General features: G+C 39.7%; 4 protein-coding genes across 5 annotated transcripts in view; 3 read left to right on the forward strand and 1 right to left on the reverse strand.

Annotated features, from left to right (window-relative positions):
* ARL13A (ADP ribosylation factor like GTPase 13A) overlaps nucleotides 1–7,753 on the forward strand; it is an 8,744-nt gene extending 991 nt beyond the window's left edge. Inside the window, exons 3-8 of the mRNA XM_065900216.1 lie at nucleotides 3,068–3,317; nucleotides 4,211–4,316; nucleotides 4,829–5,016; nucleotides 5,848–5,938; nucleotides 6,034–6,213; nucleotides 7,634–7,753. Coding sequence (XP_065756288.1) covers nucleotides 3,068–3,317; nucleotides 4,211–4,316; nucleotides 4,829–5,016; nucleotides 5,848–5,938; nucleotides 6,034–6,213; nucleotides 7,634–7,753 — 935 coding nt within the window. The remainder of the gene's footprint in view (nucleotides 1–3,067; nucleotides 3,318–4,210; nucleotides 4,317–4,828; nucleotides 5,017–5,847; nucleotides 5,939–6,033; nucleotides 6,214–7,633) is intronic.
* A 16,106-nt stretch (nucleotides 7,754–23,859) lies between these two features.
* On the reverse strand, nucleotides 23,860–59,645 carry TRMT2B (tRNA methyltransferase 2 homolog B). The gene is given in 16 exon segments (XM_065900217.1): nucleotides 23,860–23,986; nucleotides 33,673–33,772; nucleotides 34,002–34,008; nucleotides 34,010–34,122; nucleotides 35,496–35,597; nucleotides 35,768–35,893; nucleotides 35,896–35,981; nucleotides 36,246–36,340; nucleotides 37,517–37,560; nucleotides 37,563–37,662; nucleotides 51,110–51,180; nucleotides 52,761–52,860; nucleotides 53,670–53,804; nucleotides 55,139–55,193; nucleotides 55,895–56,078; nucleotides 59,603–59,645. Coding segments are annotated over 16 exon segments (1,488 nt in total).
* Nucleotides 59,646–74,211: 14,566 nt separating this feature from the next.
* TMEM35A (transmembrane protein 35A) lies at nucleotides 74,212–84,034 on the forward strand. Its single transcript, XM_065901321.1, has 2 exons — nucleotides 74,212–74,331; nucleotides 83,621–84,034. The coding sequence occupies exons 1-2, from the start codon at nucleotides 74,212–74,214 to the stop codon at nucleotides 84,032–84,034; spliced, it is 534 nt and encodes a 177-aa protein (XP_065757393.1).
* A 5,165-nt stretch (nucleotides 84,035–89,199) lies between these two features.
* CENPI (centromere protein I) lies at nucleotides 89,200–131,554 on the forward strand. 2 transcript variants are annotated; one of them, XM_065900985.1, is made up of 20 exons: nucleotides 89,200–89,422; nucleotides 90,043–90,180; nucleotides 94,241–94,359; nucleotides 94,646–94,753; nucleotides 105,580–105,628; nucleotides 105,894–105,940; nucleotides 109,724–109,813; nucleotides 110,157–110,279; nucleotides 110,515–110,682; nucleotides 110,832–110,952; nucleotides 112,083–112,174; nucleotides 114,037–114,154; nucleotides 114,238–114,302; nucleotides 117,611–117,702; nucleotides 120,584–120,719; nucleotides 121,614–121,738; nucleotides 122,749–122,797; nucleotides 122,927–123,145; nucleotides 129,480–129,521; nucleotides 131,453–131,554. In XM_065900985.1, the coding sequence occupies exons 1-20, from the start codon at nucleotides 89,200–89,202 to the stop codon at nucleotides 131,552–131,554; spliced, it is 2,226 nt and encodes a 741-aa protein (XP_065757057.1). The 2 variants fall into 2 exon arrangements, with proteins under 2 accessions (XP_065757057.1, XP_065757058.1); XM_065900986.1 differs by lacking the exon at nucleotides 129,480–129,521.
* Nucleotides 131,555–144,179: the final 12,625 nt, after the last annotated feature.

A 144,179-nucleotide genomic window follows, 5' to 3' on the forward strand; every position in this document is an offset into this window, starting at 1 on the left:
GGTAAATCACAAAATTACTGATAAAAGTGGGGATAATTTTTAGAGCCCAACTCAGCCCCACCCCTAGATTCCCATCCAGTCTGGGTGGGGCCCGGGAATCTATGTTTTAAGAACTCCCCAGGCCTTTCAATTGGCCAATCAGCTTTGGGAAGCACTCATCTGTAATTAGCCCTATGCTATTTTGCCTATGAGAATAGCATCTGCTTTCTATTCTAATTCCTGGAGGACAGAGCCTGGAGTCTATTTAATTTGTTACTGTATAACTTGCCTTGTGCTTGGTGAATAACTTGGGGCTGATTGATAAACCAATAGGTTTATGGTTGTGACTTCATTCACGGAGAAGTTTTTAATGGCTAAGAAGCAAAGTGCCACTGATGTCACATTCTAAAGAACATCTCAGGCCACCTCTGTCCATGCAGGACTGCCAGAGTCAATCTAGTAGGTTCCTCTGTACCCAAAATGCAATAGCTTGCCCCCCCCACCAGCTCCTGCAAATGTTTATGATTGCCAAAAACAGATAATAGCCTAGGGAGGAAGTTCCATTCTACAAGTAGTAACTTGTGTGAATCTCTGAAGACACCAGCTATAAAATATTTGGGGACATAAGCCATTATCATTCACTATAACTATTTTGTCTGGCACGGTCATATGGGGCAAGAAACCGAAGCATGAGCACAAGCAGGTGCCCTAAATGAGGGCGTTTAAAGCAGTTTCTCTCAAACCCGGCTATACATTTCAATCATCTGGGGAGCTTTAAAAGAAAATGCTGCCTGAGCCCCGCCCCAGATCTATGGCATCAAACTCTCAGAGAATGAGCCCTAATGTCATAGGTTTTAAAAGCTCCACAGGTGATCCTGAAGCATAGTCAGTACTGAGAGCCAAAAATCAGAATCACCTGAAGAGCTTTCACACCAACTGATCTGGGACCTGAAGGTTCAGATATTTTGGCCTGGAGAAGGCCCAGGGAATCAAAATCTTAACAAGCGCACCAGATGATACTGAGACACAACAGGCATGAATTTTACTGCTCTTTAAGGCAGTGGGTCTCAAAATGTAAGGTGCAGAAGAATCACCTGGGGATTTTGTTAAATGTAGGAGTTTGCTAAACATACAGATGCTTGGGTCCCAAGCCTAGAGATTCTGATTCATTTGGTACAGGGTAGGACTTAACAATCACCCACATGTAACTCTAAAGCAGACAGTCCCCAAACTATGCTTTATGCAACACTCTGCTAGGGATATAGAAATGGATTCATCTCAGTACCTGTCCTCAGAGTGTTTATAAATTAATAGAGGAAATAAGAGAAATGTAAATTTTCAGGGGACAACTTCTGGTGGCATCTAGAGTTTGCCAACAGTACATTGAACTATTGAAGAAATGGTAAGGTTTCAAGTAAAAAGAAAAAAAATGGAGAAAGATAAAGCTTGCACTGATACAGAAAACAAGATTTTAAAATTACCTTTAGAGTTTTAACCTCTTCACTTATTATTTTTAAGTAGTCTAATACAGACATAACAAATAACACATCAAAGCTGTGACTGAAAATTATATGTTCTGTGAAAGCTATAATTAAAAATAAATCATTGACTAACATAAAAACAGAAGAGGACATTATGAGATGACATTAAAATGTAATAATATGTACATATACACACATATAGACATGTATACATGTAAATGTGTGTATAATCATACATTTCCAAAGATCTGAAAGCATCCTATTAACTTCTCAGCTAAACGACTTATTCTGGCAATCCTATGGAAAATGTTCCAGGTAGATTTGAAACTATAAATAAGAAGCTACTGATTCTGGTCTTAGAACTCCCAGGTATGAGTGTAGAGAATCTATAAAATCGTTTTGCTACTAATATGGGCAGAGAGCTGGGCCAGAACGGTCAGTTCAACAGACTGGAATGTGTCTATGGACTGTCATGCTGAACCACATTTCTCTGGGGGCTGAGTGAGGGGTGGAATACCCTGTGGGATTGTATGGTCTGGCCATAGCCTTGAAAGGGCAAAGGTATCTGAGTTTGGCATGGTTTCTCGGAGGAGATAGGAGGAAGAGGACTTCATATGCTCATCCACAGTAACAGGCACCATAAACATTTACTGAACACCTACTGTGCATAAGGGAATGCAGAGCCCCTCCCTCACAGAGCTTAGATTTTAGCTGGGGAGACAGGACATGCACAGAATGAGGTGAAGGACCAGTTTAACAGGTCACGTGTTCAAAAAGAGAGAGAAGTGAGAGCTGGACTGGTCAGAGAAGCTTCCTAAAGTAAGTGGTACTTGAGCTGGGCCTTGAAGAAAGGATGCGAGAGAAGAGCATCCTGTTCATTCATTCATTCACTCATCAAATTCATTCAACAAATATTTATTGAGCACCTGTGTGCCAACCTCTGTGCTTGGCATTATGTATATAACAGTAAGTAAAACTGAAGGGGTTCCTATCCTGTTGCAGTTTATAACCCAGATAAATAAATCATAGAATTTATAACACTGTAATATGTGCTGTGATGGTGGTAAGCCCAGAAGAAAGTGGGGGATGGTGGTGTGAGTTAGAGAAAACTTTCTAGAAGGAACAAGATCTAAATTGATATTTAAAAAACAAAATAGGTGCTAACCAAGCAGAGAGTAGTGGAAGAGTGTTCTAACCAGCAGGAATAGCATCTTGTGAAGGCCCAGGGCAAGAAAGAGCATGACAATCATGTGGAGTGGGGGGTAGAGAGGCACATGAGTCAAGAAGCATAGGGAGGAAGAGACTGGGTACCAGGGACCCTGGACACCAGTCAGGGAAGAGATGGATCTGGCAGGTTAGGAGGCAAAGGAGTCTGTATTCTACCTTCGGAGCAGTGGGTACTCACGGAAGGTTACTGAGCCAGGAGAGGGTAGCATGAGCAAAGTGCGGTTTAGGAGGATGGATTGGCGAGCATGAGCCAGATGGCAGGATACATTCGTAGGATTCCTCAGGGCCGGCTCTAGTCAAAGTTCAGATCATCGTTTAACAAATTCATCTAACTATAGCCCCGTTTTGTTGTTGCTTCTCCTCTCTTCCCCTATGTATAGTACTCCCCAGTAGGATGGGCGGTTGTATGAAACCTGAACTGACCACACTCCTGCTGGATGATTATGAAGTTTCCGTCTACGACCTGAATGGAGACAGGAATGGCCGAGAAATCTGGCCAAGCTACTACGCGCAGGCACATGGACTTGTTTTTGTCCTGGATTCCAGTGACTTAAGCCGCATGCAGGAAGTGAAGGTCATCTTACCACACCTGCTGTCTGATGAAAGAGTGGCCGGGAAACCCATCCTACTGTAAGAGTCTGCCTTTGTGTCCAATTTCCCCTTCCCATTTTGTGCCTTTAGACGAAGTAGACAGAGGAAGGGTTAAGTGGTCCCTGTGTCACATCCAGTTAGACTTCCTCTCCTCTTTGGCTGAGGGGGAGTGGCCCAGTCCTCTGGGGGCTGTTTTCAAGAGCCACTTTCTACCAGGCACTGCCATGGGGGAACCTGTTACCTAACTGTGCAAAGGTAATTTTGAAGGCAAGCATCAGAGGGAAATGGAGAGTAATATCTGGATCTTCCACTGCACCCCCCGCCCCAAAACATCCCTCGACTCTTCCTGAAGACTGCCTTCCTAAATTTGCTTCTTTTTTCTGGCTTCGGTCTTTGACCCTGAGATGATGGCAGAAAACCCCTATTTTGTATATCCAGTGCCAATGGCCTCCTCCCCTGGTAAACTGCCCGAGAGTTATGTAACTAACTCTTACCCCAGGGTGATGATTCAGGTGGCCAGTCAATCCTCACCCCTCCCCCACTCCCTTTTAGCCTTTTTTGTTCCCCGTTAGGACCACCAACCCAAGCATGGACAGAGTTTGGGGGAGGATGTAGAAGCGCCAAATTCGTTCGTATCCCAGTTAGCAATTCTAATTAAAGTTTGATGGTGCAGTGTAGAGGAAGTGAGAAATGAGGCCTGGGGATTATCTCGGATTCAAATTACTTGTGCTATTCTTTCCTCCACTGAGAGTTGGCTAGAAAAATGTCGGGCTCACCGCACTGGGTATGGCTTAAAAGCTAGTCCCTGGATATGTAGCAGCTGTACCAGAATTGGTTGTCCCCCTCTTTCCCTTCTTTTCTTTCCCTTGGCCTTTATCTCAGTTTTACTCTTCCTCTCTTCTTCCCTCCCTCTCTCCAATGCCCGGCTTTAGCCTGGCCAACAAGCAAGACAAGAAGGACGCCTTGCTACTTCGTGATATTACTGAATATCTGCTGCTGGAAAGGCTAACAAACAAGAACCAGTCCCTGTGCCGAGTGGTAAGTGTCCAGCCCTCCCCTCCCTTGTCCTCTCAAGCAAGGCCGATGCCTCCCTTGGCCCATAATCAGCCTCCTATGCCGGGTCTTAGGCAAAGCCTCTCTTTGCCAGGCAACAACTACAGTGATGATTTCTGACTCAACAGTGATAATAAATATCACACTCTTACAACACTTTCACATCTGTTTTCTCATTAGGCCTGCAAAATAGCTCTTTAAAGTTGGAAGTTTCAGTAGCTTCATTTTATGGTTAAGAAAGTTAAGGCTCAGAGACTCTGAGTGACTTGTCCAAGATCACACATCCAAGACATTACACTTGATTAAAGGATCTTAGCTTTTGTACCTTTCATATACCTTCTCAGGAGTGAATGCTGAGAATCTCCTAGGAAGTCTTAAGAGCCTCTCTAGACACAGCAGAGCTTATGTGCACCTGTGCTCTTTGGCTGAGGGTGACTGGGACTGTGAGCCCCAGGGGTCCCAGGTTGCTGGGCTGGAGCCTTCTCTTTTTGTCACAGGAGCCCTGTTCAGCCATCAAAAACCGCCAAAGAAGGAACCATGAGCCTATAATTGGAGGCCTGCGCTGGCTGTTATCAGCCATTGGGGATAAATATGAAGAGCTGTGTGCTCACCAACAGCCACTCCCATCGAGCATCCCAGCCCCCAAGAGCACCAGAGGCTTTGCGGAAATATGCTCATCAGACAGGTACCGAGCTGTCTCTATTAGGTGTACTGATAAAAATAGATGAAAAAGGGCTTCCCTGGTGGCACAGTGGTTGAGAGTCCGCCTGCTGATGCAGGGGACACGGGTTCGTGTCCCGGTCTGGGAAGATCTCACGTGCCTCGGAGCGGCTAGGCCCGTGAGCCATGGCCGCTGAGCCTGTGCTCTGCAACGGGAGAGGCCACAACAGTGAGAGGCCCGCGTACCACAAAAAAAAAAAAAAAAAAAAAAGAATAGATGCAAAAGTCAGTCTTCAACATAAGCAGTGAGTTCTGGGAGGGGCATGGATTCTGTGCGGTGCTGAGCAAGTCTCTCAAGATCAGTTGGCCCAAATGGGGCGAGGGCAGTGACCACAAACATACCAACATTGTTAGGTACACCCTCCCCTCGGCACAATTTGAGTGGTCACGTCAGTGGGATAAGTTAAGTCATTAGTATTACATTGTCTCCAAAACACGGTTTCAATTCCCTGGTTTGTCACAGAGAGGAGAAAAGGAGCACGAGCCCCTTAAGGAGCTTATTGGCAATATTCTATGGCTAAATACCCTGGAGGTGCCCCACATTCTCCGCTTCCTGTTCTCTGATCATCCCAATGATAAGGAAAGATGGGAGGGAACAGGAATATGGAAAAGAAGAAGAAAAATAAAGAAAACGGGGTGATCAAGGTTTTGAGGAATAAAAGGACTAAATGTCCTCTTGTTCTGTTGTCCCTTTAATTGTTCCAAAGACATATGGCAGGGATGGGGGGATAGCTGGATTTGATTAAGGAGCTTGCATCTGTTTTCACTATGGCTTTGTCCTTTCTATCTTCCCCAGCTTCACTACCACGATGGGAAAGTCCGAAGAAAAAAGACAGCACCTAGGACAACACTCAATGGAACCTAGGCCTCTAAAGCCAATCCTACAGGTAAGTGGCTCACTAAATGTTATTGCCCCAGGGACCAATCCCTGAGCTCTCGGGCACCAACTGACTTTTTTTTCCTTCATCTTCCTGCTATACAGAAAGAAGGTATAATAAGACCTAAAAAGAACACATCAGTAACATTTGCTTTAGACGAACCCAAGGAGGAGGATGAATGTTATGGGGGAAATGGAGCTTGTAACACCACTGAGCCTGGCTACAATCAGAGCCCCCAGCTCCATATGCTGAGAAATCTTTTTGAAGGTAATCCTGGATCAGTGGTTAGTCAGAGAAGAAAAGATATAAAGGCCTTTCCTCACAATTTATAAAACAGTATTCCTATTTTGAGTCCAAAACTCTTTTCTCATACTATGGTTGGTGGTCAGAAGAAAGATATGTAGATGAAGTGCTTGGGGATCACCATCTGGCCATCCAGTATGATGCCCCAAGATCTTTGTTTGGACGGCTATAAGGTTATCTTAAAGGTTATGATTTCCAGTGGTGGAAGTACAAATTGGTACAACCTTTAGGGAGAGTAGTTTGGTTGTATGTCTCCCTCCTACTCTTCCTCTCTCTCTCAACAGATATATATCGAGAACTTTAAAACTGTGGAAACCCTATGAGCCAATCATCTCATGTCTTGAACTGAAGCCAAAGATAATTACACAAGTACACAAAAAGGATGCTCATGGTTGTTCAATCATAGCATTGTGTATAACAGCTAAAAGTTGGAAACAAGCTAAATGCCTAACAATAGTGAATGGCTAAATCAATTATGGTGCACCCACACAATGGAATACTATGCAGACCTTAAAAGGGCTAATGTTGACTTATATTTACTGACATGGAAAGTTTTCCACAACTCGAAGTTTTGTTAGAGAAAATGGCAATTGAGAGCACAGCATATACAGCATGATGTGTACACATGCATAGAATATCTGGAGGGGAATCACCGAACACAAGCAGTGGTTTTCTCTAGGGGTACGATTCTAGGTGATTTTGAGAAGAGCCAAAATGTATTGTATTACTGGAAATTTTTTTAATAATCATATATGATTTCTCCCAATATACTAAAGGCACTAAAAAAATCTGTGAGGACTTAAAGGCCCATTGTTGTTAATGTCTTCTCCATCTCAGTGTTCCTTGGCCCCAGTCTCCATGACAATAAACTGTCAATATTATAATGTCACTTCTGCTCTCCAAAGGATCTGGCCCTTCAGGCTACCCCAGAGCCTTGGGTTGTTACACCTACACAGAGGGCCCTAGATAGGAACATTGAGGAGGAGAGAGGTACTGCTCTGGGAAGGAGGATGAGAGGTGAGTGGATGGAATCTGGCAGAAGAGTGGAGGAAGTGTCTTTCTAGATGTCAGAATCTACCCTTAAATCTCTGTCCAAAATTGAAATCCATTTTTCATTTCTATAACCTCAGAACCAAGGGCAAAAAAGAGAGAAGACACTGGGGACCTTGGAAAGTAGCTAACACCCTCCTCACCTGGATGGACAGGAAGCCTGTTGCTTAGCTTTGCTTGCAGTGACTACCTATTTTCTTTCTTTTTTCAGACTTTTAACAGAGTGCTAAAGAGGAAAATGAAGGGAAGTCAAAAGAAACATCTCATATCCCTCCTTTAGTAAATGGGTTCATCTACAGAACCATTAGGATTATTCAGTTTTTCAATTTCTGTTTGTTACTACCTCTACAGTCCCCCTACAACTCCACCTACTCTAACATAATATCCCTGAGAACTCCCATTGTGCCTGTACATCGACATTCGACCCATAAAATGAATCTTATCCCCACCGAGAGGCTCAAGAACAGTTAGGGGGCATCCGTTTGAGAGTGAAGACAACGTTGGCAAAGAAGATCAGAGCCTTGACGTCTTTGTACCCAGATGCTCCCGATGAAGTTTGTGAACAACATGTTGTGGGTGACCAACTGCAGTTGAGCCTTAGAAGTACAGGGTCAGTTTAGAATTACATTTTCCCCCTATGTTCTTGGGTGGAAGGGGACTGGCATAAATAAACAGAACTGTTCTGCTGAGAATTATGCTCTGCTGAATCATTTTCAATCATGCCTCCGAAAACAACTCAGTTTTAAATTCCCTACCACTGTCTGAGAAGCCTGGCAACAATTCTTTTGTTGTCCCTTCAGGAATAGCAATTGCCGTCTCTCCTAACACTTAGGTTAGGTATGCAAAAACCGTACGAGCTTAAACACATTCAACTCTCCATCCCAAGGAAGGCAGTAGTAGTGGTGGTAATCATTCTTCACTATTAGTTCAGCTGTTACTTTCACCATCAATACCACAGCCCCCATTTACTGAGTGCCTTCTGGATGTCAGACGCAGCACTAAGCTCTTCACGTTCATTATCTTATTCACAAAAACCTTGGGGATAGGCAGTATACCTGCCTGCATTTTACAGATGAAGAAACTAAGGGGTAGGGAAGTTAAATAACTTATCCAAGGTCCCACAGCCTGTAAGATGCAGAGCAGGGAACCAAATCCAGATCTGACTCTAGAGCTACTTTAGGCCAGAAAGATCTGCTTATGCTTTGCTCAAACTCTACCCAGAAAGAGAAAGCTATACCCAGGAAAGATGCTGAAGCCTCACCACGCCCATGTCAGAACTACGTTAACAGCAATAAGCACACCCATGGTAGTGGCAGACACGGGTGAGTGAGCACTTCCATTCTGCCAGACGCTGGGCTAAGTGGTTTACATACATTACTGCCTTGCATCGTCACAAGCCTATGAGGTCGGTTCTATTATCATCATCTTGCAGAGGCAGAAATTAATGTTCAGAGAGGTCAAATCATTTACCCCAGGGCACCCATTAGGAAATGGCAGAACTGGTTTTCAAACTAAGCTCCAACTCCATAACTCAGGCTCTTAACTCCTACCCTATGTGGTCTCACCAAGCAGTATAAACCAACTAGCCTATAATTGTTTCTGAGAGATAGAAACCTGGCACATAAAGGATCAGTCTCACAACCCCTTCTGGAGGGCCTGACACTGTCAAAGACTGCAGCATTTGTTTTATGCATTGCATATGGCCTCATGTCCAAGAGGATCACCCCAGGCACTTTGTGGGTCTTTGACAGGATTCTGACTAAGGCTCAGCTTATTAGTCATGGAGCTGGAAGGAACCTTACAGAACCTCTAGTCCAACCCCAGTTGTTATACAGATTAGGAATTTGGTACAGAAAGGTTAAGTGACTTGCCCATGACTGTAGAGTGATCACTGACAGACATGCTCCTAAAATCCAGATCTCCTGCATGCCAAGCCAGTGTGCTATCTTCCCTGTCCCAATGTACTACACCCTCTCTGGGGCTTCTCTGGCCACTCTTGACCCACCTACTTTCCTCCAATTTGCCCAATAAATATCACTGGAGAATTCTGCTGACAATCATTCTCACCCAGGGACGCAGCAAATATCTCTACTGAAGAACAGTTTTATCAGGCAGGAGACTATAATTCAACAAACCAAGGTTCTTCAGAAAATTGGACCACCCACATTTCTCTATATGGCATGTATGTCTATGAGGCAGGCATACTTTCTCAGCCAAGAGAGAAGGAAAAGTATGGCTAAAAGGGTGTGGGAATGCTATCTATGAATATGGGCAGGGTGGAGAATTTAGGTTGAAACGACCTCTGACAAAACTGAATTTCAGTATATTGGCATACTTCCCTTTGTACAATATATGTGTTCCTGGGTGTCAACCAAATTTTCCTACATAAAATCTATCAACCAAAATTATTTAAAGAGGGCTTCCCTGGTGGCAGAATGGTTAAGAATCCACCTGCCAATGTAGGGGACACAAGTTCCAGCCCTGGTCTGGGAAGATCCCACATGCTGTGGAGCAACTAAGCCTGTGTGCCACAACTACTGAGCCTGCACTCTAGAGCCCGCGAGCCACAATTACTGAACCCTGCGTGCTACAACTACTGAAGCCCACACGCCTAGAGCCCATGCTCTGTAACGAGAAGCCACCACAATGAGAAGCCCACGCACCTCAACGAAGAGTAGCCCCCGCTCGCCACAACTCAAGAAAGCCCACAGGCAGCAATGAAGACCCAACGCAGCAATCAATCAATCAATCAATAATAATAAAATGAATAAATAATAAAATGATTAATAAAAATTTAAAGAATATCCCCCAATACAGCCAGCATACTCTTATTTAACATCTTTACTGAAGTATAATTGCTTTACAATGTTTAGTTGCTGCTGTATAACAAAGTGAGTCAGCTATATGTATACATATATCCCCATATCCCCTCCCTCTTCTGTCTCCCTCCCACCCTCCCCATCCCACCCCTCCAGGTGGTCACAAAGCACCGAGCTGATCTCCCCGTGCAATGCGGCTGCTTCCCATTAGCTATCTACTTTACATTTGGTAGAGTATGTATGTCAACGCTATTCTCTCACTTCGTCCCAGCTTACCCTTCCCCCTTCCTGTGTCAAGTGCATTCTCTACATCTGTGTCTTTATTCCTATCCTGCCCCTAGGTTCTTCAGAACCATTTTTTTCCCTTAGATTCCATATATATGTTTTAGCATACAGTATTTGTTTTTCTCTTCCTGACGTACTTCACTCTGTATGACAGACTCTAGGTCCATCCACCTCACTACAAATAACTCAATTTAATTTCTTTTTATGGCTGAGTAATATCCCACTGTACAATGTGCCACACCTTCTTTATTCATTCATCTGTTGATGGACACTTAGGTTGCTTCCATGTCCTGACTATTGTAAACAGTGCTGCAATGAACACTGTGGTACATGACTCATTTTGAATTGTGGTTTCTCAGGGTATATGCCCAGGAGTGGGATTGCTGGGTCATATGGTAGTTCTACTTGTAGCTTCTTAAGGAACTTCCATACTCTTCTCCATTGTGGCTGTATCAATTTACATTCCCACTAACAGTGCAAGAGGGTTCCCTTTTCTCCACACCCTCTCCAGCATTTATTGTTTCTAGATTTTTTGATGATGGCCATTCGGACCAGTGTGAGGTGATACCTGATTGTAGTTTTGATTTGCATTTCTCTAATGATTAGTGATGTTGAGCATTTTTTCATGTGTTTGTTGGCAGTCTGCATATTTTCTTTGGAGAAATGTCTATTTAGGTCTTCTGCCCATTTTTGGATTGGGTTGTTTGTTTTTTTGATATTGAGCTGCATGAGCTGCTTGTAAATTTTGGAGATTAATCCTCTGTCAGCTGCTTCATTTGCAAATATTTTCTCTCATTCTGAGGGTTGTCTTTTGGTCTTGTTTATGGTTTCCTTTGCTGTGCAAAAGCTTTGAAGTTTCATTAGGTCCCATTTGTTTATTTTTGATTTTATTTCCATTTCTCTAGGAGGTGGGTCAAAAGGATCTTCCAGTGATTTATGTCATAGAGTGTTCTTCCTATGTTTTCCTCTGAGAGTTTTATAGTATCTGGCCTTACATTTAGGTCTTTAATCCATTTTGAGTTTATTTTTGTGTATGGTGTTAGGGAGTGTTCTAATTTCATTCTTTTACATGTAGCTGTCCAGTTTCCCCAGCACCACTTATTGAAGAGGCTGTCTTTTCTCCACTGTATACTCTAGCCTCCTTTATCAAAGATAAGGTGACCATAGGTGCATGGGTTTATCTCTGGGCTTTCTATCCTGTTCCATTGATCTATATTTCTGTTTTTGTGACAGTACCATACTGTCTTGATTACTGTAGCTTGTAGTATAGTTTTAAGTCCAGGAGCCTGATTCCTCCGGCTCCGTTTTTCTTTCTCAAGATTGCTTTGGCTGTTCAGGGTCTTTTGTGTTTCCATACAAATTGTGAACCTTTTTGTTCTAGTTCTGTGAAAAATGCCATAGGTGGTTTGATGGGAATTGCATTGAATCTATAGTCATTTTCACAATGTTGATTCTTCCAATCCAAGAACATGGTATATATCCCTCCATCTGTTTGTATCATCTTTAATTTCTTTCATCAGTGTCTTATAGTTTCCTGCATACAGGTCTTTTTTCTCCTTAGGTAGGTCTATTCCTAGGTATTTTATTCTTTTTGTTGCAATGGTAAATGGGAGTGTTTCTTTAATTTCTCTTTCAGATTTTTCATCATCAGTGTATTCTTATTCATTTTTGAGTGAATAGTTTTGTTGCTGCAGGCTGTTACCATACTCCAAACCCTTTATCAAGCTGGGTGACCAAGCAATTTTCCCCAGTGAAGACTGGAATAAGAGTATGTACCTCACGGGCTTGTTGGGAGAATCAAAGGGGACAATCCAGAGCAAAATGCTTACCAGAGTGCCTGGCACAAAATAAGTAGCTCATGAAATGTTAGCTACTATTATTATGATTAGGGGAGGATCTTAGATCATTAGATAGCTATACCCCCTTTCTGAGAGAAGTATCCTCTTTTCTGCAAAGAACAACCCAAAGAGAGATGTCTTAGATTCTAAAATACAAATAGTATAGGGATCTAGGGTAACTATAACCACTGCCAAGCAATGATTCCCAGGTTTGAGAATCCTAAACCTGCCAAAGAGGTCTTACAGATCTGTCTTAGCGTGGCAGCCCAGGGACCAAGATCAGTGAGAGTTTCTTGAGCCTTGAGGGTAAATTTTCTTTCAGGCAAGCGGTTGCCTTGGAGTTTCTCTCATTGTCAAGGTCTTGGCCTCCCTCCTCCAGGATTTTTAAAGTCTAGCTCCTGTCAGAGACACTTTGAACATATAACCCTGGCCCATCATTCAACAAGCCCCATGTGGCTCCGGATACTTGTCCACTTTGTCTTGAAAGACAGGCCTGGGCTTTCGGACTAGAGAATTCCATATGTATAGGTAGAGGTGTCCCTCTGCTCTGAATGGTTTTTACTCCTGAAATCTTGTTACTACTCTTCATATGCTGTTTCTACCCACCGTGTATTGCCCAATCAGTAAGGTTGGTATCCAGTATGATCTGCAGAACATGGGTCAGAGATTCAGTACACCATAAGGGTTAAGGAAGAACTGTGGTAATTTAGGGGTGGAGATGGAAACCAGGAATAGCTAACCTAGTCACAAATCCCATGGAGATTTGAGTGTCTGGGCCAGCCCAGTGGTGTTTCTAATATCACTCTTCCCTCCCAGTATCCTATTAAAAATCACTCATTTTCAAGGCAGTTGCAACTGGCAAGACCTAACCAAATACACCGAACACAACACCACTCAGGAGAATTTTGCCAATTAGCATCCTTAACTATAAAACACCATTGGCTATGGGTGGAATAGCGCTCATGCCTGGACTCACTGCTTTGTCACTCACCCCTGTAAACCCTTTATTGGATGGGCCAAACTTGGATTTCTGACAGGAAGGGGTGTAGAGAACAGGAGCTCTATCGCCCAGCGTTCCAGGACGTGAAACCATCCCCCCATCCCACTTTATTTTCACAGGTGTGCCTAAAAGAACTGCAGCCATGGCACCCTGACCTGTGCCTTATTCCTTTAGCTATAATAATCCATCCTCCCACTCCTCCTTGCCTTTTCTTCCATATCAAGTTACGTGGAAAACACAGGTGGAGTTGTTATCCCAGGCAAGAGAGAAAGCAGGAGGAACGTCCTGCTGTTGGCAGGGAGATAGTAACAGCTGAGGGTCGTGGGAGTCAGGGGGCTTGTACATCCACTCCGGTGCCCCTGAAGTGCCCAGCTCAGGTTCAGGGAGCCCGGGAGGCTCTGCTGTCAGGTGCCGGGCAGAACGATGTTAACAAAGCCTCAAACTGCGCTGTTCTATGATGACTCAAGAACCCCACGCAATCCCACGCTCCTGCCAGTCGCCACTTCCGGGAGCTAAAATAGACCTCTGATGCTAAGAGACAGCAGGCCTTTTATATCTGCTCAGAAAAATGAGCCCAGCCCTAAGAATGATCCTGCTATTCGATACAATGGAATGTTATACGGCCATTAAAGATGCAAACTATGCACACTGTGCAGGTGGGCACCAGAATGTGAAATAATGTTACATGAAAACAGCAAAGTAGGAAATAGGTACACATGCCAATCAGAACTATGGAAAACACACATCGAAGAGTTCATCCCTAAAGAACCAAAGAAAATGAAGAGCACCACAGTCCTTTGAGTTTCCACCCCCCCACACACACACAACACCTTTTATTATAATACACTTTCTTAAAACTGTCCTGCTGGTCATGCTAGGTTACTGAGGCACCTGTCTTTTAAGTGACACAGGAGTTAACTCTGCAGATCATTTAATTCAGGGAATAAAGAACTGAATGCTAAGGGGGCTGGTGCTTTAAAATGACTGGATTCTTCCTCTTCCCACGCCCCTTCTCAAGATCAGGGCATGTTATCATTTCAGGTTTAGCACTCCAAGGAGAAATTCCTTCATAACACCTAGCCCACCAAACTCTAAGATGGGAGTTTAAGGAAACATGTATTTGGACCTCTCTGAAGTCGGACTGCTGTGTTTTGAACTAAGCTAGCTTATATGGAGAGAAAGGAACTGTTTTTTGATAGGCTGACAGAAATTCCTTATTGAAAAAGAATTGCTAAATGCTCTCCCCCAACCCCACCCCTTGTCACCTTGTCACTGGTAGTGCTTAGAGTTAGCCAAACATCTAGCACATATTTGGGTGTCTGGGTGAGCACTATTCTCTTTCTGGGGTCCTGGCTTCAACACCTGCCCAGACTTGGTTTTTCTAGAATTAGCTTCCAATCAGTATGTTCAGTTTTTAAAAGACTATGTGTAGATATTTTTTTAAACTTTGTATTTTGAAATAATTTTAGATTTACAGAAGAGTTGTAAATATAGTACAAAGAGTTCCTATATACCCTTCACCCAGCTTCCCCTAAGGTTAACACCTCATATAACTCTGGTATATTGATCAAAACTATGACATTAATGTTAGCACAATACTATTTACTAAACTACAGGGCTTCCCTGGTGGCGCAGTGGTTGAGAGTCCGCCTGCCGATGCAGGGGATACGGGTTCGTGCCCCGGTCCGGGAAGATCCCACATGCCGCGGAGCGGCTGGGCCCGTAAGCCATGGCCGCTGAGCCTGCGCATCCGGAGCCTGTGCTCCGCAATGCGAGGGGCCACAACAGTGAGAGGCCCGCATACCGCAAAAAAACAAAAAACAAAAACTATTTACTAAACTACAGACTTCATTCATATTTCACCAGTTTTTCCACTAATGTCCTTCTTCTGTGCAGGATCCAATCCAGGATCCCATGTAGTGATTATATATAGAATGTTTAGTTAAAAAAAAACACCCCTAGAAACAAGTTTCCTTTTAGGAGGTGGAACAGGTAAGCCAGTAGGTGTCTGGGCAATTTATGATCCTGAGCTATTCTACCCAGAAGGGAACTCTATCACTTCTGTACCAAAGCCCTTAATTCAGAACACCTCATCATGGTTATTTTCAGAAAACATGTCTTACATCAGCACTTCTCACAGTAGTACAAAGGGATTTGACAAGTGGGTTATTTTAGCAACCAATATTATGAAGGTGACAAAATGAGCAGGATGGCCTTATCTGTTTCCTATGTGTCATTTTTCTTCAAACTGTATTGAAACTTTTTACTAGAAGCTGTAATATTTGAGTGTAACATAAATGCTGAGAAACACCCACACCAACAGGGAAGGTACTCTTTCCAATGTGTGTTTGGTTTTGTTTGCCTGAAATTAAGTATTGAAATCTTACAAAAACCAAACTGATTAGGTTATTTTGACTCGTTAATCTTGAGAGGAAAGGGAAAGCAGGCTATAACATCCATTTATTCCTTCAACAAATAATCAGATAATCAAGAATAACTCCCCCCATAATCCATGCCAACTATGTGCCAGGCAATTTGCAAAGTGCTTTACAAATATTGTTTCCAGAGGATTTAAGAGGTTAAGTAACTCACCCAAGGTCACACAGCATAGAGTGATGGAGCCAGAATTCAAGGCTGGGTCAGCCTGATTCCAGAGCTGGTCGTCTTGGCCAGTATGCTATATTGCCGCTCTGAGCACCTGCTCCATTTCAGTCACTGTGCTGGGTGCTAGACAGAAATACAACACTGAACAGCCCTTATTCCCTCAAATCTTACAGTCTAGTTGGAGGAGAGAGACCATTAAAGAGCTAAGTAACAGCCCTCTCTTCTCCTTAGGTATTCCTTGGATTGGTTACAAGTAAAGGTGATCAGTAAATGCAATCAGTGAATCCCAACACCTTTATATATTTAAATTCCTTTTTTAGGTCCTCAGAGAAAAGTACTCTCCCCTCTGTGTACCCTGAGGATCCCTAACAGTTAGGAATGAACTTGAGGATATTGACATGTTCCTCCATTTTGTGGCTCTGGGCTAGATGTCAGCATTGCACACACACACCCCCACCCTGCCACTTAGTCTCCTTTGATGAGAAACAATGGGAACTATAATGTGCAGATACATATAATGATGAAATCAAATCAGCTGATGGAAATTTTTAAAGTCTGGGACACAATAATTATATTCCATTTCAACTGTCTTTTCACACTTGCACTAACTGATGAGCTCTACGGGAGCTTCAACTGGTTCATGAGTATATGGCATTCCATTTTGAAATATATTTCTTAGAAAAATGACAATGATGAATGACCCTGTAAATTATAAACTGGCAACGTGATTTTAAAAGTGAAGGGCTGGAAGACTTAAATCTCAGCAAATGACAATCATTCTCTTCTCTCTCCCAGCCTCCAAACAATCAAATACCCTAACCCTGTGGTTTTCGAGGCTGGCTGCATATGGGAATCACTGGGGAAACTTCAAAATTACCAATGCCTGTGTCCCACCCCCAGAGACTGTGAAGACTTAATTGATCTGGGGTGTGGCCTGGGTTTTGGAAGTTTTAAAAGAACCCCAGGGGATTTTAATGTGCAGACAAGTTTGGGAACCACAGCCCTAATCGGAGGATCATAACCCTGGCTGCACGTTAGAATCATCTTCGGGGCATCTTTAAAAAGTCCAGATGCTTGGGCCACATCCCAGACCAATTAAATTAGAAGATGTGGGGGTAGTGCTCAAGTCCCAGGAACCAGGATTTTTTGAGAAGGATTTTTCAAACAACCAGGAATTTTTGAACTCCCAGAGGAGTTCAATGTGCAGCCAAGACTGAGAAGCACGGCCATAGGTGCAACTCCACACCTGCAATAAGGGCAATGGCAAAATTTGCACTCAGACGTTCAGCAACTCTAAGATGAGCCTAATGTGAAGAAGCCAGTTCTAGAAGCCAGGTGGGAAGCAGGCTGAGGACAAACCCTTAGAACAACTGTCCTACTTTAATATTAAAATGAGCTCACTTTTCTCTTGCCATGTATGAGGGTCAACTTTTAAGGCTTGTCTAGGATCACTAGTAACTGATGGTATCTAAGCCCCACTCCCTACCACACCCACCAAAATAACTGCAGAAAGAATGGGAAATAAAGTACTTTAAAGGGATGAAAACCTTTGCAAAGGGCTGCAAACCACTGCTCAGAGACCCTGCATGGATGTAGACAAGGAGGAAGCAGAAAAGCAAGCTATTTGACCTACGTATTATCCAACTAGTTAGTTTTTTACCTGCAACTTCATGTGCATTTTTACTCACCAAGCCAAACTCTGGGCTTGGAGGAAAAAAGCCCTAGACCATGATTCTCAGCCTTACCTACACATTAGAGATATCTAGGGAGCTTTTAAAATAATGAGGCTAGGGCCACACCCAAAGTGAATTAAATCAATCTCTGAGGGGATGACATCCAGGAATCTCTGTTTTAAAAGGTCCCCAGAAAAAAAAAAAAAGGTACCCAGGTGAAAAGGTGAGGGAGAGGGATAAACTAGGAGGTTGGGATTAACATATACACACCACCATGTATAAACTAGATAATCAACAAGGACCTACTGTATAGCACAGGGAACTCTACTCAATATTCTGTAATAACCTATATGGGAAAAGAATCTGAAAAAGAATCTGAAAAAGAATAGATATATGTATATGTATAACTAAATCACTTTTCTGTACACCTGAAACTAACATAACACTGTAAATCAACTATACTCCAATATAAAATAAACATTTAAAAAAATACGTATCTTAAATAAAAATACTTTTAAAAGTAAAAATTTGCTTAAAAATGCTAAAAAAAAAGGTCCCCACGTAATTCTAATATTGCAACTGTAAAACAAAGAATATTGTCCACCATCCAGTTCTACCTACAGTACACCCTGAAAGGAATGCAGAGCGAAGATCAAGAATGAGGCACTCTGCTCTGGGAAAACAGGCAGAACAGGCCCTCAGTTACATATTTTCAGGAAAAATTTTTATGAACCCAGATTCTTGCATCTTCCCATACTTAGAAAAGCACTAAAATCATTAGCTAAGATGTCTGTTCCTCGTGACTAGCAGCAACCTTCTACCAGGATGTGTGCTTGGTTGCACATATCCCCTTCGCCAAAATCACATACATGCTGACCTCCCCCCTTACCTCTTTGGAGCAGTTCCTCAGAGCTCTCTGATAGGCTGTCTCCCGGGCTTTAGTCCTCAGTTAAGTCCCCAAATAAAACTGAACTCACAGCTCTCACGTTATGTGTTTTTATTTCAGTCGACACAACCAAGGCTGAGAACTGTCACTCTAAACCAGTGGTTCTCAAACTTGAGTGTGCATCAGAATCACCTGGAGGGCACATTAAATAAAACACACATAGCTGGGCCTCACCCTCAGCGGTTCTGATCCAGTTAGGGTGGAACCTGAAAGTCTGCATTTCTAACAGGCTCCTAGGTGATTGCCAATGCTGTTGGTCCAGGGACCACACTTTGAAAGGTAGAGCCCCCCGTGGACCACTGGTTCTCAGCCTTGGCTGCACATGAGAATCACTGGTGGGCATTTAAAAAATACTGATGTCTGAGCCCCTCCCTAAACCAATTAAATTGTAATGTCTGAGGCCCAGGGATCAGCGTTTTTAAAGGTGATACAAATGTGCACTGAGGCTTGTGATCCACTGCCCTAGACCTAGATATTTTACAGCTGGAAGAGATCATTTAGTATAAACCCTTAAATTTCCTGAGAATTTATAGCTACTTTAGCTACTACTGGTCCACATGTCCCAATCCCAATTTCCACTATTCTTCCTTAATCATTACTGTGTATTAACAATGGGAATTGTAAATCAACTATACTTCAATAAAATTAAAAATAATAATAAAAAAACAATGTGACCAATTTAGGATGACCAACTTGTTGTCCTGGTTTGCTTAGGACGCTCCTGGTTTTAGCACCGAAAGTTCCAGATTCAGAGTAAATCGGGACAGTTGGTCACTGTGCTAATGTTTTACAGCTCACAGATTGGAATACAGTACTATTAGATTTTTTTATTTTTTCTGTACGCAGGCCTCTCACTGTTGTGGCCTCTCCCGTTGCGGAGCACAGGCTCCGGACGCGCAGGCTCAGCAGCCATGGCTCATGGACCCAGCCGCTCCGCGGCATGTGGGATCTTCCCGGACCGGGGCACGAACCCGTGTCCCCTGCATCGGCAGGCGGACTCTCAACCACTGCGCCACCAGGGAAGCCCAGTACTATTAGATTTTGCTTCTAACATCCAGCATCCATCCTCCACTAAAAGGAACCAGGGCTCCTTGGAAACAGCTGATTCCAGGACTAGGCCAGAGAAATGTATGCTGAGCCTAGGAATTTTCTGTCAGAATCTAAGGAAGTGCTCAAAGACTCATGGAAGCATGTCAAAAGGACTAAAGGGACTCTCACTGGCCAAACTGGAGAAAATTTGAGCATTACAAAGAAAATGCTGAACTGAATGTAAAGCACTGAATTTACATTAAGAAAAACAATGGGGCTTCCCTGGTGGCGCACTGGTTGAGAGCCCGCCTGCCAATGCAGGGGACACGGGTTTGTGTCCCGGTCAGGGAAGATCCCACATGCCACGGAGCGGCTGGACCCGTGAGCTATGGCCGCTGAGCCTGTGTGTCCGGAGCCTGTGCTCTGCAACGGGAGAGGCCACAACAGTGAGAGGCCCGCGTAACGAAAAAAAAAAAAAAAAAAAAAAAAAGAAAAACAATGAATTAAGTGACTTCCAAAACAATAAGTAAAACTACTTCTCTACTATTGGAAGTAACTATTACATCAACTTGCTCTGAAAATTGGTATTCGAGGGAAAAGAATTAGGCCTTTACATGATCTTTTTGGTTCATATCCTATAGATGAGAGAAAGCTCATCTTTACAGAAGAATGCCAGCTAAGAAACAGACTGGATGATAGAATTAGGAAATCACCATCTTGCAACCCCTGATTAAATCACAAAGTCAGGAAATACATTTTAAAAATTAGAAAAACAAATTACTGAGTGAGGAAACAGGAATTGATGGATGCTGAAATTTTAGGTGAGAGGTTATTGGGGAACAGGACAGTCACATGGTACCAAAGTAACACCCCAGATTTCTTGCTAATTAGGAAAAGAAAATTAAAATTACATGGAGAGTTCTGAGGGCCACCACCTTAACCATCACCTTTACTAAAGAGTGGACAACTGCCATCATGTACCACTGGATGGGATGCTACATGAAGTACACAGCATTATTTATGAAGCACACTTATCAAAACTGAATCTAATCAAGCCTCTGGACCTAACAACTTCCAGTTTACAGGAAACTCAGGTGCTGGAAGGGAAAGCTAAACACTATCATAAGAAAACAAACCATCCTGGTTTACCCAGGACTGAGGACTGTCCAGGATGCAGGATCAGTGTTAAACCAGGAGAGTCCCAGGAAAACTAGGACAGTTGGGCACACACACAACAGTCAGAAAGATTCATAAGTGGGGCAGACCTGGCCTCTAAAAGTCAGTGATTAACAAAAAGTGGGGAGACTGTTCTAGATTAAAAGACACTAAAGAGAGACCACACTCAAATGCAACATGTGAACTGGCCATAAAAGACTTCAGGGGACAGCTGGGGAAATCTGAATATAGAGCCGTACTACTCAGCTAGCCCACAGATGTAAATGAACCAGGTCACTTATCACACTATTTAATCTGGCTGACATATTTTTGGTAAGAAAACTTCCTCAATGAAGGATGTGGTGCACTGATACACACTCTGGTACAAGCTCCTTATCTCCCTCTGAACCATCAAGCAGTTTGCAGACCACACGTTGGGAAGCACTGTACCAGACAATGGATAACACTAGCAAAGATCAGTGAGGTACTGGTAATTTCTTTTTTAGCTGGGCTTACGGTATTATGGTTATGTAGAAAAATGTCCTTACACTTAGAAGATGGATGCTGAGACGTTTAAAGGTGAAGTGTCATGGTGTCTACCACTTACTTTCAAATGGTTTATCAAAGAACAGATACACACACAGATAAAGTAAATATGGCAAAATGTTAACATTTGTTGAATCCTGGCGGTGGGTATACTGGTGTTCATTGTATTATTCTTTCAACTTTCTTGTATGCTTAAAACTTTTCATTATAGAAATGACGAAAGCATAATTCTAAGATCATCTTACTTACAAGGTGTAACACTAACAGAATTACCAGGAAGCTGATTACCTACAGCTAAGCCTATATTTATTCATCAGATATTCCTTAGGGGCTAGCTAAGTTAAAAATAGAAAAATGAGTTGAGTTAGCCAAAAGAAAAAAGCACATTCCCAGCTGAGGAAACAGAATAAGAAAGGACCAGAATGGAAAAAAATTATCTTTTTCAAGGAAAGGAACTCAATGTGTATAGAAAAATGAGGCTACCCAGATTACGAAGGGGCTTTGAGGCTTCATGAAGAATCTGAGACTTAATTTTAAAGGCAAGAAGGAGCCCATAACAGACAGATTTCAAGCACCAGAGAAACACAATGAGACTGGCATTTTAGAAAACTCACTCTGGCTGTAGAGAACAGAATGGATGGGGGCAAGAATGAAGACAGCAGCACAAGTTAAGAACATGGCCCTTTCAGTAAATAATCTGGTGAGAGATGATGGTAACCTGTAGGGATGGAGACTTGGTGATACACTGCATGTGGGCAGAGCGTATGGGAAAGGAAGGACTCAGATATAATTCCCAGGCTTCTGGCTTGAGTGACTAAGTAGATTGGAGTCTGTCATACAGAGTGAAGTAAGTCAGAAAGAGAAAGACAAATACTGTATGCTAACACATATATATGGAATCTAAAAAAAAAAAAAAAGAAAATGGTCAGAAGAACCTAGGGGCAAGATGGAATAAAGATGCAGACCTACTATAGAATGGACTTGAGGATGTGGGGAGGGGGAAGGGTAAGCTGGGAGAAAGTGACAGAGTGGCATGGACATATATACACTACCAAAATAGAGAATTAGTCGGAAGCAGCCGCATAGCACAGGGAGATCAGCTCGGTGCTTTGTGACCACCTGGAGGGATGGGATAGGGAGGGTGGCAGGGAGGGAGATGCAAGAGGGAAGAGATATGGGGACATATGTATATGTATAACTGATTCACTTTGTTATAAAGCAGAACCTAACACAGCATTGTAAAGCAATTATACTCCAATAAAGATGTAAAAAAAAGATTGGAAATATAGGAGCAAGAACAGGTTTGGGGGAAAGATGTGAAGCATGCAACATTAGATATGTTGATTTCAGAGTACCTAGAAGATATCCAGGTGGAATCCACCTGGTCGGCAGTTGGATATGAGAATGAGAAAGATAACTCCAACTTCTGGTTTACATAACTAATAGATGGGATTGCCATTTACAGATATAGGCAACAAAGGAGGAGAAAATAAAAGTCGCTTTTCATTTATGCTTTACATTAAGGTTTTTCAGCTATAAAATAATATAATATTATTTATATAAAATAAACTAGGGAAATGGAAACATAATGTATATAATATACAAATATATATTATTTACATAAAACGAAAGATAGGGAAATGGGAATAAAACTTATCTGACTACCATTAATCAACATTTTTTGTCATTTTAGATTATTTCCTTCTAATATTTTTTATATGGATATTTATATAGTAGCTTTAAGAGCCATATTTTTCTGAGAAAGGGGCTTCTCTAGAGGTATTTAGGATTGAGAAAAATTAAAAACACTAGCTGACCTGATATCAATTTGTAAATCAGACAGTGCTCACTAAGTTACACGTCCTTAGTCTGTTAAGATTCAAAACATAATTCAATTGTTGGGCACGTATCCAAGAACAACTACAGAGTTGAAGAAATCATGACTAGAGAATGTCAGTTTCAATACCCATACTACACAGCCCAATTATAGGTATTTAGTTTCTTCTTTGAAGCTCTCCTTTCCCATAGGGTCTCTACTACAACCACGTCTCCCTCCACAGGTGAGAGCTAATTGGTGGTATTGCTCCTAAGGGTAACCACATTTTTAAAAGCTGTTCTGGAAGCCTCAAAGCCTAGAAAACCCAAAGTAATGAATCTCTACTGAGGTCACACAGTCACTCTGCAATCATTTCATAGCTTACTCTGCTTTTTAAAAAAGCTAGACTTGTTTCTGGTTCTAATCCTTGGCTACCTCATGAATGCAGAACACATCTAGTAAAATCTCCAGGCAAATACAGAAACCCGAGTCAATGTGAAATTATGACCAGATGTGGAGAAAAGCTCAGTTGTCACTCCACCACAGGCAGAGCTAGACAGAGGAGACAGACTGTAAACTAGGATCAAGGGAGCCATGATAGACTGACAGCAAAAAGAAGGAACAGTCTAGATCCAGGGCTAAGGAGTGGTCACAACCAGGCAAACACGCAAGAGAGGCAGCAAACGTGAAAACTAAGGTTATAAATCTACCTCAGGTAGGAGGTCCACTATATTCTTCCTGCTCAGGGTCCAAAGATTGGTTTCCTCGGTAATGCTCTCAGGGTCAGCGATGTAGCAATATGCTAGACCTGGAAGTTACTGACACTTCAGCCTTAACAAAGAACCTGCAGGCTTGTAGGAGGCTGCTTATTGAGTGAAGAGAAGCACCAGCTCACAGCGCGGGGTGTGGGGGAACAGATCCACAGGCACAGCTTGTCTTAGGACGAAAGGCTCACCAAGGAGCTTCTTAGCAGAGTTTGGAGGACAGCACAACCTGTAGAAAGAAATCATAATATCAGTTTGAGACAGCCTAATCCACCAGAGGGCAGACAGCAGAAGCAAGAAGAACTACAATCCTGCAGCCTGTGGAACAAAAACCACATTCACAGAAAGATAGACAAGATGAAAAGGCAGAGGGCTATGTACCAGATGAAGGAACAAGATAAAACCCCAGAAAAACAACTAAATGAAGTAGAGATAGGCAACCTTCCAGAAAAAGAATTCAGAATAATGATAGTGAAGATGACCCAGGACCTCGGAAAAAGAATGAAGGCAAAGATTGAGAAGATGCAAGAAATGTTTAACAAAGACCTACAAGAATTAAAGAACAAACACCTAAACAGAGATGAACAATACAATAACTGAAATGAAAAATACACTAGAAGGAATCAATAGCAGAATAACTGAGGCAGAAGAATGGATAAGTGACCTGGAAGACAGAATGGTGGAATTCACTGCTGTGGAACAGAATAAAGAATGAAAAGAAATGAAGACAGCCTAAGAGACCTCTGGGACAACATTAAACACAACAACATTCACATTACAAAGGTCCCAGAAGGACAAGAGAGAGAGAGAGACAGAACCTGAGAAAATACGCGAAGAGATTACAGTCAAAAACTTCCCTAATATGGAAAAGGAAATAGCCACCCAAGTCCAGGAAGTGCAGAGAGTCCCATACCGGATAAACCCAAGGAGAAACACGCCAAGACACATAGTAATCAAATTGGCAAAAATTAAAGACAAAGAAATTATTGAAAGCAACAAGGGAAAAACGACAAATAACATACAAGGGAACTCCCATAAGGTTAACAGCTGATTTCTCAGCAGAAACTCTACAAGTCAGAAGGGAGTGGTATGACACATTTAAAGTGATGAAAGGGAAGAACCTACAACCAAGATTACTCTACCTGGCAAGGATCTCCTTCAGATTTGATGGAGAAATCAAAAGCTTTACAGACAAGCAAAAGCTAAGAGAATTCAGCACCACCGAACGAGCTCTACAACAAATGCTAAAGGAACTTCTCTAGGCGGGAAACACAAGAGAAGAAAAGGACCTACAAAAACAAACCCAAAACAATTAAGAAAATGGTAACAGGAACTTACATATTTATAATTACCTTAAATGTGAATGGATTAAATGCTCCAACCGAAAGACACAGGCTCGGGCTTCCCTGGTGGTGCAGTGGTTGAGAGTCCGCCTGCCGATGCAGGGGACACGGGTTCGTGCCCTGGTCCAGGAGGATCCCACATGCCGCAGAGCGGCTAGGCCCATGAGCCATGGCCGCTGAGCCTGCGCATCTGGAGCCTGTGCTCCGCAACGGGAGAGGCCACAACAGTGAGAGGCCCGCGTACCGGGGGAAAAAAAAAAAAAAAAAAAAGACACAGGCTCGCTGAATGGATACAAAAACAAGACCCATATATATGCTGTCTACAAGAGACCCACTTCAGACCTAGGGACACATACAGACTGAAAGTGAGGGGATGGAAAAAAGATATTCCATGCAAATGGAAATCAAAAGAAAGCTGGAGTAGCAATACTCATATCAGATAAAATAGACTTTAAAATAAAGAATGTTACAAGAGACAAGGAAGGACACTACATAATGATCAAGGGATCAATCCAAGAAGAAGATATAACAATTATAAATATATATGCACCCAACATAGAAGCACCTCAATACATAAGGCAAATGATAACTAATAAGAACCTGCTGTATAAAAAAATAAATAAAATAAAATTCAAAAATTCAAAGAAAAAATATTCAGTTTGATAAACCAAGGAGAAACTACAGGAACACAATTCCTTAAAATTTAAGCCCTTCCTCTGTGTTCCCACAGCTATCACATTTAATGTAACTACCTGGGTTTTTTAAACCATCTTCCTCATGGGAGTATATAATCTTTTTGAGGCTAGAAATGAGGCAAAAACTGCTTATTATTCATCTCTGTGTTCTCAGTGTGTGACAGAGTAGGGGTTCAATGGTGAATGGAGCAAAGGGCCTGAGTCATACCCTTTTCTGTATGATTTGCACACAATAGGTTATTAATATATATATTACTGAATTATTCTACTGAAAACTTTCTAAGCAAATTACTTTTTCCCTTATCACAGGAAGTCAAGTAAAAATGAGAACAAAAATTCACCTATAAACTCACCATTCAGAGAAGAATACGTGCTTCTAACTTTTCAGGATATATCTTTCCAAATATGTACATTTAAATTGGTTTCTTAAAGTGGAGTCACACTGTACATACTATACACACTGTTTTACAACAGCTTCTTCACATAATAACACATCATAAGCATCTCTCCACTATATGTAGTTACCTCACTTTTATTGGCTATATGGTATTTCATTAAATAAATGTAATGTAGCTTATTTATCTAATTCCTTGCTATTGGAAATGTAAGCTGTTTCTAACCTTTTGCTATCTCAAAAAGTCCCTTCATGAATATTCTTACAGTTATATCTTTGCTTACATTTTTAGTTATTTAGCAGAACTGCTGAGTTGAAGGGCCTGTATGTTTTTAAGGCCCTAAGATATGTATGACTAAGCCTTTTTAAACCTTGTTAAAAAAGGTTGTACTAATTTACACTCAAACCAACAAACCAGATGAGTTCTTGTTTCCCTGGCTAACACTCAGTCGTTTGAATAGCACTGTCCTATTAAAATAAGGAACAAGACAAGATATTCACTATCACTCCCACACTGGAACATCTTCTTATCCAATGTAATAAGAAAAAAAAAGTATTAGAAGGAGAGAGACAAAACTGCTTTTATATGGTGATCATATGGCCAGCTACCAAGAAAATGAAAGAGAATCAACTGGAAAACCTGTAAAACAAATAAAAGAATAGGTAGCTTGACACAAAATCAGCAATAACGAGTTAGAAAATATCATGAAAAAGGTCCCTGTCATAAAAGCAATAAAAACTTTACAATATCTTGTATTAATCTTAAGAAAAAAGACCTGTATTGGGAAAAAAATACGTGTTATATTTAGAGAATTCCATAAGCCTAGAGTAATTGGAGATAGGTCACATACCTGTATAGAAAAAATACTGTAAAGATTTCAATTCTCCTTAAATTAATTAATTGGAATCAATAAATTCCAATCACAAGCCCAAAAGAATATTTTTTTTTTTTCCAAAAGAATATTTTTGATAAGTTGATTCTACAGCTCTGTTAGAAAATACATGAAAACGTTAAGAGCATATATCCTTTAATCCAGCAATTCCACATCAGGGATTTATCTAATAAATATACTATCAATCACATGCTTATTCATCACATATACATAGTCATTGCAAAAATACACAAAGATATATGTACAAGGACATTCACTGCAACACTGTGGTAACAATAGAGTAGAAACAACCTCAAAATTCATTAGGATGAATGTCCCTTCAAAGGGACAAGTTAAATTATATATTTATGTAAGTTAAAACTATACAGCCTATTTTAAAAATTAAGTAGACCTTTAAGTACTGATGCAGATCCTACATCATTGTAGAACAATCTCCAAAATCTATTGTTAAGTGATAAGCATGGTGCAGAATAGTGGGTTTTTAAAAAATTTTTAAATTGAAGTATAGTTCATATACAATGTTGTATTAGTTTCAGGTGTACAGCAAAGTGATTTAGTTATACATATATATATATATTTTTAAAATTCTTTTACATTATAGGTTATTACAAGATACTGAGTATAGTTCCCTGTGCTATTCAGTAGGTCCTTGTTGTTTACCTATTTTATACACAGTAGTGTGTATACGTTAATCCCAAACTCCTAATTTATCTCCCCCACCACCACCACTATCCCCTTTGGTAACCATAAGTTTGTTTTCTATGTCTGTGAGTCTATTTCTGTTTTGTAAATAAGTTTGTTTATATATCACTTTTTTAGGTTCCACATATAAGTGATATCATATGATTTTTTTGTCTTTGACTTATTTCACTTAATATGATAATCTCTAGGTCCATCAGAACAGTGTTTATAGTCTGTTTCTATCTGTTTACAAAAGAAAGAGCGATGTACACACACACACACAGAATATATCTGGTAGGTTACACAAGAAACTAGGAAGAGTGGTGACATCTGAAGGACTAGGAGCCAGGAATAAGAAGACTCATTATTCACTGCATGCACATGCACTCTTATGTACTGTTTTTTTTCCTACCATATGCACATACTGTCTTTTCAAAGTAACTTTTTCTTGCCTTTCTGAGGCCATGTTTATTGTTTTACTCAGTCTGAGTGTTAGCAGAATCCTAGGCTTACTCTTAATCGTTGCATTTTTTAATCTATTGTTTTGCAAAATAAATATTTTCATTTTATTCAAAAGTGAAACATATAAAGGTATATAGTGAAGTTTCTCCACACCTCTGACTCCCATCCCTGCAGTTTTCCCCCACCATAGATAACTACTATTATCAGTTTTTTGTTTTTGTTTTTGTTTTTTTGGGCTGCACATCACAGTATGTAGGACCTTAGTTCCCCGACCAGGAATGGAACTGGTGCCCTCTGCAGTGGAAGCACGGAGACTTAACCACTGAACCACCAGGGAAATCCTTTTATTTTCTTAACGTTTTTCTATTAATCAGTTTCTTATAAAACTTACCAGTTTCTGTATGCATATACAGCAAATACAAATCAATATTCTCTTCACCTTTTGTCCGTTTTTACAAAGATAGCTATCATTATATCAACAATTCTGCATACCTTGCTATTTCCATTCAGAACCAAAATCACAAGCCACAAAAGAAAAAACAGACTGGACATCACCACAATTAAATAATCTTGTGCTTCAAAGGATAATGTCAAGAAAGTGAACAGACAACCCACAGAAAAGACAATTTCTGTAAATCATATATCTGATAAGGAACTTATATCTAGAATTTTAAAAGAATTCTTAAAACTCAATAATAAAAAGATGACCCAACTGAAAAATGGGCAAAAGATCTAAATAGACAGGTCTCCAAAGAAGATATATATAGGGCTTCCCTGGTGGTGCAGTGGTTGAGAGTCCGCCTACCGATGCAGGGGACACAGGTTCATGCCCTGGTCTGGGAAGATCCCACATGCCGCGGAGCGGCTGGGCCCGTGAGCCATGGCCGCTGAGCCTGCACATCTGGAGCCTGTGCTCCGCAATGGGAGAGGCCACAACAGTGAGGCCCGCGTACCGCAAAAAAAAAAAAAAAAAAAAAAAAGATAGATAGATATATATAAATGGCCAATAAACATATGAAAAATGTTCAACATCATTAACCATGGGGAAATGCAATCAAAAACACAAGGAGGTACCACTTCTCACCCATTAGGATGTGTATAATAAAAAAGATGACAGTAGAGTTAACAAGGACGTAGAGAAATTGGAACACTCATATACTGCTGGAGGGAATTTAAGATGGGAGGCTGCTTTGGAAATAGTCTGGCAGTTCCTCAAAAGGTTAAAATAGGTACCATATGACCCAGCAATTACACTACTAGGTATCTACCCAAGAGAAATGAAAACATATGTCCCCACAAAAACTAGCACATGAACGTTCATAGCAACATTATTCATAATAGCCAAAAGGTGGAAACAACCTAAGTGTCCATCAACTGATGATTGAATAAATGTGGTATATATATCCATAGAATGGAATATTATTCAGCCACAAAAAGGAATGAAGTACTGCTACATGCTACAACACAGACGAACCTTACAAACATCATGTTAAGAGAAAGAAGCCAGATGTGAAGGACCACATTTGCAAAGAACTTCACTTGTATGAATTCTGCAGAATAGGCAAATCCATACAGACATAAGGTAGATTAGTGGTTGCCTAGGGTCAGCGGGTTGGGAAAAAATGGGAAGTGACAGGTGAGAGGTGCAGGGTTTCTTTTGGAGTGATGAAAGTGTTCACAATTAGACAGTAGTGATGGCTGCACAAGTCTGAGATGTACCAAAAACCTTTGAATTGTACATTTTAATTAAGGTTGAATTTTATGATATGTGAGTTATATCTCAATAAAGTTGTTAACAGAAAATAACGTACCTTAGAGATCTTTCCGTATCAGTAAACAGAGAACATCTTCATTCTTTTTTATAGCAGCATGGTATTCCATTGTATGGATGTACATATTTGATTTAACTAGTTCCTCACTGATGGACTTTTAGGACATCTCATCATTTGCTGTTACAATATTGCAATCAATCAATCAATCAATGCATGTCATTTTACATGTGTGTCAGTATATTTGTAGGATAAAGCCTCAGGAATGGAATTACTGGATCAAAAGGTATATATAAATTTATGATCTTAATCTATATTGCTAAATTTCCCTCCATGGGATAGTGCCAATTTACACTCTGACCAGTAACTTTTTAGAATTCATGTTTCCCCATAGTATTGCCAACAGTGCATTATCAAACTTTGGAACTTTTGCCAATCTGAGATACAAAAAGTGGTATCCCAGGGTACTTTTAATCTGCATTTCCACTATAATGGAAGAGACTGAGCATCCATTCATGGTTCATACACATTTATGTTTTCTTTTTATATCTTGCATTCATTCTTCTTTTGCGCTGTTGTTTTTCTTACTGATTTCCAGGAGTTTGTTATAAATTAAGGAAAAAAGTCTTTGTAATATGAACTGCAAATTTTTTTCCAGTTTGTACGTTGTTTCCTCTGCTTTTGGTGTTTTTTATCATGCAAGTTATTGATTTTTAAAACTGTTTTATTGCAATATCATTCACACAGCTCAACCACTTATTCAGTTCAGTGGTTTTCAGTATATTCACAGGATTATGCATCTATCACAACAATCAATTTTGGAATATTTTCATTAACTCCTTAGCAGTCACTCCCCATTTCTCCTGAAACCCCCCACCCTAAGCCCTAGACAACCATAAATCTACTGTCTGTCTCTAGAGATTTGCCTAGTCTGGACATTTTCCTATAAATGGAATAAGTGGCCTTTTGTGTCTGGCTTCTGGATACCAGTCCCTTATCAGGTAAATGATTTTCAAATCTTTTCTCCCATTCTGTGGGTTGTCTTTTCATCTTTTCACTTTCTTGATGGTATCATTTGCAGCACAAAAAGTTTTTTTTAATTTTGATGATGTTCAGTTACACACACACACACACACACACACACACACACACAGTTTCTTGTAGCTGTTCCTTGGGTCTTTGATGTTATATGTAAGAAGGCTTTGCCTAACCCAAGTTCACAAAGATTTACTCCCATGTTTCAAGCTCTTACATTTACTTCTATAATCCATTTTGAATTTATTTCTGTGTATGGTGTAACGAAGGAAGTTTTGTTTTATGTAGCCAAATTTAACCTTTTATTATATGTCTTCTGAATTTTCATAGTTAGAAAGGGCTTCTGCACTCCAAGATTATAAAAAAAATTCTCTGATTTCCTAGGGTACATTTATGATTTCCCCTGTTTACACTTAAATCTCTTAACTCTTCTATAATTTATCCTGGTCTGCAACATGAGATGTAGATCCAACCTTTTTTTTTTTTTTTTTTTTGCCTTATCTACCCAGTTGTCCACCACCATCTATTAAATAGTTCATTTGTTTCCCATTGATTTGAGGTGCCTCCTTCATGATATGTATACAAAAACATTTTTAAACTGTATAATGAAAATAAAAATAAAGGACAACTGGAAGAGTATGCAGGAAAAGATAAGGAAATAAGTGTGAAAATATACGGGCCTCATGATTTTATTTTGGGTAGAAGAAGCTCTTTGACAACTTTCTCAATTTTTTCCCATGGGTACTGGTGTGTTTAGGTTTACTGTAGCTTCTAGAATTAATATTAGCCATTTGCATTCTTCCGGGAAATCTCCCATTTCATCTAGGTTTTCCAACGTATTAGGAGGGAGTTATACAAAGTACTTTCTTATATTTTTAAAAATTTCTTCATATCGATAGTTATGCTCCTTTTTCTCATTTAAGACTTCATATTCTTGATTAGGTTTACTTATCTATTTTATTTTCTTCTTCCAATAACACCTTCTGGTTTGTTTGTTGAGTCTATAGGTTTTTGTTTTTTTTTATTGGGGTGTAGTTGTTTTACAATGTTGTCTTAGTTTCTACTGTACAGCAAAATGGAGTTCCCTGTGCTATACAGAAGGTTCTTATTAGTTATCTATTTTATAAATATTAGTGTATATATGTCAATCCCAATCTCCCAATTCATCCCCCCACCCACTTCCCATTAGTGTCCATACGTTTGTTCTCTATTTCTGTGTCTCTATTTCTGTCTTGCCTTTGTAGTTCATTAATTTGGATTTTTAAAATGTTATTGATTTCTTCCTTCAGTTTTCGTTAGCTTTATTGTTCTTCTAGCTCACTGACTTGAAAGCTCAATTTATTTCCTTTTAATTCTCACTTGTTTCATCTAGGTATTTCATCTGTACTTTATTTATTAATTTATTTATTTTGGCTGTGCCACACAGCTTGTGGGATCTTAATTCCAAGACCAGGGCTTGAACCCAGGTCCTCAGCAGTGAAAGTGCAGAGTCCTAACCACTGGACCGCCAGGGAATTCCCTCATCTGTACTTTATACCCACCTATGTTGTTCGAATATTACAAAGAAATTGTGTTATTTATGTAAAAAAGAGAGAGAGATTACAAGAAGAAAACATTTCAAAAATCAAAATAATTGAGCAGGGCCAGAACTGGGAGTGAAGCAAAAGGCATTCCCCGTGGGTGCACAATTTAAGAGGGTGCCAAAAACTCAGTAATCAAGACAAATGATATCTTGATGCAATAATTTGGAAAATCAAATTGTAAAATTATGGCCGGCAGGCTGGCTGCCTGCTTTTATAAATACAGTTTTATCGGAACTAGGAACTAGGACCAGGACTAGAGTAAGGTGACTGAGGCATGGCTTAGCAAGTACAGGAGTGGATCTCACTTTTTAAAAAAACGTAATATTTTGTTCACAGATATTTTGGACGATTTAATTTTTGAAAATACTGCATTAAAAATGCATCTTGGGGCTTCCCTGGTGGCGCAGTGATTCAGAGTCCGCCTGCCAATGCAGGGGACACGGGTTTGTGCCCCTGTCTGGGAAGATCCCACATGCCACAGAGCGGCTGGGCCCGTGAGCCATGGCCGCTGAGCCTGCGCATCTGGAGCCTGTGCTCTGCAATGGGAGAGGCCACAACAGTGAGAGGCCCGCGTACCGCAAAAAAAAAAAAAAAAAAAAAAAAAAAAAAATGCAACTTGATTACTAAGATTTGGGGCATCCTCTTAAATTTTGTACCTGATGTGGGTTGCTTTATTTGCCTCATCCAAGACCTGGCCCTATAATTGACTCTTGATGACAGTATAATGACTTTTTTATTTCTTTATACTTCTGTACACTTTCCAAATTCTGCACAATAAGCATAACAATAAGGATTACTTTGACCATCAGGAAAAATTAATTAATTTATTTTTTGCGGTACGTGGGCCTCTCACTGTTGTGGCCTCTCCGGTTGCAGAGCACAGGCTCCGGACGTGCAGGCTCAGCAGCCATGGCTCATGGGCCTAGCCGCTCCGTGGCATGTGGGATCTTCCCGGACCGGGACACGAACCCGTGTTCCCTGCATCGGCAGGCAGACTCTCAACCACTGCGCCACCAGGGAAGCCCAGGAAAAATAATTTAAAAACGAAGTCAAGACTCACTCAATGATGTTCCTTGTGATTTCACCATGGGGCTTGCAGGAAACAAAAACTAGTATGCGGATGGCCCCGTAGTTTCGAATGGCTTGAACCACCTGGTAATCTAAAGGAAGAAACACATTGCTATTAATATAATTAAACTATCATGGTCCAGGTTATCACAAACTTGCAACTGGCTGGCACATAGCACTGGTTAGGAAAAGAGGAGAAGCAGGTTCAGAGCCAGCTAACTGAGAGCAGCCTTAACATGGTGTAGAAATGAGAGACCAAAGCTGGTGGACATCATGGGAATACCTAACTAGCTCTGTAGCAGGAAATCTAGTCATCCTTACGCAGTCCTGGCCCGGGCTGGGTTCACTACAGCAACAATTAACTGCCCATCTTCCTTTGACTTTAGTAGCTGTGGCAAAATCTTCTCTGCTAGACCAGTATGGAATTCACAGTTGGTGATGCCTGCAAAAGAGAGGCCCACGTGCCATAACTCAAAATGCAAGCCAAGCAGTTGGGGGTGGGGAGCTTCAGCTTTATAGAAATGTACAGAAAGCAGGGAGGGCTCTGCCATCTTCTCTTTAGATCTAACATACTTCTGCATAACAATGAAAGAAATGCTTTTGAAGCTGCTTCATTTTTTCCAATGCGCTTTCCCTTGCAATATCTCTGTAGGCCTTTCAGCTTGAGAGACTAGATGTGTTATTTCACAACTTAGTGACTCACACAGCACATAAGGACCTATACCAAGAAGAGAACCTTGACTATAACTCAAGTGCTCCTTCTGCTATATTGGAGGCTTTCACATGGAGCCTCAGGAGCTGTCTAGAAGTGAGGTAGAGGGGAAAGAAAATCTTTTTTCTATGTTGCAGTTTGGCCTAAGACTTTGTTCAAAGAAAAGGTCCTACTGCTAAAAATAGTTTGAAACCTATTGTATTGTTATGATGACTCATGAGTCTAATGTCAAGAAGGCTCTTCTATATTATTCAAAGTTTTGCCAAGTTCCCTTCCTATCAGCTAGGCTTATTCCTTCCCTTAGGCTTTTTCCAGATAGAAACAAAAAGATTAGGGAGGGATAAATTAGGAGTTTGGGATTAACATATACACACTACTATATATAAAATAGGTAACCAACAAAGACCTACTGTATAACACAGGGAACTCTACTCAATATTTTGTAATAACCTATAAGGGAAAATAATTTTTTTAATGAATTTATTTATTTTTGGCTGTGTTGGGTCCCCATTGCTGTGCCCAGGCTCCCTCTAGCTGTGGTGAGTGGGGGCCACTCCTCGCCGCAGCGCACGGGCCTCTCATTGCTGTGGCCTCTCCCGTTGCGGAGCACAGGCTTCAGTAGTTGTGGCTCGTGGGCTCTAGAGCGCAGGCTCAGCACTTGTGGCGCACGGGCCCAGATGCTCCGCAGCATGTGGGATCCTCCTGGACCAGGGCCTGAACGCCTGCATTGGCAGGAGGATTCTCAACCACTGCGCCACCAGGGAAGCCCAGGGAAAATAATTTGAAAAAGAATATATATATATATACATATATATATATATATATGTATATATATATATATATATAAAACTGAATCACTTTGCTGTATACCTGAAACTAACACAACATTGAAATCAACTATACTTCAAATTTTAAAAAAAAGAAAAAGAAAAAAAAAGGGGGACCTCTTTTAGAAAGTCATCAGGATCCAACTCTGAGCACTCCAGAACACCTTCCCTTCCTCCCCAGTCGTGGATACGGTAGATGCCCTTTCCCACACAACCGTTCCCATAGTACAGAACAACTACAGCTCTTAATTTCTCCCCAGAATGTGAGCAGTGTACCATTGAAGGCTGCAGTCCACCTGGCATCCTCTACCGCCTGCTCCACCAACTCAATCCCAAGGACCTAGGAGGTATACTGAGCCAGAGAGAGACCAATCACACCTGGGGAAGTAGGAGAGAATAAGAGGAGGGTATTTTATGGTATTACCAATGAGGTTATGCCTGCACCACTACCACCAACTCCCCACCTCGGCTGCAAGGGCCCTGGGTGCTGCGTGGATGGTGTTGGGGAGATAAGGTGCATGTTGATTCTGCCCTGGGCTGCCACTTGCCAGTTACACAGCAGATGTCAAGGAGGACGGTGTTAGAGTTCACTCCACTCAGCTCCCCCACAGTCCGATACAGTATCTCTGCACCAGCAATGTTAACCTGGAAAAAGGCATCTGGAGAGATGCGATCTTCAACCCCAGGAGATCTTCAAAGATGTGGGGTTCCCCAGACAGGAGCTGGTAGGGGGACTGCTGATGGCTGCAACGGGTCGTAGTGCTAGAAAAGAATAAAAGAAGAAAGCACCTTGGAATGGCAGGCCAACCTATCTCTAGTGGTTGGTTGGAGAGGGAGGCCCCAGCATCTCAGCTAGGAGACAAAGCCTCCATGGCATGGCCCTGAGAGCTCTGGAGGAGTTTCCCTCTCAGGGGATGGAGGTACATGCAAACACTTGGTCATCAGCAGCGCTGCCTCAGTAATCCACAACCCAGACTATGGCAAGCCATAAGACTGCGGCTTGCTGTTGGGCTGTCCCAGGTTTACCTTTCCTGGAAGTAAAGTGATGTCAAGTCACAGACTGCTCCTGGCCCTTTGGTGAAAAACTTCTTTACAGTCTCCTTCTGGACACAGAGCTCCTCCTGCCCAGACCACAAAATCAGGAGTCAAGCAAAAACCCACCTCTTACAAATTTTCTCTCCAAGCTCTATGGTAATCAGCCCTGCAGTAGTCAGACAAGAAGGCACATTACTCAAGTGTTATAGATAACACTTAAAGCAATGTTCTGTAGGACCAAAAAAAAAAAAAGCTATTTTCACATCTCAGCAGAAGCACTGCTTTGCTTATTGGCTTTTGACAAATGCTATACAACAGACACGGCACTTTCTCTGGTTTGAGCCTCTTTAATAGTTCTCTAAAGAAAGTGTGAGAGTTATTCTTGTTGTAACCTAGGAGCTAAACTAAGCTTTTGTCCCATCACAAACAAACAATAACCTTTCAATTCCTTTCATACTTCTCTACTTCAAATATCCCATCCACCCATCCAAACACCACCTCAGAAGACACACGTCCTAAGAGAAAGGAAAGAAAGGGCACGGAACAGAATGAGCACGGTAAATAAATCCTTTCTTCGAGTTCTAAATGTTTTAAAATTCTTATGTCACTACAGAGAGCCCTATCCATTAGCTCGACACAAGGACATGACAATAAACTATGTTGGAGCTATAGAGTTAAAAGGCCAGGAATCAACGACCTGGGTTCAAGCCCTACAGCTTTGCTATTTACTAGCTCTTTAACGTTGCGTACCTCTATGCCTCCATTTGCTCAGCTGTGAAATGAAGGGAACAATACCTCTCCCTCTCCAGCCTACTTCACAAGTTGCTTGAGATGATCACATAAGTATTAGAATATTTTGATACAGGCATGTTTGAAAGCTCTAAGTGTATTACAAATGTAAAAGTATTATGTAGATTATGAAATTCTGACCATATTCTAGTCTCTATTAAATTGGCTTCTGGAATTAGTAGAACACCTAATAAGTTCTATGGGCAAAGTTCTTGTGAAAATCCTCAGGAGTCCTCACATGATAATTAACTTGGTAACCTAGCCTCAGTCTCTTTGGTTTCATTATGCCAGCAGCATGGTTAACAGGATCCTTGCCATCTCCTCATCATCATCCCCAACCCTTCTTTCCAACCCATACATTCTATGGATGCATTGTTTCTGCTATCTTCCCTGAAACCTCCAAATACCAACTGCAGCATATTGATAGTAAGGGCTGCTATAGAAGCTGTTCCTTACCATCCTTTGAGTCTCACCTGCCTTAATTCCTGGGGATGGAAAGTGATGATGGCCATTGTGTGCCTTGGCTATTGGTGTGGGCTATGAGCTCACGCCAGTACCCACCTTCACGAAACAGAAGGCAGGGCTCCAATGGGGACTGCCGAAGGAATACTTTGTAGTACTAGGAAGAAAACAGTACTATTACACAGGCAAAACTAACAAAGTTTGACAGCTCATTATTCATGCTGAGCGACTGTTATGGGCTGAAGTGTATCCCCCCACACCCAAATTCGTATGTTGAACGCTTAGTACCTCAGAATGTGACCAGATTTGGAGACGAGGTCTTTAAAGATGTGTTTAAGTTAAAATTAGGCCATTAGGGTGGGTCCGAATGCTGTGGTTTCAGTTGGCCACGCTGCCACCCCAGTGGGCCCACCACACCAGTGGGCCTAGAGGATAGTATCAACCCATAGAGGATTATTCTCAAGCCTTAAAATTTAGTGGAATTTGCCCTGCTAGGTTTCAGATTTGCTTGGGACCCAAGACCCCTTTCTTCTTTCTGATTTGTTCCTTTTGGAATGGAAATGTCTATCCTATGCCTGTCCTACGATTGTATTTGGGAAGCAGATAATTTGTCCAACTTCACTGGTTCATAGCTAATTCTGTCTTAGGATGAATTATACCTTGACTGATACCTCTCATCCACACTTCATTTAGATGAGATTTAGGACTTAGAGTTGATGCTGGAATGTGTTAAGAATTTTGGGCTGTTGGAATGGGGGTGAATGTATTTTGCATGTGAGAAGAACATGAATTTTGGGGGTCCAGAGGAGAGTGTTATGGGCTGAACTGTGTCCCCCTAGGATTCATACATTGAAGTCCTAACCCCCAGGACCTCAAAATGTGACTGTGTTTGGAAATAGGGCCTTTAAATAGGTGATTAGTTAAAATGAGGCAGTTAAGGTGGGCTCTAATCCAATCTGACTGTTGTCCTTATAAGAAGAGGAAATTTGGATACACAGAAACATCAGGGATGCGCACGTGCACAGAGGAAAGCCCACATGAGGACACAGCAGAAAGGCAGCCATCTACAAGCCAAGGAGAGAGGTCTCCGAAGAAACCAAACCTGCTGACACCCTGATCTTGGACTTCCAGCCTCTGGGACTGTGAGAAAATAAGTTTATGTTGTTTAAGCCACCCAGTCTGTGGGATTTTGTTATGGCAGTCCTAGCAAACTAATGCAGTGATATAAGAAACATGATCACTGCCCTGCAACCTTACTGAGGGATCCTATCCATGATAGCCCAAAAAGTATGCTCCATGAAGGCTCAGAGTTGTATCCTGAGTCTAGCACATAACCAGTGCTCAATAATTATTATTGAAAGAAGGTATGAAAGAACAGCAAAGGTATCTGTATGAAGAATTTCAGCTTGTTGTGTACACAGTGTGGAATACAATAATCATCCATTTCTGTGAATTCCTCCTGGCAGCAATTCTTAATATACTACTAAGCTGCTATAATTCCATTCTTACTTATAACTTCCTGATGTAAGCCCATTGTTTCTGTATTTCTTCATATAACCAGGTGCCAACCAGCTTAGTTGGATCCTTCATCTTCCCCTGGTAAATACAGGTCAAAAGCAATCCTGATTCAGTGTTGAGATATCAAAAATCCTTAAAGCCAAACTTCAAACACAACCCAGTTGCTGCCACAACAGGACACACTATCTGATTTACTAGGTCCTCTTGTTTTCATAATGCATGGGTTCTGGATCCACTGTATTTTCACAAAAACCCAAAATAGTGCATGGAAAGGAGAGTTACACCAAAAAACAGCGCCACTTGAGAGGGTAAAAATCAATTAAGGGTGCACTTGACCACTTCTGCTATAATTTCATATAAATGCAACATAAGATGCTTAACTATACTTATACTGAACAAATTTTTCCAAATTTTGAAGTTGGTGATTTAAAGGAAGACTGTTTCAACTGTTGTTTACTTGCTGGTTGGAAAGGAATGTTTTCTGGAAGAAGATTCAAATGTCTTTGAGGTCCTAGAAGGATGGGAACTGAAAAACTGAGTCTGACCTGGAAGATAATGGGTAAGTAAATATGAAATACAGCTTCTCCATTGTATGAGCCAAGGCTTTGGTTTCTTCATTTATAAAACAGAGCCTGAAACTCCTATTCTTACATGGGAATGCCTAAGCATCATATTGCAATATACAGTTGACCCTTGAACAACATGGGTTTGAACTGTGTGGGTCCACTTACATGTGGATTTTTTTCAACAAATACGTACTACATTACTACACAATCTGGGGTTGGTTGAATCTGGGGTTGGTTGAACTCGAGACGTGGAACTGCAGATACGGGAAAACCAAGGATATGGAGGGCCAACTACAGAGTTATAGGTGCATTTTCAACTGTGCAGAGGGTCAGCGCCCCAACCCCCATGTTGTTCAAGGGTCAACTGTATCAATGTATCAAATCAACACACTGTACACCCTAAACTTACACAATGTTGCATGTCAATTATACCTCAATAAAATAAAATTTTTAAAAAGAGTGAAAGGGCCTTCTGGTTAAAATAACAGGCTATTCCTCTTAAAAATCCCACTAAAATGAAATAAAGGAATAAAAAAGACATAAACGTATTTAAACTCATTGATCCACCAATTCTCCCTTCTCTCTCTCTTGCATCATTTTCCTCCCTCACTACTGGATCATTCCCATCAATACACAAGCATGTTCTTCTAACTCTCCCACCTTTAAAAAGAAAAGTAACCTTCTCAAACCCACTTTCCCCTCCAGCCACTGTTCCATTTCTCCGCTCCTCTTTGTAGCAAAGCTCCTCAAAAGAAGTGTCTATATTCACTGCCTCCCATTCCTCTCCTTCTCCTCACCCACTGAAATCAGGTCCCCACCACTCCACCTAAACAGCTCCCATTATGGTCACCAATGACCTCCGTGTCATGCAGTTCAAAGGTCAATTCACACTCATCTTACTTGACCTACCAGCAGCACTGGCACAGCTGATGAGCCCCTCCTCCTCAGTTCACTGTCTTCACTAGGCTTTCAGGATCCCACACTCTCCTGGTTTCCTCTGACCTCACTGGCTGCCCCTTCTCAGTCACCTTTACTGGTTCCTCTTCTCCTCCCAGACCTCTTAAAATGGGAATGCCCCTGGGCTCAGTCCATGTTCCTGTTCTCTTTCTATCTACTCTCACTCCCTTGGTCATCTCTTCCAGTCTCATGATTTTAAATAACATCTACATGTTAACAACTCCAAGATTTCTAATTCTTGAACCTCATCCTAACAGATCCAACTACCTATTTAACATATCCACTCAGATGCCTAATAGGTATCTCAATGCAACATGTCCAAAATTGAGCTGCTAACCTCCCCCTGCTCAAATCTGCTCTGCCACAGCTTTTTCCATTTCCGTAGAAAGTAACTCCACTGTTCCACTTTCTCCTCCCAAACACCTAGAGCCATTTTTCACTCCTCTCTTTCTCTTATACCTTTCACTCAATCAATCAAGAAATCCTGCAGTTCTGTCTTCAAGATATATCCACCTCCATTGCTGCTCCCACTGGGCTATATCATCTCACATCTGGATTACCACATGAGCCTCCTAACTAGTCTCTCCGTGCTTCTACCTTTCCCTACAACAATCCATACACAATATAATAGCCAGAGTGATCCTGTTTAAAACCTAAATCATATCATGAGATGCCCGCCCCCCAATCAAAACCTCCAACAGCTCAGAATAAAAGCCAAAGTCCCAACAATGACCTCTAAGGCACTACACTATCTGGTCCCCATTAGCTACCTTACCTCTTCTCCTATTACTCTTCTGAGTCTACCTTCAGTTCCTCCAGAAAGCATGCCATACTCCTACCTTAGGGCCTTTGCCATGGCTGTTCTCTTTGGCTAGAATGCTCTTCCCTCAGACCTCCACATGGTTGACACCCTCATTTCCTTTAAGTCTTAATTCCAAAGTTTCTCAACCTTGGCACTATTGTCAATTCTGTGTTGTTGGGGGGCTGTCCTGTGTACTGCAGGAGGTTTAACAGCATCCTTGGCCTCTACTCACTAGACAGATACCAGTAGCACCGTCCAACCACCCCCCAGTGGTGACAACCAAAAATGTCTCCAACATTGCTAAATGTCCCCTGTAGGGCAAAACTAATTCCAGTTGAGAACTACTGCTTTATTCAAATATCACCTTCTCAATGAAGCCTACGTTGATCCCATTTAAAATTACAACCCGCATTTCCCCCAAACTTATGATTTCTCATCCTCCTTATCCTGCTGTATTTTCCCCATGGCATTTGTCTTAGTCTGTTTGGACTGCTAAAACAAAAGTACCATAAACTGGATGACTTATAAACAACAAAAATTCCTCAGTTCCGGAGACTGGGAAATCCAAAATCAAGGTTCCGGCAGATTCAGTGTCTGGTGACAGCTTCCTCAATGACGGCTTCTGTCTTTTCACTGGAACCTCACATGGCAGAATGGACAAGCTAGGGGCTTCCCTGGTGGCACAGTGGTTAAGAATCTGCCTGCCAATGCAGGGGACACGGGTTTGAGCCCTGGTCCGGGAAGATCCCACATGCCACGGAGCAACTAAGCCCGTGCGCCACAACTACTGAGCCTGCGCTCAAGAGACCATGAGCCACAACTACTGAGCCCACATGCCACAACTACTGAAGCCTGCGTGCCTAGAACCCGTGCTCTGCAACAAGAGAAGCCACCACAATGAGAAGTCCACGCACAACGAAGAGTGGCCCCCGCTCACCACAACTACAGAAAGCCCGTGCACAGCAACGATGACCCAACACAGCCAAAAAAAATTTTTTAAACAAATAAATGAAAAGAATGGACAAGCTAGTTCTCTGGGTCCTCTTTTATAAGGGCACTAATCCTAATCATGAGGGCTCCACTCTCATGACCTAAGCACCGCCCAAAGGCCCCAATCTCTTAATACTATTACCTTGGGGGTGAGGATTTCAACATATGAAATTTGGAGGGACAGAAACATTCAGACCAGCACTGCACTTATCACCTTCTAATATATTATATAATTTACTTTATTATGTTTTTTTAAAAATCTGTCTCCCCCCACTAAAATATAAGTTCCACAAGGGAAGGGGTATTTTCTTCATTATTGTATCCTAAGCACCTAGAATAGTGCCTGGCATTTGTAGGTACTCAATTGTACTTGTTGAATGAATAAATGAAAGAAAGAACAGAGATAATGGGAGAGAAGACAACAAGAGCAAACCAGATAAAAGACTGGAATGTCAACTGACTTAGCAAGATGAAGGAAGCTACATCTGGATTGCCTACAAAGGGGGATCTGATGAGAGGTAAGGCTTACCTGCTCCACACAAGCCTGGAAAGGCTCAAATTTGAAGTGCAAGGAGATAGAGATGGGATAAGGTACAGGGCTTAAAACAGGGTTTGGTTGAAAGTCTGGACATAAAACTGGTAAACAACCTCATCCTACCAAAAACCTCTATCCTTCTGTAGCAGGAGGTTGGGGATGTTTTTTCCCTTAGGAAAAAATGAACACACAAATACCAGGAAATACCAGGCAGAGTTGTGGCACAGGGGTGGAAACAGGAAGATTCAATGTAAATTCTCTCAAGAAACTGAATAGTCCCAGAGTAATGATCTCCCAAGAGAGAGAGATGGGCCCCCACCCACAAGCACCAGCAGCGAAGCCAAGAATCAACAAACCCACTCAAGCTGAATTGCCAATCAATTTAAAGCCTCATGCTTAAACATGAACAGTCAGGCAACTACCACCAGCTATTTGATTAAAGCCTTCATTGCAAAAGACAATACCCAAAACAAACAGGGGGAAAAAATCCCTGAAGGAAGCAGACAATTCAAAAAACAGGAAAAAGGGCTTCCCTGGTGGCGCAGTGGTTGAGAGTCTGCCTGCCGATGCAGGGGACACGAGTTCGTGCCCTGGTCCGGGAAGATCCCACATGCCGCAGAGCGGCTGGGCCCGTGAACCATGGCCGCTGAGCCTGCACGTCCGGAGCCTGTGCTCCGCAACGGGAGAGGCCGCAACAGTGAGAGGCCCACGTACCGCAAAAAAAAAAAAAAAAAAAAACAGGAAAATAAAGGCAAAAGCAAGATTAAAAAAATATATATATATGTGTGTGTGTATATATATTACATTATTTTAAAAAAAGAAGATGCTATACAAAAGGAACAGAGAACAAGCAAAAGCTTTTGAAAATTAAAAGGTGGTAGAAAAAAAGTCAATAAAAATGTTGGCATTTATTTCAAGAAAATTTCACAAAAAGAAGAACAAAAGGGAAAAGAGATGGAAAATAGAAGAGGAATGAGTAGCAGATTACAGAATCAATTCATGAAGTCCAAAATCCAAATAATAGGAGGTATAGAGAGAACAAAGAAAATGAGAGGAAGTACTTAAAGAAATAATACATCACACCAGTCAGAATGGCTATCATCAAAAAGTCTACAAATACTATATATAAAATAGATAACTAATGAGAATGTACTGTATAGCACAGGGAACTTTACTCAATGCTCTGTGGTGACCTAAATGGGAAGGAAATCTAAAAAAGAGTGGATATATATATATGTATAACTGAATCACTTTGCTGTACAGCAGAAACTAATACAACTTTGTAAAGCAACTATACTCCAATTAAAAAAAAAAGTCTACAAATAAATGGTGCAGAGGGTGTGGAGAAAAGGGAACCCTCCTACAGTGTCAGTGGGAATGTAAATTGGTGCAGCCACTATGGAGGACAGTATGGAGCTTCCTTAAAAGACTAAAAATAGAGTTGCCATATGATCCAGCAATCCCACTCCTGGGAAGATATCTGGAGAAAACTCTAATTTGAAAAGATACATGCACCGCAATATTCATAGCAGCATTATTTACAATAGCCAAAACATGGAAACAACCTAAATGTCCGTCGACAGAGGAACGGATAAAGAAGATGTGGTACATATATACAATGAGATATTACTCAGCCATAAAAATAATGAAATAATGCCATTTGCAGTAACCCATAGATGGGCCTAGAGATTATCATACTAAGTGAAGTAAGTCAGACAGAGAAACATAAATATCATATGATATCACTTATTTGTGGAATCTAAAACAATGATACAAATGAACTTATTTACCAAACAGAGGGCTTTCCTGGTGGCGCAGTGGTTAAGAATCTGCCTGCCAATACAAGGGACATGGGTTCGCCCTGGCCCAGGAAGATCCCACATGTTGCAGAGCAACTAAGCCCGTGCACCACAACTACTGAGCCTGAGCTCTAGAGCCCACAAATCACAACTACTGAGCCCATGTGCCACAACTACTGAAGCCTGCGTGCCTAGAGCCCATGCTCTGCAACAAGATAAGCCACAACGAGAGGCCCGCGCACCACAACAAAGAGTAGCCCCCACTCACCGCAACTAGAGAAAGCCCACGCACAGCAATGAAGACCCAACACAGCCAGCCATACATACATACATACATACATACATAAAATAAAACAGAAACAGACTCACAGATATAGAAACAAACTTATGGTTACCAAAGGGGAAGGAGCAGGGGAGGGATAAATTAGGATATGGGGATTAACATATACACACTACTATATATAAAATAGAGAAACAACAAGGATCTACTGTATGGCACTGGGAAGTATATTCAACACCTTATAATAACCTATAATGGAAAAGAATCTGATAAAGAATATATATATATAACTGACTCAGTTTGCCGTACACTTGAAACTAACACAACATTGTAAATCAACTATACTTCAATAAAAAAAAATAAAAATAGGGAATTCCCTGGTGGTCCAGTGGTAAGGACTTGGCACTTTCACTGCAGGGGCCCGGGTTCAGGCCCTGGTTGGGGAACTAAGATCCCACAAGCCACGTGGCATGGCCAAAAATACAAAAATAAAAAATAAATTAAAAAAATTATAATACAGGAAAATTTCCCATGTCTGAAAGTATTAGTTTCCAGCTTGACAAGGACTAGAAAGTGCCCATCACAATGAATGAAAGAAGGGCCACATGGTCATGAAGTTTCACGGACAGAGATTCCCTAAAAGCTTCTAGAGAAATAAAGAGGGGAGAGATTATCTACAAAGGAATAGGACTTAAAGTAGCATCCAGACTTACACAATATTAGTGGCCAGATGACAATGAGACCATGTCTTCAAATTTATAAAGGCAAATGATTCAAACCTAGTATTTGAAATCTAGAAATACTCTCAGTCATATGTCAGGAAAGAACTAAGACATTTATAGACATGCAAAGACTCAAAGTTTACTCCTAGGCACCCTTCCTCAGGAAGCTAATGGAGGTTGTATTCCAGCTAAATGAGGATGTAAACCAGAAAAAGGAAGACAGGGGATCTGAGAAACAGGGGTAAAGACAGAAGAACAGCAAAAGGAGTCCCAAGATAACAGCTAGGCAAAAGGCCTCAGGAGCCTAGGATGGAGACTCCAGAAAAAAGGTCTTCAGGGAAAATACTAAACTCAAGTTTTTGACCATATGGAGAATACTGATGAATGTTTGACAGAGCTCTTAGAGCACTCAGAAAATTAGCAATAGGTTCAGAGAAAACTAAGCCAATGAGAAAATGAGGTAATTATTCAAGCCAATGAAAACTAAAAGTTGTAAAATCCATCATATTACATAGGACTAAGCAGTTATTTTTTTTTAAACGAAGCATACAGCAGAAACTAACACACCATTGTAAAGCAATTATACTCCAATAAAGATGTTAAAAAATGATCAAAGGATCAATCCAAGAAGAAGATATAACAATTGTAAATATTAAAAACACGAAGCATATTATTATGTGGAAAAAAGGTACAGAACTGTTTTCATATTAAGCTACCTTTTAGCTAAGAAAAGGGGAGATACAAATATGTTTCCATTTTTTAAAATAAATAAAAGTGAATAAAAATGTTACCCATAGAAGGAGGAAGGGAACTGGGCAGAGGGGACAGACGTGAAAGCTAGACCTCTTTAAATACACCTTTATGGGACTTCCCTGGAGGTCCAGTGGTTAAGACTCTGCACTTCCACTGCAGGGGGGGCGGGTTCAATCTCTGGTCAGGGAACTAAGATCCTGCATGCAGTGCAGCCAAAAAACAAAACAAAAAGAAAATACACCTTTATTTTGTAGATATGACTTTGAAACCATGTAAATATCTTACAAAATTATAAAACAAAAATTTAATCAAAAGGAAAAAGAAAAAAATCAATCCCTAAAATTTGAAAGCAAGAAGAATGAAGAAAAAAAAAAGAATCCATGTATCATGTCAAGTTGGTGGTGTAACTGCAGAGATGAATTCCTTCAGAGCCACAATAATTGGACAAAAAGAACTGGACAGAAATCTTGAGCTCTTTTCAGTAATCATTTGTTAGTAATAATACTAGTATTGTTGTTCTGAAATTATATGTAAAGAGTAGGATAGAATAAATAAGTACAGCTGACCCTTGAACAACATGGGTTTGAACTGCACAGGTCCACTTATATGAAGATTTTTTCACTAAACGTGTACTACAGTACTACACAATGCATGGCTGATTGAATCCACAGATGTGGAACCACAGATACGAAGTGGATTTTCGACTGCACAGGGGTTGGCGCCCTTAACCATGGCCTTGTTCAAGGGTCATCTGTAAGTATTCTAATATTGTCAGGACTAAAGTTTTAATTGTAAGAGACAAGAGATAAAAATATAAAATCAAAGGATTTAAGTAAAAACTCTATAATTTTTAATTTGATTTGGACATATTACTGTGAACTCATGATATATTTTCTTTTAAAAAATATTTCCTAGCTCTGTCCACTAAAAAGGCATTGAAATATGACCAACTCAGTATAAATAAGCACGCACCTAGCACCCTGCCATTTCCCACTAACAGAGACAAGGATTCCTTAAAGAAACAGCTGAGGGCTTCCCTGGTGGCGCAGTGGTTGAGAGTCCGCCTGCCGATGCAGGGGACGCGGGTTCGTGCCCCAGTCCTGGAAGATCCCACATGCAGCAGAGCGGCTGGACCCGTGGGCCATGGCCACTGAGCCTGCACGTCCGGAGCCTTGCTCCACAATGGGAGAGGCCACAACAGTGAGAGGCCCACGTACCGCAAAAAAAAAAAAAAAAAAAAAAAAGAAACGGCTGATTCCAGCTCCCAAGCATAAAATGGACTAGATGTGCTAGAAATATCTTATCATTCCAGAACTATCACAGCCATCTAGGTCTCACAGCCAATCTAAAGAGGTTCCAATTGGCCAAAAATGGAGTAATTGGAGTACCAAAAAACCCCTAGTATCTGCAGTAGATTGAAACATATCAAGTATGTTAAAAATCTATGAGTTCCTAATGATACCAAAACAAACACATTAACTGATCATCTTTTGAGGAAGGTGAAAGAACCAAGGATTTATCCTGCCTTTCCTGTAAGAGTACCTTAGAGTAACCAAAGGGTTGATAGGGAAAAGTTATTTCTAGAAGAATTCCAGCTAATAAATAATAGATTTAGAACAGAACTGCACTGCAACCCCCCCCCCCGAAATAAGAGATCTAGGCACTGATCACTAATGACAGCTAAACCATTAAGCGAAAAACTGACAGGGAACTTTTCAATGAGTGAATCAGACTGATGACACCTAAATCCGCTGTTCAATGTTAACATCACCAAGAAAGAGAGCCCATTAGATATCTACATATAAAAACATTCTTGCCAAAAATCAAACCTGAATCTGATCAACACTCTAGATCTACCAGCTTAGAGGAAATACAGGGGATAGAGGAAGAACATTCAATGATATCAAGGGGATTCAATCAGCAAAATCCAGAATGGGAGAATCTCCAGAGGAAAACAAACCAGTTTCTTCAAAAAGTAAATTGCAGGGACAAAAAAATTAATAGGGAGAGGTACTTACAAATTAAGAGGCTAAAGAGACATGTTAATCAAATGCAATGTATATACCTTGTTTGAATCCTGATTTGAACAAGCCAACTATATCAATTAAGCTTTTTATGAGATAAAACAGTGCCAAATCTGAACATTTACTAGGTAGTTGATGATATTATGGGATAAATGTTTATTTGCAGGTGTGACAATGGTATGAAACTATGTTAAAAAATTAAGTCCTTTCTGTTAAAACTCATGCTGTGGTATTTATATCTTATATGATATAATGTCTGGAATTTGCCTCAAACAAATCCAAAGGGGCTGGTGGAAAGTGGGTGAGAGTATAGTGAAAGCAAGATGGGCCATGTGTTGATAGTTACTGAAGCTGGGTAATGGGTACATGGGGTGTGTTATACCATTCTATACTTTTACACGTTTGTAATTTTCCACAACATAAAATGAAAGAAAAAAACAGTACAATAAAGGAAACAAAATCTTAGTACATCTACTTGGCTCAGGAGTGAATATCTACAGTCATAACAATACAGATGCTAGAGACCAGTTGCTTGGACTGGAGTGGTGATGATGGTGGTGGAAATAGAAAGAAGAGGGTAGAGTCAAAGTATTTTTAGAAAGGAAAACTGAACGAAATAAATCAGAAAACAAAAAAAAGAAAGGAAAACTGAAAGGACGTGGAGATTTATTATATGTGGCTGAGGAGGAAGTGGTAGAATTAAGACAGAGGAGTCTAAGAGGACATATGTTTCTAGTACACATTGCTACCATTTACTAACGTGAGAAAAAAGGGCACATTTGGAAAGGGAAGAGGGTAAATTTAGTTTAGGGCAATGGTTCTCAACTGGAGGCGATTGTGCCCCACAAGAGATATCTGGAGGCATTTTTGGTTGTCACAACTCATGGCCTCTAGGGGCAGAGGCCACGGATGCTGCTAAACATCCTCCAGTGCACCTAAGAGGCCCACACAATAAATAACCATCCAACCCAAAATGTTAATAGTGCGAAGGTTGAGAAATCTGGATCTGGGCCAATGCTGATTTGAAGAGCTCTACAGGAAAACTAGGTGAGGATGTTCGGTAGCCTTTGGAACCCCACCTCCTGAAGCTCAAGATGGAGCTGGTATGCAAATATAAGTTTAGGAGTTGTCAATTTACAGGTGGTCATTCCAATCATCAGCTATAGTGGTGTGCAATCTCCCATGAATATATTCAAAAAGAAGGCCAAGGACAGAGTCCTGGAGGACACCAACACTTATCGTGGGAAAGAAAGGGAGAAAAAGATCCCATGAGAACGACTAAGAAGTGGCCAGTGAAATAGGAGGAAAACCATCAGAGAATGGTATCACAGAAACCAAACAAAGACAGTGTTCCCAAGGAGGAAAATATGAATAATAAGTGGTACTAAAGGCAGAGAAAAGGTGAGTAAGTTAGGGGCAGAAAGTTTCCATTTAATTTGGCAAAACGGAGCTCACTGATGAATTTGGCAAGATTAATTTCTAGGAATTGTTGGGGGCAGAGGCAAGAACCATCAGATTTTTTTAATTGAATATGTTTATGAAAGAAAAGAGCCGGTAGAGGTGGAGAAAAGTAGGTAAAGAAACAGGAGAAAGAGGGAATGTAACAAAGGAATAAGGGACCTGGGGAGAGAGGAGATGAGTCTAAGATGGTGTTTCAAGGAAGAAGAATAGCCTTGGACAGGTAGAAGACTAACAGCATTTCACTGAGATAGGAAGGAAAGGAGGGGTAAGATTTCAGCAAAATTGGTAGATGGTAGGGGAAGCAGCTAAGGGAATCCTCATCTGTTGGTCTTAATTTTCCAGTGAAGAACCAGGCACAGCCATCTGTCAAGAGCAAGGGTAAATGTGATGGGATAGGAAATTCGAGGAGAGGTAAGAGTTTGGAATAGTCACTGAAGACAATGGGAGAAGAAGCTGACAAGGGTCATGCAGGAAGATTTCCAGAGAATGATCCTATGACGGGAGCTGTGTTCTAGCCAGGAAATCTTTGAGGTCAAGATGTGTCTTATGAGAAGGCACCACCCTAAGTGTCAGAAAGCTGAATCATTAGGAGGATGGGTGCTGTAAGTATAAACAGGTAACAAGTATGTCAGTTGGAAGCCCTGTTTCTTTTTCCTTTTTCTTTTAAGTTCCAGGAGGGCAGGCACCATGTTTGTTTGAATCACCACTGGATCCCCAGCACCTAGTCCAGTGCCTGACACATAGTAGGTACTCAATAAATAGTGGGTACATGAAATAGAGGGATACTAAAATGTCTCAGAGGCCAATCTAATGATGTAGATGCCTTACGCCCACTCCCACATCTCTCATGATATGCTTCAACCTTGTTCTGCTGAAAACACTAGCCTTCCAAATACAGACACCTGCCACTTGCTATCCTGCCCTCATCAGTATCTCTCTGTCCTAAATTTCCCTTGTATTAAATTCCTTGGATGCTTGACATTTGCAATAATGGATGCAGTTCTCTCTCCTCCTCTCCACCCTCTCTGAAATGAAACACTAGCAATGTTCTCTCCACCGTTAAGAAGTACACTTTCAGAACAGAACCCCTCCTCCCCTATAGCACTAGAAGAGCTCTAAGATTAAAGTATCAGGCATGCTGCCGTTATAGACTGCAATGCCTGGGGTCATCTTCAACCAGCCTTTGTTCCTTATTACCTGTGCCACTTGACTGTGTTTCTTGGGGATGTTTTTCAGATGGTTAGACCGTACACAGACCATGTTCCTGTCTATGGAAAGAAAAAGAATTTGATTTACATGGTTTTCTTCCTAAAAGATTATTTAGAATAAAATGTCTAGCAACTCAAATTCCCTAACCCAAAGAGGCATATGCAAATATGAAGAAGCAAAGTACCTAATTCATGCTCAAGGCCATTTTTCAGAGAAAACCTGTTTCCTGGTCTGGCCATTAAAAAGCTTATTCTTAATGGAGCTAGTCCGCAATATTTTCTCTCATGCCACAAATGTGCAATATGATAATGTCTGCTTTCTGTTCAGATTTTAAGAGGGAAGTAAAATGTAATGGGTTTTGTTTTTCTGTTAGTGAATAACAGAACACTGATGTCATATACTCATTTAATTCAGCACACAGGGGAAAAAAAGAAAGCCAAGTGCCTACCCTAATGAACTGTAGTTTAAGGCATATGGATATTAAACAGTGTGACTAATATAAAATGATGGTGTTTCAAGTGGATTTATTGAAAATGGGCAAATGGTAAGTTCAGGAATGGAATCTGGGAATGGATACTGGAATTAAGTCTCAGAAATATGCCACTGTGATTTCTCTCACCAGCACTCACCTCCCCTACCAGTTCTTTTAAGGCAGATTTATCGCAGAAAGCTCTTAATTTTCAGGGATATGGGGATGTGAAATAGAAAGGGCATGTCTCTAATAAGCAGGAGACTGCTCCCAGTACAGAAAGTAACATAAAATGATAACAATGATGACGACGACGATGTTGACAACAATGATGATAATGAGACCAGCAGCACCAGCATCAATATTTATGAAGTGCTTACTAGGTCTCAGGCATATGGCTTTTAGAGGAAGAAAGCTGGGGGGCGGGGAGGTTGATTCCTAGTACTATAATACAATGACTACTCACCAAAAAGTATCCCCAATTAATCTTATTTTTTAATGCCTTTTTAAAAACTGAAGTATAGTTGATTTACAATGTTGTGTTATTTTCAGGTGTACAGCACAGTGATTCAGTTTTATATGTATATATATATACATATACATATATATATATTTTTTAGATTCTTTTCCTTTATAGGTTATTACAAAATATTGAGTACAGTTCCCTGTGCTATACAGTAGGCCCTTGTTGGTCATCTATTTTATATATAGTAGTGTGTATATGTTAATCCCAAACTCCTAATTTATCCCTCCCCTACTTTCCCCTTTGGTAACCGTAAGTTTGTTTTCTATGTCTGTGGGTCTATTTCTGGTTTGCAAGTAAGTTCATTTGTATCATTTTTTTTGATTCCACATATAAATGATATGATATTTGTTTTCCTCTGTCTGGCTTACCTCACTTAATATGATAATCTCTAGGCCCACATTGCTGCAAATGGCATTATTTCATTTTTTGTAGCTGAGCAATATTCCATTGTGTATATATATATACCACATCTCCAATTAATCTTGTGATCATGCTCTGCATCAAAGGCTTCCAATTCAACTTTCTCCTTTAGGGCCACCATATTTCCCACTCCTCTCCACTCCCACAGACACTGTTCTCTGCACCCTCCCCTTTCCTCTCAGTTTTTGTTTGGTTATTTCTACTAGTCACAGCCTTCGACTGACCTCTCCAAGTTCCCAGGTAGTACCCCACAGTCTTTGGATTGCCATCTGGACCTCAGTTCACAGAGAAGGTGGACTTATTTCGGTAGCCACTGATGACAGGCTGGAGAAGGCAGAAGCACAGGAGAGGGACAACAGGTCAAATAAAACCAAGGAAGACAATACAAAGAACGAAAGAATGTTCTCTGGATGAGAAAAAATAAATGATGTTTGCTTGGAATGTATGGCATAGGTGAAATTCCATGACTGAGAAGATCAAAACACTCCATAGACACTCCATAGGAGAAAGCAGTTCCAATCTTGCCATAAAGCAGGAGTCAGAAAACTTTTTCAATAAAGGGCCAGACAGTAAATCATTTTAGGCTTTGCAGGCCATACGGTCCCTGTCACAACTATTCAACTCAGACACTGTAGTGCAAAAGTAGCCATAGACAATCCATAAACAAGTGAGCTCAGCTGTGTTCCAATAAAACTTTATTTACAAAGTCAAGCAGCAGAGCAGATGTGGCCTCAGGGCCATAGTTTGCCAACCTCTGCCACAAATTAAATTCTGCCTTTCTGTGGCCTCATTAGAAGTTTTCCAAAGTCTGGAATCTTTCTAAGGAGGCAGTAGCGTACTGGTTGAGAAAGTGGGCTCTGCATCAGATCAACTTGAGTGTAAACCTTAGCTCTGGCACTTTCTAGATGTGTGTCCTTGGTCGAATCACTTAATCTCTCTGAGCCTCAAGTATTCATCTGTAAAATGATACTGTCTATCCCTCAGTGTGACTGTAAATAGTAAACAAGACAATGATACATGTTACTCACTTAGCATAGGGCCTGGTCCCCAGCAAGTGCCTGGTTAAGTATTGGCTGATAGTATTAGCTATTAAGGAGACTTGGTAGATAAAGGATAGGGAAGTAGGGGTTTACAGAAGGTATAACAGGATGGAGAAAACAACAGAGGCCCTCAGATCTGGGTGCAGCTGTTGTCACATTGACGCCATTGAGCATGTGTAGGTAAAATTCTAGTCTCTGTAAAATTTTCTTCTGAGCTTCAAATTTCACCTGCAAAAGAATATAACCAGTGAAACAAAAGACTTCTGCAGTATCACCTCAAAGAATAGAAAACAAACAGGATAAGAGAAGGTTGTCCCACGGATTCTTGGGTCATGGTCTCAGCAGATAAGGATCTCAGAATGATGGAACAGCAACAGACCTAATGAGGTACTGGGAAAAGGTCAAGTGAGCTCTTGTGTAAGCTCACCATTTCATCTGACCTTTCAGACTGAACATTCCAGCTATATGTTAGTGCTGTCCAGTAGAACTTGCTGTGATAATGGAAATGTTCTCAATTGGTGTTATGTTCTATGTAATATGGCAGCCTACACTAGCTACAGGTGGCTACTGAGCACTTGAAATGTGACTCATGTAACTGAGGAAACGAATTTTTTATTTTATTTCATTTTAATTAACAGTCGGCTCTGCTATCACGTGACACAAGCATTCCTAAACCATACTATGCAAAGTTACTCAAAACAAATCACAGGGCTCAGGGCTCATGGGAAAATGGGGTTGGGCACACACATTCCAAAAATTTATCAGTAACACACACAAAAAAGGTAGGAAATTAATAAACATAGAAAAGTTTTGCACATGTTAAATGGTTAAGCAATGTATAAACACTACAATAAGGATGGCTCATTACCCTGACAAAGACCTGAAACTTGCTTGTGGAAGTGGCTGTCCACTTATGAGTTATCATGAGGTGGGGAAAGGAGGGTTATGGGGGTGGAACAGAAAGTTCTCACAGCAGATGTGAATGGGTGTGGCTCATATCACACTCAGTGATCTGAGGGAGCTGGGAGATGTGTGTGGGTGCTCATTTTACAAATTCTTATGCAGCTCAGTTTGGCCGGGTACAGATCCCCTTTCATCTCATGTTTCTCGTGGACAGAATCACTCCTAAGCAAACATGAAATCTGCATTTTGTTCAAATTGTTCCCTAATACATCAATCTGTTGGAATAAATTTTCATTTTCAAAACAAGCATTAGAGCAGAATTGACTGTATTTAAATTTAAATAGCCACATGTAGTGTAGCTAGTGGCTACTGTGTTGGAAAGTGCAGCTATATATGAAGCAGCAAGAGCACTTGCTACTCACACACACAGAGCTGTAAGAATAACCCCCAAAAAAAGCAAGAAAGAAAGGAAACAGGCATTCGGATATAAGGCTCTAGAGTTTGGAAGACATAACTGGCCTAAAGTGAAAATTTCAGAGTCATTAGCATATTGAGTTTAAGGACACATTGGGGCATCTGGGTAGACCTGTTCAGCCAAGCTTCCTACAAGTCTAGCACCTGATAGAATGGAGGAGTGAAGACTTAAGCTGGGTACCTACCTTGAGCTGTTCTTCATGGCTCAGCCTCCAGAGTGGCGTCACAACATCAGCCAGCCTTGAATAAAATAATCCAGGCACCTCATTCATTATCTAAATATGTACTGAGCACCTACTACGCATAAGTACTTCCTGCCACCATTTGCTCTGGCATTTTACTTATCATTCAGAAGACCTAACTCTCAGGCCCCTGGGGAGATGGAGTCTGGGAGGAGAGCCCATTTTGGTGCTGTCTACTTAACAAAGCCGAACAGATGGGCAAACCTAATATAAGAAAAATCCAGATTTATCAGGAGGTAATTAATCATATTACAAAAAGGCTTCACTGTTGCGTTCCTTTAAATAGCTCACCTCCCTAACACTTTTAAAATATAATTTGATTTAGAAAATACAGTTGTTGCATAAAATGAGGTATATTTGTGTTTGCATGGCTGCGGTGGGACTATTCATTTCTAATTCATCTCATCTCTAAGTCCCTGGTTTTCAGTATACCTGTCCTGGACCTTTTGAGACACAAGGTCCCAGTTTAATATTCTCTTTCTGCCAAAAACACACATAAAGGCAAGGAGAACATTTTCTGCAATCACAAAGCATTTCCACCAACATTCCCTTAGATGTCTTAAGTTTGCCCTGGGTATCCTACCTGAGGTGCCCCCCTGAATCCCTGCAAATGCCACACTGTACGTCAGGCATACAGAATTTCAGTAGGCCCAGAGATTCAGATTTGTTAAGGGGAAGGGATATCACCCAGGGCCTTACCTTTCCTGCCAGGAATCATCTAGTGGTCCAAGATGTCTTGGTTTCTTCTGACTTTTCTGTCTTCTTTGACACTTCTTGGCTATCATGTGGGTGAAGTTTCCCTTACATGCTGAGCCCAGAAAGAGTTGTGACCAACCTGGAGGTTTTCTGGCACACCAGGGGAGCAAATAATAATAGCATCTACCTTATAGAGTGGTTGCAAGAGCTAAATAAAGGATAATAAAAAACACTTAGCACGGTGCTGGGAAAACTGGACAGCTACATGAAAAAGAATGAAATTAGAACACTCCCTAACACCATACACAAAAATAAACTCAAAATGGATTAAAGACTTAAATGTAAGGCCAGACATTAAAACTCTTAGAGGAAAACATAGGAAGAACACTCTATGACATAAATCACAGCAAGATCCCTTTTGACCCACTTCCTAGAGAAATGGAAATAAAAAACAAAAATAAACAAATACAACCTAATGAAACTTAAAAGCTTTTGCACAGCAAAGGAAACCATAAACAAGATGAAAAGACAACCCTCAGAATGGGAGAAAATATTTGCAAACGAAGCAACTGACAGAGGATTAATCTCCAAAATATACAAGCAGCTCATGCAGCTCAATATCAAAAAAACAAACAACCCAACCCAAAAATGGGCAGAAGACCTAAACAGACATTTCTCCAAAGAAGATATACAGATTGCCAACAAACACATCAAAGAATGCTCAACAGCACTAATCCTTAGAGAAACGCAAATCAAAACTACAATGAGGTATCACCTCACACCAGTCAGAATGGCCATCATCAAAAAATCTAGAAACAATAAATGCTGGAGAGGGTGTGGAGAAAAGGGAACCCTCTTGCACTGCTGGTGGGAATGTAAATTGATACAGCCACTATGGAGAACAGTATGGAGGTTCCTTAAAAAACTAAAAATAGAACTACCATATGACCCAGCAATCCCACTACTGGGCATATACCCTGAGAGAACCATAATTCAAAAAGAGACATGTACCACAATGTTCACTGCAGCTCTATTTACAGTAGCCAGGACATGGAAGCAACCTAAGTGTCCACTGACAGATGAATGGATAAAGAAGATGTGGCACATACATACAATGGAATATTACTAAGCCATAAAAGGGAACGAAATTGAGTTATTTGTAGTGAGGTGGATGGACCTAGAGTCTGTCATACAGAGTGAAGTAAGTCAGAAAGAGAAAAACAAATACTGTATGCTAACACATATATATGGAATCTTAAAAAAAATGGTTCTGAAGAGTCTAGGGGCAGGACAGGAATAAAGGCACAGATGTAGAGAATGGACTTGAGGACACGGGGAGGGGGAAGGGTAAGCTGGGAAAAAGTGAGAGGGTGGCACGGACATATATACACTACCAAATGTAAAACAGATAGCTAGTGGGAAGCAGCCACATAGCACACACAGCGAGATCAGCTCAGTGCTTTGTGACCCCCTATAGGGGTGGGATAGGGAGGGTGGGAGGGAGACAAAAGAGGGAGGAGAAATGGGGATATATGTATATGTATAGCTGATTCACTTTGTTATAAAGCAGAAACTAACACACCATTGTGAAGCAATTATACTCCAATAAAGATGTTTAAAAAAAAGCACTCAGCAGAAGATTAAATAGACAAGATGTTTGTAAAGCTCTGAGCAGTGTCCAGTGCCTGGGAAAAACTCAATACATGTTAATTACAACTGTCATGATGTTTAAAGACAGTATGGGACTGAATGGGGGTGGCAATACTAAAGGAAGGGAGCAGGGGGAAGGAATAGTGGGAGTAACTATGAGTCAAAAGCTGGAAGAGTTAGAACAGCTGAAGGGCCTCACTTTGGAAAGAGGAAGGAACCCCTCTTCCTCCAACACAGGACTCTCTGTTGTTGCCTATTTACCTAATGGTGCCTGATCATTGATGTTTAACTATTTTGAGTACCCAGGACACATGAATGGACTTGGCCAGACACCTCACTGATCTGCCATGAAATTACCTTTTTGCCCTTGCCCTCTACCTTGGATTTCATCCCAATGTTAAGTCATACCTTAATTCATAATGAAATACATTTCAAGTCCAACGTATGGAATAGGTTTATTAACAAAGATTCTTCCATGGACTCAATGCAACCAAAAATAAATAAATAAATAAATTTATTTTAAGAATTAAAAAGATTCTTCCATGGCTCCCTCTATTACTGTAAAATTAGTATGTATGATCACTACATAATTTAGAGGATGCTGACATGGGTGCTGTAATATTTAGCCCATACAGTATTTTGTATGTTTACAAAGTACTAAAGAAAGTAACTGTCATAGCTTGGAAGCATTCTGAGGATTTCAAATTTCTAACAGAATAAATTTAAGGTGGCCCGGAGTTCAGATGTTAACAATAACACACACCACCCAGCTCCCAGGAAGGGACAAGTCGTTAAGAACATGGGCTCTGGGGCCATGTTCTAATCCCAGCTCTTCTTCTCACTAGCTCTGTGACTCTGGGCAAGTTACTTAAGTGTTATGAATCTCAGTGTCACCATCTATAAAAATATGACTGGTAACACCTACCTTTCAGGGTTGTGGTAAGAATTAAATGAGCTCATATATAGGAAGCACTCAGGTCTGTGCCTAACACAGCAGCTGTTCAACATGTGTCACTGCCCTGCCTCAGGCTCTGATTCGAAGTGTGTCACCTGACTTCTCTGCGCCTTAATGTGTCCAACCTGTAAATCTGGTGAGATATAATGCATGCGAGTGCTGTGAGCGTAAGAACAATTACGTGGAAACTTAAACAACACACACACGAAAACTCTCCTAACCTCAGTGCCTGCTGGAGTGTGGTGAACTTAAGGCCCACTCACGACCACCTGTTAATACTACCAAATGTGTGACCTGTGGTAGACCTTTTTCCAAGGTGAGACAGATGTGTATATTTGAAAAGCAAAACCAGAGAAAGGAATGAGCGAAGGGGCAGGAGACAAAGAATAAAGAATGGTATGGAGAGGGGCACTGAGGAGGCCCACACTACAGGTGGAGAAAGTGGTGATCTTCCAGGAAAGGGGCCCTGTCCCTCCAGCTGGCAGGGAAGGAAGAAGGAAACTGCAGGCCCACTGGGGGTTGGCAGAGGGGCAGGGGAGCTGAGGAATTTGAGTACAGCTATCTCTATCCCATGATATTTAGACTTTTTGAGAGTGTGGGCCCTCTCCCTGGTGACTGCCACCATGACTGTGCTCCACTTGCCCTGTACCCCTTGTCCTTCTACATTTCTCCAAATGGTCAGATATAGTCTACAATAGGACTCTACTATTTCAGGGTGCCAACCAGACATCTCTCCTGGTAAAGAGCCTCTCGTCATACTTAGTAATTTCTCAAGTGAAATATAGTTTTCAAGGCAGTATAGTAATACCAGTCAAAGTGAGTTATATTTTGTTTTTATAGTGTTTCCTGTTTTAAATAAATGCTTGGGTTAAAAAAAAAAAGAATGTGACAACTGCTCTATTTCTGCCTCAGGAATTGATCAGAAAGAGACCCGAGGTCCAGAGCTGCCAGAGAGCAAGGTATACTAACTCTCTAGGGCTGAATAGCTAACCAGCCTGAAATGCTCAGAGAGGTTCAAAGCAGAGACTATGCAGTAGGTTTAATCCTCACAGAGCCAAGAATCTCCTTGGAGCAAATGTTCACCCACGGAAAAGGATCCTGCTTACACTCTCCGTTCACCCTTCTTGCAGCTGGCCTGGCCCCAGACATGGTTCCTGGCTAAACCAGACGGACAGATGGGTACTGCTGCGTCCTGACTGCAGCCCACGTGCAGTCATGTCCTTCCTTCCCCCACCAGACCCCCTTCACCAGCCCTTCCATCCCTCTCTTCTTTGGGCAAGTTCTGCCCACCGTGTTTGTAATAAGGGTAACGAGGAAGAGACACTAGGAAAGGCTACCACTGAACTTCGGCGGGCTGCAGGGCCAGAAGAGCCGACAAGGGGAACAGGGGGAGGTCAGAACACAGGCGGACGCAGAGCTGGATGCGACCACATGCAGCCAGCGTCCGGTCGTCCCCTCCCCCACCTCGCCTGCCTTCCCAACTCCCCGCCCAGGAGGCAGCCTGGCGCGGTAAACAGTTTTCTCTACTGCAGGGGATAAATCGGGTTTTCGAACACTCCACGTACCCCTCTTACCTTCGTAACCTATAAATCTTCTTACAAACCGGAGGCGGTTAACGACAAAATCAGCTAAGGGTCCGCATCGCAGCCGCTGGGGAGAGTCACTTCCTGGTGCGTCCAGCGCCTCTACTCCCGGAACAGACGCGACGGGACGCTGGGCTCCCCCTGGGCGCTGACTGGCCCGACACCTGGAAGCTTGTCTCGTGAGCCCTTCCCCCGACTTTGTCCTGGCGCTTCTCTAGAAATCTTCCGCCAAAGCACTCGTTGCGCTAAGACCCGGCCCCTTCACTCCCCAGCGACCCCTCCGCGCGGCCCCGCCCCCTGCCTGCTCTCCTCACCCTCCCATTGGTGGATCTGGATAAATCTCCTAAATCACTTAGAAATTCTCACTACTGTAGCGTAAACAGCGCTACCTCTATAGGGGTAGCCTACAACCAAAAGAATAGTTTTCTAATGGTAGAATTGCAGGCATCAGATCCATAATGGATTGGAAGATTGGGAGATGAAGAGCGGGGTGGCTTCCTCAAATCGCAGCGTTGAAGGATGCACACGTATGTGCTGTAAAAAAAATTGTTTTTATTCTGTTACTTTAACAGAATAAAATTTACAGCAAAGTGAATCTACATTTTATGACGCTCGATTTGTATGCTTAATAGTAATTGGGCTTAAATGGAAAGCACTTTATAGTCAACATTTCAGTTATTTATTCAAAGCATAATATGCCTATTATGTGCAAGGCAATGCATTAACCCTATTGAGTACAGCAGTAAGTTAAACAAGGACCAATAAGTCACATAACAGCAAACATTGTCAGCCTGACCAAGGTTCAAAGCACAGATCTGCCACTTATAAGCTGTGTGAATTTGGGCCAGTTACTTAATTGCTCAGTGCCTCATTTTTCTCATCTGAAAAAATGTCCGTATCAATTGTACCTACCTCACTGGGTTTTGATAAAGATTAAAGAAGTTAATGCATGCAAAGTGCTTAGAACAGAGTGAGCACACACTCAATAAATGTCAGCTATTATCATTCAAAAATAATTGTATATACTGTGTGTGTATATACACACACATGTGCATATATACCTTTTTTTAAAAAAGATCTTTATACGATGTGTAAAATAAATAAACTACAAGGATATATTGTACAACACAGGGAATACACCCAATATTTTATAATAACTTTAAATGGAGTATAATCTATAAGCGTTTTGAATCACTATGTTGTACACCTGAAACTAATAGAGTATTATACATCAACTATACCCTAATGAAAAAAATTTTTTAATCCACTAAAAAAAAGAAAAAAAGAGAGATCTTTGCTTCCCATTCTAAAGACTTGAGCAGGTAAGTGCTTGACTCAGATTGTGGCCTTCCTAACTGCTCTAATGGCTCTTGAGCAAAATTGGAGTGCAAACCACTGCTTCAGGTTTCTAGCCTGCACTGGGCTAGCAAGTGAAACCAGGCCAGAGAGTGTGCTTTTGGGTCTCTTCTCCCTTTCTCTCCTCTTAATCCCCTCTTATTCAGAAAGCCAGCTCTACTCCTTTCCTCACCTCTTCTTCCCCTTTCTTCTCCTTCCCATGCCCTTCTGCTCCTTTATAATTTCTCATCTTGGCATCTTTTGTTGTGCCTAGCCCAGAGCCAGGTGCCCAATAGGAGCTCGATAAATATTTGTTGAACTGATTTGAATCCCACCTTGTCTACTGAAAGGAAAAGGGCATATCTTCGCTCACCCCCACCCTCAACTGCTCTGAGCATCCAATCGAACTCATTTAAAGCAGGTCTGTCATTTGAGAAGGCAGAACCCTGAGGGGTGACCAGAGAAAAGAGATTAAGGAAGCTATAATGTAATTACTTAGCCTTAACATTTCTATATATATTTAATCTGATAAACCATGTTCTTCTCTACAAGTGAAAGCATTACATTTGTAAGAGGGGGAAAATATCCCATATTATAGAAAAGGTTAGACTCTTCAACAGGAAAGTCAATAAATGAACATGTCATAGGTGATAAGAAATATCGTTGAATTAAATAAGAGCCGAAACCAAGATAACCTTTGCTTAACTTTGTTACCAGCAAACCAAATCACTACAAAGTGAAATCTCTAGAAATTTGTCAAATATTCTCATTTTGGACCAAAGAAAGGATTTCTGAGAGGCTAAAGATTTCATTAGCTCTCAGAAATAACATGTATTAAATCACTTGGAAAAATAAATAAACAAATAAAATCACTTGGCAGTTAGGGCTGATTTGGTTCCATTAGCCATGTTCTTCAGGTGTGCTTCCCAGGCCTCTAGGCCTGTGTTAGAGGCCATGAGGGATAGACATAGCCTGCACCCTCGAGAGTATGTGACCTGATGGAAAGACAAGGCTCACAAAGTCAGAATACACAACCATGGGCTTTGGTAATTCTAGAAAAGCAGAGGATATTCTTGGTAGTCAAGGAAGGAAGAGAATGAGAATTGAATTAATGCATAGAATTTTAATCACCTGAGAGGAGGTGGGGGCTGCAGCATGAAAAGAGGAATGAGCAAAATATATGTCCAAGGCCCAGGAGGAGGCAGGCCCGGCTGGAAGGGACTGTGGTGCCAAAGTCAGTGGAGATCAATAGGTCCAGGAAGATAAAGGGCCTGGAGCCATTCATACTGTATTTTTATACTTTTGGGCAGCATTAAACATTTTTATTAAATAGGAAAAAAAAAAAGAAGTGCCTGGAGTTGTAGTGCTGGGATGAGGGATTTGATCTAGTTCCCTTAACAACAGGCAGCTAGTGAAGAATTTTTCATGAGATGTTTCTGGAAGTGAACTTTAGCAGCTGTGTTTAGGATGGATTTTAGGGTGTAGTGACTTGGAAGCTGAGGGAGACTGCTATAGTCATCCAGATGGGAGGTGCTGAGTCTCTGTACTAAGGCAGGCTACACTGCACTTTGCAAGAGTTTCTCAAAATGTGCACAGGGGCCCGTGTGCAACGTAATCATCTGGGGTGATTGTAACACGTGCAGATTCCTGAGCCCCACCCCACACTTACAGAATCAAAATCCGAGAGGGGTAGAGCCCAAGAATATCTGGGTTTTTAACAAGCACCCAAGTGATGCCCGTGAAAATTTGAGCCCTACTACCAGGCATCAACTCAAATTCCAGATGAATTAGTTGAAGGTCAAAAAAAAAATCAAATCGTAAAAGCCCTAAAATAAAATATAGATGATTATACATCTGAAATTTGGAGGCAGGAGAACTTTAGCAGTGGGAAAAAAACACCACATACATAGATTTTACTACATAAATCTGGCAAACTTCTATATGACAAAAATATAATTAAATTCAATCATAAACAAACAGAAAAATATATACGACTATGGCAAAAGGTCATTTTCTTTATTGTATAAAGAGCTATATAAAAAAAAAAAAAGAGCTATATAAACTGATAAGAAAAATCCAATGACCACAATAGAGACCTTGGCAAAGACACGGAGAGGTAATTCACAGGAAAAGAAACATAACTAGTCAAAAAATGCTTTGTTCTACCTCACTAATAATGACAGAACATGCAAACTATATATCAAGTAGATAATACTATTTTATCTATAAAATTGATGAAGATTTTAAAAAGAACTGATATTCCTCAAAGTAGACCATGGACAGTGAGGCAGATGCTCTCATGCATTGCTGGTGGGATTGTAAATTGATACAAACTTCCTGGAAAGCAATTAGAATCCAGAGCCTTTAAAATTTTTATACTATTTGCCCCAGAAATTCCAAGTCTAGGCATCTATTCTAAAGAAATAGAGATGTGAACAAAGATATATGCCCAAAGGCTCTCAAAGTTAAAGATAAGAAACCATCTTCAAGGTCCAACATTAGAAAAATAGGGAATGGTTATGTAAAATATGGTCTGTCCATAGACTATTAGACACTAAAAATTATGCTCATAGTATGGTGTTAGAAGTCAGGATGGCATTACCTTTCTGGTGCAGGGAGTGGCTGGCAGGGGGTATGAGGAGGCTTCTGAGGTGCTGGTAGTATTCTATTTCTTCACCTGGGTGCTGGTTATAAAGATGTATTCACTTTGTGAAAATTCATTATTATACTCTTCATATGTGTGCTTTTCTGTATGTGTTACACTTCAATAAAAAATTTAACTTAGGGCTTCCCTGGTGGCTCAGTGGTTAAGAATCTGCCTGCCAATGCAGGGGACACGAGTTCGAGCCCTGCTCCGGAAGATCCCACATGCCACGGAGCAACTAAGCCCGTGCTCCGCAACTACTGAGCCTGCACTCTAGAGCCCGCGAGCCACAACTACTACTGAGCCCGAGTGCCACAACTACTGAAGTCCACGCACCTAGAGCCCGTGCTCTGCAACAAGAGAAGCCACCCAATGAGAAGCCCACGCACCGCAACGAAGAGTAGACCCCGCTGGCTGCAACTAGAGAAAAGCCTGCGCACAGCAACAAAGACCCAATGCAGCCAAAAATTAATTAAAAAAATTTTTTAACTTAAAATTGTGTCTTTGAAAAGTTTATAATAACATAGAAATATGTGTAGAAGGCAACCTTAAGTGAAAAGGGCAGGGTAAAGAATTGTGCATTCAGTATGATTTTAAATTTGTAAAGAAAAAAATGCATTGGAAGGCAATATGCCAGCTGTTTTCAGTGGTTGCTTCTAGAGAGTGGGCTTGGGGTGATCATTTGCAATTTTTTTTTCCATTTCTGAACTTTCTAATTTTTTATACAATAGACAGTCATTACATTGAAAATTAGGGGGGAGAGAAAAACACCTAAAATATCAGAGAAAAAAGTGACTTGATGAATCTTGGTGAAGCTCCCATAGTCCAGTATATGGAACTGAGAACTAGATTTCATCAGTTCCCGTGGAAGTGATTTAGACTCTGAGGGACTAATTTACACTAAGCAGATTAATAGGAGACTGGCTTACAAGCCAAATGCCAGTGAGGAATACAGTATCTAGTGACTGACATTCTTATCTCCTGTACAAGGTTATACCTACCTACTATTAATGTACCTGTGAAACCAAACTAACGATCATTTGTAATTTGAATATATGGAGCTGAATGGTTTTGAGGGAGCTCTTTGGCTGGGTTATTTGTAACACACTTTACCAGATCAGTGTTCCTGTTACTTGAACAATGCTGGATAAACACTGACACTCCAATGTTCTTTTTCCACCATCTCTAACTAGTTGCCAGAATCTTCTGTCATTACAATATTAACTGCCTCCTAGCCTCATTACATGTCACAGTTGCCAAGGTAACAGCTCATCTTACATGAATTACATTCCAGGTTGGTAGCTCCCAGGTGAGATATTGGGAAGCATCTTAATCTCATCTGCAGTATATCTACAAATTATATTTACAAGAAGCCACTTCGGGGAAGAGTCACAGACAGCTAGTTTCATCCACTGTGAGCTTTTTTTTTTTTTAATTTTCAGTTGAAGAGTCTATCATTTCCTGATTTATGTGTCTAATTTTCTCTAAACTCTACCTCTTAGGTTTGGAGATACACATTACTTTTGGGGCCCTTCAGTTCCCTGATAAACGTTAAGGGTTTTTGACAATAGTACTTAGGAGAATGGCACTGGCACTTACTTAGGGAAATCAGGGAATCTTTTGGGAGAGGGAGATGATAGTGCTACATCGAGTGAAGGTCCAGTGGGCATGTAGAGAAAGAGTTAACATAATAGGAAAGCTCTTATGTTGGAGGTGGGAGGAATTACCCTGGAAACTGTCACCAAACTACCTAGCTACCTTTATGTTCTGGTTTCCAGGGTAACACAGATATTTACTACCTCACATTTACATGGCTAGTGCTAATGTTCATTTTCTGACTTAATAAGGTCTCAACCCTTTGCTTTTTATAGTGTTGAAATTTGCAATTCAATGTCAGTAGCATCCCAGCACTGACAGTCATCCCTTAGATCTAGATGTAGAGAAATAACATGGGGACACCTATCCCATGTCCTGCTCTACACTGGAATGCCATCAGTACATGAACCTTGGCTTCATGCTTGGGACTCAGCACTGAGGGCACAAATTCTACAAATTACCTATAGGCTAAAATTTCAGTTCTTTCCAAATCACCATCCTCAGCAAATGCTCAATAATAAAGAGACTCATCTCTACTTTCTTTCCTGATGCTATGTACCTGGATTTCTTTTAAGAGCCATCATTAGGCTGAATGGAATGGTAGAACTAGACTGCTTTTAGGCATGCACCCACTTTTATATTCCATGATTCTGTGAAGAAACTGGTAGATGAAATACTTTCTGCCCCATTCCCATTGAGTTGTTTAAGATACACTATTTGGTTTCTGATCTTATAATTAGGATCTTTTCCAGAGGAGCCCAATCACATTGGAAACGAAAGTTGATTATCCAGAACAGCCAATATAATAATAATAATGAGTATCTAGGGCTTCCCTGGTGGTGCAGTGGTTAAGAATCCGCCTGCCAATGCAGGGAACACGGGTTCGAGCCCTGGTCCGGGGAGATCCCACATGCCGCGGAGCAACTAAGCCCGTGCGCCACAACTACTGAGCCTGCGCTCTAGAGCCTGTGAGCCACAACTACTGAGTCCACGTGCCACAACTACTGAAACCCATGTGCCTAGAGCCCATGCTCTGCAACAAGAGAGGCCACCACAGTGAGAAGCCCGCGCACCGCAACAAAGAGTAGCCCCCACTCGCCACAACTAGAGAAAGACCGCTCACAGCAACGAAGACCCAACGCAACCAAAAGTTAACTAATTAATTAATTTAAGAAGGTAATGAGTATCCAACATTTATTGAATCCTTACTTTGTGCCTCCCACTGTGTTCTGTGTTCTATGTGCATTATTCCATGTAAGTACCTATTTTACAGATAAGAAAGTTGGCGGCTGTATTTTATAGATGCGATAACTGAGACTTAGAGAAGGATCAATAACTTGCCCTAGGTCACACAGTAAGTGTTGGAACCAGAACTTGAATTCAACTGTCTGGTGCCACATCTCCACTCTTAATCCTTTAACTTTCGGCCAGCGGTTCTCAAATTTTGATGCCAGCATGCATCAAAATTCCCTGGAGGGCTCCTTAAAACACAGATTGCTGGGTCCCATCTCCAGAGATTCTGATTCAGTAGGTCTGGGGCAGGGCCTGATAATTTGCATTTCTAACAAGTGCCCAAGTGGTGCTGATGCTGATGCTGCTGGAGCATAGGACCTGCACTCTGTACTCTACTGCCTCCGGTCAAGAGCAGAAGAGCCTACAGCTGAAATGAAGCACAGGGGGCTTGTGCTCTCCTCGTGGCTCAGCGCTCAGGGATCCTGGGGATGTTCTGATCTGCAGGTTTCAGTCACTACCTCTGCCACTCCAGGAAGACCAGACAACTGACTAGAGACTCCACCCTGGGGGAGTACACAGTGCATAGGCTGCTTTCATAGAATATAATATTTCTGGAAAGAACTGGACATATCCTGAGTTAGGCTCAGTTTCTAACTTAGTCCTGACAGCTATAAAAACCTGCTGCATGTATCATGTGATCTTGGTTCTCCTTTGGAAGTAACCTGAAGGGTTAAAATTGAAGCTCAGTATTTGCTGAGTATAGCTACCTGTCAGTTGGGATTTTGATATAACTCACACATTCAGTCTGAGGCTGCGGAGGGGCTCGATTAGCACCACTTGTGAAGCTGAGGAAAACGCCATTACCTTGCAAGCTCTCCTTAGAGCTGGTTGTTCACACCTACCTTATAAAGAACACATGTTACCTACAGTAGACAGAGGCACACGTTGAACATAACAATTACCCCACCATAACGTTATTTCTCTTTTCATTTTTTCCACCATGTGCCTTGTAGTTTCCTGAGATACAGCTGAGGCCGCTGAGTTTAAAGGCAGCAGAGTGAGGTGTTCATTAGTGTAGCTGCACACTAGAATCGCTTGGACAGCTTTGTAAAAATACCAGTGCTGGGAACCCCCCCCCAGACCAATTAAATCAGAGTCTCTGCAGATGGGCCCCACTAATATGCATTAAAAACACATTTCCAGGTGATTCTAATGCTAACCAAGTTTAAGGACCAATAATGATCCAAAAATATAGGCTCTGCTATGGGGCAGACTCCACTTCTAGCTCTGCCACTTAGGAAAATATGGCCTAACCTCTCTGAGCCTCGCTTTCTTCCGTCTGTAAAACCTGGCATAATAATTGAACCCATTGGACTTGTTCCATAGGGCTGTCTGGAGGATTAAATGGGCTGGTTTATATAATGCAGTGTAATGATACAGTGCCTAGCACAGAACGATCTCTCTCTAGATGGTAGCCAGTAATAAAATTAAGGCATCCCACTTCAGTCTACAGAGCAAGTCCTCAGATTGTGACCCTATGGGAGATGTGGGTGTTGTACCCACTCTTGGGTGGATCTCACAGTCTTTCAATCAGGACTGCTATTACAAGGCAAATGACTCTGCAGAACATCTACTGTACATCACAGCAAACCTCTCCCATAACAAACTGAGGAAATGATGCTTATTTGAATAAGACACAAGTAAATGCAAACCAGAAACAAAGTAACATTAATAGTCTAAGAGAGCAGCACACAAAATACCTCAAGGGAATAATAGACCACTTGGGGTTCTCAGACCACACTTTGAGAACTACCAAAAGAATGCGGGATGATCTGTGCTATAGCTGGTCACCTCATTAGCAGTTACCCCAGAATTTCCAGAGCATTCAGGGGTCACAATACAAAAAAACAACCCAGTTCTGTTGCCTAGTGTCTCACTAATTTACACATTTATGTTAACTCTTCACTCTCTGCAGGCATGTGAGTTTGTGAACCCTTGGGTAGTCACCATCCAGAGACCTCTACAGTTGAAGCAAAAACCTACAGATATTTAAGTGGTAAGATGTAAGGAATGAGATGGATCAAGAACAGAATTTCTCAGGCCCTAAGAGACAACAAAGAGGGCCACCTCTTTGTAGGAACCAGGTATAGGGTCTCAGCTCAGTTTCAACTTCAAGTTGAAAAATCCAGTATTCTATTTCGCTTCCAGAGCCAGATAAAGAATATCCATCTCAACCAATAGCCAACATCATGATAAATGATAAAATAGAAGTTAGTATAATGTAGTTGTTAACAAAATGAACTTTTGGTTTCAGACCTACCTGGGTTTTATTTTATTCTTTTAAAGATTTTTTTTTATGTGGACCATATTTAAAGTCTTTATTGAATTTGTTACAGTACTGCTTCTGTTTTATATTTTGATATTTTGGCCGCGAGGCATGCGGGATCTTAGCTCACAACCAGGGATCGAAACTGCAACCCTTGCATTAGGAAGGCAAAGTCTTAACCACTGGACCACCAGGGAAGTCCCCCTACCTGGGTTTTAAATGCCAGCCCAGGGACATACAGGCATGTGACTTTGAGTAAGTTACTTAATCAAAGCCTAACAATGATAGTTCCTACTTTTTAGGGTTGCTATAAGGAATGAATGAGATTATGTATGTAAAACACCTAGAATGTCATTTGACACATGGTAAGCCCTCAGTAAATGATAGCTCTTTACTAACTTGCAACAAAAGGCAAATACATCCAAATGCCATGATGTGAGTTACGCTGCCTCTGATGTCAGACACTGCTTTGGTGTACAGGGAGAATTTGAGCAGCGGAAGTGCTTAGTAAGAGAAAACACAAATTAACTTGTCAAGTCCTTCCTCTCTCAATAGGAATAGATTCTTTCATAACAATGATTGTTTCCCAGTAGTAACAAGCATTGGCTTTCATGTTTCTTTTTGTGCTCCAAATCATGGTTCCTTGACATGTGGTAAGTGGGCCTCCATTTGTACTCTTGCCCCAGGCCAGGCAAACGTTAGCAGCTGGCCTGTAGCTAACACAGTAAGATGTGAAAAAGAAAGGAGGCATTAAGTATTGTAAGGGGGACAAAAATCGTCATTATTTGCAGCTGATCCAGTTGTCTATCCAGAAAACACCCAAGGGAATCAATTGAAACACTCATAGATTTAACAAGAGAGTTCAGAAAAGAGTTCAGCAGAGTGGTTGAATACCAATCAATAGTTTTCCTGTAAGTCAGCAACAAGTTAGAAGATATAATGGAGAAAAAAAATCCATTCATGATGACAAAAAAATAGCATAAAATCCATAGGAATAACTTTAAAAAAATGTATAGGCTCTACACAAAGAAAACAAGGATATTTGTACATCTCTCAGCAACTGGGATTTGAATAAATGGAAACTGATGCCATATTTCTGGATGGGAAAGCTAAATTTTGTAAGATATCAACTTTTAAAATTAATTACATGTTTAATTCAATCCAGTCAAAATTCAAAGTTATTTTACCTTGATAAAGTGATTCTAAAGTTCACCTAAAACAATAAATAGGGGAGAATGGCAAAGAAATTTTAGAAAAAGAATAATAGTGATGGGAGACTTGGCTTATAAGATATTAACATGTATACATAAGTTATAATATTTAAAACATAGTACTGTCACAAGAATCAACAAACAAATCAGTAGGACTGAACAGAAAGCCTTGAGACTCACCTAGAAGAAGATAAGAACCTGATATACAATAAAAGAAGCAACACAGACCAATGAGGATAGAGTTAGTCAACAATATTAAATGTAAAAAAAGATGAAAGAATAGAACTGCTTTAAGGAAATATAGGCAAATGTTTAATTTTCAGATTGGGAAGAATTTTCTAAGCATAAAAGCAATGAAAAAATCATAAAAGTGTTGTTAGATTTGACTCCATCAAATTTATTGACAAACACAAACTGGAAAAATATTTAAAACATGATTGATGTCATATAGATCTCTTATGAATCAATCAAAAACACTAACACTCAAAATAGAAATAGCAAAGGACATAAACAGAAGATATACATACTACAAATATATGAAAAAATGTTGTAACACACAAATAATCCACAAAATTCTAAATAATGAAATTAGTGAAGATGAAAAACGCACTGATACTCTCAATGAAGATCTGATGTGGTGATGCATATATATTTCTATACTGCTGATCAGAGGGTAAATTTTTTTCCTGGAAAGCTCTTTAGTAATATGTATCGAGTCTTTTAAATATTCATATCTTCTAAATGAATTAAAGGAGCAGCAGCAGCAAACTGAGGAACAATACAGGTTTAAGTTGAGTACCCCAACAGGTGGCAGCCCTTCTCTGGACTTGGGGAGCTGCTTCCCTGCTGGCTCAGTTTCCTCATTCACGAAATGGAGAGAATTAATAGTACTAATCTCACAATACATGCAAGTCACTTAGCATAGTATCTGGCATCCTCTAAGTGATGAGTAAATGTTAGCTGTTATTAAATTTGTATACATATGCATATGTATATATGAAAAATTCATAATTTTGACCATTTCACCTTCTAGGAATTTATCTTAAGGAAAAATTCAGGAATTCAGAAAAGACTGATATACAAGGATATGCAGAAGGAAAAACCATGGAAACAACATCAATACCTAGCAATAGGAGAATAATTAAATGAATTATAGTATATTCAAATGATGCTGGAGCATTATACAATCATTTTTAAAAGACTGTGTTTTTGAAGACAGTCTAATGATACAGAAAAATTGCTAACAACGGGAAAAAAAGCAGGGCATAAAACTGACTCTATAGTAGGATTAAATTTCGAAAAATAATTTATATATATTTTGTACATAGGTATTTAAGAAAAAGGTCAATTAAAATATTGACCCATCAAAATATTAAGAATGTTTATCTCTGCACACTGGGATCGAGTTATTTTTTCCTTGTAATATTTATTATTCAGTATTTTATACATTTTTATAATTAATAGAGTTATTCCCATTATCATGTAATTTGAAAGGAAAATAGCATATGTATATTTTGATCATTTGCTTAAGTATGTGAATGTGCTTCCCTAAGTACTCATTTTACTGCCACATTCAATGTAGGACATTTGGAAAACAAATTATAAAGACAAACATTTCATTTTGGTTTATTCTTTCCAGTCTTTCTTTTACGTATGAAGAAATTTTCTCCTCTCTAACAAATCCTACTCTCTACTATGCAACAAGCCCATTGGGAGCAGGGTCTATGCCTCATTTATCTGTGTATTCCTACAGTGCCTAATTCACTTGTATGCACGTTGTAGTCACTCACTAATTTATAGGTCGAATCATAATAAGAAAAGAGTCTGAAATGCTTCCACTATAAGATATAAATGATTGCTAAATCTTAAAGTGTTACCACTTCCCAGGATATTTGCATTTAAGTCATCAAATTTTTCCCAATCAAGATATATTAGGATCTGGTGCACAACAGGGGTTGTTCTAGGTACTGTAGGGGATATACAGAAGTTGTTCCTCCCCTTTAAATGCTTATAATCTACACTAGTCGTGGAGTGGATTAGGAAGGCGGAAGAAGCAAAAAGAGAACCACATCCATTGAGGTATCATTATGTTAGACACTGTGCTAGGCAATTTACTAACATGGAATTCTTACAACAAACCTTTAAGGCAGAATTTTCATTCACATTTTTTTTTTTTTTTTTTTTTTGCGGTACGCGGGCCTCTCACTGCCGCGGCCTCTCCCGTTGCGGAGCACAGGCTCCGGACGCGCAGGCCCAGCGGCCATGGCCCACGGGCCCAGCCGCTCCGCGGCACGTGGGATCCTCCCGGACCGGGGCACGAACCCGCGTCCCCTGCATCGGCAGGCGGACTCTCCACCACTGCGCCACCAGGAAAGCCCTCATTCACATTTTATAAATGTGGAAATGGAGGCTCAGATAAATGACTTATCCAAGTTCACAGAGTTAGTGGTAGAGCTGGGATTGAAACCCTGGACCTTCAGGGTCTAATGCCAGACTGTTCTCTCTTTCTTAATGAACACTGCCTCTTAAAAAGGTGTGTGTGTGTGTGTGTGTGTGTGTGTGTGTGTGCACGTGCACGCGCACACTGTGTGATTACAGTGCTCGGCAGTATCAGGTAAGTGCCCTATTTACGATGCAAAATATTATACAGAGAGGCAGTAGAGCAATGGATAAGAACCTGGGCTCTGGAAATGACTGCCCAGGTTTGAATTCTGTCTCTCCACTTACTAGCATATATACTCTTGGGCAAGTTACTTAACTTCCCTGTGCCTCAGTGTCCCATCCATAAAATAGGAACTCATATCTAGCTCACAGTGTTGCTGTTAAGATGAAATTAGTTAATACAAGTCAAGGAAAGTGTCTAGCACTTAGTAAATCATCAATAAATATTGGTTCCTATCACAGGAAATCAGAGGAGGGAGAAATCATATCCAGCTGGCAGTGGATCAGGGAAGGCAAAGGAGGTGACATTGAAGAAAAGGCTGAATGCTAATGAAGAGTGATAGAGCAGGGAAAGGGAATGTAGGGGAGGTAGGAAATCTCAGGTTGGATGGGACCATGAGTGGACAGGAGATGAGGGGTGGCAGTGGGAATTACTGGAAGATAAACCTCTGAAGAGAAGCAGAGGTCAAAATGTGGAGGCCCTTAAATGCCAATTTTAAAATTCTGGAGTTAACCACTGGGCAATGGGAGCCATGAAAGGTTTTGGAGGAAGAGGAAGATAAAGCCTTCTTTGGCAGCAATCAAGCTGGACAACTTTGCAGATTTATCCTCGAGTGTTACCAACTGCAGAAACCACCAACTCTGAGGACTAATGTTTTGACTGAGGGAAAGGAAAAGGAGAGAGAAGGGGAGAGGTTGGAAAAGGGGGGTGAATAATTAAAGGACTATACAGATAAAAAGCACTCCTGGTGCGAAGTGATAGAACCGTCTTCCTTAATTCCTCATTGCAGAGGCAGCCCAGGGACTGAACTCGAAGCGTAACCTACCTTTTCCCCCGTTTAAGACTTGAAGTTTCCACCTCAGTTTAGGACTTCATTTAATATCGAGACTGTGCTTTTGGCCAGCGCGGAGCAAGCGTAGGGCATTAGGACCCAGCGATTGTTGTAGTGAGAGAGGTTGAATCTCGGTCTCTCAATTTTTCCCTCGAGCTCCCTGCTCTCCCTTTGTCATTCTAGCTGCCTGCTGCCTCCGCAGCGTCCCTCCAGCTCTCTCTGTGCTAAGTGCCTGCGCCTTAGACAGGGTGCGCAAAGCAGCAGTGTTAGTCGGGACCTGCCTTGGTGACCCCATGGCATCCCCTAGAACCGTAACCGTCGTGGCACTCTCAGTGGCCCTGGGACTCTTCTTTGTTTTCATGGGGACTATCAAGTTGACCCCCAGGCTCAGCAAGGATGCCTACAGTGAGATGGTAAGTGAAGCAAACGGGTGATGAGGAGCGCACCCCCAAGGGATGGCGAGTACCTCTCCCCTTCTTCCCGGTCCACGGTCCCAGCCCTTTCACCCCTACCCCCACCCCGGACCCTCCCTTCTCCCCAACAACTTTGCAGCTGGGAAGGAGCAGCTGGATGAGAGCGATTTTATTTGCAGGCTATGCCGGGAGCAACTGTTTTGGAGCCACTGAATGCCAGTTGGGGGAGGGGTTGCCCAGTGAGTACCCCCACCCCCAAGTGAACCGGAGGGCTGAGACCTGCGTAACACCTGTCATTGGCAGGAGCCCTCCCCTCCTTCCAGCACACCCAAAGTCCCGGCAGCCAGTCTGCAAGTCTGATTCCTTCCCTTGGAGCTAAGAGTTTAGCAAGCTGGAGAGTTTATTTATCTTGCGGAAGAACAAAAGGCAAGGAGGAAAGAGGGGCGGGGAAGGTATTCCTCATCCCTGGCGGAGAGCCGATGGTGTTCCCCTAGCCGCCTGGGCGTGTGTCTATATCCTTGAGACAAAGCCGACTTGACCCAAATAAAGGTCACAGAGAGCCTGCTTCTTCCCCTTCTCTCAAGGGAGGGCTGGATGTTTTGTTTTATTTTGTTTTGTATATGGGCTAATCTGCAAAATCTGCAAAGTCTGCTTTTCCTCTCCTGCAAAATAGTCCTTAATCCCCACCTTGTCTCCCGTGGATGCCCAGGGCCAGGCCCTCTGCAGGTTTTCCCCTCTGCAGAGTTAGAATCACCTGAAGGTGAATGGCCAAAACATCTCCTCTGCAACCTGGGGGCTGGGCTGCTCTCCACAGTTGGGTGTGAAGAGGACTTGTTCCTATGCTGTGGAGTACGAGGTGATGGCAGGGGATGTTTCCAGCACTTCCGCTCTCGCTTCTCCCCCTGTCACTTTGCCTCTTCATTTCCCTGCCCCAGCTGAAGAGAACCTGCTTCTCATTGCTTTTGCCAGGCTGCCAGTAATGGGAGGGAGCCCATTAATGGGTTCTCAAGGTCAAGAAGGAAAAGAGCTTAGGGGAGGAACAGGAGAGAGAGAAGAAAGACAAGAGGGATTCCCCATTAGGGCTAACGCAAGGAGGAATAGACCCACACGTTGACAGTTGACAGGAATAAATAGCTCTCCTGGAGCTCACTGCGGAGCCTTCCAGAGGCCCTCAACGTGAGCTGCAAGTGGATGGAGTCTGGCAAATTGTAGACGCTCAGAAATGTTTGCAGGCAGCTCTGGCTTCTGTCTCAGGGTTTGAGCTGGTGTTTCCCATGTCTCTCTCACCACAGGATCACCTTGGTGTCGGGGAGGGTGGCTGGGACTCAGGGGCCAAGGTCTAGCCCCAGTTGCAAATCCTAATGTGTTTCTCCTTCCCCCTTTCCCTCCTCCCAGAACATTTGACCAGATGGAATTGAAATCAGGTCAAAATGAGTATCCAAGGCAGCCTGCATTGGGAAGGGGAGGGGAAGTGGGGTAGCAGAAGCCACCAAAGGCAGAGGGAAAGGGTGGAGGGGAATTGCCACTATATTTTTGTCTTGGCAGCAGTAGTTTGGCATTAGATTATAAATAAATGCATATGCTCTTTTCTTTCCTTTTCATATATGCATACATTTATATGTTTATGTGTGTGTGCCTTGGATATATTTAAACTTTCCCTTGCCTTAGGGACATAGTACCCTTCTTCAGTATACTCCCTGTCTCCCTATATCCTGCTCAGCTGCTTTAGAGGCCTCCCAAGCTGCACCCTAAGTACAGTGTTAGGTTTTGCAGGCAATCCAACTAAGATGGAGTCACCGGGAAGCTTCCTATCAGCTTGGCAGGAGCTCATGAGGAGGACCAGCCACAAATGGGTTTGCAGTAGGTTTCTTCCTAGGGCGTGGAGCTGTCTATTACAGTTTAATGAAAGGCAGAAGAAATATATGAAGATTCCATATCATACAAAGGAACATATTTAAATAGGTATAATCTAATACAGCAGTACAGAACCATTGTGTGTGTGTATGTATGCACAATTCCGTGCTTCTGTGCTCAGGGGCATCTGGAGGCAATGGAAGAACTATATCTAGCTGGGAGGTAAACTTCACAGTAGCATGAAGCTTGAGGAGGATTTTCAGACCGCCGTTTTCCAGGGTCCCCTCCTGCATTGAGCATTGGGCCCCAGGCTAGAGATGGCTTTCTGGCATAGGGCCCACTGCATAGTGCCTGGGCCGGCCCAGCTTTATTGTTGAATCCATAGGGAGTGGGGACAATTCAGTTCTAGTACAAAGAAGTTGCTCAGTTTATATTTGTTGAGTGGCTGGGTGAATGAATGAGTCATTGTAGCATTGTCTTGGCTTGTCACCACCCTTCAGATTTCTCTGGTTGGCTCTTGATGATGCAGTTCAGAAGCCATTTATTGCCCAACCAGAGATCAGCTGGAATGACTCTCTGGGATTTTCTGTTTTGCATTTAGGAGTGATTCCTCTGCATTGATGGAGTTAGTCATGTATTGACTGCAGTGGCTTTTTGTATAAAATCTCAAGGTGTTGTTGTTGCTCTTGTTGTTTATTCTTTAAAACATCTCTGTGAGGTAGATTTATTTTTTAAAGTTATGCTTATTTTTCTGATGGATAAACTGAAACAGAGCAAGTTTAACGACTTATCCAAGATCCTAGGGTAAGCTGCTGTTGGAGCAGAGGTTAGAAACCAAGTCTGTGACTCAGTATTCCCAGTAGAGGAGTCATTAATGGTTACAACTGCTTTTTTGGATGTCAGAACTTACAACCGATTCTTGAAAATATCTGGCACATTTTTTCTCCTTTTTTGGTACCAGTTTAACTGCCCCAATCCCATATTTTGGGGTTTCATTTTACTTCGAAACCAATTTTTCAAATTTAGAATTTTTTTTTTTTTTTGCTTTTCTGTCAACTATTTTTTCTTGTTCTAAAGCCATTAGTGTTATGCTTAGGTATTATCCCCTTCATAGAAAATCACTGCTAAAAACCAGACAGACAAATGACTATGAACTTCTTTCCTGTCTCTACTGGAGAAGCCAGGAAAGGTTAGTGGAAGGAGTACAGACTTTGAGTCATGTAGGTTTGGGTTCAAGACCTGACACTCTTAGTGTCTGTCTCAGTTTCCTCATCTGTAAAATGAGGATAACAACCTACCACAGGAAGTTGTTGTAAATATTAACTGACATTACGTATGGAAGCATCTAGTACAGTGTATGAATATGGTAGGTGTCCAAGAAATGCTCTGGGTCGAGGTGATGATAATTGATTCTGTTTTACGCAGTGGTTTCCTGACTAATTCAAATGGCCAGTTTAAGGGATTGAAATCAGGCATGTAAAAGAGCAAGATGCTATTTCCTTATGCCATGGTGAACAGACCTCTATGCAGTCAGCTAATATAGAAAACTCCACACTTGCTGCTGGGTAATACACAGTGGATCCCATGCAGAATTTCCGGATGCCTCTCTTGAATAGCCTGTTTGGTATGTGTCACTCCATACCTCCCAATTTAGCAAGTGTCATTATAGAGTACTCTAAATCCCACGTGAATTCAACACGACTGACCACTCCCCTGACTAAATGTTGCTCTAAATTTGGTATTCAGCTCTTTGTGACAGTGGTTCTATCCTGTAAGCACAAAGGGCCACAAATGAAATAGTAAGAAAACACCACAAATCCTGTCACATTGAAGCTAAAGGATTTTGACCATGAGGAAGAGAGGGCAAGTCTCTGACAGGGCAGGTCTCTGCCACTTCTTTGCATCCCCTTATAGGGAAGGTTTGTTGTGGATTTGGATGGTTTGCTTATTTATAGTTAAATGCCCTCTGGTATTTCCCCAGGGTTTGTGTAGCCCTAGGAAAATACTCCAGATAGGTTTGGGCAGTTTATTTAATGTCCATAGGTGATCTTTTATACTTCCAATCACACTATTTAATTGCTTTCCAACTACATAATAGTTGGAATGATAAGGTAATAATACTAAGGTAATAATAATAAGATAGTAATTTACTGATGCTTAGACTGTTCTCTGAGGTGGTACAGCACATTTATTCCCTCAGAGAGGCAACTGACCCTGAGATGTGAAATGACTTTGCTTAGTTCACACAGCTAGCCATCCTAAGCTAAACTACATTGACATTTGTGCCAGGGAGCTTATAGCCTCTCAATGGCCAACAGCTGTGCTTGTTTCAGAGCGACTTTTGACTGACAGTGGAAGTCAGACCCTTCTCCCCTTAGATGCGATCTGGGAGGGATCCACCTTGGTTAGTAGGACCAGGTTTGCCAGCTTCCTTTTTAGGTGGGCATTATGTGACAGTGGAAGGTAGAACTGCTTAAAAGGTGTTTTTCATTCACATGGATATTTGGCAATTAAACATGTGATGGTTTATTATTGCATTTAAGAAATGATCTATGATTCACATATGGCTATTTTTCCTACAGAGATTCAGGAAAATCATACTTGAAACAGTAAATTTTGCAGCACTTATGTAGCCTTTATGATCTAAGATATCAACCAGGCTGAGATTTTTAGCCAAAATATATTTTTGTCAGTGTCCTCTTTTGCTTTCATATACTTTTTTCCCTGTAAATTGTATTGAAGTATAACATACATACTGAAATGTGCACCTAAGTGTATACAGCTTGAGGAATTTTCAGAATCCCCCTGTGTAACCAGCACCCATATCAAGAAGCAGAACATGACCAGCATCCTAGAAACCTCCCTCCTGGCCCCTTCCGATTACTACCTCCCCAAGGGTAAATCCCAACTCCAACAATATAAGTTAGTTTCACCTGTCTTTGAACTTTATATAAATGGAATTATACAGTATATTAGCTAATTTTTTTTCTTTTACCTAACTAGCATAAGTGAACTAAAGTAAACCAGTTGTGAGCTGCTCAAGTTTAATGTAATTAATATGAGATCATGGCCCCTGGGGTGTTGTGAAGAATAAATGATAAAAAGAAAAAAGGTATAACTAAAGAAAGGCTCCATATGCTTTTGACTCATGTCTGAATCATATAGTCTCATACTATAAAAACGGACCTGCTTGAATCATTGCTATTATCATTAAAAGAATTACTGTGGCTTGCAAACATATGGATTTCTAATTGTGTGGTTCATTAATGATAAAATATGTGTGTGTGGCCCTTGGTTGATGCTATGACGTTATGATTCTTTGACCAAATCTCCAAAATGCTCATTTAATTTACAAAAGGGGAAACTGAGGTAATAAAATACTTAGTAATTTTCTGCAAGCAATTTAGGGGCAAAACTAAAATTGGAATTTAGCTTGTCTTAGCCCAAGGATATTGCTAGATGACTGCCTTTGATTAAAGGGGTTTGAAACATTTGACTAAACCCTTCTGTCTCCTGCTTCCTTCCCCTATAAGGAAACTATGGTTTCAGGGTCTGGGTCATGGCAATGAAAAAGAAACAGACATAACAAAGTGAGCTTCCAGAGCCTTTTGGGAGAGTGACTCAGTCAACTCCCTTTATTCTTACTGTCAGAACAATTAAAGTCGTTAGACATCTAATTACTATAGCCTTAAGACACATGACCCTTCTGTTGTTGGAATTGAGGTGGCCCAGACCAAGTATTGTTGCTACTGGCAATAGTAGGATACTTTTGATGTCTCTATCCTACTCCACAGGAGAAAGAATAAAGGGCTTCCTAGACTGTCAAAACCTCATCCAAGCTTAGTCCCATCTCTAACAAGTTAAACATTCCCTGTCTGGAGTCATGGAGAATAGATGCTATCTGTACCTACTCAGCTTTGAACTAAAGATTTGATGAAATGGCTTATCCACATGCAGTTTCCTCTTGAGAAAAGAAGGAAAGAGGCAACTGCTGCATAAAAATATCTACAGCTGCAGTTTAAGAGGTTAGATAAACAACTGAAAAAGTAATATGTAGTTAGAGCAAACGCAGAGAACAATGATCACTGAAGTCATAGGAACTTGATTTAGAGACCTGAAATTTGGCCTACAGATTTCACTATAGTATAGATAAAAATATATTCCTAAATGATGGGTGGTTAGCCCTAGGCAAAAAAGGAATGTTTCCAGAAGCCATTCAGTCAGCATCTGGAAATCTTGGCTGTGCACTGGCTGTAAGAAACTCATCCTGCTTCCTGTGTTCATTATGTCAGAAGGTTACACTTAGGATTTAGGAACTGCCTCTTGGGGAGCTTTGTGTTGCTAATTTTAAAAGGTCCTAGCTTAAAAGTGTTAAGGAAAACTCTTGGGTCTAGATTTCTTTCCCTTATGTCCCCCTGCTACCATCACCAGAGTGTTGAGGGAGAGAGAGTGGGCAGGTGACATCTAGGTTAATAGTGAGGAAACTGCCAGATGCCCTAATCCTCGGCTCAGCTCTGCTCCACATGGATCTAGCTCAGTTCAGCCCAGGGTTTTACTCTGCCTACTGTCAACTTCTCTCCTAATTTCTCTCTGAAAATCCCTGATTTAACCTAAAATGGGAAGAGGGAGGAAGAACGACTGATACTTTGTGTTTCACTATATGCTCAGGAACAGGTTAGGGACTAGAGGTGAATAAAGGTAAATAAAGACAGGATCTGACAGGGCTAGGATTCGGAAGAGGTGTGAGGCAGTATTCTGCAAGTGCAGAATCAGATCCTGCCTCTATTTAAAGTTGTGATATTTTATTTGTTGTGGATATTATTTACCTTAATCAATGAGTGTTTTGGTGCCTTCTTAAATTTTACACTCAGGGGACATAGGCTTACTTTATCTTAGTCCCAGCCCTGCTCAGGAAAATGAGGCTCAGAGAGGGCAAATAATTTGCCCAGGGACATCAACTAGAAAATGACAGATATGGGATTTGAAGCCAAGCCTATTTGAATCCAAATCCATTCTTTTTTTTTACTAAACCACTGGTCTTGAAACAGTACTCATAAAGGACTGTCTTGTGCTACTCATGATAATTAATCCATGAAATAAAGGTGCATTCACTAGAGAAATGACTTAACATTTGTTCCAAACTAGAGTGTGTGAACACTATTCTAACACCAGATGCTCCTGACAGGTCAGCTTGGCTTTCTGCCTGATTCTTGTAATACTTGTCTTGCATCTGGTGCTTTTAACTATTCTCTTCTTAAAATTTTTGGCCCCTCTGACCCCATCTCTCCTGGTTTTCCTCCTACTTTTCTGACCACACTTGCTTCTGTTTATTTTGTGGATTCTCTTCCTCCTCCCATTTTTAAATGTCTGTCACACATTTTCCCACTGTATACATTCTACCTGGGCATACTGATAACTGTCAATTCTGTATCTTTACCCCAGACCTCTATTATTGAGCTGCCTACTAGACATCTCCACTTAGGTGTCTTAGAGATACTTCAACTAAAAAACTCCAAATTGAGTTCCTCATTCCTTCCTGCCCCATCCCCCTCTTCTTCTGGATGCATTCTTGACGTCTCCGTTTCCCTCAGTGTCCACATCCAATGAGACATCAATTCCTGTTGATTGTGCATTCAAAGTATCCTTGAGTCTCTCCCCTTCCCTCTATCCTTACTGTCATTACTCTAGTCCAGTTCTCTCACCTGATCTCCTGGCTTCCAGGCATACCCCTTCCAATCCATCCTCCATGCTACTTCCAGAGGGACCTTCCTTAAAAGCAAATTATGTTGTTCCCCTGGCTTATAGGATAAAGTCCAGCTCCACAACGTAACAGTCCATGATCTGATTCATATCTGTCTTCTCTGTCTCACCCTTTCCCCCTTCCTCCCCCAACCTATGCTGAGCTGGGGCAGTGTTCGAAACACACCAGTCTATTTTGTGCTTCAGGGCCTTTGCTCATCCAGCTTCCTCTGCCCTCGATGCCCTTCCCTTATTGATCTTGCAAACATCTGCTCTTCTTTTAAGATTCCACTCTAGCTTTTCTCAGTCCCCATCTAGGGAGATTTGACCACTCTGGTGTGCCTCCACTGTACCTACTACATAGTTTATTTCAGCACCCATAACACTTTATTGCACTTATGTACTTCCATAGCTTTTCTTCTCATAAACTCAAACTTCAGGAAGGCAGGGCTTTTGAATGATTGATGTCTGTATCCGGAGTACCGAGTACAATGCCTAGCACAGGAGGCACTTAATAAATATTGAATGAATTAACGGATACTTCATGAAAACAAAGTAGTGGGCAAAACCAGAAAGACACTTGATAAAATCTCATCAATTTACTACAAAATGAGGATTGGGTCAATCTGAATAATGAAAAATATGATTATCTATTACTCTAAGGTCAGTATAATTCTATTACTTTGTAGTATATCCAGTGCCTCCCTTCTCTGTTCCATGATACCTGCCTTTGGGCTACAATTAGACCTTATACAGTACTCTATTATATACCACTAACCATGCTGCTTTATAATGTTGTTTATGCATCTGTTTCCCCCCACTACACTGAGAGCTTCTTGACCCTATCCATCTCTATATCTCCATCACATAATCCATAATAGGTATTCAATAAATGTTTATTGAATTAAAATTAATGAACTTGAACCAGGCTAATCAAAGTAGTGTCTTGTAAAATCCTAGGGATTTATCTCAATGATCATAAGAACGATTTTTGTCTTACCATATCTTAAAGATATATAAGGGGCTAACATTTGCATACATTTAAATTTTTCTGTTTGCTTAGCACACACTTTTTTTATTTTTACAGATTCCACAAATGTAAACTCCAACTCAGCTCTTTTTTGAATTAACACAGATTCCAAATTAGGGAAGTCCAAATTAGGCTTTACCGCCTTGTCTCATTTTTGTTGGTATTCATATGCATCTGGGTTTGGACAAGGTAGGCACTAGAAAATGTGGATATGGCTAATCAGTACCAGTTTTTATGGGCCCAGTGAATTTTCTTTTAAATTCTTAATGTTGTTTATGATTTATGATCAGAAAAAATTTTTTTAAATAAAAGGTGCTTCCACTGCAGGGGGCATGGGTTTGATTCCTGACTGGGGAACTAAGATCCCGCATCCCGCCCACATGGTGTGGGCCCCCCACAAAAAAATTTTTTTTTAAACTATAAAGCCAAATTCTCTTACCTTTGGTGCTGTTACTAAGGTTTAAATCACAGGGACCTTAACAGATTGCTTGCTTTTTTCCTTAATTACAAGGCTTTTATTTAGGGGGCACAGTAAAAAAAGACTATGACACGCTTGGCTGGTGTGGAAAGGGAATGGTGGGGAAGAAGGACCTTGCTTGTGTTTTCTTCATTCTAATGTTAAAACCATGGTTAATGCAGCGATTTCCTTATGGTATTCCACTCTAGAAACGTGCTTACAAGAGCTATGTCCGAGCCCTCCCTCTGCTGAAGAAAATGGGGATCAATTCCATTCTCCTCCGCAAAAGCATTGGTGCTCTTGAGGTGGCCTGTGGCATTGTCATGACCCTTGTGCCTGGGCGTCCCAAAGATGTGGCCAACTTCTTCCTACTTTTGCTGGTGTTGGCTGTGCTCTTCTTCCACCAGCTAGTCGGTGATCCTCTCAAACGCTACGCCCATGCCCTGGTGTTCGGCATCCTGCTCACCTGCCGCCTACTGATTGCCCGAAAGCCCGAAGACCGGTCCTCTGAGAAGAAATCCTCGCTGCCAGGGAATGCGGGGAGTACCGGCAATGCGGGAAATACCGAGGAGCAGCCGTCCTTATATGAGAAGGCCCCTCAGGGCAAAATGAAATTGTCGTAGGAAAGCGGAAGTGCAAAAAAGTGGACCTTCCAGGCAGTTGCCTCCATGACACCCAGGAAGATGTCAGTGTGTGTTTTTCATTTGATTTATTTATCTTGGGGGAAAAGGGACAAATATAACCTACAAATTAATGGCCCTATTGGCTTGTGTACACCTATACCCTAAAATGACCTCCCCACATAGATGTATGTGCACCACCTTTAATCACTCTGGGGCAACTCTCACATCTTGCTGCATGTACATGTATATGGCTAACTATTGAAGTGTATTTGTGAGATGGACTCCAGCAAGCATGTGACTGTGAGATTAAGTGTGGGAAAATGTTACTTACTGTGTGTGTGTGTTTGCGTGTTTGCACACACGTGCGAAGGAGAAGGCTCTGATCTTGAACTAATCCTGCATAGGTATCCTTCCCTTTATCGGCCGATTCTAGTGAAGGCAGAATAAAATAAATCTCCTATAAAGAGAATGCTACTTCTTGGTATAAAACAAACTATGTATTCCCATGGGATGGAGGAATCCCTCACTAGATTAAGCTGAAAACTTAAACCTACCACTTTAGGAAAAATTTCCTTCAATTTGAGACACTGAGTTACATGTAAAATGAATTAACTTCTACGTTAACAGTTGTTTAAATTGTAAATACTCCATAGTGAGTTTAATTAAAATAAGGGAAATGTGCAGTCAATAGATAATCTAATTCTTCAAGTGATAAAATTGGAAGTCTCACCTTGCCTTTGTCAGAGCCCAACCTACTAAGCTCCTTTACTCACACTTGGAAACTGAAACAGTAAACTTTATATCGGACATCTTTTTTGGATTTTCTTAAGCCAAACGCTGCCTCACTTCCACTATTCTCAGCAGCTAACGAGGATTTGGCAGCTGCTCCACTGTTGTGGTTGAGGGAGCGAGGATTAGTCCCGTTAGAGGTCTGTGAATCTCAAACTAGCTGTTCTCTTAAATCATCTGAAATTTGACAGAGGAGCCGTATCCAGTGTTTCTCTGCCAAACAGATTCACTATTCCTATTGAATTTTCACTGAGCTTTGCTAGTGTAAGCAGAGATCCAAGTTACCCCCACAGCTGTCTCCTCTACACCTCTTTATCATTCCAGTGAGTTGAGTTTAGCTGGGGGAAGGACATTTTTTTTTTTTTTTTTTTGCGGTATCCGGGCCTCTCACTGTTGTGGCCTCTCCCGTTGCGGGGCACAGGCTCCGGACGCGCAGGCCCAGCGGCCATGGCTCACGGGCCCAGCCGCTCCGCGGCATGTGGGATCTTCCCGGTCCGGGGTACGAACCCGCGTCCCCTGCATCGGCAGGCGGACTCTCAACCACTGCGCCACCAGGGAAGCCTGGGAAGGGCATTTGATATAGGTTAGTTGGATTGAGCAGTATGAAAATTTGCTTTCTTCATTACGTACTGCTGCTTCTCCTTGTTAGATGTGCTTTGATGGTTTTAATATTATTGTGCCAGGGATAGGGAAAGGGGTGGGAGTGTTGTGTGTGGGGGGAGTACAAATTACTGTATTTTCTTCGATATCATTGTTCTTGTTGATTGATACCTCTGTCTTATTTCTCTCATTCTTTCAAAATAAAAATTTTTGAAGTTTGGAGGAAATGGTCTGGACAAATAATGAAAATCTGGAAAGAAAGGGTCATGTCATGGGATTCAGGTTGTCTTATTTTTGAGTGGATGAGGGAGGAGAATAAAGAGAAGGGGGAGTACAATAACTTAATATACTAATGAGGTTACTAACTTTCCAATCTCATTTAAGTTTCCTCACACTTCTGTGATGTCAGCACATAAGACAGAAAGCCACAAAATTAGATCTCAATACAGTTCCCAGGTTTGGGGAGTTCTGCTTTATTAGGTGATGCCAAGGGAAAGTAGAAGAATGATTTCAGAAATAATTGCAGGTATATTAAGTAAAGCTGAGCCAGTGTCTCACTATATATGCATCCACAAACTGGCACAAATTCCAGTGCCACAGACCTGTCACATTAGGCAAGTTATTTTACCACTCAGGGTCCCAATTTCATTTACAAAAATAAGGGGATTGAAGGCTTAAAATTCTTTCCAATTTACATTTGAGTATGAAATGATTATTAAAAATGACTCGAGAAATTTTCAGTTTTACTAGATAGGAAGATCAGCTATCATAGTAAATATTGAACACTCAGTTCTCATGCATGATTAAATATGATTTCTTGAAGGTACTTTGAAAACAATGTAAGATGTGGTAAATAATCATTTTTTGCTGTAGTCTTTCCCAAATACATCAACTTAGTCTGATTCTTCATCTCTCCCCAAGATTGCAAAGTTTCCTCCCACACTTCTATTTTTTTTTTTTTTTTTTTTTTTGCGGTACGCGGGCCTTTCACTGTTGTGGCCTCTCCCGTTGCGGAGCTCAGGCTCCGGACGCGCAGGCTCAGCTGCCGTGGCTCACGGGCCCAGCCGCTCCGCGGCATGTGGGATCTTCCCGGACCGGGGCACGAAGCCATGTACCCTGCATTGGCAGGATTCTCAACCACTGCGCCACCAGGGAAGCCCCCTCCCACACTTTTGCCTATAGTTTATGGGTATATTTTGGCCTCAAAAAAATCAGTGAGAGTCATTAAATTTTTATCTTTCTTCTCCAGTTCCTACTCTAGTAAGAGATTAAACTAGGGACTAAGTTCAGGTCTCAGACTAAGCCCTTGCTGCTGTTTTAGCCAGTTTCTTTAAGGTCCATCGATTCCTCAAAGTTAGGAATCTTTACTTGTTGACTGGCCGGCTACCTACAAGATGCCACATCTGGCTCAGGACATACGTTTCCAGCATACTCTAGAAGGTATGCGTGCCCATCCTCGGTAAAAGGAGGGCAAATTCAGCCGCCGTCCTTTCCTCCCACCTCCTAGCGACAGCTTCAGAGGTGTCAGACCCTTTAACCTAATTCTCTTGCCCAACATGGGAGAAGCAGCCTTTATTGAGAAGTTTGCAGTTTCATATTTTCCTACAGATTCAAAGCCCGACATTTGGGGTCAATCTGAGCAAATGGATCACTGTAATTGGTCTTGTTAAACTCAAGAACCGAGACACTAATTGTTCCGTTTTAGGCACAGTGACGAATGGGAACAATATTAGAACAGTGGGAACATCAGCCAATCGGCTGATTTCAGCAGCAACTGCCCGCTAGCCGGGCGTACCCGGGCCTGGCGGGTGTGGCCGGCGGCTCTGCGGAATTGCGTTTGCGTCAGCGTGGGCGCGCGCGCCGCCTCGCGCCATTGAGCTGTGACCCAACCAATCAGGCTTCAGTAGAGCGCGCGGCTCCGCCCTGAAGCCCCCTGTGTCGCCTCGGAAGCGCATGCGCGGGGCGGAGCCCGCTCTTTTGAATCCGGTAGGTGACGTTTGGACTCCAGAGGCTTTGGGACTGAGGAGTATTTTAGGTGAGGTGCTTTTAAACACCGGGCAAAGTGGGATCCCCGAGGCCGAAGGGAATCAATCTCCTGACTTCTGAGTAAGACTGTCCTACAAGGTGTCGGGTTTTCCCCCAGAACGGGAATCTGCCCAATGGGTCAGTTGTCGCGGCCAAGTTCGGTCCCTGCTGGGGCAGGCTGTGAAAGGGGGTCCTTGGGGAGCGATGGGACGGTTCCACTGGAAAGGGCCAGAAGCTGCTCGCCCGCCCTTCTTTCGTAGGACCCAAAAAAACAACTCGGAACCTGGAACCTCTCGGTGGGTTAGGCATGCATATTGCTCTTCTGCTCCTGCCTCATCTGTTCTAGGGAGGTGGGGTTGAGTGTCATTACGACCATTCCCTTAGTTTTTCCTATTTGAAGCCCAAAACTTAGAAGTCATTCTGGCTTCCTCTCTTTCTTTTTCCCTACATCTAATTCCTTTATTACGGCCTTGCCCAGTCTCCTTCCAAAACATTTCACAAATACCATCATTTTCTACCTTTCCTACCATTTACACCTTAGGCCAGGTTCAGATTGCAGTCATATCTCTTCTGGACTTTTGCTAGACCCTTTTAATTGTCTATTTCCACTCCTGCACCCCTAACATTCTATTCTTCGGACTGCAGCTAAAATGATCTTAAAACATAAATCAGATGGTATCACTCCCCTCTGTAACAGTCTTCCCTTCCCCCATAGTTGCCTATGACACTTAAAAACCAAATTCCTTGTTCTGGCTTACAAGCCCCAATATAGCAGTCGCTGTCTGCCTTTTTGACTTCGTCTCCTACTACTCTGTACCTCTTTCATGCTACTACCCCCACCGACCCTTGCCTCTTACTGGTGTTGTTGCTGTTTCTTTAACACACAGAGCTCTTGCTTTAAGGTCTTAGCATGTCTTGTTCTTTCCTCTCCATGAAATACCCTTCCACCAGCTCTTAACATGGTTGGTTCCTCCTGGCATTCAAATCTCAGCTTACAGGTCACATCAGAGAGGCATTCTCTGAACACTTATTCCAAAGTAGCTTCTCATCCCCACCTCTTTTCTATGACATCACTGTATATTATGTTCACTATTATTTACTTATTTATTGACTCTCTCACAGCTCCTCTTCACTCCACCCCCATAAGTTTCATGAGAGCACAGACCTTGACTGTTTTGTTATTTTATCCCTGGTGAGTAGAATTGTGCGTGGCATATATTGTAGATGATGCTCAGTAATTATTTATTGAATAAGTGAATTATGTTCTGAAAATGCTTAGTTTGGCCACCAGTTTGTCTTTAACTTGGCACTGACAAAGCAGGCAGCATTAAAGATTAAAAGCAAAATCAAGGCAGGGTGGAGAAAAGTAGGAGTGGAGAAAGTAACATTGAGTTCATGAGATGGATTAGTTTTGGACTCACTTATGTGATATAGCCCTTTTAAGAGAATTTGTTATGTTGCCTGTACTCTTACTGTTTTTTTCCCCTCACAAGGCCAGCTAGTGAATGTTACCTTGGAGAGTCATTTCTGTTCCTATTTAGGTCAAGGGATTTTTGAGAAAGTTAACCTATAGATTTTGTTGCCTGGATTGCTGTCAGTTTTTTTATTGTGTACTTGTATGCTAGGTCCTCTGTACTAAATGTGGGAATACAGGCATGTGTGATCCCTGTCTTTGTGGAGTAAAAAGGGAGGGACAGTTTGGCTGGTTAATGGTAACTTGACACTTGTTTCTGTATAGAACACCTGCAGTAATGTCACTTCAAAGGAAAGTTAAGAACTCTCAGGCACGAAAGAGGACTTCACAAGGTAGTAATAGCTATCAGACTAGACTCTCAGCCTGGAAAGTAACAGAGGACCTAAGTGACTCAAAGAGCATCTCGAAACATGGACAAAACAATCCAGTGGAAGATTATGAACATGCTGATGATCAAGCAGAAGGCGCTCTGCAAATAGCACTGACATACTTTGAGAAAGGTAAGACAGATTGTTTTCCTTATGTTAAGTCCTATTCCTTTAAAAATATCAGACTTTTTTTCTTAAGGATTTTTAAAGGAAAGCATATTTTTGCTCATTTGTGATTTTTGTTTATTTAATGGACATTTATTGAGCACTTACTACGTATCAATATGCTAGGTACTAGGGATATAGCAACAAAGCATGTTCCTGGCAGAGTGGTTTCCAAACTGTTACACATTGGGATTTCCCGAGAATCTTTAAAACCCACTGGTACCTGCATCCACTCTTAGACTTTCTGATTTTATTGGTATGGGATACAAGCTGGGCATTGGGATTTTTTAACGGCTCCTTAGGTGATTCCAATGTGCAGCAAAGTTTGGGAACCACTGCCCTAGTTTTTGAAACAGCTTAGTCTAAGTTCAGTGCTTTTAGTTAGTTTAGAGCAGAGAAGCCAGGGCAGGATTCAGTTTTCCTGCTTTGCTGTGAAGTATTCAAGGGTTTTAAAGGCTTTGAAGGGTTTTTAGGAAGACATCTTTTACATAAAGCTATTCCTTTGAAGAATCCTAATTTGTAACTGTTGAGGCTGAGGAGTGAGAGAGTTTTAAAATCCTCACTATTTAATACTGTTCCTCTTCCAGGTCCCATTAAAACTTCACAGAGTAAAGATAAAACCTTGGAGAAACACTTGAAAACTGTGGAAAACGTGGCATGGAAGAATGGCTTAGCTCCAGAAGGAATCGACATTCTGTTAAATGTGGCACTCAGTGGCAAATTTGGTATGTCAAGGGGGTAAATTTTTCAGTTTGCTATTTGTTTTGCCTTTCAGACTTTGAATTAGATTGTTGATTGGAATCAGCTGCAGTTAAAGAACTATATATTTTTCCTATTCTCTTCATAAAACCAATCTGATAAGATTATATCAATAAGATGGGCCTTTCTTGTGTTCAGACTACCTTATGAACTAAAAGTTTCTATGTGCATATGCTGAAAATGGCTAGTTATCACATATCTTTACAAATAAAACGGGCCTCTCACTGTTGCGGCCTCTTCCGTTGCGGAGCTACAGGCTCCGGATGCACAGGCTCAGCGGCCATGGCTCACGGGCCCAGCCGCTCCGCGGCATGTGGGATCCTCCCGGACCGGGGCACAAACCCACGTCCCCTGCATCAGGTGGACTCTCAACCACTGCGCCACTAGGGAAGCCCCAATAAAATGGATTCTTGTCACCAAATACATGGGAGCCATTTTTAGTATTTCTCTTAGGAAGGATAGATAATAATTTAAATAGTGTTGCCAGAAGGCACATTAAGAGATCACTTGGTCTATTTTACTGCCTTTAGGTTCACTTATCTATGGCAAGTCCCTGTTGATACTGTCTCCATTCCAGTCTCTGTGGCCTTAATAGTCAAGATGCTTTTTCTTTTGTGCCAATGCTTCCTTTTCTGTTCTAAGTTCATTTGTAATGGCAGTGGGGAGAGATTCTTAGAAAGAAATAATATCTGTCTATTATTCTTTTTACTTGAGAAGAACCTTTTTACCTACCCTCACCCAAATTTAGACTTAGAGAGTATTTTAGCCCTTGAACATTCTCATTTTAAAGGTGAGGAAACTGAAGCCCAGAGTAGTTAAAGAGACTTGCTTAATCTCAGAGCTAGAACTGGGGAACTCAGATCTCCTAACTCCCCTTCTAGTGTTTATGCTACACCACACTGCTACTGGGTTTTCTCCTTTTTTTTTTTTAAATTAAGACAACTATCAAAATTGAATACTTTATATACCATTTTCTAGCCCATGCATATTGGGTTCCTTTGTGCATACCCTATCATGTTTGCAGGTGTGTGTGTCTGAGAGAGAGAGACAACACATTACTAGCCAAATTCAGTATATGACTTCCAGGAATTTTAGTTCTCTATATTTTAAAAAAAAATTATTTATTTAGTTTTGTCTGTGTTGGGTCTTTGTTGCTGCGTGCAGGCTTTTCTCTAGTTGCGGTGAGTGGGGGCTACTCTTCGTTGCGGTGCACGGGCTTCTCATTGCAGTGGCTTCTCTTGTTGCGGAGCACGGGCTCTAGGTGCATGGGCTTCAGTAGTTGTGACACGCGGGCTCAGTAGTTGTGGCTCATGGGCTCTAGAGCACAGGCTCAGTAGTTGTGGTGCATGGGCTTTGTTGCTCCACAGCATGTGGGATCTTCCTGGACCAGGGCTCAAACCCATGTCCCCTGCATTGGCGGGCGGGTTCTTAACCACTGTGCCACCAGGGAAGTCCCTAGTTCTCTATTTTTACCTGATTAGTTCTCTTTGTTTTCCTACAAAGTTAAATTTGACCTAATAAAATTGGTCTTCTTCTAAGTGGTTTCAAATTGGTTTTGACAAATTTCTAGGAATTCATATTTAACTGATTAGTGTTTATCGAGAACAATTCTATCTATCCCTTCTCCCCTTAAAACATGTATAGAATGTACAGATGTTTTCTATTTTGGAATTTCTCTTTTCTTTTTTGATATCTCAGAAATTAATGTTTAGAATTTCGTGATGTTTGCCAGGTCTTATTGCAAATGCATGCATGTTTCAAAATGCATGCCTCAGAGTTAGAAACTTGTATGTAACAATTTAAAAAATAATCTCTGGCTTTCTAGTCTAATTTCATTTTTCTGTTGAGCTGGAATTTGGTGACATTATATGTAGCCTCATTAATTGCTTTTCTCCTTTTAGTTATTTCTGTGATATCCACCGTCACTACCAGATCTTTATATGTAGCTCTTTTGCTAAGTTGAAATACATATTGAGGGGCAGGTGTGCTAGAAATGTCATAATTAGGTACAAAGGGACTTTGGACTCTTTAGTAATTGAAAAGTCACTGGGAAGTAAGAATAGAGTCTATATTGAATTCTCCCTTTGAATTTGGTACATGTGTAAAGTGTTAGCGGTCAGACTGTTGTAAACTTTACAAGGGTTGGGGGATGGGAGTAGGGGAGAAGAGAGGAGTAAAAACAAGATACCATGAGACTGGAAAGCAGAGATTTTTATTCTTGTGATTCATTACCTGCCATCACTGCTTCCTTTCTTCTCCACAGAATGATGGGGTAGGAATTGATGAGATATATTGTTGAAGTTATGTAGGATATATAAATCTAGAGATCTGATGTACAACATGATGACTATAGTTAGTAATATTGTATAGAATACTGGAAATTTGCAAGAAAATAGATTTCATGTGCTCTTACCACACACAAAGAATGGTAACTATGTGAGGAGATAAAATGTTAATTAACTTGACTGTAGTAGTCATTTTATTATATATAGGTATATAGTATCTTCCGGGTGTTGGTTCCAGGACCCCCTGCGGATACCAAAATCCTAGGATGCTCAAATCCCTTGATAAAATGGCGTAATATTTGCATATAACCTACACACATCCTCCTATATACCTTAAATCATCTCTAGATTACTTATAATACCTAATACAATGTAAACACTATGTAAATAGTTGTAAATACAATGTAAATGCCATGTAAATAGTTGTCTTGTGTGGCTAATTCAAGTTTTGCTTTTTGGAACTTTCTGGAATTTTTTTTTAAACGAATATTTTCTGTCTGTGGTTGGTTGAATCCACAGGTGCATCTTATCCATATCCATATGGATATGGAGGGCTGATTATATCATATTATCATGTTGTACATCTTAAATATATACAGTTTTTATTAAAAAAATAAGAGGTCTACACTAGTAGGAAAAGAAAAGATGTATAAGATGTTTCTGAGAATGCTACTTGCAGGCGAAGTTAAGAACAGTGTTATCTTGGTGAATGGATGTGATCACCATGCTATAATGCATGTAAGACAGCGTTTAAAGACCTGTATGTTTCTAAGAATGCTACTTGTGGGAGAAATTGAGAACAGTGTTATACTGAATGGATGTGATTACCATGCTATAATACCTGTAAAACAGTGGTTAAAGACACATGTATCCAAGATATTGTTGAGGCTTCTACTTGCATGAGAAGTTGAGAACACTGTTTTTTCCAGTGAATGGTTTGTGATCACCACTGTATAATGCAAATAAAACAATGTTTAAATACAAAAAGAAATTGATGATATATATGTATATTTAATTATTGAAGCCTTAATAAGCAGAAGTTGACATAGGGTATACACAAAACTACTTGCAAACTCACTTCTATTAGCAGATGGGAGGATAGCATAGAAGCCAAGAGAATATGATGGAAAGATTGGACCAATATAGAATGATATTACTACCAGCTAATAGTATAGTTGTTTGATTCTGCTATCCTTCCCACTTTTGGGGGGGGAATGGAGACTAGAAATATATCTATTTATTCTTAAATGTAGCAGCTCATGCAAGATATCTTAGAGTAGCTTTAAATAAATCAGAATCTATTATGCCATTTTAAAAAGTCCTTGAAATTTTCCTAGGAGTAAAAGACTTCTTTTGAGGTGTAATTCACGTACCATAAAATTCACCCTTTTGAAGCATACAATTCAGGGTTGTTGTTTTTTTTAGCATATTCATAGAGTTGTGCAACCATCACCACTATCTAATTTCCAAACATTTTCATCATGCCAAGAAGAAATCCTGTACTCATCCTCCCTTGTTAGATAAAAATATTAGAACCAAAGAATTTGCTTTATAGTTTATATTAAAAGTTAAAGATACATTTTTGTTTCAAACTATGTTTTATAATGATGATAAGATATATTGAATATTATTTTATTGCCTTCAATGTGAAGTGAACTTTTTAGGACTAAGAGTTAATAATAGTAAGGAAACAGTCAAGATCCCAAAATGTAGTTTGATTTAGAGTTTGTCTGCTTTCCAGGGAGTGCTGTAAACACTCGGATATTCAAGTGTATGATTCCAGCAACTCTAATATCAGAAGATTCTGTGATTACGGCGGTCTCTTGGCTTTGTGTTGGCAAGTGTTCTGGTAGCACCAAGGTAATCTTTTTAAACACTTTGATGATAAGTCCTTCAGAACTACTTAAGGGCTGGCAAGGAAGAGCCACTTATGGAGTAATGGCAGTGGCCTTTTGTGCAAAGCCTGTAGTTTTGGAACAATGTAGCTTGATGCAAGGAGTCTGTTCAAACAGAAATTTTTACTGAGAGATGAAATTTATTATCCTTCTTTGTGCTAGAGGCTTCTAAAACAGCCCTGAGGGGGAAATTAAGCTCTCTCCTCTGCAAGTTATATTTCTCTAAAGATAAGCATTTTGTCTCTCAATAGGTACTTTTTTATCGTTGGCTGGTTGCAATGTTTGACTTCATTGATCACAAGGAGCAAATTAACTTGCTCTATGGCTTCTTTTTTGCTTCATTGCAAGATGATGCACTGGTAAGTACAAACTGGACAGCATCATGCATCGATCAAATGGTACGCGCTTGTATATCGATGCACCATATGTGCTTCAAAGTGCCACACCACTTTCCTTACTTATTTTAAAATATATGAAACACATAGAAAAGTGTAAAGAGTAACATAAAAAACATCTTTACACCTGTCTCTCAGATTAACAAATAAAATTTTTAATGCATTTGCTTTATATCTTTTTTAAGGAAATAATTGTAACAGATAGAATTGAGTTCACATGGGAGTCTCTTTGCTGATCTAGAGCAATGATTGCCATCTTTTCCCTTTTAAACCACTTCAACAGGGTCCTTTGAGTCACTTATTGTACAGTTTCTTTTTTCTTTTTTTTTAACATCTTTATTGGAGTATAATTACTTTACAATGGTGTGTTAGTTTCTGCTTTATAACAAAGTGAATCAGTTATACATATACATATGTTCCCATATCTCTTCCCTCTTGCGTCTCCCTCCCTCCCATCCTCCCTATCCCACTCCTCTAGGTGGTCACAAACCACCTAGCTGATCTCCCTGTGCTATGCGGCTGCTTCCCACTAGCTATCCATTTTACATTTGGTAGTGTATATATGTCCATGCCACTCTCTCACTTTGTCACAGCTTACCCTTCCCCCTCCCCATATCCTCAAGTCGATTCTCTAGTAGGTCTGTGTCTTTATTCCTATCTTACCCCTAGGTTCTTCATGACATTTTTTTCCCTTAGATTCCATATATATGTATTAGCATACGGTATTTGTCTTTCTCTTTCTGACTTACTTCACTCTGTATGACAGACTCTAGGTCTATCCACCTCACTACAAATAACTCAATTTCGTTTCTTTTTATGGCTGAGTAATATTGCATTGTATATATGTGCCACATCTTCTTTATCCATTCATCCGATGATGGATACTTAGGTTGCTTCCATCTCCAGGCTATTGTAAATAGAGCTGCAGTGAATATTTTGGTACATGACTCTTTTTGAATTATGGTTTTCTCAGGGTATATGCCCAGTAGTGGGATTGCTGGGTCATGTGGTAGTTCTATTTGTAGTTTTTTAAGGAACCTCCATACTGTTCTCCATAGTGGCTGTACCAATTCACATTCCCACCAGCAGTGCAAGAGTGTTTCCTTTTCTCCACACTCTCTCCAGCATTTATTGTTTGTAGATTTTTTGATGATGGCCATTCTGACCAGTGTGAGATGATATCTCATTGTAGTTCTGATTTGCATTTCTCTAATGATTAATGATGTTGAGCATTCTTTCATGTGTTTGTTGGCAATCTGTATATCTTCTTTGGAGAAACGTCTATTTAGATCTTCTGGCCTTTTTTGGATTGGGTTGTTTGTTTTTTTGTTATTGAGCTGCATGAGCTGCTTGTAAATTTTGGAGATTAATCCTTTGTCAGTTGCTTCATTTGCAAATATTTTCTCCCATTCTGAGGGGTTGTCTTTTGGTCTTGTTTATGGTTTCCAGTTTCTTGATTAACACTGTGAAAACCTCATCAGAATTAATGAGGAGAGGATTACTTTTCATGAGATGCCAATGGGCTGAATTTGATTAAATAGCATAATTATTCCCATTGAAAACGTTAATAACTCTAAGAAATCAATCTACTGTCCACATGGAAGACTTTCAAGGACCATCAGTAGTTCACAGACCATGTGAACCATTCATCTAACTGAATTCCTCTTGCTTCTGGAAAGGGAATTCATTCATTGATTTCATTTTTTAAAAATTGACTGTGTTCATTGTATTGATCGAGGCAATGTAGAAGATTCAAAGTTTAGCAGAGTTTCCATATTCCAGGGGTTTATAATCCAGTTGGAGGACTAAGGAAAGCAGATAAAGTTAAATAATGTATAAATTAAATTATCAAATGCAGTATATGTTAACACGAGGATAATAATTGCTGTGATATTCCCAGGAAGGAAAGAACACTGTAAACCAGAGTGATTAGAAAAAGCATCATAAAGTATGTAGGCATTGAGCTAGGCCGTGAAGGTTGAGTAGGATTTGAGATTTGATGTTTGATATGACAGGAATATTTCAAGCAAAGTTGTGAACTGTGTAAATTGTATTTCAGGAGACCTTAAATAGATCAGATTGACTTAATTACAATTGGTGTCAAGCAGTGGTGGGTGGTAAGGCTGAAAAAGTTGGGTGAGGAAAAATTGTAGAGGTCTTTAAATGTGATGGTAAGGAATTTGAACTTTATCCTATATCCAGTGGGGAAATCACTGAAAAACTTGGGGCAGAACATGTTGAAAGCAACACTGTAGGAAGTTGTATCTAGTAGTGCCAAACATTATGAATTATGATGGAGTCTAGAGTCAGGAAGACTAATTAGGAGACTAACTTGATGATGACATCCTAAACTAGCAGTTCTCAGATACACTCTGTGGACCCCTTGAGGTTCCCTGAGAACCTTTCAGGAGGTCTCAGTGGTTCAAGTTATCTTTATAGCAATATCAAGATGTTATTAGCTATTTTCACTGTGTTGACATTTGTACTGATGGTGGATAAAACTGCTGGTGCCTTAGCACAAATAAGGGCAGTGGGGCCAGACTGTACTAGTGGTCATTGTGTTCTTCACTGCAGTAAAAAACAAAAATGCTAGTTTCACTTAATACTGTCCCAAATGAAGCAGTAAAATTTACTTCATTAATTATATTAAACTTCAACCTGTGAGACACATCTTTAATATTATGTTTGATGAAATGGGAAGTACAAATAAATCCCTTCTGCATTCTAAAGTACAACAGTTGTCCTGAGGAAAAGCACTTGTGTGATTGAGTTGTGAGCTAAACCAGCTGCTTTTTTCACAGAATACCATTTTTACTTCAAAGAGTGACTGACATATAAACTGTGTTTATTCAGACTTGGGTATTTGGCAGATGTTTTCTTGAAAATGCACAAAGTGAGCTGGTCATTTCAAAGAAAACAACTGACACTGTTTTTTGCCAGTGATAAAATTTGAGCTTTTAAGCGAAAATTACAAGTTTGGAAAATTTGTATCTGCCACTGTGAACTTGACAGCTTCCCAATACTTAAAGACTTTCCTGATGAGGATGGTAGCAATATTAATGAATGTGATTTTTAGATATTGTATAATGAAATGTGTCAATATTTGGAAGCTTGGTATAGCTAATTTCCAAATTATCAAGTATGATATGAAATTATGCATGGGTAAAAGAGCCATCCAAAGTGCAAGATATATCAATGAATTTTAATGGAACAGAGTACAAAGACGGTTCATTGATAAGATTTCAGATTCCACATTGCAGCTGTTCCCTAAGAGGCTATCACTTACCAAGTTTTAGTGAAGTATCAAAGACTAATATCCACGATTTTCTGAAAAGGCTATTAAAATATTACTTTCTTCTCCAACTACATATCTGTGTGAGCCTGGCTTTTCTTCATGTACTTCAATCAGAACAACATATTGTAACGGATTTAATGCAGAAGCAGAGAATCCAGCTGTATTCTATTAAGTCAGAAACATTAAAGAAATTTGTAGAAATGTAAAACTGTGTCACTCTAAGTCATTTTTGGGGAAAATATAGTTATTTTTCATAAAATATTTCATTTATTGTTAGCATGTGATGGGCTTATTTTTATTTTTATTTTTTGCAGTACGCAGGCCTCTCACCGCTGTGGCCTCTCCCGCTGCGGAGCACAGGCTCCGGACGCACAGGCTCAGCGGCCATGGCTCACGGGCCCAGCCGCTCCGCGGCACGTGGGATCCTCCCGGACCGGGGCACGAACCCGTGTCCCTTGCATCGGCAGGCGGACTCTCAACCACTGCGCCACCAGGGAAGCCCTGGGCTTATTTTTTAAATGAGTTAGTAAACATTTAAAAATTTCCGAGTTTTAGTTTCTAATATGGTAAATATCAACAGATATAAAACCAGATAAACAAAAGCTCTTTGGGGTCCTCTAATTTTTAAGAATGTAAAGAGTCCCAAGACCAAAAAGTTTGAGAATCACTATCCTAGACTAAGGGGAATAAAAAATTGAAAGGACAAATTTTAGGGGAAATTGTAAAGGAAGAATTGACTTGCTACCTATATTGGATTAAGGGAAGGGTCAAGAGATAAAGATCCAAGTTTTTAAGGCAGCATGACTCAGAATGATGGTACCTTTGACCGTAAAAGGGAATTTGTGAAAAGGAGGTAGTTTTGGGAGGAATATCATATGTTTGGCTTTAGATGTACAAAGTTTGAGCTACATCCTTTAGAAATTCACTCAATGAACATTTATTAACCACATAATATGAATGGCATTGAACTAGTATTAGAAATACAAATATGAATAAGAATAAGTTAACTATAAGCCTCATATAGTTAACTTATATGAGGCTTATATGCCAGGCACTAGTATACTTTATATACACAGTATTTCATCATCTCTAAGATGCCATTAGTGTTAAGGTGCATCATTATCTTATGAACCATTACAATAGAATGCTGCCATTAAAGCTATCACATGATATGGATTTTAGGATTAGTTCTGTTTTCAGAGATGTTAAAATGTAGAGAAAGAAATGTTAGACTATGTAAAATATTTTTTTCCCAGTTCTGAGGGTCTGAAAGTTCTTTTCTTACATCAGTATTCTAAAAAAAAATTTATTGAGCACCTACTATTTTCTACACATGTGCTACCAGTATAGTAGCCACTAACTTCATTTGACTAAGTGAGCACTGGGAATGTGGCTAGGCCAAACTGAAATGTGTTTTAAGTGTAAAACACACACCAGATAAGAAGTGGTTTTAACTCACATGAACCTCTTGCCAGCCTTATGTGGTATACACTTTTTTTTTTCTTTGCGGTATGCAGGCCCCTCACTGTTGTGGCCTCTCCCACCGCGGAGCACAGGCTCCGGACGCGCAGGCTCAGCGGCCATGGCTCACGGGCCCAGCCGCTCCACGGCACGTGGGATCCTCCCAGACCGGGGCACGAACCTGCGTCCTCTACATCGGCAGGCGGACTCCCAACCACTGCGCCACCAGGGAAGCCCTGTGGTATACACTTTTATCCCCATTTTAGAGATGAGGAAGCTGAGGCACAGAGAAGTCAAATAATTACTCAGAGTCACGTGACTAGAGCCAGAATTTATGGAAAATGATATTCCCATTTTAGAGATGAGACAACTGAGGCTTGGAAAAGTTACATAACTTTGCTAAGGTAAGCTATCTAGTAAGAGGCTGAGCCTTGAAGGTCTTTAAATGTAGTAGGAGAGAAGATAAGTACAGTGTGAATAAATCCTGTGATAGTATCCACAGAGTTCCATGTGAGTATAAAGGAGAGATAGCAAAATGAGACTGGGGATCAGGGTTAAAGTCATAGGAATTTGTTTTCAACAGGAAGAGACATGGGTGTTGATGTCAATAAATTTGTGGGTTAGCCAGTAAGGGAGATGATTGAGGGAATTCCTGGCCAGTGGTTTTAGTGATTGTTTTTTTCCTCAAAGTTTCACTTAAGTAGGAGGCAAGGTCTTCTGCTGAGAATGAGGATGGGAAGATAGAATATTATGTTTGAGGAGAGAGTATACATTTTGAAATAGCTTTTGGTGGAAATAGAAATAGGAGATTAGAGACACAGTTCTGAAGGCCCAGATGAGTTTAGGGAGCACGAATTTGTGATAGGTAATTTCTCCAGGGTGGGACAAGGAGGCGAGAGAGTGACCGCCGATGGATCAGGAAGTCTAGAGAGAAAAGGGAGAAGGTGAAGACAAAACAGGGCAGATTGGGAGCACACGCAACTGAGGTTCAGGATGCCTTGGTGACATTCAGGAAATGTATTGGGGTTAAAAACTGGAATAATAGAAATTGTAGCATTGGAGTTTAAGATTTCAGGAGGGGATGGTTCAATGTGATGACAAGATGCAGAGTGACAATGGGGTGAGTTGTTGAAGTGGGGTGAGGGGATGAAGGTTATTGGAATTGAAATTTTCTCTATCCTTATGGATTTATTGTTGTTGCTGCCCATTTATCAATTACAGAGTGAGGTATGTTGAAAATCTCCCACTGTGAAGGCAGATTTGTTAGTTTTCCCTTAAAGTTCTGTCAAATTTTACTTTATATATTTTGAGTCTATTATTAGGTATATGCACAATTATAGTTTTCATATATTGTCCTGCTGAATCAAACCTTTATCATGGAGTTGCCTTTTGTTAGAAATGCTTTTTGTTTTAGTCATTTCGTTTGATATTGACATTGGCTAGTATATTGCTTGGTATATTACCATCTTTTGGTTTTTTGAAAAATCTTCTTTTGCCCTCATGTCTTAGATGCCCCTTTTATTTATTTATTTTTAAAAAACTATTTTCTTTTTATACTTTTGGCTGCATCAGGTCTTAGTTGCGGCACGTGGAATCTTTCGTTGCGGCACGGGCTCTTCGTTGTGGTGCGTAGGCTTCTCTTTAGTTGTGGCGCGGGCTCCAGGGTGCGTGGGCTCTGTAGTTGTGGCGCACAGGGTCCAGAGCACATGGGCTCTGTAGTTTGTGGCACTCGGGCAGGTTGTCTCTTTGAGGCTCACAGTGTGGGCTTTGTTGCCCCATGGCATGTGGGATCTTAGCTCCCCAACCAGGGATCGAACCTGCATCCCCTGCATTGGAAGGCAGATTCTTTACCGCTGGACCACCAGGGAAATCCCTTAGATGCCTCTTTTCAATAGCACGTAACTAGATTTTATTTTTAAATCCTGTCTGACGATTTTCACTTTTACTTGGAAAATTAGTTTATTTACTTTTGTAGTGATTGTTGATACAGTAGAAATGAATTGAAATATCAATATCTTATTTTGAGCTTTCTAAATGATCTGCTTTTTTCTGATTCTTTCCCTCATCCCTCTTATTTTGGATTGATTGTGGTTTTCCCCCATTCTTGGTTGGAAATTACACATTCTGTATGTGTTGTTTTAGCTGTTATTGTACCTATTTTAACATGCATATATAGTGTAAAATGTAAAACAGTGTCATCCTTCTTACTGTTTTTCTTTTGTTTGGAAAATGTAGTTATTTTTCATAAAATATGTCATCTAGCATATAATGGGTTTATTATTTTTTAGTGAATTAATAACTTTATAATGTTCTCAGTTTAAATTTTTAATTTTTTTTCTTAAAGTCTAAAGGTAACTAATATCTTTACCTTCATCTTGAATGATACAAGGACCTTAGAATGCTTTAACTCTGATCACACTCCTCCCAGGTTATATGGTATTATCTGGTTTTAGTTCTGGCTCTTTCTTCTCCATCCTCCTCCACATACACATACAGTAGACATTATTTTCTTCACAGTTGGTGTTTGTCTAGATTTGCCCACATATTTGCCAATATCTTTGCTCATCATTTGTTTTTGCATCTCAGACCTTCAATCGAGCTCATTTTCTAGAATATTCTTTCAGTAAAATCTTTGATGGTAAACTCTGTCTTTGCCTAAAAATATCTTTACTATGCCCTTGCTCTTGAAAATTGGTTCTGCTGTGTGTAGAACTCTAGGGTGACAGTGAAATTCTCTCAGGACATTGACAATATTGCACTGGCAGCTCCTTTCCATTGTTGTCGAATCAGTCTAATTGTAGTATGTCATTTCTTTTCTTGCTGGATACTTTTTTAAAACAGCTTTGTTGAGATGTAACTCACATACCATACAGTCCACTCAGTAAAATCCACTGGTTTTTAGTATGTTCACAGATATGTTCAACCATGAACAGAGTCAGTTTTAGAACATTTTCATCACCTCAAAAATCTCATACCTCTTGGGAAACCAAAAAAGTCATGTGACTTGCTTTATTGTGACATTCTTTCACTTTATTAAAAAAAAACTCATACCTTTTAGCTATCACCCCCATCTTCCTATTTAGAGGTTCTTAAGCAACTCTTAATCTATTTTGTGTCTTTAGAGATTTGCCTATTCTGGACATTTCACATAAATGGAATCATACAATATGGGGTCTTTTTTTCTTTTTCTTTTCTTTTTGTTTTTGGCTGCCCTGCGCAGCATGCAGGATCCTAGTTCCCCAACCAGAGATCAAACCCAGGTTCCCTAGAGTGGAAGCACGGAGTCTTAACCACTGGACCGCCAGGGAAGTCCCTAATATGGGGTCTTTTTTGACTGGCTTATTTTACTTAGCATAATGCTTTCAAGATTCAGCCATGTTGTCAGCATGTATTAGTACTTCATTCTTTTAACCTGTTATCTTTTTTCCATAATGTAAAGTTTACCATTTTAACTATTTTAAGTGTTATTAATGGTTATAAATTTTTAAGTGTTATTAATTTTTGTGTTATTAATTGCATTCATAATGTTGTGCAACCATCACTGCTATCTATTTTCAAAACTTTTGTATTACCATAAACAGAAACTCTCTAGCCAGTAAGCAATAACTCCCCATTCCTCCTCCACTCAGCCCCTGGGAACCTCTAATCTACTTTCTGTCTATGAATTTGCCTATTCTAGGTGCCTCATATAAGTGGAATCATCCAGTATTTGTCCTTTTGTGTCTGGCTTCTTTCACTTAGCGTGTCTTCAAAGTTCATCCATGTTATAGCATGTGTCAGAACTTCATTTTTATGGCTGAATAGTATTCCATTGTATGTTTATACCACATTTTGTTTATCCATTATCTGTTGATGAACCCTTGGGTTGTTTCTGCCTTTTGGCTAACATGAATAATGCTGCAGTAAACGTTGGCATGCAAGTGCCTGTACAAGTCCCTGCTTAGAATTCTTTTGGATACACACTTAGGAGTTCTTCCAGGCAGGGACTGAGCCTCTTATAACCCAGGTATTTAGTATTGTAAACTTCATAAGAGCAGACCTTTTTGTCTGTTTTATCCACTGCTTAATAAGTACTTGTTTCATGAGTGAATGAATGAATAGGAGCTATTCATAAATGTTTGTCAAATAATTGCAATATACTTGAGTAGTTTTCATGATGCTGACTAGAGAGTTTCTTGCTCAGCATGGCAGAGGGGAAGGGGGCCTGCTTTTTTTCTTTTTCTTTTCTTTTTTTCTATCTTTTAAAAAATACTTATTGAAGTATACATACACAACATTACTTATAAGTTATCAGCTCAATTAATTTTTATAAACCGAACATATTTGTATAAATATCACCCAGATCAAGAAATAGGGATCCTAACTTTTAAAAGCATTAAAAGTCACAACTTGGCAGGCGCCTGACTCTGTAGTGACTGAGATGTGGTGGTTAACTATTTGCCAGAAAAGCAATTGTAAAGTCTTAGATGCACATGAATTTTTCCTTTCTAGATGTGATTAAAGGAGAATGTCAGATAGAATGCTGGGGCCTAGGGTGGCACTCGTTTCATACCCAACATATTGCTAATGGTTCATATCCTAGGGATGTGAGGCAGTGAGTTTTTTTTGTTTTTTAGGTTTTTTTTACTGAAAGTTACTATATTTTGTGTACAATGTGGCATGTATTCTTTCCTTAAAAACAAGAAGATCCTATATATAAATCTACACTTATTACAAGTATGTTCATTCTTTATCAACCCATTTCTAAGTAAAGGAGTGGCAATATAGAATGCTGTACTTCAAAGTTTAGAATCAAGACTACTAAAATATGAGTTTGTTTAAAGAAAATCTTTGCTTTTGTTGCCTTCTCTAGTCCTATTTAATAATTTACCTTTTCAGTTTCCTAACGTTTAAAGCAGGTATTGGCAATTTTTTTCTTAAAGGGCCAGGTAGTAAATATTTAGGTTTGAGTGCCATACTGTCACAAGTACTCACTATGCTGGTGTAGTGCAAAAGCAGCTACAGACAATTAATACATAAATGAATGACTGTGTTCCAATAAAACTTTATTCACAATAACCAGCAGTGGGCTGGATTTGACCCACAGGTTGTTGTTTACCCATTCCTCCAATAGAGTATTATTTCCTTGTCTGATAAACAGATATTCTTAATTTAATGAACTCTAATTTATTGGGGTTTTTTTTGTTTTATTTTATGGTTATCATTTTTTTTTTAATGAAAGAAAAACACTGCCACCCTCTGGTCCTGAAGATATTCTACTCTAGTTTTCTTCTAGAACAAGTATCAGCAAACTTTTCCTGTAAAGGGCCAGATAGTGAATATCTTAGGCTTTGCAGGCCACTCAGTCTGTGTCACAACTGCTCAGCTCTGCTGTTGTAGTGAGAAAGCAGCCATGGCCAATACATAAATGAGTGACTGCGGCTGTGTTCCAGTAAAGCTTGATTTGCAAAAACAGGTGGACTGTAGTTTGCTGACCCCTGATCTAGAATAAAACCTCAACAAATGGACGCTCAAAATGAAGTGGTATAAGGGAACCAAGGAATCATTTAGTAGTTTAACAAATTTATTATGTGATATTTGCCAAACTGAGGGCTAAATGATTAATTAAATTCTGGTATATCCACTCACTGGAATATTAAGATCATTGAAAATGATCATTTTGAAGACCAAGTAACATGGGAAAACACTTTTAAGTGGGAAATTTTAAGTTTGTATCTTAATAAATATGGACCTACTAGAAGGAATACATGAATTTTTGTTAGGTAGAAGAATCTTTTTCTGGTTTTCAAATTGTCTGCATTGTCGTTGTATTCCAAAAATAACTTTAAAATGGCATAAAGGGATGCCAATTAAAACTATTGTTTTTTTTATCACTACTATTTAGTATGAAAAAGAGAAGCTTTGTAGAACTATTGTTCAATGAAGTCCCAAAGCCTTTTTTCTTAGTATAAGATTGACATTTGAGGAAAATGCATTGTTGCTCTGTTCAAGATATATTGTCATTTTTTTTCTTTTATTTTTTATATTTTGACAGTGCCCTTATGTCTGCCATTTGTTGTATTTACTTACCAAAAAAGAGAATGGTGAGTATTCTCATTCCAGTTGTATTACATTCACTCTGTGGAATTAGCGTTTGTATCGGCCTTTATAAAGTTAACTGTTAGCATTAGTTCTATGACAAGGTTTTGTGGAATTTCTTTTTAGTACTTTTATCTAAGAGCATCTGCTTAATGGCTTAACTGAACAGCGTAATTATATTCTTAATGTGTTGTAAGGAGAAGCTATCTGAACAAGGTTTCTTTTTATTCTGAACCACAGACTAGTAATTCTTTTCTTTGCCTTTTCTAGTCAAACCATTTCGTGTGAGAAAACTGCTTGATCTTCAGGCCAAAATGGTGAGTACTGAAAAGACCTAAGACTGGCCAGTGTACTTTGTGCTAGGTACCGAGCTAGGCTTTGCGGATGTAAAATCGAATGCATCATTACCTTCAAGGAACTTAATTGCCTGGGGAGCTCAGTCAACAAAATAAAAAATCAGAATCAGACTGGGGTCAAGGAGGAGTGGTGATGGTGAGTAGAATTTAACTAGGCCAAGAAAGAAGAGAAGGGCACTCTTGGCAGAGGGAACAGCATGAGCAAAGCCAGGTCGATACCAAATAGCAGAAACCGTTTACGGAACTGGGTTGATATGGCTGGAAAGTAAGTGTTAGGGAGTAGTCAAAAATGACTACTTTATTTTATTAAAGTGACTAGCTTATCTATTCTGTGGCTGTGATCTAGGAAAGCATTCTTTTCTGGATACTTAAACTTCAGTATATTCCCTGACTTTTATCTCTTGTCCTTACAGCTCTCTTGCATTGTTATTTCCACTATACCTGCCAGGTAACAGAAGTCTGTGAAGCTTTGGGTGTAAAACAATAGGAAGTTGTAGTGCCTATGCCTAACTGTTGAAGCCTGCATAACCTATGTAGAGGCATTCAAATTTCATGAAAAATACAAACACATGCGCACATGTGTGCTTCTCCATTGTGAGGTTTCCTGTTGGTACAATTCAATGATTGTTCTTGTTTTATAGCTTCCTATTTTGGCTCTCTGGGTGCAGTATATTCTCGTAGCTCTCTGAGGATAGTAATGATAATGTTTTTGTCCAAATTTACTTTTATTTCACATTAATAGAAATTATGAAAAAGATGTACATTTTTCCATGTTAACAGCAAAACAATTCAATGGAATAAGAAAATCTTACCATAAATAAGATCTTGTTGATTTGTATTAACTGAGACAAGTATATGTTCAAGTTATAAAAATGACTCAGTACAGTGTCTAAAAATTTTTAACCCAGACATTAAATATATGGCTTCATTATTAATATTCTATATAGTACATTACTAAATTACCCCATTATCAATGCCTATTTATAAAGATACATTCATAAAATTGTTTTGATAAGCTGGATTTTGGTGACTTTGATCACATCCAGCAGTACCGAGCCTAGAAGACATAGCCATGCTCACATGTAACTGAACATGTAAAATGGTAACAGGCATAATCAGCCCATGTAAGCAAATGTATTGGGTATGTGAATTTTTGATACCTGCAAAGGCATGTGTCCCCTCTATACCCATCCGTGCCCCATAACTTCCCATCATGATGGACACAGAACAGAGAAATTGTCTTTCTGGTGGCAAGTATGAATAGAGGGAAGTGGAGCAGGCACGTTGTTATCTTATATGCACCAGGCCCTTTGAGAGCAGTCTTTGGAAAAGGAAGGGGGAGTTCCTTTCTTGTTTGTTTGGTCTTTCATGGTAGAGGCTTTCCTCAAATACCTGGTAAACATTGTTTGCCCATATTTAATAATAAGGCACTAAAATGGTCATTGGAAACTTGTGTACGTGAGCAGGACTTGTTCATTGTAGGATCTTGATGTTTCATTGGGAAATTCCCCAGATGATGGTGTCACTTTTCCTAAGAAATTCTCCTGGGGACTTCCCTGGTGGCGCAGTGGTTAAGAATCCGCCTGCCAATGCAGGGGACACGGGTTCGAGCCCTGGTCTGGGAAGGTCCCCCATGCCGCGGAGCAACTAAGCCCGTGTGCCACAACTACTGAGCCTGCGTGCCTAGAGCCTGCGCACTGCAACAAAGAGTAGCCCCTGATCGCCTCAACTAGAGAAAGCCCACGTGCAACAATGAAGACCCAACGCAGCCAAAAAATAAATAAATAAAATAAAATAAAATAAAAATTCTCCTGTTTCCTGACTAGGGGTTGTATTCGTCTGCTTCTCCAGAGAAACAGAACCAGAACCACTAGGATGTGTGTATATATAGAGAAAGATTTTTATAAGGGATTGGCTCACAAGATTATAGAGACTCATAAGTCCAACATCTGTAGGGTGGGCCTGCAGGCTGGAGATCCAAGAGAGCTGATGTTCCAGTTTGAGTTCATCGACAGTCGGCAGTCGGCAGTCTGGTGGAGAATACTCTCTTGCTTGGGGGAGCTAGTCTTTTTGTTCTGTATAGGCCTTCAACTGATTGAATGAGGCCCACCCACATTATGGTGGGTAGTCTGCTTTACTCAAGAGTCCACCCATTTAAATGTTAATCTCATCAGAAACACCCAGAACATTTGATTTGGGCACCCCATGGCCCAGCAAAGTTGACATGTAAAATTACTTGCCACAGGGCTATAAACCTGGCTACTAGCACTCTGGGACTTAAGCAGTAGAAAAGATTGGGGATAGGTTCTGGTATACTCCCTCAGTTCTGCAAACTGTATGAGTCCAGCTTTTATCTTCAGTTAGTAAAACCCTGATGTTTGCCAGTGTAGTGAAGGAATTTGGGGTTCTAACTGCTTCTTATGTAGGCTTTCAACCAGTCCTTCTGTTTTTCAGCCCTCTTGCACCTCCACTTTTCAGAGGTATCTGATCGCTCAAATTTCTGAGTCTTTCTGGGAGTTCTCAAGCATGAATCTGCTGCTTTTGAGGCTTTTTCTGTTGCTGCCTTAGCTTTCGTTTTCTCTATTCTGCTAAATTGGTTATTGTTTGTCCATCTTCATTTGAGGTTCCAAAATCTTGTTGAGACCTCACATGTGCTATTGTCTGCCTTCTTGTTCTCTTTGAACTTGTGCTTTATGCATTTTTCCATTCCTTTACTTTTTAGTGGGGCTTTATGAGGACCCAGAATTAAACATGTATGTTCAGTATGCCATGTTTAACTGGAAGTCTCTCTCTCTCTTTCTTTTAAGAAAATGTTAACTTTTTAACAATAAAGATAGGTTTAGTTAACTAGACAATAAGTTCTAAACGTCTCTCCACTCCTAAGTATTTGCTCTTTCAAAAACATTCCAACTCAAAGCAAACACTCTGGTACTAATTGATAATGAGTACAGAGATCAGAAGATATTTCAGCATAGATAGCCTGGGTCATTTTGGTTTTGTTATCATAAATTTAATTTCAGGAAGCTATTATAAAATAGGAATACTGTATTTCTAATCCCCATTTTCTGCCTTCCTTATTTTGTATAGTAGTTGATTCAATAAAATAGTAATATAGTAAAACAGTTTGGTTTCTTCCTTGGAATTTTAGTGGTATGCTTCCTCTGGATAGCCAGATATATCAAACACAGGTATCCAGCAGTAAGGACTTCTGTCATAAAATTAATGTTTTTGTAAAGACTTTTTCAGTTATATCAAGCTGTTTGACTTCTGCATACTAATTGTTAGATATCCTAGTGAATTTTCCAAGGATCATGATGCTAAGGTATTAATATTTCCTTTGCTCTGTTTTCTTGGTTTCCCTTTTTGTCCTTCCACCTTCCTGTCTAAATCAAGAATGAGTAAACTTTGAGTCCTGAGTATTATACCAGTGAGAGTAAGCCATGCTAGCAGATATGACTGGTAAGCCTAAGGCACGGGCAGAGAAGAAGAGAGAAAATATAAGGAAGAAGTAAAATATGGAAAAAGGTCATAAAAGAGAAGATGACAAGTTGGCGAGGGTTGCTTTATGATAGTTGATTTAAATGGTTGAGTTTCTACTCCTTGATTTTCTATAGCATCTTCCTATAGCTATATCACATAATAAAATTAGGGTCTGAATATATGTTTAATCTTTTTATTTTATTGTTACTTTTTTTTTTCTTACTGGCCACAGAATTGAAAATTGAAACTCTTATTTTATTTCAGGGAATGCAGCCTCATCTCCAGGCTTTGTTGTCACTATATAAATTCTTTGTTCCTACTTTGATTTCTGTATCTTTGCCTATGAGGAAGAAGGTAAGGGATTAAGGAGCAGTAAGTCATATTGATATAGAAATATGTTGTTTTGAGTAAGTTAATTTATAGATTTGGACTAAAATGTTTATAGCATACTGTTTTAAGATCTAATATTGTGGCGCTGTTTCTGAGTTTTTTTAGGGATTAGCACTTCATTTTGATTCCATTCAATGTATTCCATTCAATGTAATAGATTGCTGATTAGAAAAAAAACTTAAATGGATTTGCATGGGTGTAAAATATTTCATAATTAATATACTTTCAATTAATGAAGAGTTTTAGGTTTTATGCTGCTCCGACTTATGGATACCTCCTCTCGTGTACTTTACATTCAAATTTATAGATCTATTTTAAGAATTCAGAGAATCTGTGGAAGACAGCTCTACTTGCTGTGAGGCAAAGGAATCAGAGACTTCCTCCAGAACCTCTAAAGTTGATGTTAGCTAATGTCCATCCTATAAAAAGAGTAAGTATCTAAAACCCCAAGTGACTTGCACAGTCTTCTTTTATTAAATTCAAACAATAACCATTCAGATGTTGGAAGAGATTATAAATATTTAAGTACATTTTAATTACCCAGTATTCTATGCAAACTATATTCAGACTCCATTCATTAAACCACCTTAACAAGTGCTTTTACATTTATAGTTTGTAATCTGCTTAGTCCATTGATAGATTGTTTTATTATCTTTCTTTTTTAGAAATGGAATTCTCACTCAGTTATACCAGTGCTAAATTCCGGTAACTACAGTAAAGAAAGTGGGAAAAAGGGGATGAGTCTTTCTGATTATTTCAGTAGCAATGGATCATTTCCACTGGAACAGCTTAAAAGCTTCCCTCAACTCTTACAGAACATCCATTGCTTAGAGGTATGTGACTGGACCATGTGCTTATTTGCATTTTCCATTTGATCTTCATGGCCTTTATTTTTGTTATATATTTCCTATCTGATGATTTCCTTGTTGCTCTGATCTCCTTTTTATATACTTACAGTTGACTGATTGTTCTGTCTTTGCAGCTGCCTTCTCAGATGGGCGCAGTGCTGAACAACTCTCTGCTACTACACTATATTAACTGTGTCAGAGATGAGTCAGTCTTACTGAGGCTCTATCACTGGTTGAGTCAAACATTACAAGAAGGTAAAAATTGATACTTAGAAGTGTTAGATGAATGAAGAAGGAATAAGACGGTTTACAAATGGGTTTCTTTTAAAAGGGTGCCAAATTCTAGACAGGAGGAGCCTTCATATGCTGTAATTATTTTTCCGGTAATCATGTATTCAGAGCCTGAATGCTGCTGTTGTTGTAATTTTAAGGGGTAGTAAGAAAGGAGGTGTATTGTTAAGGAAACACTGCTGGATGGCCACCAAAACTCACTGGGTGGCTCTACTTTGATGACTGTCACAGTCCAAGGCCTCTTCATCTTTGTATGTTCAGAAACTTGCTGTTAAGCCCCCAGAACCATCAGATTAATGCTAACCAAACTCAGAGACTGTTGTGTAAGCCAGAATGTCAACTTTTTATTTCATGATAGAAGTAATTCTGGTGACCAAAATTTTCATGTTTGCGACTAGAATAGCTCCTCTCTGCTATCAATATATATGGGGGCCACATTAGTCATCAGAAAGTTTCTTAATTATAGAACTGAAGGAAAAGGCAGTGAGGGAGTTTTTCATCCAGGCCATAGTAAAGCCTGATCATTTCATTCCTCCAAGGAGGTCGATTTCTCTAAACATAGTATTGAGTTCACCAGATTTTTTCTTTCCTGGATAAGTAAATCCTGACTATTCAAGTGTTTAAGGTCAGTTTTAGTCGGTTCCAGGGTAACTCTCCTTTTCCTACTCAGTCTTTCTTTACATAGGATATGGTACAGTTTGTTAGATTTCCACTAACTAAAGTTCTGCCACCCTTAGATTACCCCCAGCTCACCCTAATCGAAGTTTAGGCATTCTCAAACTTTTAATTCATACACTTATAGTCTTTTGGATTACTGTGTGGCATAAAGCTAATCACATTCATTATATGTGACATTTACTAGTTTATTTTTTCACTGTAAGCTTTCCCCCTATATTACCAAGTTCTTGAGAAACATCACACTATCACTTCCATATATATATTATAGTCTCCAGTGTGAGTTGGCTAGGATGTATGAGACAGATAGCTTGTTTATATTTGTCATTTATTTGTCACTTTAGAGTTGTGGTGGTTATGTTTTGTGTAGTTTTTAGTGTTGTGCAACCGGAGCCTTATGTTTAATATTTTTGTTCCAGAATGTATTTGGTACAAGGTGAATAATTATGAACATGGAAAAGAATTTACCAACTTCCTGGACACTATCCTCAAGGCAGAATGCTTCTTACAAGTAAGATTCTGCTTGTTTCCTACACACTTCACCATTTAAAAAAAATATATATATTTATTTATTTATTTATTGAGCTGCGCTGGGTTTTAGTTGCGGCATGCAGGATCTTTAGTTGTGGCATGCGAACTCTTAGTTGAGGCATGTAGGATCTAGTTCCCTGACGAACTAGATCGAACCCAGGGATCGAACCCAGGGATCAAACCCAGGCCCCCTGCATTGGGAGCATAGAGTCTTAGCCACTGGACTACCAGGTAAGTCCCACCACTTCTTAATTTATTTAGATATCCATTAAAAACCTTTTCTTTAGTGCTTGACATCTTTTGTAAACAATATTTATTCAATTCAAAATTCATTATAAATAGAGCCAAGTTGCACTGTCGTTTATCTTTGTACTGTTGGATTTGAAGAAAGAATTTGTTAAATTATGCAAATAAGAGAGAAAGGTCTAGGGAATTCCCTAGCTGTCCAGTGGTTAGGACTCCAGCGCTCTCACTGCCGAGGGCCTGTGTTCAATCCCTGGTCAGGGAACTAAAATCCCGTGAGCCCCCTACCCCCCAAAAAAAGAGAGAAAGTTCTATAATTTAAGAGAACAAACTGAAGATGTAATTGAATGCATTAAATTAATTGAATTAGCCAGTAAGATAAATCTCATAGGGTCACTACTTGTGTCCTTATAATCAACAAACATTTTTTGATTGTCGAATATGTTCCAGCCAATTAATTATTTGGCCTGGGTAACCCTGAGTTATACTTTTAAGCTGCCACTCAGGTATCAGCACCATCAAGAAGCCTTTACTCAGTCTGGGTTAGATGTTTGTTCTACGTGCTTCCTTAGCTCTCTGTGTTTACCTGTATCGTGGTACTTTCAGCATCTGTTTTTCCAAACATTATGAGCTCTGACAGGTGGGAACCATGTCTAACTTTTCTTCATGTATGGGTGTTCAACTTGGTACCTGATACAAAAGAGATTCTCAATAAATGTTTGTTGAATAAATCTTAAGGGTATGGTGTGAAACCATTGAATTAGAAGTTGGGTGTGGATAATGGTGGTGAGGATAAAAGGATGAATTTAGGTTGATTTTTTAGATTTCCTGTTTGGGAGGATGATGATGGGAATATAAGAAAAGCAGGCAAGGAAGGAAAGATATATTTGATTTGAAAGATGCCTGTGGGATATCTAAGAGGTCCAGTAGGCAGTTAGATAATGAGCCTAGAGCTCAGGAGTGAGATTTGGGCTAGAGATGCAGAAATTTAGGACTCCTCATGATATAGGTGGTGGTTTTAGCTATGTTATAGATGAGATTGTCCACAGAATTCATGTCATGAAAAGAAGGTCCAGAATAGAGTCTTGGTGCACGCCACTATTTAAGGCTCAGGACGACAAAGTTAAAAGGGAAAACCCTGGATCTTCACTCTGGTAAAAACAGAGGCAGCCTAGACATTCAGGCCTCTCCAGATGGTGCTGCCCAGAGTTTGGGTTTGGTCTATGGCCCCTAATGAAATTCCAGCCTTATTATACAACATTGTATACACTCTATTGACTATCATGTACTCCAAAATAATACAATTTCATTTATCTTTAAAAATATTCCATAACTTGACTTCTTACCTTCTTTCCAATTGGTAAAGTTTTATGGTGTTTGAAAACTATGTTGATAAAGATGGTAATGTATCCAAATATTAATCATCTGATCCTTTTTATGAGAAAGTCTGACACCTAATCCAAGGCTTTTAATTATATTTATGACAAAAAACATTAGTCTAAGGGTAAAACAACTATAGCACAAAGTAAACTGGTTGTTTCAAGAGTAATTACAACTGAAGAATTCCATGCAAGGTTTTACTATCAACTTGTGTTACAGGAGGGGTTTTATTCCTGTGAAGCATTCCTGTATAAGAGCCTTCCTCTCTGGGATGGCCTCTGTTGTCGATCACAGTTCCTTCAACTTGTGAGCTGGATTCCTTTTAGTAGCTTCTCTGGTATGTATCGCGAAAATTTGGAGTCATTTAATTTAATGTAATATTAATTAAAAGGATTGAATACTTTTTTTTATTATTTTTAGAGGTGAAACCACTTCTTTTTGACCATCTGTCACGGCTCTTCTTTACATCAACTATTTATTTCAAGGTAAAAAAATTGTCTTGCCTAGATTCAATAGGAAATATTAGTCTGTGGCTGGTGTACACAGTTTTAAACCCACACTATAGCAGTGTTTTGTAACAGGAGTTGCTTGGACCTGGACTTGAGGTCCTGCATCATTCAAATCAAAGTTAATGTGTAGAATCTTCTGTTTTTAAGGTTTTGTTACATGTAATTTTCCTGAACTGTAACAGATGACAAAGTGAATGAACAGGTGGCAAATGAGTATTAATAAAAACAAACTGGGAAATAACTTAAGCATACTTAGTTTGATTGTTGTGGTTGTTAATTTTGTAGATACACTTATTCATTTCTCAAATGTGTATTGAGCACCCACTATGTGTTATAATATAGTCATTTTCTGCTAATAAAATTGTTCTAACCTTATATAATAAAATTAAAAGTTGTTCTATTTTGCGGTGTGCTCCAAAAAAAACCCACTGTGGCTTCCAGGACTAAGTTTGAGAGCCACTTTTTTATAGAATGGTTATTCCTTTTCTAAAAGAGTGACAATATAATTAATGTTTCTTTTATAACTTTTTTTCACCTTAAATCACTTACTGTTTGCCACATTTACAGGAAAAATATATTGTCCTGGTTAGTGTTTGTCATAATCAACTGGTACTTTATAATTACCTATCACATTAACTTGGATTCAAGTTTTATTTATATTATTTGTAACTTTGTACCTTACCATGTCATGTCATTCACATGACAATACACACTGCTTCTCCCAGATAACACATTTTCAGAGACTTCATTTTGCAACTTTCTGCGATTCTCTTCCGATCTTCTAATTCAGTTATTCTTTATTTCTTCTCTTATTCTACCAATCTAGAGCGCTATTTATCTGTAAATATTAGGTTAAACCATATGAATAGGTTTAACCTAATAAGTCAAAGATGTTTGACAATTGGCAGTTTCATATGTTCCAGCCTAATAAGTATATATACATTTATACACACATGCATATATTTATATTTGAGAGTGGGGGGTGGGGAGAGGAAGGGAAACAGACAGAAGGCCAAAGACAGAAATCAGGGGAATGCTCACTGTTTAATTCTCACTGAAAAGGAGGTGTCTATGAAGGAACCTTTTCAAGAGGTATGAAAAGAACCAGGAGAACAGTAGTGCCAAAGAAACAGAGAGAATACAGGCTATCAAGAAGGAGTGAAGGGATAATGTTGCTACATATACCAAGAGGGTCCAGAAAGATGTGGACCAAAAACAAGTTTCTTTTGGAATTGATAATACAGAGGTCTTGGCTACCTTTGTGAGCAGGTTCAGTGGAGTGTGGGGGTAAAAACCAAATTGTGGAGGTTGAGGAGTTGATGAGAAATGAAGACAAGACAATGAGTATTGACTGTGTTTCCAAAAGTTTGGCTAAAAAGAAGAGGTAGAGAGAGAGAGAGAGAGAGAGAGAGAGAGAGAGAGAGAGAGAGCTGTAGTGGGGCTTTGAATCAAGGGAAGGTTGTAATTTTCTTTGTCCCCAGAGTGAGAAAAACCTGCACATGTTTATAGATAGGATGCAAGGAGCCAGATGAGAAGAGGGAGAGGTTGAATATGGGGGAAAGATGAGGGATAATTGACAGTGGCAGGGTTTCAGAAAAAGCATGAAGGTATTGGTTTAAGACTAGGTAGAGGACTTTGCTTGAATGGGTGGTAAGAGATTGGGAGGTACTACTTATTCTCTAAGATTGGGGATGAGGATGTAGAGGTAGGTGGACATATAGATATATTTGTACAGTTTGAAAAAAGAGCAAGAAATTGAAATACTTGTGCCTAAAAATGTTAAATTTCTCAAAATAGGAAGTGCATTGTAGAGGACAGAATTGAGTAGGGGGCTTCAAGATGGTGTTATGTGCTTAGCCATTAAAAAGAATGGGAGAGAGAGACAGCTAATTGAAGAGAAATATAGTAAAAAGGATTATTGAGCTTCATTAAGGGCCCAGATGAAGTTGGAGACCATAACTTAGGAGTGTAGAGCTGTGCTTCTCAACCATTTTTGTTTTAAGCCCATGCCGCCTTCTCATAAACGTAAGAATCTCATGCCTTCCTTTAATGTGGAGGCTGGATGGGGTAGACTAGGTGAGTGGAGATTTTCTGAATATGTCATAGTAATATCGAATATCTTTTCAAGTGTTAAATTGACACCAAAATAGAAGATTGTTTTAGGTGATTCCAAGGTTGCTTTCAACTTGAACATATTTATAACCTGAATGTGAGGTGTCACTTTCTAAAAATATATATATATTTTAATTAATTTATGTATTTATCTATTTTTGGCTGTGTTGGGGTCTTCGTTGCTGCACATGGGCTTTCTCTAGTTGCGGCGAGCTGGGGCTACTCTTCATTGTGGTGCACGGGCTTCTCATTGCGGTGGCTTCTCTTGTTGAGCATGGGCTCTAGGCGTGCAGGCTTCAGTAGTTGCAGCACGTGGGCTCAGTAGTTGTGGTTCGCGGGCTCTAGAGTGCAGGCTCCATAGTTGTGGCGCACGGGCTTAGTTGCCCTGCAGCATGTGGGATCTTCCTGGACCAGGGATCGAACCCGTGTCCCCTGCATTGGCAGGTGGATTCTTAACCACTGCGCCACCAGGGAAGTCCCTAAAAAAAATATTAATTGAACTGTGCTATGAAGTAGCAGTAAGCATTCTATCACTGGAGATACTCAAATATAAATAGTATCTAGACCATCATTTAAGAAGGGTTTCCTGTGTTAGGTTTTGGGATGGTATGGATTGCTTTCAAATTTATAGATATTATGATTTATCCTTACAAGTGTTCCAGGCACACTTATTTCAAGACTATATTTTTTGTATCTGAATGAGTCCCTGGGAAATCAAGGCAAGGCCTGACAAAGGAAAAACTATAGGATTGTTTGTTTTCCACAATCACAGAAGATAAATTTTATGACCAACAAAAAGAGTAAGTTGCAGTTGTAGACACAAGGCGAAAAGGGTGGGAAACTCCTATCTGTAGCAGCTTCAAAGGATCTCTGAGGGGAAATAATAAGGGGTGGGTGATGTAATATATGTTATGAATGAATATAATTTAAAGAAACAAGAGTCTGTTCCTCACGGATAAGATGGGGGCAGGCTTGTAGAAAAAATGGTAAAATAAACTTGTACTTGCATTAATCTGTCTCTTGGTGACCGATTAGGTTGGAGAAGCAGCTATTGGGTTCTGAATTGGATGTGGTTATCTCCACAGTCCCTTCCACCTCTAAGCCTCTGGTTTAGTCTGTTAGTTCTCAGCACTATGGTATGTCTGATGATTTTTTTTGTTTTGTGTCCACAGTGTAGTGTTCTTCAGTGTCTGAAAGAGCTACTGCAGAATTGGCTGTTGTGGCTTTCTATGGACATCCACGTGAAATCTGTGAACAGTCCTCTGTGAGTTATCTTACAACCCTCCTTAAGAGTTGATCTCTACAAAACTGTTTGCATATGGAGTTTAATAGTGTGGCATAAAACCTAATTGCTTCATGTAAATGCTTAATTGTACTTTTCTTAAAAAAATGTTTTTTGTTACTTTTCACTCTTCCCTACAATCCTGTGAGGAAAGTTAATTCTTCAAGTTTTATTCTATAAGTCAGAAAGCAACCCCCAAGCCTCTGAGTCACTTGCAAGAGTTAATATAGCAAAACAATGGCCAGCTGATGTTAGAACTTGCAACTTTGACTTCCATTCAGTTTAGCTCATTTTATAAAATGTATTCTTGCTTATATGTGAAGTCAATTTTGATGATGGCTAGGAAGATCTGTAATTTTGCTGTACAGATTTTTTTTATGTTTCTCTGATGTATTTTGCTTATATATGTTAATTTATTTTCACTTCGTAATTAAAAAAGAGCCCTGAATTTCCATTATGTTCATTACTGTTAAATGTGAAACCTCAAAGTGAAAGTAAAAGCCTGAATGAATTTCAAGGAACTGCCTGATCAGGTTTTTTTGACTCTTTCTACCTAGAGTCTTTTGCTTCTCCTGTATTCTTTTTTAACATTAATTTTTTTTTATATTATAGAAAATTACAAACATATTCAAAAGTAGAGAAAATAGTACAATTGTTACCCTTATCACCCGGCTTCAACAGTTATCAACTCATGGTTAACTTTTTTTCATCTATAACACCCCTCACTTTCCTCCTCCTTTGTACTAGATATTTTTTAAGCAAAACCCAGACATCATTTCAGCTGTTGAAAAATGATACCAGTATAACACCTAAAAATTAATAGTTCTTAATATGTTCAAATATCTAATGGATGTTCAAATTCCCTGTATTATCAGTCACATTCTTACTTTATAAGATAAGGATCCCTTAGCTCCAACTGCAAGTAGCTGGTGGTTGGCTTAGTTAGATTAGCCCAGATTTATTTTTCTATATGTTCTTTTCCCTATAGTTATCTCCTACTTTGTTAGGAGAATAGAAGCTTCTTGGGAGTTGCCTGGAAACTTTTTAATTCTTCATATTCATTATTGCAGTGCTTCCATATATCGTGTATGTCTGATCACTTTTAGAAGGAAATGGAGCATTAGTGCGTAGTGAAAGTATCTTGTAAAGCAGTGCTTCTCAAAGTGTGGTCCCTGAACCAGCAGCATCAGCATCACCTGGGGTCCTGTAGAGATACAAATTCTCAGGTACTACCCTAGACCTACTGAAGTAAACTCTGGAGGTGGAGCCCAGTAATCTGTGTTTTAACAAATGCTTCCATAATTTTGGTGCAGGCTAAAGTTTGTGAACCACTATCATAAAGAAATTCCATTTGAATAGTTAACCTCTTCAAACACCTCAATTCTATTAAGAATAGTATGTTTGCATTTATAATCTTTGGCTAATTTGCAATGTAAGTCTTAGGCACCCTAATACAGGTGCTTTATAATTTATATATTTTCTTTCTAAAAATCCTAGGATCCTTTTTAATTAGTGTCATAAATTTTGAGAGGGCATTTACAAAGGGGCTCTGCTTTCTAAAATTCTTAAAACAGATAAATGGACATAATTGTAGGTAACTTTGCTTGTCATAATACTACTTGGCATTATATAATATAGCTGTTAAGTTCTCAATAATTTTTCTATCTTGGAGATATGAGTGTAATGCTATGTCTCTATCGTATGACCATATGCCATATGACTGGCAAAGAGGGAGTAAATTGTAGTTGTAGATCACAAGGAGAGAAGGGTGGGAAACCATTCTCAGCAGTGGCTCTCCGGGGGGCATTTTTGGTTGGCACAGTGACTGGGAAGAGGGTGCTAACATCTTTTAGTAGGTAGGAGCCAGAGGTGCTAAACGTTCTGTAGTGGGTGGGGAGTAGGAGGCAGTCCTGAATGGTGAATTGTGTCATCCAAAATGCCAGTAGTGTCCTGTGGAAAAACACTTTCAAAGATGCTACCTGAGCAATCATCATCGTACAAATTATTTCAGACACATTTGTCAGATGCTGCCAGAAATCATAAAGTACAGTTTTGCAAGTGATGGGCTGACTGTATGTATGCCCACCTATTTGAACCGTCTCTTAATCTTTCCCTGCTTGCTCTGGCACAGAATCATCATGGTGGTGGGTAATGGTAGAGTTATCATCATCTCAGGCTCTAAGACTATATATATGCTATTCCTTTTTCCTTGTGCATAACTGTTGTTGGCTACCTGGATCTGAGGTTAAAGCTATGAAATCACATTTCCCAGTCTTTTCCTAATCCACTCAACAGTGGATTGAAGGAGGGGGGTGGGGAGATGGATGGATTGAACCAGTTATACCCATGTGTAATTTAAAGAGACATGGTTCATTGATTTGGGAAGAATATAAAATATCTAGATCTGGTTTTTACTGGAATGAAAGATGCCAAAAATTTTACTCATTCAGTTTTAGAATTGAATTCCAGTTAAATTAAAGTGAAAATATTTTTAACAGCATTTTAGTTCAGGAATTTAGGCAAAACTGGGTTTGGATTTGTGTACTTAGAAACTAATTTGCTGACTGCTATGGTCCCTGGACATTGGTGATATTATCTAAAGTCTGGAGCTTAATCCTTTCTTTCTATGGTATTTACTAGTAGAATGGTTGCTCAGGGATGTTCTATGAATTGATCTTAATGGTTCCCTAGAGGGCTGTATAGTTTTATGGTTAATCACTGCAGTTAAAAAAATGTGAATTATACATTGGAGCACTGATCGTTTTCTGAAATTCCCACAGACTTTCTGCTGTATATTTAATCCAGCTTTAGCTTGGAAAATGTGAGGACTTTTGCTAATATGGATCTTGGTTTCTTATTGCAGAGAGACAACTTTAGGTGGATCCATGAACTCTGTGTCTAAACTGATTCACTATGTAGGGTGGCTGTCCACTACTGCAATGCGCTTGGAAAACAACAGTACCTTCTTGCTGCACTTTATTTTGGATTTCTATGAGAAGGTAGTACATATCCCATTTTCACTACTTTGATTTTTGTGATGGCTGTCTGCTTTACTAGCCTATTGTTTAAATTTTATGCACAACTATTAAGTTGGGCTATGACCTTATTAGCATACTTGAGATAAGCTATGTATTTTGAGGTTAATGATTGTATTCTGGCCTGAATAGTTGACATGCATAAAACAAAGGGGAAAAAGCAAAAGCTTTTTTTGAAGTCCAGGTACCACTTTAATAGACGTTCCCCTGAATAATGCTGGCCCTAGACAGAAGTCTGTCTTTATTATCACTTTTTTCTCATCCATTGTACATTTCCAACCCCTGGTAAAAGAACAAAAATACCTTTTATTTCTTTAGCTCTCCACCCCCCACCTTTCAACTGCCTTATTTCTCCCAGTACCTATGATTCTGGTCCTCTTCTATTGTTTTATAGTATTCAACCTAGACAGAACTATTATCCAGGAAGTACCCACTAATCTCAGTTTTCCTGGCTTCTTCCCTTCATTGATACTTAGTTGTCTTGTGTTATATTTGCTTGGAAGCATGCTCCTTTGTTTTCCAGGTTGACAGCTAACTAATATGATAATTCAGTATTTATAGGACTTAAGAAGAAAGAAATGTTCCCTTCCCCTTTCTCCCTAACTCTAAGATCTCTCCCCAGAAAAAAATAAAAGAGTTTAATAACTACCTTGCAGAAATAATCCTCTATTGTAAGGTTGCTGTTTGGTGAGGTACATTTTTAAGCAGGTTGTGGCTACGTATTCTATTTATGAGTCAGGCAGGCCCAAACCTGATGTTATATTATTGCTTATTCTCTAGTGGTGATTCTTTGAGTGAAGTTGGTTGAGGAGTTCTGAGGAGTAATTTATATACTGGTGTTGTCATTCTTCCCAAAAGGTGTGTGACATATATATAAATTATAACCTTCCATTGGTGGTGTTGTTTCCTCCTGGGGTCTTCTATCCTGCACTCCTCAGCCTGGATTCCAGTATCCTGAACCAGCTCTGTTACATTATGGACAGGTACAAAGCCTTTTTACCATTTTATGAATTAATACATCATAATTCCATCTTCATTTTCCAGCTATACAATAATTTATGAATATACTACAATAAGTTTATTGTACATAATACAGTGAAATATAAAATACAATAAAATTGTTATCCATTTTCTGCCAGGACCTTTGGAAAAAGGAAACATGGCTTTCTTTAGGGAATGACCTTCCAACAGTTAAAATGGGACTATTTTAACTGTGTTTTTAAAATGTCACTGTGGGGGGATATCGATTAAAAGGATTCACAGTTAAGGATCTTTTGTGCAGTGGTACCGTTGCACTCGGCATTGTTAATTCTCATTGCTGTGTCTCAAAGAATAATTAGTCATTTACTGACAACTGGTTTAAGTCTACATAGCTTCTCTGGTAAAAAGAACATTTTCTGGGAGATAAGGGGAGCTATTACCAATTATATGAAACTGTAAGTATTATTTCTGATCTCTTCTAATTTTTTCACTTATGGACTGAAATTGCTCTTTTTAGCCCATAAGTGTAGGCCCTTTTGGCATAACTTATGAGACTATGCCAAGGTTAAAATGTTGAAAAGCTACTTAGAATAGTTCTCAGGCAAGAAAAGATTACATCTCTAAGTTTTCCCTTTATCCTTTCTACTGCACCTTTTTTCCACATTAGGAAAATACGTTTTGTAATGTTTTGTATCAGTGACTGCTTTTGAGCCTCTATTAATTTTTAACAGTGAAACATTAAAAGCATTTCCTTTTTTACTAAAGTATAATTTACAGAGTCATATCTTAAATGCATATCTTAAATTTACAAGTACTTATCCTAAATGTACAACTCAATATTTGAGCCTCTATTAATTTTTATTCTTTGAGGAAAATGTACCACAAAAGGAAAAAAAACTTAAATAGACAGCTGGATATTTGTGTATGTGCATATATTTACATTTAAAATGTAAACTTATGTTTACATATCAAAGGCATTTAATGGTAAAAGTTCTCTTTGCTCTGTCTTTAGGTATCGTAAAAATTTGACTGCTGCAAAGAAAAATGAGTTGGTACAAAAGGTATGGATGATGAATCTCTGTTTTAAATCACCATTGTTTAAAAACTGAGTGTAGAGATATATGATCTGTTGGGAATAAGAAGGAAAGGGAGAATAGGTGATAATGACAATTTTTTTTCTTTCCCAATAGACAAAATCGGAGTTCAGCTTCAGCAGCAAGACCTATCAAGAATTTAATCACTATTTGACAGCCACGGTTGGTTGCCTGTGGACATCCAAACCCTTCCAGAAAGGATTATATATTGACCCCAAAGTCTTAGAAAAAGCTTCAGTAGCAGAGTACAAAAACAGTTTAAATTTAGTCTATCATCCTGCTCTTTTGGGTTATGCTGTTTTCTTTCTGCTACAGGTAAGAGTATTTAAATGATTTTTAGATTTTCTATAGGAATACTATGATGGCAGAAATAGGAAACACCATAAATTTAGCATGTCTGAATTGCAAGACGTGTTCAGTCATACTTTTTGAGTATCAGCTAACTTTTGGGCATTGTGCTAGGCTCTGGGGATTCAAAGTTAAGTAATTAGTTTCTACCCACAAAGAGCTTGGGCTTGTGGCAGAGACAAATTTGTGAACATTACTGCAAATACAGTTAGGTGAAGTGAGAAGAGATACAATTGTGAGAATTAGTGAATATTAGTTCAGTTCTACCTGGGTAGAGGTGGTGCCAGGTAAGAAAAGGGTACAGAGAAGTTGAAGCTTTAGTAAAATCCTTCTAGGCAAGATGGAAAATGTAGGCTAGATGATGTTATAATTAGAGTTGGAGTCTTAGCCAAAGACTGCTGATTTAATGGGTTGATATCAGTATGTAAACAAGGAGGTCTTCTCAGGACTTTACACCAGCCTTGTCATTTTCAACATTATCAGTGACTCAGAGAACTCAAATGGTGTGCATATCATATGTGTGGATGACACAACAGGATGGGATTACAAATACACTGTTAGAATCTGGATTCAGAATTCCCTGAACAGACTGGAACATTGAGAAATCTAACAAAATGAAAAAGTGTATAGAATGGGGGAGATATTCATTGAGTAAATGTTTAATATATTCATGTAAGAACCAGGCACTGTGGTGAACAAGACACATCTGAGTACTGCCCTCGTAGAGCTTGGAATCTAGTCAGGGAGGCAGTCATTAAACAGACATCTTACAATAAAGAATGATGAGAAATATAGGGAAAGTACAGAGAATGATGAAAAAATATACAGGGGGGCTTCTGTAGAGCCAGTTCAGGCTTTACAGAAGTGATGCTAATTGGAGTTTTAAAGGATGAGTATGAGCTTGTCAAGACAGGAGCAGTATTTGAGGAAAAGTGTAAAGCTAGAACAGGGGACAGCAAACTTTTTCTGTGGACGGCCAGACTGTAAATATTTCAGGCTTTGCAGGCCACATGGTCTCTGTTAAGATTACTCAACCTTGCTGTTGTAGCGTGAAAGTGGCTATAGACAATGAGTAAACAAACGGGCATAGTTGTGTTCCATAACAGTTTATTTACAAAAACAGGCATTGGACTGGATGTGGTTTGTGGACCCCTATGTTAGAGCATGCTATGTTTGAGGAATTTAAGCAGAATTATAGGGCTTGAGCAGGGATTCTACCCTGACTCAGCAGCAGAAGTACCCGGGCTGCTTTTCCAAAGTATACATCCTTGATTGCTTCCAGCCTGACATTTTGATTTACTAACTGGGGTGATATCCAGGATCTGCTTTTTTTTTTTTTTAAACATGTTTATTGGAGTATAACTGCTATACAATGGCGTGTTAGTTTCTGCTGTGTAACAAAGTGAATCAGCTATACACATACATACATCCCCATATCTCCTCCCTCTTGCGTCTCCCTCCCACCCTCCCTATCCCACCCCTCTAGGTGGTCACAAAACACTGAGCTGATCTCCCTGTGCTATGCAGCTGCTTCCCACTAGCTATCTATTTTACATTTGGTAGTGTATATATGTCCATGCCACTCTCTCACTTCATCCCAGCGTACCCTTCCCCTTCCCCATGTCCTCAAGTCCATTCTCTACGTCTGCGTCTTTTTTTTTTTTGAATTTTATTTATTTTTTTATACAGCAGGTCATTATTAGTCATCAATTTTATACACATCAGTGTATACATGTCAATCAATGTCTGTGTCTTTATTCCTGTCCTGCCCCTAGGTTCTTCAGAACTATTTTTTTTTTAGATTCCATATATATGTGTTAGCATACGGTATTTGTTTTTCTCTTTCTGACTTACTTCACTCTGTATGACAGACTTTAGGTCCATCCACCTCACTACAAATAACTCAATTTCGTTTCTTTTTATGGCTGAGTAATATTCCATTGTATATATGTGCCACATCTTCTTTATCCATTCATCGGTCGATGGACACTTAGGTTGCTTCCATGTCCTGGCTATTGTAAATAGTGCTGCAGTGAACATTGTGGTACATGTCTCTTTTTGAATTATGGTTTTCTCAGGGTATATGCTCAGTAGGGGGATTGCTGGGTCATATGGTAGTTCTATTTTTAGAACTATCTATTTTAAGGAACCTCCATAGTGGCTGTATCAATTTACATTCCCACCAACAGTCCTTTGCCCATTTTTAAATTAGGTTATTTGTCTTAATGGCTTATAAGGCTCATGTCTATATTGTAGATTCAAGTTGCTTATCAGATATATGATTTGCAAAGTTTTCCCCTATTCTTTGGGGTGTCTTTTCATTTTTCGGTTGGTATCTTTTGAAGCACAAAAGTTTAAGTTTTGATGAACTCTATTTATTACTTTTTTCTTTTATTGCTTGTGCTTTTTTTTTTTAATGCCTCCTCATTTCCTTCTCCCCCCAGCCCCTGGCAATGACCAGTATACTCTCTGCTTCTATGAGTTTGATTATTTCAGATTCATCATATAAGTGGTATCTTATAGTATTTGCCCTTCTGTGTTTGGCTTATTTCACCTAGCATAATTTCCTGCAGATTTGGTCTCTCAGTAGATTGTGGAGGATAAGGGATATTGGTTTCTCCTCATGATGTCTGTCTGGTTTTGGTTTCAGGTTAATTCTGGCCTCAAAAAATAAGTTAGGAAGTATTCTCTCTCCTGTTCTTTGGAAGAGTTTGTGAAGGATTGGCATTAATTCTTCTTTAAATATTTGGTAAATTTTACCCATGAAGCCATCTGGTCATGGGCTTTTATGTAATTTCTTGATAACTTTTTTAAAATAAAAATGTCTTTTCCATTATGGTTTATTACAAGATACTGAATATAGTTTCCTGTGCTATACAGTAGGACCTTGTTGTTTTGATAATACTTTTTATTTCTTTTTTGGTTGTTATTTCTTTTCTTTTAATTTATTTATTTTTAACATCTTTATTGGAGTATAATTGCTTCACAATGGTGTGTTAGTTTCTGCTTTATAACAAAGTGGATCAGCCATACATATACATACGTTCCCATATCTCCTCCCTCCTGTGTTTCCCTCCCTCCCACCCTCCCTATCCCACCCCCCCAGGAGGTCACAAAGCACCGAGCTGATCTCCCCGCGCCACATGGCTGCCTCCCACCAGCTATCCACCTCACGCCCAGTAGTGTATATATGTCCATGCCACTCTCCCACCCCGTCACAGCTTACCCCTCCCCCCCATCCTGAAGTCCATTCTCTAGTAGGTCTGTGTCTTTATTCCCATCTTACCCCTAGGTTCTTCATGACCTTTTTTTTTTTCTTAGATTCCATATATATGTGTTAGCATATGGTGTTTGTTTCTCTCTTTCTGACTTACTTCACTCTGTATGACAGACTCTAGGTCCATCCACCTCACTACAAATAACTCAATTTCGTTTCTTTTTATGGCTGAGTAATATTCCATTGTATACATGTGCCACATCTTCTTTATCCATTCATGCGATGATGGACACTTAGGTTGCTTCCACCTCCTGGCTACTGTAAATAGAGCTGCAATGAACATTTTGGTACATGACTCTTTTTGAATTATGGTTTTCTCAGGGTATATGCCCAGTAGTGGGATTGCTGGGTTGTATGGTAGTTCTATTTGTAGTTTTTTAAGGAACCTCCATACTGTTCTCCATAGTGGCTGTATCAATTTACATTCTCACCAGCAGTGCAAGAGTGTTCCCTTTTCTCCACACCCTCTCCAGCATTTATTGTTTCTAGATTTTTTGATGATGGCCATTCTGACCCGTGTGAGATGATTGTAGTTTTGATTTGCATTTCTCTAATGATTAATGATATTGAGCATTCTTTCATGTGTTTGTTGGCTATCTGTATATCTTATTTGGAGAAATGTCTAGTTAGGTCTTCTGCCCATTTTTGGATTAGGTTGTTTGTTTTTTTAATATTGAGCTGCATGAGCTATTTATATATTTTGGAGATTAATCCTTTGTCCATTGATTCGTTTGCAAATATTTTCTCCCATTCTGAGGGTTGTCTTTCTGTCTTGTTTATGGTTTCCTTTGCTGTGCAAAAGCTTTTAAGTTTCATTAGGTCCCATTTGTTTATTTTTGTTTTTATTTCCATTACTCTAGGAGGTGGATCAAAAAAGATCTTACTGTGATTTATGTCAAAGAGTGTTCTTCCTATGTTTTCCTCTAAGAGTTTTATATGTCCAGTCTTATATTTAGGTCTTTAATCCATTTTGAGTTTATTTTTGTGTATGGTGTTGGGGAGTGTTCTAATTTCATTCTTTTGCTGTCCAGTTTTCCCAGCACCACTTATTGAAGAGGCTGTCTTTTCTCCATTGTATATCCTTGCCTCCTTTGTCATAGATTAGTTGACCATAGGTGCATGGGTTTATCTCTGGGCTTTCTATCTTGTTCCATTGATCTATGTTTCTGTTTTTGTGCCAGTACCATATTGTCTTGTTTACTGTAGCTTAATAGTATAGTCTGAAGTCAGGGAGTCTGATTCCTCTAGATCCCTTTTTTTCCCTCAAGACTGCTTTGGCTATTCAGGGTCTTTTGTGAAATATTTTTAAGCAGGATTGTAGTATGGTCTGAGTTGACGTTTAGTGGAGATCACTTTGGCTTTTTGGTGGAGGATAGAGTTATAAGAGGAGGCCTGAGTGGAAGCAGAGGCACCAATTAGGAGGCTCTTGGTGTAGACAAAATAGATTGATAGTGATTTGTATGCAAGTGGTGGTAGTGAAGATGCATAGAAGTGGGCTGATTGGAGATATACTGCAGAGATAGAGCAGACAGGGCCTGATGGCTTGATCAGAAGTGGGAATGAGAAAAAGGAAAGGACTTTTGAGTTTTTTGAATGGAGCAAGTGGGTTGATGGTGGTTCCATTTATTAATAAGAGGAATACTGATAGAAGAACAGGATAGGTTATTTTGTTTTTTGCAGAGGACAAGTTGAGAATGAAGTTTTGTTTTGACGTACTTAAGTTTGAGATGCCTGTTAGATATCCAAGAAGAAGTGTAAGTAGGCAGTTTGAAATAGGGGCTTAGAACTCAAGAGAGTGGTTGGAATGAGAGGAATCAATATGGAATTCATCAGCATGGACTATACTTCATCAGTTCCAAAAACACATATTTTTTTCACTTTTTATAACTTCTCAGAGATCAAGATGCATCTTGTGATCAATGTCAGCCAGGCAGCAATCATGATATAGTTGTCATTTGCTATTTTTGAGTGTGTGCAGGCAGATTGCCAGAATCAGACCTTGCAGATTGGATGTCAGCAGCATGGGGGAAAGATTGGAGACGATGCTGGAGCACTGTTTTAAGGTCTCAAAACCAAATGACTTGGAGGAAGAAGGGAGGGAAGTGGTGAACCATACATGTTATGGACTTTCCTTGAAGCAAGAGCCAAAAGTAGGTTAGATTTATGCAGTTGGGACCCAAGCACCATAGCCTTTATTAGTTCCTTTAAGAAATAAATGCTACATAATCAACACTCTGGCACAGAGGATGATATTGTGTGAAAAAACATAGATATCCACAACCCTTGAGTAGAAAAGTAATTCAGAAGAGTTGGACTCTGAATGTGAAGTTTTAGAAATACTTTCACAACTTAATTTTGTTTATATTTACCATTTCATGTTTGTAAAAATGATATATGATCAAAATCTGCCTACATCTAAAACTCTTTCAATCATTATAAAATAAAAACTTATAAGTGTTAAAAATGCATTGTGTTATATGTAGTTTAACAGGCAGAGTTTTTTCTTAGTGATACATAAAAATTTGTTAGAATTGATGGCTCTTCAATGAAGTACAGTAGGTGATAGTTAAAGCTGGGGAATAACTAGCTAGCTCACCTAGCTCTGAGATTTTATAAAGAATTACAAATTCATAGAATCTACTGGGTACCCAGACTACCTCACCAGACTTCATCCTCATCCTTCAAAACTCAATTCAGGTAATCATATTCCTCAGAAAAAGCCCACCTTCCATCTCCACCCCAGTGGCTGAGTACAGAATTTTAAAAAATGAAGCCAAATATTAGCAAAATGGTGCTCACTTTATCAACTGTGATTTTATTTTTTTTCTGTTTGTGCTTCTAGGGAGAAATATGGAAGGTTATAGTGGGTGCTTATTCAAAAGGAATCCAAGAGTGTTGGTAGGAATAGAACATAGCAAATGAATCAGATAGTGAAGAGCCATCTTAATTTTCTGGTAATTTTTGCTAACCAAATATTTTCATCACCATTTCTCTCCATTTTCTTTTTTGTTTTTGTTTTGAAAGGAATGGCCAAAAGAAAGGAAAGTAAATATGAGCTCTATTCGGGTAAGTAAATTTATTTTCATCATGTTCAGGGATTTCATAAAGCTTCATTTCATCAGAAGAATTTATACCTTTACTTTTCCCCAAATCCCAAGTCTGATGCCTAGACAAAGTCAAAGTGAAGTGTTTGCCTTCTGAATTAATTCCAGTGACTTTTATGTGACTTCGTTGGCACATACCCTCTACATAGATAAAACTATTCATAGTTTGACTCTTGCTGTTGTGTCTGTGCATCATCTTATTTTATAATACACTTGCATATAGTCAAAGTGTCACTGTAATGTGTCTTATTTAACAAAGCCAAGCACAATTGTCTCAATATAGAAACTCTGCTGTGTACATATTTAATATAGGAAGTAATATAATAATGTCTGTGTTGTCTGTTTTAGATGTTAAATTCCTAGAGTGCAGGAATGATGACCCATTTCCATTTCACAGTACTTGTTCATTTGAACAGCTGAATTTTTTTTTATTGGAGTATAATTGCTTTACAATGGTGTGTTAGTTTCTGCTTTATAACAAAGTGAATCAGTTATACATATACATATGTTCCCATATCTCTTCCCTTTTGCGTCTCCCTCCCTCCCACCCTCCCTATCCCACCCCGCCAGGTGGTCACAAAGCACCCAGCTGATCTCCCTGTGCTATGCAGCTGCTTCCCACTAGCTATCTACCTTATGTTTGGTAGTGTATATATGTCCATGCCTCTCTCTCGCTTTGTCACAGCTTACCCTTCCCCCTCCCCATATCCTCAAGTCCATTCTCTAGTAGGTCTGTGTCTTTATTCCTGTCTTACCCCTAGGTTCTTCATGACATTTTTTTTCTTAAATTCCATATATATGTGTTAGCATACGGTATTTGTCTTTCTCTTTCTGACTTACTTCACTCTGTATGACAGACTCTAGGTGTATCCACCTCATTACAAATAATAGCTCAATTTCGTTTCTTCTTATGGCTGAGTAATATTCCATTGTATATATGTGCCACATCTTCTTTATCCATTCATCCGATGATGGACACTTAGGTTGTTTCCATCTCCGGGCTATTGTAAATAGAGCTGCAATGAACATTTTGGTACATGACTCTTTGAATTATGGTTTTCTCAGGGTAGATGCCCAGTAGTGGGATTGCTGGGTCATATGGTAGTTCTATTTGTAGTTTTTTAAGGAACTTCCATACTGTTCTCCATAGTGGCTGTACCAATTCACATTCCCACCAGCAGTGCAAGAGTGTTCCCTTTTCTCCACACCCTCTCTAGCATTTATTGTTTCTAGATTTTTTGATAATGGCCATTCTGACTGGTGTGAGATGATATTTCATTGTAGTTTTGATTTGCATTTCTCTAATGATTAATGATGTTGAGCATTCTTTCATGTGTTTGTTGGCAGTCTGTATATCTTCTTTGGAGAAATGTCTGTTTAGGTCTTCTGCCCATTTTTGGATTGGATTGTCTGTTTTTTTGTTATTGAGCTGCATGAGCTGCTTGTAAATTTTGGAGATTAATCCTTTGTCAGTTGCTTCATTTGCAAATATTTTCTCCCATTCTGAGGGTTGTCTTTTGGTCTTGTTTATGGTTTCCTTTGCTGTGCAATAGCTTTGAAGTTTCATTAGGTCCCGTTTGTTTATTTTTGTTTTTATTTCCATTTCTCTAGGAGGTGGGTCAAAAAGGATCTTGCTGTGATTTATGTCATAGAGTTGAACAGCTGAATTTTTTTGCCAATATAATAAAAGGAATATTTAGCCCTTAAACTTCGGGTACTCTCTGGTTTGACTGTTACTTAGTGACTGAGTTTCAGTTACGAACCTGGCCACTCGAGCTAACTCTTGGTATGTGCATCCAGGATGCTGGGAACTCATCCTAGGCAAAGAAGAGGAGGTAGAGAATAAGAAAATGGAATATTTGATAAGTAATTTTCCCTTTTTTGTGCCTGCAGGGGAAGAAATGGAACTGGTATTTGGACTATTTATTTTCAGAGGGGTTACAAGGCTTGAAACTTTTCATAAGAAGCAGTATTCATCGTTCTTCTGTCCCCTGAGCAGAGAGCATAAACCACCTGATCAACATTAAATGAATGTTGACAGAAACAAACTGAGCATATGGGACTAAATTCCTTCCTTGTTGCTGGAGAGGTCAAGTAGCTCAACTTGGGTTTCCATACTCATTTCACCAACAGACTGCCATCCTCAGGGAGTGCTTAGACTGGCCTTCTATCCATGGCTCAGGAGAGCCTCAATGTGGCTAATTTTATTTTTCAGGATCTAGATTCTTTAGCTCATTAGTGAAAAATGACTTCATCATCAGGCTCTGCCTTCCACCAAATTATACATAAAGAGACATATCTGTTATGTGGTGGGATTTTTCACATTCTTGTGGACTATGAGCCGCATTTTTGATGGAAGAGAGCAGGTAAATAATATATGGTGGCAGTTAAGCTACAGACATATTCATGCAAAATACTCAGCTGCCTCTGTAAAACCTCTGTGGATATTGCCATTTTTCTTATTGTGAACAACCACACCAACACCAAGTTAAGAGGATACATTTCTAGCTCTAAAAGGTGGCTCTAAGTAGTTGGTAGATTTCTGGGCCTTCACTGGTAGCAGTTTGATGAGAGAAGGAAGGGAAGAGGATTGTGGAATAATCTACATTCCTATTTATACCAGTTTGATTTCACAAAACTGCTCTATTTTGTGTGTGTGCACATGTATGTGTATGTATATATCCCATTTTTTAGTGTTTAGGTCCAAATTAACTAACTGTAACTATGTTCAGGAATAATTCTGAAGCTTTTAAAAAATTGTATAATAGCTAGAGTATCTTGCTGAAAATTGACTACAAAATTTTGCTTCAGCGCTACTGAATAACTGTCCCTCTTTTAATAAAATTCGTATCATTTGAAAGAAATCAAGCTGAATTTATTTTTATTTTATTATTTATTTTTATTTTTTTTTTGTGGTATGCGGGCCTCTCACTGTTGTAGCCTCTCCCGTTGTGGAGCACAGGCCCCGGACCCACAGGCTCAGCAGCCATGGCTCATGGGCCCAGCCGCTCCGCAGCATGTGGGATCTTCCCGGACCGGGGCACGAACCCGTGTCCCCTGCATCGGCAGGTGGACTCTCAACCACTGCGCCACCAGGGAAGCCCTATTTTTATTTTTAAGTGCACATTGTGGCTCTTTTTTTTTCCTTTTAAAGCAAAACAGAACCCTAAACTATATTGGATGGTGTTCAAACTAGAAATACTATTTATTCATTCATTTTTTTCATTCATTTTTGATTTAATACATATTTATTGAGCTTACCATATACCATGTATTCTTCTGTGTGCTGGTTATACAGTATCTGCTTTTGTGGAATTTACTACATTCCTTTGGAGAAGACAGATAATACAGATGTAAACAAATGTACAATATCAGGTGAAAAAGCAAGGAATAGGGACAGAAAGAAACAAACTGAGCGTATGGGACTAAATTCTTTCCTCATTGGTAGAGAGGCCAAGTGGTTCCACTTGAGTTTCCATGCTCGTCACCAATACACTGCCATCCTTAGGGAGCGCTTGGATTGTCTTTCTATCCATGGCTCAGGAGAGAGAGCCTCAATGTGGCTAATTTTATTTTTCAGGATCTAGATTCTTTAGTCCACTAGGGAAAAATGACTTCATCATCAGACTCTGCCTTCAACCAAATTATACATAAACAGATATACATGTTTGAGGGGGTTGCTACTTTAGATAAGATGGTTAGGGAAGGCCTGTTTGAAGAGGTGGCCAATGGAGAGGCCCTAATGAGATAAGTGTATGAACCATGTGAATATTTGGGGAAAGAGCATTCCGAGAAGAGGTAAAGGCAAGTAAAAAGGCTTAAAAATGTTAACTTACTTGGCATGTTTGAGGAATAGCAGAGGCCAGTAAGGTTACACCATAGTGATTAAGGGAGAAACATGGTAAGAAAAGAAATAGGGGAGAAAGCCAGAGAGTAGTTCATGAAGATCCTTATAGCCTGGTATGGATACGTAATGTGAAGCCATTAGAAGGACTGAGAGTAGAGGAGTGGCATCATTTTACTTACCTGTATGGAACTGCAGTGTGAAGGTTAGAGTGAAGAGGATTAAGGGTGAAAGCAGAGAGACCAGTTAGGTTATTACAGTGTTCCAGGCAAGAGTCTTAGACTAGTGTGGTGGATGATGGAGAGTGGGGTGGGTAGTTAGATACTGGATGCAAGCTCTAAAGGTAAAGAAGATAGGATCTGCTGATAGCTTGGATATGAGGAGAGAGAAAGGGAGGAGTAAAGGATGACTCCTAGGTTTTTAACAGTAGCTGGGTGAATTCTGGAACAGAGAGATGAGGAACAGATTTGGAGGAATGTGGAATCACGAGTTTTTTTTCAGTCATGTTAGTTTGGAGATGCTAAATAGGCAGTTGGCTATCCAAATCTAGAGTTCAGGGTACAGTTTGGTACTGACAAAATTGATTTGGGAATCTTTACTGAATAGCCATGACATTGGATGAGATCACTTAGTACAGCTTGAAAAGAAAGTGGCAAAGGACTGAGCCCTGGAGTATGCCAATGTTAAGAAGTAGAGGAGGAACCAGCAAAAGACTGAGAAGGACCCACCAGTGAGCTTAATGAAAAGTCAGGAGACTGGTGTGCTGGAAGCCAAGTACAGAAAGTGTTTCAAAAAGGAAGGGTTATTTAATGGTGTGGAATGTAGCCTATATACCTGGATAAAAGAAGCTTTAGCTGCTTTGAAGTAAATCTGATAGCTTCCCCAATGGGTAACTATTTAGAGAATTCTCTTTTTTTTTAAGTTTGTGCTCCAAATAACTTCCCATATTGTTTTTCAGAACATGGTATTTTGATCCTTAAGATCATGTAGAACTTTAAATTGTGAGAAGGGGTTTGATTAGTTTTTATGAAATTTAACCAGTAACAATCTTCAGATCATGGAAGAAACTTTTCTAAAGTTAAGTTTATGTTCTGGGAGAAAAAAATTTTCTCCTTTAGTTTGCCTTTTTGTTTAGTAATGATTCCCTGGGTACCTTTTTGACCATATTCTTCTCTTGATCAATTTTTTAACCCACTTAAGATTAGATATACAGCTATGCAAGTATGCCAAATCTAGTTATTTGAAAAGTCTTTTTTGAAGAATCTTCATGGCAAAGAAAAACAAAATTTAAATAAGAATAGCTATTTTGTTTCAGTACCAAACATGCCTAGAAAAGAAAAGAGATAGAAAATGTGGTTTATTTTCCCAGTTGTACAAAAAGAACACTTTGTTTACCCAGTATTTGTGTAAAATTGTTGATGTTTTAAATATTGACTTAATATTCAATAATAACACTGCTATTAGATTTCTAACATTTTATTTTTCTTTTTTTCATAACTTCTCCTTTGGTCTTAGGGACAATCTGGAAAGAAAAGTAGATAAGTCTATGGTGCCTCACATAACTTTTATTAACATAGTAGAAATTCTCTTTATATCAGATACATTTTTTATCACAAAATGGTTTACTAGATAGAAGAAAAAATATTCTCTAAAATTAGTATTATATTTTTAAGATTTTTTTCAGTTGAAACTACTTTTCACTTTGTTTAAATTATTAGGTTTTTTAATATAGAGCGCCTCTGTTTCTGTCATGTAAAACAAAATCTGTTTCTATTAAAGATGGATGCTATGGACTGAATGTTTGTTTCCCTCAGATTCATATGTTGAAGCCCTAACCCCCAATGTGATGGTGTTTGGAGATGGGTCCTTTGGGAGGTAATTCAATTGTAAGGGTGGAGCTCCCATTAATGGGATTAGTGCCTTTATAAGATGAGACAAGAGAGATACAATCTTTCTCTCCACTATGTGAAGATCCAGCAAGAAGGCAGCTGTCTACAAGCTAGGAAGAGGACCCATGATGGCACCCTGATCTTGGACTTTTAGCCTTCAGAATTGTGAGAAGTAAATTTGTTTTTTAAAGCCACCCAGTCTGTGGTATTTTTGTTATATAGCAGCCTGATCTGATTAAGACAATGGGCAATCGTGTTTAACAGAATATACTGTTGACCAGAATCATTAATGCTTTATTTTTATCATACTCATAAGAGGATATCTTCCCAAGGAGCATAGTACATGTGAATTAAAGTACATGTGAATTAAAGAAATTGACAAGCTGATCCTAAAATTCAAATGGAAATGAAAAGTACTCCCGCTTTCAGGAATGCAACATTTTTCAGCTTGCCAGGAAGAATATTAGCTTATCTAAATAGATTTGGTGCACAGAGCTGGAGGCTGGATGTTAAGGAGTCCTTCTACTGCTTCTAGTTTTAGGTTCATCATTAGTGAATTGTACAACCTTGGAAGTCACTTAAATACTTTGCCTCTTGATTCTCTCTTTGGTAAAATTTAGATTCTGATGTCTGTCTTTCAAAGGTTTGGCATGTAAAATGATAGAAAATTTGTAGAATTTTTATTGAAAACCCACAAAGGGGAAAAGAGATATAAAAGTTTTTCCTACTTTGGAAGCTGTATTTGATCAAAGTATATCTTATAGAAATGCAATTAAAGACTATCCCAGGAGGTATTGGCTTACTGAAGTAATGCACGTTCTCTGTACTTTACTTTCTGTGTGAACAGAGGTTTCCTGAGCCTTTCTGAGAAAAGTGCTGAAAGTATGAATGAATAAGCACCTACTTAATAGTTTGACATCCTAAGCATTTATGAGTATTACAGCCCTGGATACAATAACATAGTTAATATCACATACGAAATTGAACAAGATTGCATTTTTAATATGCTGTACTTTCCCCTTGTATCTATTTGTAGGTGAACTTTCTATTACCTGGGGTAGTGAGGAAGAAGGTAGTATATAATTGTTTAATTAGATGTGAATTTCAACTTAAAAAAATAGAACTGAATCCTTTTTCTATTTGTAATCAGTTTTGTGGACTAGGTTAAATTCACAAACTTGATCGTCAGTTTCTGCATAGTCAAGCTCAATGGAACTTCTCCCCAGAAAAAAATATCTACCTAATTGGTCAAAATTAGCAAAGACGGTCATTCAAAGTCTGGAGAATGATAAAGGGATTTGCAACAAATTGAAAATCATTTATTCAAAATCTACAAAACTCAGTAATAGTAGTAGGAGTCTTTAACATGTGAGATAGAGGTTACACCCATTTTCCCACCCAACTCTGCATTGCAGAAGAGGTATTACAGTGAGCTTGGCAGCCAAGTGGCAGCTCCTATCTCCCCCAAATACTGTTCCATAATACAGAGGTTCCAACAGGGTCAGAGAAAACCTCAAAGGCTGGCAACACCCTGGCCCTGCTTGAGGGACCTGACTTTATTTGTATTGTGGAGCAATTTGTGCCTCAAAGGAACTGTCCAAAATAAAAATCAGCTAAAAATCAGCAAACAATCAGTGGAGGCCAAAAGCATGGTATGATACTAATAGAGGCAGACCAGCCAGAAGTTTAACAGACCAGAGAAAGAGCCAGCAAAGGAGTCCTGGTGATAAGGAAGAGTGTGCACATACCTAAGGCCACACTCTCTTAGGAGCAACTGGAGAGGAAACTGCTTTACTATTAGTCCTTGACTAAATGTGAGACAAACTTGTAATCTCCCTGAAGTGTGAAAGCAGTCTTTAAGCCACACAGGTCAAACAGCAAAAAATGAAAACCTTATTGGCTCAGGGGCTTAAGTACAACTCCAATCAATCAGTGGATGACTGCTAAACTCTACTGACCCAGGGATTACCCTTAGGAACCCAGGTGTCTAGATGAAAAATAAAAAATCCAAACAGGAAAATTAGAGGCTACACACTATGGGGGAACTGATTTCACAGAATTAGTCTAGCCAAGTTGCTATAAGACTCTGGAGCAGGGACAATCCAGTGCTGTTACAATATATTACCTAATTGTTCAGATTAATAAAGAAATAGGAAAGTGTGACCCATATTCAGGGAAAAAAAAGACAAATTGCCTTTGAGGGGGGATCAAATATTGAACTTGGTGGACAAGGACTTCAAAGCAGCTACTATAAATATGTTCAAAGAACTTAAACCATGTTTAAATAATTAAAGGAATATGTAATGACAATGACTCATCAAAAAGAAAATACCAGTAAAGAATCGAATACATACACACCACACCCCAAATGGAAGTGCTGGACTTGAAAACAGTGAAGAAAAATGAACAGAGCCTTATGAAAATGTAGTACAGCATTAAGTACACAAACACACTCATGATGGGTATACCAGAGGAGGAGACAAAGGGACAAAAAATATTTAAAGAAATGATGGCTGATAATGCCCCAAATTTGATGAAGAACACTCTATACATTCAAGAAGCTTGGGAAAATACTAGCGAAGCAAATCCAGCAACATAAAATGGATTATAATCCATGACCAACTGGGATTTACCCCAGTAGCGCAAGGTTGGCTTAACATCAATGTAATACACCATACCAAAATGTTGTTTAAAGAAAGTAAAAATACATCTAATAAATGCACAGATGTCCCATGATCATAGGTCAGAAGACTGAATACTGTTAAGATAGTAATACTCCCCAAACTGATCTACAGTTTCAATGAAATCCCTATCAAAACCCCAGCTGGCATTTTGCAGAAATTGACAAGTTGATCCTAAAATTCAAATGGAAATGAAAAGTACTTTGAATAACCAGAACAATACTGAAAAAGAAGAACAAAATTGGAGGCCTCATACTTCCCGCTTTCAAAGCTTACTACAAAGCTACACTAATCAAGACAGTGTTGTACTGGCATAAGGATACACAAAGATCAATGGAATAGAATCAAGAGTCTAGAAATAAACCCATTCATCTAGGGTCAATTTGATTTTCAACAAGGATGCCAAGACAGTTCAATGGGGAAAGAAAGTGGTGCTGGTAAAACTGGATATCCCCATGCAAAAGAGTCTGGTTGGACTGTTTATCACGTCAAATACAGAAATTAACTTAAAGTGCGTAAGAAGCCTAAATGTAATGTCTAAAACTATAAAACTCCTAGACAAAACATTGGAGTAAATCTTCATGACCTTAAGTTAGTCATTGATTTTGTAGCTCTGATAACAAAAGCACAAACAATAAAAGAAAAAATTCATGAACTTCATCAAGATTAAAAACTTTGTGCTTCAAATGAGACCACCAAGAAAGTGAAGAGAAAATTCACAGAATGGGAGAAAATATTTGCAAATCATATATCTGATAAATGTCTTGTATCCAGAGTCCATAACGAACTCTTACAACTCACTAATAAGGATAACTCAATTAAAAAATGGGCAAAGGATCTGAATATTTCTTCCCAGAAAAGAAGGGTAATAAGAACATGAAAAGGTGCTCAACATCATTAGTCGTTAGGTAAATTCAATCAAAACCATAGTGAGATACCACCTCACACCCTTTAGGATGGCTATAATAAAAAAGAAGTGAGGATGTGGAGAAATTAAAACTTATACATTGCTGCCTGGGCTATAAATGGTTGTAGCCACTTTGGAATACAATTTGGCAGCTCCTCAAAATTTTAAACATAGAGATACCATATGACGGATATGGTATTCCATATCCATGACTGATATGGAATATGGTATTCCATATGGAATATGGAATATAGAATATGGTATTCCATATCCATGACTGATATGGTAATTGTACTCCTGGATATATACTCAAGAGAAATGAAAACATGTCCTCACAAAAACTTGTACACAAGTGTTCATAACAACATTATTCATAATAGCCCCAAAGTGGAATCAACCCAAATGTCCTACTGATGAACGGATAAATAAAATATGCTATTTCCATATAATGGAATACTGTTTAGCAAAAAAAAAAAAAAAGGAATGAAGTCATACATATTATAATATGGACAAACCTCAAAAACATTATACAAAGTGAAATAAGCCAGTCACAAAACAGCACATATTGTATGGTTTCATTTACATGAAAATTCCACAGTAGGCAAATTGATAAAGACAGAAAGTAGTTAAGTGGTTGTCTGGGGCTGACGGGGATAGGGTGGAGGTAATGGGGAGTACTATAGACTGAAATTTTGTGTGCCCCCAAAATTCATATGCTGAATTTCCAATGTGATGATATTTGGAGGTGAGGCCTTTGGGGATAATTAGGTCAAGAGAGTGGACCCCTTATGAATGGGTTGAGTGCCCCAGAGAGCTTCCTTGCCTCTTTCATCAGGTAATGTTATAGCAAGAAGATGGCTGTCTATGAACCAGGAAGCTGGTCTTCACCAGACACACTTAATCTGCCAGCACCTTGATCTTGGACTCCCCAGCCTCCAGAGCTGTGAGAAATAAATTTCTGTAGTGTATATGCTACCCAGTTTATGGTATTCTGTTATAGCTGCCCCAAAGGACTAAGACGGGAAGTGACTGCTAATGGGTATGAGGTTTCTTTTTAAGATGCTAAAAGTGTTCTAAGCTCTGTAAATATAATTAAAAAACCACTGAATTTTATGTTATTAAATTATATCACTAAAGCTCTTAAAAAAAACTTATAAGAACTGTTTCAATTCCTGTTTTGGAAAAGGATGAGATGAGTAATCTTAAAGATCGCATGTTTGTATAATGATTATCTTAACTGTATAATAACAAATTTGGAAAAATTATAGTCATAAAATCATTATTTGCTTCTCTTCTATGTCATACCTTGTCCTTTTCCAGTCTAGGAAATTAGGAATATGCAAAGAGAATTTTATGTGGTAATTGTGCAGCCATCAAGCATTTTAAAGAATTTTTAAAGTTAGATACCAGATTTACATATTTATTTGAGATATTTTAGGGTCAGTAAGGAAAAAAGATAGGCTGGAATAATTTTCTAAAGTATAGATAGGCAAGTGGAAGTAGGTTATGAAATAGTGGGTAAAAATCATTGTAATATTGTTTCTCTTTAAAAAGGTTTCTGATCAATTTTAGAGGTATTTGCATATTTTTCTACCAAAAATAAAATATAGCTATAATGGATGTATTCAAACAAATAAAATGCAACTGAATTTCTAACAAAATATTTAGTTAATTTTCCTTATTCTGAATGAGGATACAGCCAGAGTGAATGATATTTTAAATAGAAATGGAAAATTTTCACGTTTTTTTAAAAAATAAATTTATTTATTTTTGGCTGCATTGGGTCTTCGTTGCTGCGTGTGGTCTTTCTCTAGTTGCAGAGAGTGGGGGCTACTCTTCGTTGCGGTGCGTGGGCTTCTCATTGCGGTGGCTTCTCTTGTTGTGGAGCACAGGCTCTAGGCGTGCAGGCTTCAGTAGTTGTGGCACGCGGGCTCAGTAGTTGTGGCTCGCGGGCTCTAGAGCGCAGGCTCAGTAGTGTTGTGGCGCACAGGCTTAGTTGCTCCGTGGCATGTGGGATCTTCCCGGACCAGGCATCGAACTTGTGTCCCCTGCATGTACAGGCAGATTCTTAACCACTGAGCCACCAGGGAAGTCCAATTTTCACGTCTTTATATGGATAATTGTAAAGAAAAATTTATTAAACTATTTAATTTCAGGTGAGAATTGTAAAAGTTAACCTTATTTCAATTGTTTAACCGAGTTTCTAAGATGCTCTGTGTAAAACATTCTTGGTTGTGTTTAGAATTCCTTATTACTATTGAATCTAGGATAGCCTACCATCTCCCCCTGCTGGACGTTTACCCCACTACAAGGAATTAAGAATTCGACCTCTGCTACTTAGCCTCTGCTAGTGCAGAGAAAGAAAAGGAAATGAGTGTGTGGAGCTGAATGGGGAGCTAGAGTACAATTCTTCTGATTTCTGCCCTTCCCGACTTCAAAGATCCACTTCCCTTGTGTTTGGAAAGGAATTGAGCTTCCCTCAGCTTGAGGATTCTTGGTCTATGACTTAGGGTCTAGGGGTCAGACAGTAATTGAGTCTGGCTGGGACCTACACTTGAAAAACCCTACCCCTATCAGCCATTTACATAAGAGTAGACATATTGAGACATATTGACTAATAACTACATTAGCTCTTTTTACCCTGGACCTCAGATTTTTCCTTGACATTAATAAGGGTTAATTTTTTCTTAGCATTTTGTCTTATTCTAACACCAAATAGGTTTAACTTTGACAAGTTAAACGCTTCATATTTTGCATTTTTGTGTTATTAGGTTTCTTTAGTAAGACTAGGGTTTTTTTGTTTGTTTGTTTGCGATACGCGGGCCTCTCACTGCCGTGGCCTCTCCCGTTGCGGAGCACAGGCTCCAGACGCGCAGGCTCAGCTGCCATGGCTCACGGGCCCAGCCACCCCGCGGCATGTGGGATCCTCCCTGACCGGGACACGAACCCGCGTCCCCTGCATCAGCAGGCGGACTCTCAACCACTGTGCCACCAGGGAAGCCCAGAACACATAGTTTTTGATTACGTATATAACAGTTCAAAAAACAGAAAGACTAAACCATTTATGTTCAGGTATACATGCTTAGGTAGTAAAGCTATAAAGAAAGATGAGGACATGATTCTCATAAAAGTCAGGTTAATGGTTACCTTTGCTGAAGAGAGAGGACTTAGTGATTGGCAGGGGGATTCTGGGGTGCCGGTAATGTTCTTTTTCATGATCTGGGTGCTGATTACTTGGCTGATTCTTGGTAAACCATTGAGCTATATGTTTCTGTGTGCTCACTTTTCTGTATGTGTTATTCTTTACAATACAAAAAGTTTTAAAACTTTTATTAATCTTTTTCCAGTTTTATTGAGATATAATTGACATACAGCACATGTATAAGGTTAAGGTGTACAACATGATGATTTGACTTACATACATCATGAAATGATTACATCGTCTCATATAGGTACATTAAAGAAATAGAAAAAAAATTTTTACCTTAGGATTTTTTTACACTTAGGATTTACTCTCTTAACAACTTTCATACAGCAGTGTTAATTATCTTTATCACACTGTACATTAGATCCCTAGTACTTAATTTATCTTATAAAAGGAAATTTGTACCTTTTGACTACCTTCATCTAATTCCCCCGGCCCCCACCTCTGGTGGTCAAATATCTGATCTCTATTTCTGTGAGTTTGATTGTTTGTTTTTGAAGTATAATTGACCTACATTATGTTAGTTCCTATTACACATCATAGTGATTCGCTATTTCTACACATTTTAAAATGATCATCATAAGTCTAGTTATGATCTGTCACCATACTAAGATATTACATAATTATTGACTATATTCCTCACACTGTACATTTCATACCCATGACTCATTTATTTTGTAACTGAAGGTGTATACTTCTTAATTTCCTTCACCTATTTCGCTCCTTCCCCAAACCCAACCCCAAAAGTTTTTAAGTACAATGTTTTGCTGCTTTCAATCTTCTGATGTAACCATCAGTTTCTCAAAAATCATTGAGAGGGATCCAATAGTCTCATCTGTAAGTTCTTTGGGGTTTTAGGGTCCACACAGGTAAAAAGAAATTACTCTTGGTGTTTCAAACAGGGAATTTAATAAAAAGAATCAGTTACGACAATTTTGAAAGGACTGGTAGAGCAAAATGGAGAAGGGTGGGTGGGCAAAAGGAAGAAAAGATGATACCAAGAGATCAGAAACTAATATTTTTGGAGTGTAGTTCACAAGTTTGTATCTACTATTGCACTGTTAGAGACATCACAATCAATTCTAGATCTGCCAAAGTAGTATCACCTAACCAGGGCCAGAAACTGCTATTGCTGTCACTACATCTTCTATCAGCAACTGCAACCCATCAGAGCCAAAAGCAGGAAGCATCTCTCTTCCTCCACCTTCTGATCTCCTGTCACTGCCTCTTATTGGCAGACTCCAACAGTAAGCTTAGTTAGCAAGAGAGCCTGGGAAATGCATGAAGTATAGAATGGTAGGAGTAGAGTTGAGGGGCAATGAGTAAATTACTGGCACAGGTCCCTAGAATTTAATTTTTACAGATTGTTGAGATGTTGTATTAAGTGTTGCTTAATTCATCTTTGTATATAATATTCATATGAGTAATTGTTCTACCCTTTCCAAACCAATGAATAATCATTTTCTAACACAGAGAAAATAGAAGAAAAATAGATACTGGGTAATTTTGCTTTTTCTATTCCATTCTTTAAAGTTTAAGTATCTGGAAACTTTGAATAAAAGCTTGAACTAATGGTATAGTGGTTAAGAGAGTGGACACTGAGGCTAGATTGTCTAGTTTAGAATCTAGACTCTGCCACACTCTAGGTGTGTGGCTTTGGGCAAGTTATTTAATTTCTCTGTGTCTCAGTTTCCTTATATGTAAAATAAGGGTAATAATTTCACCTTCCTTTTAGGGTTGTTATAAAAATTATGTGAATTAATACATGTAAAGCACTTAGAACAGTGCTTAGTATCTAATGATCACTTCATGAATGTTAACCATTACTGTCATTACTTCTTCATGCAATTTACCACCATTAAGTACTAATATGGAGGAAACAATAAGCTTTCATTTCTCCAACATCAGTTTGGTTTTGAAGGAAGTATTTTGCTTAACATGATAGTAATTGATGGACTCAGAATCCTTACCTAGCAATTCTCCTTTGAAGTGAGAATCTTTAGTCAAGAAGACACTGAGGATTTTTAGGAAGGAGTTGTGAGATAGAGAAAATAGTTAACTTTGTTCTTCTTAACGTTTGACATTGATATATAT

The sequence above is a fragment of the Phocoena phocoena genome, chromosome X (assembly GCF_963924675.1).
Source record: "Phocoena phocoena chromosome X, mPhoPho1.1, whole genome shotgun sequence".
Classification (NCBI taxonomy): domain Eukaryota; kingdom Metazoa; phylum Chordata; class Mammalia; order Artiodactyla; family Phocoenidae; genus Phocoena; species Phocoena phocoena.

Bases quoted from the DNA above. Each gene is read 5' to 3' on its own strand.
- CENPI (XM_065900985.1), top strand. From the start codon at position 89,200: ATGTCACTTCAAAGGAAAGTTAAGAACTCTCAGGCACGAAAGAGGACT. The intron at 105,941-109,723 runs GTGAGTACTGAA...ATTTTATTTCAG, and splicing joins TTGATCTTCAGGCCAAAATG to GGAATGCAGCCTCATCTCCA. The intron at 120,720-121,613 runs GTAGTACATATC...TCTTCCCAAAAG, and splicing joins TTTTGGATTTCTATGAGAAG to GTGTGTGACATATATATAAA.
- TMEM35A (XM_065901321.1), top strand. From the start codon at position 74,212: ATGGCATCCCCTAGAACCGTAACCGTCGTGGCACTCTCAGTGGCCCTG. The intron at 74,332-83,620 runs GTAAGTGAAGCA...ATTCCACTCTAG, and splicing joins AGGATGCCTACAGTGAGATG to AAACGTGCTTACAAGAGCTA.